At 45.4% G+C, this 144,179-nt stretch overlaps 1 protein-coding gene across 3 annotated transcripts; it reads left to right on the top strand.

Annotated features, from left to right (window-relative positions):
- Positions 1-43,494: 43,494 nt before the first annotated feature.
- On the top strand, positions 43,495-136,027 carry LOC143764906 (uncharacterized). 3 transcript variants are annotated; one of them, XM_077251004.1, is made up of 10 exons: positions 43,495-43,711; positions 91,366-91,479; positions 91,590-91,772; positions 112,490-112,613; positions 130,017-130,165; positions 130,259-130,450; positions 131,792-131,915; positions 132,043-132,119; positions 132,641-132,740; positions 133,240-136,027. In XM_077251004.1, the coding sequence occupies exons 2-10, from the start codon at positions 91,372-91,374 to the stop codon at positions 134,523-134,525; spliced, it is 2,343 nt and encodes a 780-aa protein (XP_077107119.1). In that variant the 5' UTR covers positions 43,495-43,711; positions 91,366-91,371; the 3' UTR covers positions 134,526-136,027. The 3 variants fall into 3 exon arrangements, with proteins under 3 accessions (XP_077107119.1, XP_077107120.1, XP_077107117.1); XM_077251002.1 differs by having other exon boundaries at positions 43,497-43,698; XM_077251005.1 differs by lacking the exon at positions 112,490-112,613.
- The last annotated feature ends 8,152 nt before the right edge of the window (positions 136,028-144,179 follow it).

Raw genomic sequence — 144,179 nt, 5'->3', positions numbered from 1 at the left:
GGCCCGTAACCTCAGACAGAGATTCCAAGCTAGAGGTTATATATTTGCGGTCTTGAATGACACATACAAACATGCTTCATGTAAGGACAGACTTTCACTTACAACAAAACCCAAAATTGACACCATATTGTCCATGCAAATCATTGGTACTTCCGACAGCCAATATAAACAAGTTGTATCTGTACTCTGCAAACATTGGGGAATCCTTAAGGATCCTGACCACCCCATGATCACTTACAGGAAGGTCAATAGGAGACCGTCTGGTGCATAGTTTCCTCCGACCGTGTTTACAGACGGGTACATGGCTTGAGAGGAAAACTTTAGGCACCTTTAGATGCGGCCAAAGCAAGCGGCTACTGCCACGTAAAACGGTTGACAGTGTTACTACAGGCATCTCGTACACTATTAGGAATTTTGCAAAATGTGGTACTAAAGTTATCTATGTGGCAACATTTAATGTGCATTTAATTATATTGGTGAGACCACAAACATGAGCATTTGGGAGATATTCGTAATGCCAGGGATACCCCTATATCCAGACATACAAGTATCATATTATTCCATGGAGGCAATCTTAGCAGCATCTCATTCAGAGTTAAGGTACCGTCACACTAAACGATATCGCTAGCGATCCGTGACATTGCAGCGTCCTGGCTTGCGATATCGTTGAGTGTGACAGGCAGCAGCGATCAGGATCCTGCTGTGATATCGCTGGTTGTTGATTGAAGTTCAGAACTTTATTTGGTCGTCAGATCGCCGTGTATCATTGTGTTTGACAGCAAAAGCAACGATACCAGCAATGTTTTACAATGGTATCCAGGGTAAATATCGGGTTACTAAGCGCAGGGCCGCGCTTAGTAACCCGATGTTTACCCTGGTTACCAGTGTAAAATGTAAAAAAACAAACAGTCCATACTCACCCTCTGATGTCTGTCACACGTCCCCCGCCGTCCGCTTCCCGCACTGACTGAGCGCCGGCCGTAAAGTGAAAGCACAGCACAGCGGTGACGTCACCGCTCTGCTGTTAGGGCCGGCACTCACAGTCAGTGCAGGAAGCGGACGGCGGGGGACTCGAAGGTGAGTATGTAGTGTTTGTTTTTTTACATTTTACACTGGTAACCAGGGTAAACATCGGGTTACTAAGCGCGGCCCTGCGCTTAGCAACCCGATGTTTACCCTGGTTACCCAGGGACCTCGGCATCGTTAGTCGCTGGAGAGCGGTCTGTGTGACAGCTCTCCAGCGACCAAACAGCGACGCTGCAGCGATCGACATCGTTGTCTGTATCGCTGCAGCGTCGCTTGGTGTGACGGTACCTTTATAGAGGTAGTGACACCATTCCCTAGAAATGGAGATTAGAACCGAACTTTGCACAAAAAGAAAATCAGCGAATATTTCGGTTCAATTCTGTTTACCTTAAAGGTTTGAATGAAAAGCGTACATTTGGTAGCCTTATTTTATTAACACTAAAGCTTACTTTCCAATCCCCCCTTCCAGCCACCCCTCCTGTTTGGGGTCCCTCCTTTTCACCACATCTGAACTGTGATTTATTGCAAAGACTGTGGATTGTTATTTGCCGCCAAAAATGCCCGCCAAAACTGCCGCCATTACAGGGCTACGAGGAGCGCAGGAGAAGAAGAGAGGCGTGAAGGGGGGCGTACACGGGCTGGAGAGCGCGAAAGACAGTGACTGCCCAGTCTGAATATTTCTGTATCTTGAGGACATGTCCGTCAGCAGCTGAGACCCGCCTCCTGATCTTCTATGGCGGGCGGAGACCGAAGAAATGAAATGACTAAGATGAGGTGTGACTGGAGACCAGAGAAGGCCTGTGGAAAAGAATGGCCCCGCACCGACCCCCGTCACTGGAGGACTACTCCGACATGCCCTCGTTGGAGGATTTCGACCCGCGAGAGCTGTCGATGGGGCACCCCATGCCTGAACGGTCCCCAGTCCGTACGCCTCCCTCAGGGGAGTGGAGTGGCGCCGGAGGAGTTACCTCAAGCGTAGGTACTCAGTGCCGCGACTCCCAGGGAGGACGCCTCACCTCCGCACCTGACCCAGTTACCACTGCGATCACTGGCGCCCCGGTGGCCCCGCCGCCTGACCCCAGATTACCGGGGGGGCACGACCTCGGGCCCTTCCCTTGGGGAGAATATAGGAACCATCTGATCGCGGAGTTCCAGCGGGAAGTGGAGCGGGAAGCGCGAGGCGAGCTGCTGGAGGGCTCCTTGCCGAAATGGGGCGTTGTGATCGTTTACCAGCCCCAGGAGGGGAAAGGATTCGTCCAAGAAATTGGAGCGGCCCTGAGAGTTCGCATCACCCGGGACGAGGTGGAACCCTGCCTGTGTGGAGACGGTGCCAAGCCCCTCCTGAAGCCGGGAGATGTGGTGACATCTCCAGGGCAGAAGTTGGTGCGCCCGGGACATGCAGCGCTGTACAGCCATCCTGGCGGTGTCCAGAACCGAGGGGGAGGAGCTTGACACCGAAGCGGCTGCAGCAGCCTCTGCCGCCGCCAGCATCATCCACCGGCCCACGCAGACACTCATCGCGGCGCACGACCTAGTCGTGCAGAAGACCCAAACCCATGGAGTGTACCAGGCACCGGGAGTAGACTTGGAGTCAAGCCTGCCTGGGCCGCAGAGGGCCACCTGTCAGGTAAAGCCTCGGTGGAGGCCGCCAGAACCAGAGTAAGATCCTAATCCTCTGCAACTATAAATAGTTAACTGTTTGTTTCCCTGCTTTTTGCTGCTAATACCCGACCAGGGTTATTCTTAAAGTTTTTTGGGTGTTTCCTTGCTTATGACCTTCAGTTCAAGTTAATGTTATGTCTTTTTGTCCAGTGTTGTGAATTAGACTTTTTGGCTCCCTCTTGTGGTTACTAGTGATATGACTCTGGGATTGTCTTTCCTCAGTTTGGCACCCACCTGGGTCGTTAGTCCAGGGGTGTTGCTATATAAACTTCCTGGATCCTTAGTCCAGTGCCTGGCATCGTTGTAATCAGATCCTTTCTGTTTGCTCCTGTCTGCTGGTCCTGGTTCGTGCAAAATTAAGCTAAGTCCTGCTTCTTTGTTTTTTGGTTATTTGCTTTGCTCTTATTTTTGTCCAGCTTGTACTAAATGTGATTCCTGACTTTGCTGGAAGCTCTAGGGGGCTGGTGTTCTCCCCCCGGGCCGTTAGACGGTTCGGGGGTTCTTGAATATCCAGCGTGGATATTTTGATAGGGTTTTTGCTGACCATATAAGTCATCTTACTATATTCTGCTATTAGCTAGTGGGCCTCTCTTTGCTAAATACTTAGCTCATTCTTACGTTTGTCTTTTCCTCTTACCTCACCGTTATTATTTGTTGGGGGCTTGTATCCAACTTTTGGGGTCTTTTCTCTGGAGGCAAGAAAGGTCTTTCTTTTCCCTTCTAGGGTTAGTTAGTTCTCCGGCTGTCGCGAGACGTCTAGAACCAACGTAGGCACGTTCCCCGGCTGCTGCTATTTGTGGTGCTAGGATTAGATATATGGTCAGCTCAGTTACCACTGCCCTATGAGCTGTTTTTTTGTGTTTGCAGACTTAGTAATTATTTCTGAGACCCTCTGCCATTGGGGTCATAATAGTATGCCAGGCCAACATTGAATGTTTAATGCATTGCAGAAGTGGGATAATAAGAAAGGAAATTCTGAGTTTTTTTTTTTTTTCCTCTCTTCCCCTCCTTTACCTCTGAGTGGCTTGTGCTTGCTGCAGACATGAATGTTCAGACCTTGATTACAAGTGTAGACCAGCTTGCTGCTCGTGTGCAGGGCATACAAGATTTTGTTACCAGTAGCCCAATGTCTGAACCTAAAATACCTATTCCTGAACTGTTTTCTGGAGACCGATTTAAGTTTAGGAATTTCAGGAATAATTGTAAATTGTTTCTATCTCTGAGACCCCGTTCATCTGGAGATTCAGCTCAGCAAGTTAAAATTGTTATCTCTTTTTTACGGGGCGACCCTCAGGATTGGGCTTTCTCGCTAGCGCCAGGAGATCCGGCATTGGCAAATATTGATGCGTTTTTTCTGGCGCTCGGATTGCTTTACGAGGAACCCAATCTTGAAGTTCAGGCAGAAAAAGCCTTGCTGGCTATTTCTCAGGGCCAGGATGAAGCTGAAGTGTATTGCCAAAAATTTCGGAAATGGTCCGTGCTTACTCAGTGGAATGAGTGTGCTCTGGCCGCAAATTTCAGAAATGGCCTTTCTGAAGCCATTAAGAATGTGATGGTGGGTTTCCCCATTCCTACAAGTCTGAATGATTCCATGGCGCTGGCTATTCAAATTGACCGGCGTTTGCGGGAGCGCAAAACCGCTAATCCTCTGGTGGTGTTGTCTGAACAAACACCTGATTTAATGCAATGTGATAGAATTCAGACTAGAAATGAGCGGAAAAATCATAGATGTCAGAATGGGTTGTGTTTTTACTGTGGTGATTCTACACATGTTATATCAGCATGCTCTAAACGCCTAACAAGGGTTGTTAGTCCTGTCGCCATTGGTAATTTGCAACCTAAATTTATTTTGTCTGTGACTTTAATTTGCTCATTGTCTTCTTACCCTGTTATGGCGTTTGTGGATTCAGGTGCTGCCCTGAGTCTTATGGATCTGTCATTTGCCAAGCGCTGTGGTTTTGTTCTTGAACCGTTGGTAAATCCTATTCCTCTTAGAGGTATTGATGCTACGCCATTGGCGGAAAATAAACCGCAGTTTTGGACGCAGGTAACCATGTGCATGACTCCTGAACATCGGGAGGTGATTCGTTTTCTTGTTCTGCATAAAATGCATGATTTGGTCGTTTTGGGTCTGCCATGGTTACAGACCCACAATCCAGTCTTGGATTGGAAGGCAATGTCTGTGTCAAGTTGGGGCTGTCAGGGAATTCATGCTGATTCCCCGCCGGTGTCTATTGCTTCCTCTACTCCTTCGGAAGTTCCTGAGTATTTGTCTGATTATCAGGATGTATTCAGCGAGTCCAGGTCCAGTGCTCTGCCTCCTCATAGGGACTGTGACTGCGCCATAGATTTGATTCCAGGTAGTAAATTTCCTAAGGGAAGACTATTTAATCTGTCTGTACCTGAGCATGCCGCAATGCGTTCGTATATCAAGGAGTCTCTGGAGAAGGGGCATATCCGTCCATCCTCTTCCCCTCTTGGTGCGGGATTCTTTTTTGTGGCCAAGAAGGACGGATCTTTGAGACCTTGTATTGACTATCGGCTTCTGAATAAAATCACTGTTAAATTTCAGTATCCTTTGCCTCTGTTGTCGGACTTGTTTGCCCGGATTAAAGGTGCCAAGTGGTTCACCAAGATAGATCTTCGTGGTGCGTACAACCTTGTGCGCATTAAGCAAGGAGATGAATGGAAGACAGCATTTAATACGCCCGAAGGTCATTTTGAGTACTTGGTGATGCCTTTTGGGCTCTCTAATGCTCCCTCAGTGTTTCAGTCCTTTATGCATGATATTTTCCGGAAATATCTGGATAAATTTATGATTGTTTATCTGGATGATATTCTGGTTTTCTCTGAAGATTGGGACTCACATGTGGAGCAGGTCAGGATGGTGTTTCAGGTTTTGCGTGAGAATGCTTTGTTTGTTAAGGGCTCAAAGTGTCTCTTTGGAGTACAGAAGGTTCCCTTTTTGGGGTTTATTTTTTCCCCTTCTGCTGTGGAGATGGACCCAGTCAAGGTCCGAGCTATTCATGATTGGACTCAACCCACGTCAGTTAAGAGTCTTCAGAAGTTCTTGGGTTTTGCTAACTTCTACCGTCGTTTTATCGCTAATTTTTCTAGCGTTGTTAAACCTTTGACGGATATGACCAAGAAAGATTCTGATGTTGCTAACTGGGCTCCTGCAGCCGTGGAGGCGTTCCAAGAGTTGAAGCGCCGGTTTACTTCGGCGCCTGTTTTGTGCCAGCCTGATGTCTCACTTCCCTTTCAGGTCGAAGTGGATGCTTCTGAGATTGGGGCAGGGGCCGTTTTGTCGCAGAGAGGCCCTGGTTGCTCGGTAATGAGGCCATGTGCTTTCTTCTCTAGGAAGTTTTCGCCTGCTGAGCGGAATTATGATGTTGGCAATCGGGAGTTGCTGGCCATGAAGTGGGCATTTGAGGAGTGGCGTCATTGGCTCGAGGGTGCTAAGCATCGTGTGGTGGTCTTGACTGATCACAAAAATTTGATGTATCTCGAGTCTGCTAAACGCCTGAATCCTAGACAGGCTCGTTGGTCGTTGTTTTTCTCCCGTTTTGACGTTGTGGTCTCGTATTTACCAGGTTCAAAGAATGTGAAGGCTGATGCTCTTTCAAGGAGCTTTGTGCCTGACTCTCCTGGAGTCGCAGAACCAGTTGGTATTCTTAAAGAGGGAGTTATCTTGTCGGCCATTTCTCCTGATTTGCGACGTGTGTTGCAGAGATTTCAGGCTGGTAGACCTGACTCTTGTCCACCTGACAGACTGTTTGTTCCTGATAAGTGGACCAGCAGAGTCATTTCCGAGGTTCATTCCTCGGTGTTGGCAGGGCATCCGGGAATTTTTGGCACCAGAGATCTGGTGGCTAGGTCATTTTGGTGGCCTTCCTTGTCACGGGATGTGCGGTCATTTGTGCAGTCCTGTGGGACTTGTGCTCGAGCTAAGCCTTGCTGTTCTCGTGCCAGCGGGTTGCTCTTGCCCTTGCCTGTCCCGAAGAGGCCTTGGACACACATTTCCATGGATTTCATTTCAGATCTCCCGGTGTCTCAGGGCATGTCTGTCATCTGGGTGGTATGTGATCGCTTTTCTAAAATGGTCCATTTGGTGCCTTTGCCTAAGCTGCCTTCCTCTTCCGATCTGGTTCCTGTGTTCTTTCAGAATGTGGTTCGTTTACACGGCATTCCTGAGAATATTGTGTCTGACAGAGGATCCCAGTTTGTTTCCAGGTTCTGGCGATCCTTTTGTGCTAGGATGGGCATTGATTTGTCGTTTTCGTCTGCCTTTCATCCTCAGACTAATGGACAAACGGAGCGAACTAATCAGACTCTGGAGGCTTATTTGAGGTGTTTTGTTTCGGCAGATCAGGATGATTGGGTGACCTTCTTGCCGTTGGCTGAGTTTGCCCTTAATAATCGGGCTAGTTCCGCTACTTTGGTTTCGCCATTTTTCTGCAACTCTGGTTTCCAGCCTCGTTTTTCCTCGGGACATGTGGAGCCTTCTGACTGTCCTGGGGTAGATTCTGTGGTGGATAGGTTGCAGCAGATCTGGAATCATGTGGTGGACAACTTAAAGTTGTCACAGGAGAAGGCTCAGCGTTTTGCCAACCGCCGCCGCGGTGTGGGTCCCCGACTTCGTGTTGGGGATTTGGTATGGCTGTCTTCTCGATTTGTTCCTATGAAGGTCTCCTCTCCTAAATTTAAGCCTCACTTCATCGGTCCTTACAAGATATTGGAAATCCTTAATCCTGTGTCCTTTCGCTTGGATCTTCCGGTGTCGTTTGCCATTTACAACGTGTTCCATAGGTCTTTGTTGCGGCGGTACGTTGTACCTGTGGTTCCTTCTGTTGAGCCTCCTGCTCCGGTGTTGGTTGAGGGCGAGTTGGAGTACGTGGTGGAGAAGATCTTGGATTCTCGTCTCTCCAGACGGAGGCTTCAGTATCTGGTCAAGTGGAAGGGCTATGGTCAGGAGGATAATTCCTGGGTGGTTGCTTCTGATGTGCATGCGGCCGATTTAGTTCGTGCCTTTCACGCTGCTCATCCTGATCGCCCTGGTGGTCTTGGTGAAGGTTCGGTGACCCCTCCTTAAGGGGGGGGTACTGTTGTGAATTAGACTTTTTGGCTCCCTCTTGTGGTTACTAGTGATATGACTCTGGGATTGTCTTTCCTCAGTTTGGCACCCACCTGGGTCGTTAGTCCAGGGGTGTTGCTATATAAACTTCCTGGATCCTTAGTCCAGTGCCTGGCATCGTTGTAATCAGATCCTTTCTGTTTGCTCCTGTCTGCTGGTCCTGGTTTGTGCAAAATTAAGCTAAGTCCTGCTTCTTTGTTTTTTGGTTATTTGCTTTGCTCTTATTTTTGTCCAGCTTGTACTAAATGTGATTCCAGACTTTGCTGGAAGCTCTAGGGGGCTGGTGTTCTCCCCCCGGGCCGTTAGACGGTTCGGGGGTTCTTGAATATCCAGCGTGGATATTTTGATAGGGTTTTTGCTGACCATATAAGTCATCTTACTATATTCTGCTATTAGCTAGTGGGCCTCTCTTTGCTAAATACCTAGCTCATTCTTACGTTTGTCTTTTCCTCTTACCTCACCGTTATTATTTGTTGGGGGCTTGTATCCAACTTTTGGGGTCTTTTCTCTGGAGGCAAGAAAGGTCTTTCTTTTCCCTTCTAGGGTTAGTTAGTTCTCCGGCTGGCGCGAGACGTCAAGAACCAACGTAGGCACTTTCCCCGGCTGCTGCTATTTGTGGTGCTAGGATTAGATATATGGTCAGCTCAGTTACCACTGCCCTATGAGCTGGTTTTTTGTGTTTGCAGACTTAGTAATTATTTCTGAGACCCTCTGCCATTGGGGTCATAACAGTCCAGCATGCCAGTATGAATTATTTTGGCTAGTTGGAAGCTCTGGGGTAGTAGATTTGCCCCTCCACACCGTGAGTCGGTGTGGAGGTTATTTTTTGTAAACTCTGCGTGGATATTTAGTTTTTTAATAGTGACCGCACAGTAGCCTTTTCTATCTCTGTCTATTTAGATAGTAATGGCCTCCTTTGCTAAAATCTAGTTTCATTGCTGAGTTTGTCATTTCCCTCTCCACTCACCGTCAATATTTGTGGGGGGCTATCTTTCCTTTGGGGGTTTCTCTGAGGCGAGTTAGTTTTCCGTTTCCATCTTCAGGGGTAGTTAGCTCTTAGGCTGTGAAGAGGCGTCTAGGCAGAGATAGGAACGCTCCACGGCTATTTCTAGTGTTGGTGTTAGGTGTAGGGCTTGCGGTCAGTAAAGTTACCACCTCCCCAGAGCTTGTACATGTTTGGTTTTACCCACCAGGTCATCTCAGTACTGATTCGTAACCATCAGGTCATAACAGTACAGCTGGCCCACAATGTGTTAAATGCTTCTCAAAAGAGGGAAAAAAAAAAAAGGTTCTGAGTCAGTGTTTTGTTTTTTTTTGTGTTGCCTGTTTTGTCCTTTTTTTTTTCCCCTTGATCTTTGGATGGTTTAGAATTTGGGTGCTGAGATGGAGGTTCAGGGTCTGTCTGCGCGTGTTGATCATCTCGCTGCTAGGGTACAGAGTATCCAAGATTATGTGGTCCAGACTCCGGTTTCTGAGCCTAGAATTCCTATTCCTGATTTGTTTTCTGGGGATAGATCTAAATTTTTGAACTTCAAAAATAATTGTAGATTGTTTTTTGCTCTGAGACCCCGTTCGTCTGGTGACTCCGTTCAGCAGGTGAAGATTGTTATTTCTCTGCTCCGGGGAGACCCGCAAGACTGGGCATTCTCCCTTGAGCCAGGGAATCCTGCATTGCTCAATGTAGATGCATTTTTTCAAGCACTCGGACTGCTTTATGATGAACCTAATTCTGTGGATCAGGCAGAAAAAATCTTGCTGGCCCTGTGTCAGGGGCAGGAAGCAGTAGAGATATATTGTCAGAAATTTAGAAAGTGGTCTGTGCTTACAAAATGGAATGAGGATGCTCTGGCGGCTATTTTCAGAAAGGGTCTTTCTGAAGCCCTTAAAGATGTTATGGTGGGGTTCCCCACACCTGCTGGTTTGAACGAATCAATGTCTCTGGCCATTCAGATTGATTGGCGCCTACGTGAACGTAAGGTGGTGCACCATATGGCGGTGTCCGCTGAGCAGAGTCCTGAGCCTATGCAATGTGATAGGACTTTGACGAGAGCAGAACGGCAGGAGTTCAGACGTCAGAATGAGCTGTGTTTTTACTGTGGTGACGCTACTCATGCTGTCTTTGACTGCCCGAAGCGTACTAAGAGGGCTGCTAGGTCGGTTACCATCAGTACTGTACAGCCTAAATTTCTCTTGTCTATTACCCTGATTTGCTCATTGTCGTCCTTTTCTGTAATGGCATTTGTGGATTCTGGCGCTGCCCTGAACTTAATGGACCTGGAATTTGCCAGGCGCTGTGGTTTTTCCTTGGAGCCTTTGCAGAGCCCTATTCCCTTGAGGGGGATTGATGCTACGCCATTGGCCAAGAATAAACCTCAGTACTGGACACAGTTAGCCATGAACATGGCTCCGGCACATCAGGAGAACATTCGCTTTTTGGTGTTGCATAATTTGCATGATGTGGTTGTGCTGGGGTTTCCATGGTTACAGGTACATAATCCTGTGCTGGATTGGAAATCTATGTCTGTGACTAGTTGGGGTTGCCAGGGGATACATAGTGATATTCCTCTGATGTCAATTTCTTCGTCCCCTCCTTCTGAAGTTCCTGAGTTTTTGTCGGATTTCCAGGATATATTTGAAGAGCCCAAATCCAGTCCCCTGCCTCCTCATAGGGACTGTGATTGCGCCATTAATTTGATTCCTGGCTGTAAGTTCCCTAAGGGCCGACTCTTCAATCTGTCTGTGCCAGAGCATGCCGCTATGCGGAGTTATGTAAAGGAGTCCTTGGAGAAGGGGCATATTCGCCCGTCTTCGTCACCGTTGGGAGCGGGGTTCTTTTTTGTTGCCAAGAAGGATGGCTCCTTGAGGCCCTGTATAGATTATCGCCTTCTCAATAAGATCACGGTCAAATTCCAGTACCCTTTGCCTTTGCTCTCTGATTTGTTTGCTCGGATTAAAGGGGCTAGCTGGTTTACCAAGATTGACCTTCGAGGGGCATATAATCTTGTCCGCATCAAACAGGGTGATGAATGGAAAACAGCATTTAATACGCCCGAAGGCCATTTTGAATATTTTGTGATGCCTTTCGGGCTCTCTAATGCTCCATCTGTGTTTCAGTCCTTTATGCATGATATTTTCAGGGAGTATCTGGATAAATTCATGATTGTATATTTGGATGATATTTTGTTTTTTTCCAATGGGAGTCTCATGTGAAGCAGGTCAGGATGGTTTTTCAGATTCTTCGTGCTAATGCACTGTTTGTGAAGGGGTCTAAGTGCCTTTTTGGAGTTCAGAAGGTTTCTTTTCTGGGGTTAATTTTTTCCCCTTCGGCTATTGAAATGGACCCTGTTAAGGTCCAGGCTATTTATGATTGGACTCAGCCCACATCTGTGAAGAGCCTTCAGAAATTTTTGGGCTTTGCTAATTTTTATTGCCGCTTCATTGCTAATTTTTCTACTGTGGTTAAACCCCTGACCGATTTGACCAAGAAGGGTGCTGATGTGGTGAATTGGTCCTCTGCGGCTGTGGAGGCCTTTCAGGAGCTTAAGCGTCGTTTTACTTCTGCCCCTGTCTTGTGTCAGCCAGATGTCTCTCTCCCTTTTCAGGTTGAGGTTGACGCTTCTGAGATTGGGGCAGGAGCTGTTTTGTCTCAGAGAAGTTCTGATGGCTCTGTATTGAAACCGTGTGTTTTCTTCTCTAGAAAGTTTTCGCCTGCTGAGCGTAATTACGATGTCGGCAATCGGGAGTGGTTGGCTATGAAGTGGGCATTTGAGGAGTGGCGACATTGGCTTGAGGGAGCTAAGCATCGTGTTGTGGTCTTGACCGATCACAAGAATCTGATTTACCTTGAGTCTGCCAAGCGGTTGAATCCTAGACAGGCTCGGTGGTCTTTGTTTTTCTCCCGTTTCAATTTTGTGGTCTCGTATCTTCCGGGATCTAAGAATGTGAAGGCTGATGCCCTGTCTAGGAGCTTTTTGCCTGATTCTCCGGGAGTCCTTGAGCCAGCTGGTATTCTCAAGGAGGGGGTGATTCTTTCTGCCATCTCCCCTGATTTGCGGCGGGTGCTTCAGGAGTTTCAGGCTGATAGACCCGACCGCTGCCCTGCGGGGAAATTGTTTGTTCCTGATGGATGGACTGGTAAGGTGATTTCTGAGATTCATTGTTCTGTATTGGCTGGTCATCCTGGGATCTTTGGTACCAGACTTTTGGTTGCCAGGTCCTTTTGGTGGCCTTCTTTGTCACGGGATGTGCGTTCCTTCGTGCAGTCCTGTGGGATTTGTGCCCGGGCTAAGCCCTGCTGTTCTCGTGCCAGTGGGTTGCTTTTGCCTTTGCCTATCCCTGAGAGGCCCTGGACGCATATTTCCATGGATTTTATTTCTGATCTTCCTGTCTCTCAGAAGATGTCTGTCATCTGGGTGGTTTGTGACCGGTTTTCTAAAATGGTCCACTTGGTACCTTTGCCTAAGTTGCCTTCCTCCTCTGATTTGGTTCCTTTATTTTTTCAGCATGTGGTTCGTTTGCATGGTATTCCGGAGAATATTGTGTCTGACAGAGGTACCCAATTTGTTTCTAGGTTTTGGCGGTCCTTTTGTGGCGCCCCCACTGCCGCAGGGCCGAGGGGTACCCGGTACCGGGTCTCTGAGTCTCTGCTCTGGGGTTGTCACGGTGGCTAGACCCGGTCCGTGACCCTGCTGAGGGGCGCCCAATGAAAGGTGTGGATGGTGGTGGTAGTGCGGTGCAGTGCTGGTCACACTAAATAACGAGGACACCAGGTTGCAGTCTCTTTACCTCTTTACTGAAGGCTTCAGGATCCTCAGTCCGGAATACGGTTAACCAGGCTGCGCAAGTCTGGCCGGTCCGATGGCACCTCCAGAGTTCCCTTTGCAGGTGGAAATCTGTGCCTACCTTCTAGCACTTGTGTGTTGTGGTCCTCCCCTGCTGTGCTTACGGGATAGTCCCCACAACTGTTGTGTCTGTTTCTCGTGTTCCCTCACAACTCGATTCTGATGTTCTTCTTCGTCCCCCAGATGATATGGCTAGGACGCACTCGTATGACGGGTAGGCTCGGAGCTCTTCGTGGACCCTAGTGTCGCCCTTCTCCTGTTGTTGCCCCCTGTGTCTTCGTAGGTGATTTGTGTGAGACAGCCCGCCTATAGCTGACTGTCCTGCCGTAGGTTTGAAGTATTGCTTGGAGCCTAGTACTTCCTCGGCGTTCCGGCCACCGGCTACGCGCCTCAGTAGGATGTTGCCTCGTCTTACAGCACGACTCCTACTGGTATTTCTCCTTGTTGCGTTGATCTCGTTTCTCACTCAGCACAATAGACCTCGCTTCTTGTCCTTTCTTAGAGCACCGCCGCTATCTCGTGCAGGCGCGGTCCCGTAACGTTCTCTCTGTTCGCTAGGCCTCTGTCAGGATCCCACCCCTGACAGGGACCCCCCTGAGTCTCTCCCCGCAACACCCTCTGCCACAGGGTGTTGCCTGTTCGATTCCCAGTCAGCTTCTTCCTAACTTCCTATCCAACCCCCAGTTTTACCAGATTGTGAGGAGTGGCCTAATACATAGTACCCTTAGCTCCCCCTGGAGGCCAGACTGTGAAGTGTATTGGTGTCTGTGATACCTGGTCAGGTGAACTCCTTCAGTGCCATCAGACGTACCATAGCCCCCCTTAGCGGCGGAGCATCAGTACTGCAACGACCAGGACTCTGGGGCACTGCACTCCCCCCCGGTTAAATCCAGTACTCCTGGACTGGGAAGAAAACAACAATACATGTCAGCAAAAAAACATACAATTTTTTAAATGCAATAACAATAAGTAAGTTTGAACAGAGCTTCCCTTTATGGAAGGTGAGGACACTTGAACGTTACAAACATGGTTAAATATTTTAAATAACATACTATAAATAACTTCTCTTACCCAACCGGGTATTCTACTAAGTGCAAATTTTTGAATAATAATTTAACATTGCCTTTAAGGATGTACACGCTAAATCCACTAAAGACCTTCTTATAAAACACTATAAGGCTAATCAACTTTTCCTTCATTTTCCGTCCTTACATCTGCAGGACCGCCTGTCTATCTGCCCCAGGCCTACTGCCCCTCGTTCTGTTGCAGGACCGCCCCTTTCCGCCCGGGCCTACTGCCTTTCTGCTACTATACACAGTATAGAACTTATCTTCCACCTCTCAGTTCAGGATCACCGAGCCATCTCTGTATGGCTCCTAGGAGGACTCACCGATTAACCCCATCTGGGTTCACTTCCTGTCCTCATTCTTCTAGCAACATAATTAAACATTTCTTACTATCAACTGTCTGACTACATATAACTTTACATGTAAGCATTATCACTATTTCTCTTAAGGCATCATTATACTTTTAAGTGCTATGGGTGAACGTTCCCTTTAAGAGGGGACCAAGTCTCTATGAGGTAGTGCAACTTCTCAAGCTGCAAGTCCGTGTGCAGCAAGGACTCCAGTACTGCTTCCGGGAACAGTTTCTTCGCAAAGAGTCCTTTCTTTTATAAAACCAGTAGAGGGCACCTTTAAGAAGGTGCAAACTATTTACAAGGAGTTTGTAATCATGCAGTGTTCATGATCCAGCAGTTCTTTCAACAATGATAAAACAGGAAATCAAAAACAAAAAGCAGAAGAAGGGATCCCGGGTAAACAAAGGGATCCCTTTAAGAGTTAACCTGATCGGGTCATAGCAGCAAGAGGACAAACAGTTAACTATTTACATGTTCGGAAGATAAGAACATTTACTAGAACCACTCAGGAGGCAGCATCGGCGGAGGCAACCCCTTTGGGTATTGCCCGCCGCCTGGTACTGCGTAAGGGGGAGTGCTGTCCCATCTGGGGGTCTGCGTACCCACCGTCTTCCGTTCTGGGGCAGCTGGTGCACTGACCACCTGAGAAGACGCCCCCTTGGCCACGACAGTGGTTGAGGTGACAATGTTGCAGGTCGTGGTTTTGATGATGTGTACGTCGGGGTGACCTCGGTGGTCTTGGTGATGATCATGGGCTGACCACAAGGGGGCACCTTTGCTACGGGGGTCAGCTTCACTGGCACCTTAATCGGGGGTGTCACGAGGTTTTGCTTCTTATGGACATTCAGGGCGAACCACCCCTTTTCCCCAAAGTGCCTGGTGTAAGTAACTTCGTCCCCCGGGTAGAGATCCCGGTCTGGGTGGCCCTCTCTGAGATGAGACTCCACATCCCGCTGGTTGACAAAGACTTCGGCGTACAGGCCCGGCTCTTTTATAAAGCCCCAGCCTCTGCGGAGCTTGAAGGCGACAACGGTGCCCTGCCTGCGCGGGGCCTGGTGAGCGATGGGGTCCTTGCGGGCCCGTTCCTTGACCGCCAAGTCCTTTTGGTGGTAGGCCTCTAGCCCGGCCTGGTACGCCCTTTCCTTCTCCCCCCACTGCTGTTCCAGCTGGACCTGGTATTCTTCCCAGCTCAGGGCCTGCACCATCTCCCCTTCCCATGTCTTCACCCCGGGGAACCCCATGAGGTCGGGTCCTGGGTTCACCCAGCAGCACACTGTACGCTCCGCATGGACCTCACCCAGCGGGGTAATTGGTGGAATCGGGGCTTTCAAGAAGTGTTCCATACCCGTTGTCTCCTCCCACGGTAACAAGCGCTGGAGTCTATGGGTCCCAGGGAGAGGGGGTGCCGCGACGGGGCCTATCAACAGACCCTCAGCCAGCGGGACAGGGTCGGCGGACTCAGCAGTCGGTGCGTGCCCCTCCTGTCATGATTCTCAATGGCGAGGCTCAACGGAAGGCACAGCTGGTACCTCATACCTGCGCAACAATGACCGATGAAAAACATTATGAATCGAAAAGGATGCAGGGAGGTCCAAACGGAAGGACACAGGGTTAAGAATCTCCAATATCTTGTACGGGCCGATGAACCGAGGCTTAAACTTAGGAGAAGAAACCCTCATAGGGACAAAACGAGAAGACAACCACACCAAGTCCCCAACACAAAGCCGAGGACCAACCCGACGACGGCGGTTGGCAAAAAGCTGAGTCTTCTCCTGGGACAACTTCAAATTGTCCATCACCTGCCCCCAAATCTGATGCAACCTCTCCACCACAGCATCCACTCCAGGACAATCCGAAGATTCCACTTGACCGGAGGAAAATCGAGGATGAAACCCCGAATTACAGAAAAACGGGGACACCAAGGTGGCAGAGCTGGCCCGATTATTGAGGGCGAACTCCGCCAAAGGCAAAAAAGCAACCCAATCATCCTGATCCGCAGACACAAAACACCTCAAATATGTCTCCAAGGTCTGATTAGTCCGCTCGGTCTGGCCATTAGTCTGAGGATGGAAAGCAGACGAAAAAGACAAATCTATGCCCATCCTAGCACAGAATGCCCGCCAAAATCTAGACACGAATTGGGTCCCTCTGTCAGAAACGATATTCTCCGGAATACCATGCAAACGAACAACATTTTGAAAAAACAGAGGAACCAACTCGGAAGAAGAAGGCAACTTAGGCAAGGGAACCAGATGGACCATCTTAGAGAAACGGTCACACACCACCCAGATGACAGACATCTTCTGAGAAACAGGCAGATCCGAAATAAAATCCATCGAGATGTGCGTCCAAGGCCTCTTCGGGATAGGCAAGGGTAACAACAATCCACTAGCCCGAGAACAACAAGGCTTGGCCCGAGCACAAACGTCACAAGACTGCACAAAGCCTCGCACATCTCGTGACAGGGAAGGCCACCAGAAGGACCTTGCCACCAAATCCCTGGTACCAAAGATTCCAGGATGACCTGCCAACGCAGAAGAATGAACCTCAGAGATGACTCTACTGGTCCAATCATCAGGAATAAACAGTCTACCAGGTGGGCAACGATCAGGTCTATCCGCCTGAAACTCCTGCAAGGCCCGCCGCAGGTCTGGAGAAACGGCAGACAATATCACTCCATCTTTAAGGATACCTGTGGGCTCAGAATTACCAGGGGAGTCAGGCTCAAAACTCCTAGAAAGGGCATCCGCCTTAACATTCTTAGAACCCGGTAGGTAAGACACCACAAAATTAAACCGAGAGAAAAACAACGACCAGCGCGCTTGTCTAGGATTCAGGCGCCTGGCAGACTCAAGGTAAATTAAATTTTTGTGGTCAGTCAATACCACCACCTGATGTCTGGCCCCCTCAAGCCAGTGACGCCACTCCTCAAAAGCCCATTTCATGGCCAAAAGCTCCCGATTCCCAATATCATAATTCCGCTCGGCGGACGAAAATTTACGGGAAAAAAAAGCACAAGGTCTCATCACGGAGCAGTCGGAACTTCTCTGCGACAACACCGCCCCAGCTCCGATTTCAGAAGCGTCGACCTCAACCTGAAAAGGAAGAGCAACATCAGGCTGACGCAACACTGGGGCGGAAGAAAAGCGGCGCTTGAGCTCCCGAAAGGCCTCCACAGCATCAGGGGACCAATCAGCAACATCAGCACCCTTCTTAGTCAAATCAGTCAATGGTTTTACAACATCAGAAAAACCAGCAATAAATCGACGATAAAAGTTAGCAAAGCCCAAAAATTTCTGAAGACTCTTAAGAGAAGAGGGTTGCGTCCAATCACCAATAGCCTGAACCTTGACAGGATCCATCTCGATGGAAGAGGGGGAAAAATGTATCCCAAGAAGGAAATCTTCTGAACCCCAAAAACACACTTAGAACCCTTCACACACAAGGAATTAGACCGCAAAACCTGAAAAACCCTCCTGACCTGCTGGACATGAGAGTCCCAGTCATCCGAAAAAATCAGAATATCATCCAGATACACAATCATAAATTTATCCAAATAATCGCGGAAAATGTCATGCATAAAGGACTGGAAGACTGAAGGGGCATTTGAAAGACCAAAAGGCATCACCAAATACTCAAAATGGCCCTCGGGCGTATTAAATGCGGTTTTCCACTCATCCCCCTGCTTGATTCGCACCAAATTATACGCCCCACGGAGATCAATCTTAGAGAACCACTTGGCCCCCTTTATACGAGCAAACAAATCAGTAAGCAGTGGTAACGGATATTGATATTTAACCGTGATTTTATTCAAAAGTCGATAATCAATACACGGCCTCAAAGAGCCGTCTTTCTTAGACACAAAGAAAAAACCGGCTCCTAAGGGAGATGACGAAGGACGAATATGTCCCTTTTCCAAGGACTCCTTTATATATTCTCGCATAGCAGCGTGTTCAGGCACAGACAGATTAAATAAACGACCCTTAGGGTATTTACTACCCGGGATCAAGTCTATGGCACAATCGCACTCCCGGTGCGGAGGTAGTGAACCAACCTTGGGTTCTTCAAAAACGTCACGAAAGTCAGACAAGAATTCAGGAATCTCAGAGGGAATAGATGATGAAATGGAAACCAAAGGTACGTCCCCATGAGTTCCTTTTCATCCCCAGCTTAACACAGACATAGCTCTCCAGTCGAGGACTGGGTTATGAGATTGCAGCCATGGCAATCCCAGCACCAAAACATCATGTAGATTATACAGCACCAGAAAGCGAATAACCTCCTGGTGATCCGGATTAACACGTATAGTCACTTGTGTCCAGTATTGTGGTTTATTACTAGCCAATGGGGTGGAGTCAATCCCTTTCAGAGGTATCGGAGCCTCCAATGGCTCCAAATCATACCCACAGCGTTTGGCAAAGGACCAATCCATAAGACTCAAAGCAGCGCCAGAGTCGACATAGGCGTCCGCGGTAATAGATGACAAAGAACAAATCAGGGTCACAGATAGAATAAACTTAGACTGTAAAGTGCTAATTGAAACAGACTTGTCAGGCTTCTTAGTACGCTTAAAGCATGCTGATATAACATGAGTTGAATCACCACAATAGAAGCACAACCCATTTTTTCGTCTAAAATTCTGCCGCTCGCTTCTGGACAGAATTCTATCACATTGCATATTTTCTGGCGTTTTCTCAGTAGACACCGCCAAATGGTGCACAGGTTTGCGCTCCCGCAGACGCCTATCGATCTGAATAGCCATCGTCATGGACTCATTCAGACTCGCAGGCACAGGGAACCCCACCATAACATCCTTAATGGCATCAGAGAGACCTTCTCTGAAAATCGCCGCCAGGGCGCACTCATTCCACTGAGTAAGCACAGACCATTTGCGGAATTTTTGGCAGTATATTTCAGCTTCATCTTGCCCCTGAGACAAGGACATCAAGGCCTTTTCCGCCTGAAGCTCTAAATGAGGTTCCTCATAAAGCAACCCCAAGGCCAGAAAAAACGCATCCACATTGAGCAACGCAGGATCCCCTGGTGCCAATGCAAAAGCCCAGTCTTGAGGGTCGCCCCGGAGCAAGGAAATTACAATCCTGACCTGCTGTGCAGGGTCTCCGGCAGAGCGAGACTTCAGGGACAAAAACAATTTGCAATTATTTTTAAAATTTTGAAAGTGAGATCTATTCCCCGAGAAGAATTCAGGCAAAGGAATTCTAGGCTCAGACATAGGTGCATGAACAACAAAATCTTGCAAATTTTGTACCTTTGTGGCGAGATTATTCAAACCTGTAGCTACACTCTGAAGATCCATTTGAAACAGGTGAACACAGAGCCATTCAAGGATTAGAAGGAGAGGAAGAGAGGAAGGCTGCAGTATAGGCAGACTAGCAAGTGATTCAATTAAGAGCACACTCAGAACTAGAGGGAAAAAAAAAAAAAAAATTGTAGCAGACTTCTTTTTTCTCTCCTTTCTCAGCCAGTAATTTAACCCTTTTTTGGGCCGGTCAAACTGTCATGATTCTCAATGGCGAGAGAACATAGCCCAGCATATATGAGAACTAGCTCTTGGAAGATGGAAACTATACTGACCATGAACTAAACCTGCCGCACAACTAGAAGTGGCCGGGTAGCATGCCTACGTTTTTTAACCCTAGATGCCCAGCGCCAGCCGGAGAACTACCTAATCCTAGCAGAGGAAAAGACAGTCCTGGCTCACCTCTAGAGAAATTTTCCTAAAAGGCAGACAGAGGCCCCCACATATATTGGCGGTGATTTTAGATGAAATGACAAACGTAGTATGAAAATAGGTTTAGCAAAATCGAGGTCCGCTTTCTAGATAGCAGGAAGACAGAAAGGACACTTTCATGGTCAGCAGAAAACCCTATCAAAACACCATCCAGAAATTCCTTTAAGACTCTAGCATTAACTCATAACACCAGAGTGGCAATTTCCGATCACAAGAGCTTTCCAGACACAGTAACGAAACAGCAGCTGTGAACAGGAACAAAATGCAAAAACACACAAGGACAAAAGTCCAACTTAGCTGGGAGTTGTCTAGTAGCAGGAACAAGCACAGAAGGCTTCTGATTACATTGTTGACCGGCATGAAACTGACAGAGGAGCAAGGTTATATAGCGACTCCCACATCCTGATAGGAGCATGTGAACAGAGGGGATGATGCACACAAGTTAAATTCCACAAGTGGCCACCGGGGAAGCCCAGAATCCAATTTCACAACACCCTCCTCCTCGGTCGGCTCCGCTGGCGGTATGGTTAATGGGAGCGTCGGCTGGGGTTCCGGCAGCAACGCAGGGTCCGACGTTAGAAGGTCCTCCGCTGGCGCCTCCGTCCGCAGCTGGAGGAGTTGTTCGATCAGGCCCTCCATCTCCATTTGCAGGAGGCCGCCCCCAATCGCGGAGAGCTGGTCGCTGGGCACATCCGGGTGGCTGGGGGAGTCTTCGGCTTCAACCCCGCATTCCTGGTCTGAGCGACTCGTCATGGCGTCCTCCGCATGGGTCGCTTCCTGGTCTTTTTCCCGCTCTCTCCTTCGTGGGCGGTTTCGTTTTCTCTGTCTCCGCCCACCATTGAGAATCAGGAGGCGGATCTCGGCTGCTGACGGACACGTCCTCACGGTGCAGAAATATTTAGACTGGGCGGCCTGTTATGACCCCAATGGCGAGGGTCTCAGAGGAACGTGGAAGTCTGCAGAATACAAAAATCCAGCTCATAGGGCAGTGGTAACTGGGTTGACCATATATCTACTCCTAACGCCAACACTAGAAGTAGCCGGGGATCATTCCTACGTTGATTCTAGATGACACGCGCCAGCCGGAGAATCTAGCTACCCCTAGTAGAGGAAAACAAAGACCTTTCTTGCCTCCAGAGAAGGGGACCCCAAAGCTGGATAGAAGCCCCCCACAAATAATGACGGTGAGGTAAGAGGAAATGACAAACACAGAAATGAACCAGGTTTAGCACAGAGAGGCCCGCTTACTGATAGCAGAATAAAGAAAGGTAACTTATATGGTCAACAAAAACCCTATCAAAATCCACACTGGAAATTCAAGAACCCCCGAACCGTCTAACGGTCCGGGGGGAGAACACCAGCCCCCCAGAGCTTCCAGCAAAGGTCAGGATATAGATTTGGAAAAAGCTGGACAAAAATACAAAACCAAAACAAATAGCAAAAAGCAAAAGGCAGACTTAGCTGATATAACTGGAACCAGGATCAGTAGACAAGAGCACAGCAGACTAGCTCTGATAACTACGTTGCCAGGCATTGAACTGAAGGTCCAGGGAGCTTATATAGCAACACCCCTAACTAACGACCCAGGTGCGGATAAAAGGAATGACAGAAAAACCAGAGTCAAAAAACTAGTAACCACTAGAGGGAGCAAAAAGCAAATTCACAACAGTACCCCCCCCCCTTAGTGAGGGGTCACCGAACCCTCACCACGACCACCAGGGCGATCAGGATGAGCGGCATGAAAGGCACGAACTAAATCGGCCGCATGAACATCAGAGGCGACCACCCAGGAATTATCCTCCTGACCATAGCCCTTCCACTTGACCAGGTACTGAAGCCTCCGCCTGGAGAGGCGAGAATCCAAGATCTTCTCCACCACGTACTCCAACTCGCCCTCAACCAACACCGGAGCAGGAGGCTCAGCAGAAGGAACTACAGGCACAATGTACCGCCGCAACAAGGACCTATGAAATACATTGTGAATAGCAAACGAAACAGGAAGATCCAGACGAAAAGATACAGGATTAAGGAATTAAGGATTTCCAATATCTTGTAAGGCCCAATAAAACGAGGTTTAAATTTGGGAGAGGAGACCTTCATAGGAACAAAGCGGGAAGAAAGCCACACCAAATCCCCAACGCGTAGTCGGGGACCCACACCGCGGCGGCGGTTGGCAAAGCGCTGAGCCTTCTCCTGTGACAACTTCAAGTTGTCCACCACATGATTCCAGATCTGCTGCAACCTATCCACCACAGAATCCACCCCAGGACAGTCAGAAGGCTCCACATGACCCGAAGAAAAGCGAGGATGGAAACCAGAGTTGCAGAAAAAAGGCGAAACCAAGGTGGCGGAACTAGCCCGATTATTAAGGGCAAACTCAGCCAACGGCAAGAATGTCACCCAATCGTCCTGATCAGCAGAGACAAAACACCTCAAATAAGCCTCCAAAGTCTGATTGGTTCGCTCCGTCTGTCCATTAGTCTGAGGATGGAAAGCAGACGAAAACGACAAATCAATGCCCATCCTACTACAAAAGGATCGCCAGAACCTGGAAACGAACTGGGATCCTCTGTCTGACACAATATTCTCAGGGATGCCGTGCAAACGAACCACGTTCTGGAAAAACACAGGAACCAGATCGGAAGAGGAAGGCAGCTTAGGCAAAGGAACCAAATGGACCATCTTGGAGAAGCGATCACATATCACCCAGATAACGGACATGCCCTGAGATAGCGGAAGATCAGAAATGAAATCCATGGAGATATGTGTCCAAGGTCTCTTCGGGACAGGCAAGGGCAAGAGCAAACCGCTGGCACGAGAACAGCAAGGCTTAGCTCGAGCACAAGTCCCACAGGACTGCACAAATGACCGCACATCCCTTGACAAGGAAGGCCACCAAAAGGACCTGGCCACCAGATCTCTGGTGCCAAAAATTCCCGGGTGACCTGCCAACACCGAGGAATGAACCTCGGAAATGACTCTGCTGGTCCACTTATCCGGGACAAACAGTCTGTCAGGTGGACAAGACTCAGGCCTATCAGCCTGAAATCTCTGCAACACACGTCGCAGATCCGGAGAAATAGCTGACAAGATAACTCCATCTTTAAGAATACCAACAGGATCAGCGACTCCAGGAGCATCAGGCACAAAGCTCCTAGAAAGAGCATCGGCCTTCACATTCTTTGAACCTGGTAAATACGAGACAACAAAATCAAAGCGGGAGAAAAACAATGACCAGCGGGCCTGTCTCGGATTAAGGCGTTTAGCAGACTCGAGATACATCAGATTTTTGTGATCAGTCAAGACCACCACACGATGCTTAGCACCCTCGAGCCAATGACGCCACTCCTCAAATGCCCATTTCATGGCCAACAACTCCCGATTGCCCACATCATAATTTCGCTCGGCAGGCGAAAACTTCCTAGAGAAAAAGGCACAAGGTTTCATAACAGAGCAACCAGGGCCTCTCTGCGACAAAACGGCCCCTGCCCCAATCTCCGAAGCATCCACCTCAACCTGAAAGGGAAGTGAGACGTCAGGCTGGCACAAAACAGGCGCCGAAGTAAACCGGCGTTTCAACTCCTGGAAAGCCTCCACGGCAGCAGGAGCCCAGTTAGCTACATCGGAGCCCTTCTTGGTCATATCCGTCAAAGGTTTCACAATGCTAGAAAAATTAGCGATAAAACGACGGTAGAAGTTAGCGAAGCCCAAGAACTTCTGAAGACTCTTAACTGACGAGGGCTGAGTCCAATCAAGAATAGCTCGGACCTTGACTGGGTCCATCTCCACAGCAGAAGGGGAAAAAATGAACCCCAAAAAGGGAACCTTCTGTACACCAAAGAGACACTTTGAGCCCTTGACAAACAAAGAATTTTCACGCAAAATTTTAAAGACCAACCTGACCTGCTCCACATGCGAATCCCAATTATCAGAAAAAAACAAAATATCATCCAGATAAACAATCAAAAATTTATCCAGATACTTCCGGAAAATGTCATGCATAAAGGACTGAAAAACTGAAGGCGCATTGGAGAGCCCAAAAGGCATCACCAAGTACTCAAAATGACCTTCGGGCGTATTGAATGCGGTTTTCCATTCATCACCTTGCTTAATGCGCACAAGGTTGTACGCACCACGAAGGTCTATCTTGGTGAACCACTTGGCACCCTTAATCCGGGCAAACAAGTCAGACAACAGCGGTAAAGGATACTGAAATTTGACAGTGATCTTATTTAAAAGCCGATAATCAATACAAGGTCTCAAAGATCCGTCCTTTTTTGCCACAAAAAAGAATCCCGCACCAAGAGGGGAAGAAGACGGACGAATATGTCCTTTTTCCAGAGACTCCTTGATATATGAACGCATAGCGGTATGTTCAGGTACCGACAGATTAAACAGTCTTCCCTTAGGAAATTTACTGCCTGGGATCAAATCTATAGCACAATCACAGTCCCTATGAGGAGGCAGTGCACTGGACTCAGACTCACTGAAGACATCCTGATAATCAAACAAATACTCCGGAACTTCCGAAGGCGTAGAAGAAGCAATAGACACAGGCAGGGAATCCTCATGAATACCACGACAGCCCCAACTTGAGACTGACATAGCCTTCCAGTCCAGGACTGGATTATGGGTCTGTAACCATGGCAGCCCTAAAACGACCAAATCATGCATTTTATGTAAAACCAGGAAACGTATCACCTCGCGGTGTTCAGGAGTCATGCACATGGTAACCTGAGTCCAATACTGCGGTTTATTTGCTGCCAATGGTGTAGCATCAATACCCCTAAGAGGAATAGGATTTTCTAATGGTTCAAGAGTAAATCCACAGCGCTTAGCAAATGAGAGATCCATGAGACTCAGGGCAGCACCTGAATCTACAAACGCCATGACAGGATAAGATGACAGTGAGCAAATCAAAGTTACAGACAGAATAAATTTAGGTTGCAAATTACCAACGGTGACAGGACTAACAACCTTAGCTATACGTTTAGAGCATGCTGAGATAACATGTGTAGAATCACCACAGTAGTAGCACAAGCCATTCCGGCGTCTATGAATTTTCCGCTCATTTCTAGTCAGGATTCTATCACATTGCATTAAATCAGGTGTCTGTTCAGACAACACCATGAGGGAATTTGCGGTTTTGCGCTCCCGCAACCGCCGGTCAATTTGAATAGCCAGTGCCATAGTATCATTCAGACCTGCGGGAATGGGAAAACCCACCATAACATTCTTAATGGCTTCAGAAAGGCCATTTCTAAAATTAGCGGCCAGTGCACACTCGTTCCAATGTGTCAGCACGGACCATTTCCGAAATTTTTGGCAATACACTTCAGCCTCGTCCTGCCCCTGAGACATAGACAGCAAGGCCTTTTCTGCCTGAATCTCAAGATTGGGTTCCTCATAAAGTAAACCGAGCGCCAGAAAAAACGCATCAAGATCAGCCAATGCCGGATCTCCTGGCGCCAGCGAAAAAGCCCAATCCTGAGGGTCGCCCCGTAAGAACGAAATAACAATTTTTACTTGCTGAGCAGAATCTCCTGATGAACAGGGTCTCAGGGACAAAAACAATTTACAATTATTCACGAAATTCCTAAACTTAAACCTGTCTCCGGAAAACAGTTCAGGAATCGGTATTTTAGGTTCTGACCTAGGATTTCTGATAACATAGTCTTGTATGCCCTGCACACGAGTAGCCAGCTGGTCCACACTTGTAATCAAGGTCTGGACATTCATGTCTGCAGCAAGCATAGCCACTCTGAGGTAAAGGGGAAGGAGAAAAAAAAAACTCAGAATCTTCTTTCTTATAATCCCTCTTCTGCAATGCATTAAACATTTAATACTGGCCTGGCAAACTGTTATGACCCCAATGGCGAGGGTCTCAGAGGAACGTGGAAGTCTGCAGAATACAAAAATCCAGCTCATAGGGCAGTGGTAACTGGGTTGACCATATATCTACTCCTAACGCCAACACTAGAAGTAGCCGGGGATCATTCCTACGTTGATTCTAGATGACACGCGCCAGCCGGAGAATCTAGCTACCCCTAGTAGAGGAAAACAAAGACCTTTCTTGCCTCCAGAGAAGGGGACCCCAAAGCTGGATAGAAGCCCCCCACAAATAATGACGGTGAGGTAAGAGGAAATGACAAACACAGAAATGAACCAGGTTTAGCACAGAGAGGCCCGCTTACTGATAGCAGAATAAAGAAAGGTAACTTATATGGTCAACAAAAACCCTATCAAAATCCACACTGGAAATTCAAGAACCCCCGAACCGTCTAACGGTCCGGGGGGAGAACACCAGCCCCCCAGAGCTTCCAGCAAAGGTCAGGATATAGATTTGGAAAAAGCTGGACAAAAATACAAAACCAAAACAAATAGCAAAAAGCAAAAGGCAGACTTAGCTGATATAACTGGAACCAGGATCAGTAGACAAGAGCACAGCAGACTAGCTCTGATAACTACGTTGCCAGGCATTGAACTGAAGGTCCAGGGAGCTTATATAGCAACACCCCTAACTAACGACCCAGGTGCGGATAAAAGGAATGACAGAAAAACCAGAGTCAAAAAACTAGTAACCACTAGAGGGAGCAAAAAGCAAATTCACAACAGCGGCCATTGTCTTTCGCGCTCTTCAGCTTGTCTACGCCTACTCCACGCCCCTCTTCTTCTCCTGCGCTCTCCTCAGCGCTGTAATGGCGGCGGTTTTTGGCGGCAAGTGGCACTGCACAGTCTTTGCAATAAGTCACAGTCCAAGCACAACAAATCACAGTTCCAAGGCACACATGACCTGATTCTTCAGGCTTAAGTAGATCCTGTTCGTGACGCCAAGGTGTGGCGCCCCCACTGCCGCAGGGCCGAGGGGTACCCGGTGCCGGGTCTCTGAGTCTCTGCTCTGGGGTTGTCACGGTGGCTAGACCCGGTCCGTGACCCTGCTGAGGGGCGCCCAATGAAAGGTGTGGATGGTGGTGGTAGTGCGGTGCAGTGCTGGTCACAGTAAATAACGAGGACACCAGGTTGCAGTCTCTTTACCCCTTTACTGAAGGCTTCAGGATCCTCAGTCCGGAATACGGTTAACCAGGCTGCGCAAGTCTGGCCGGTCCGATGGCACCTCCAGAGTTCCCTTTGCAGGTGGAAATCTGTGCCTACCTTCTAGCGCTTGTGTGTTGTGGTCCTCCCCTGCTGTGCTTACGGGATAGTCCCCACAACTGTTGTGTCTGTTTCTCGTGTTCCCTCACAACTCGATTCTGATGTTCTTCTTTGTCCCCCAGATGATATGGCTAGGACGCACCCGTATGACGGGTAGGCTCGGCGCTCTTCGTGGACCCTAGTGTCGCCCTTCTCCTGTTGTTGCCCCCTGTGTCTTCGTAGGTGATTTGTGTGAGACAGCCCGCCTATAGCTGACTGTCCTGCCGTAGGTTTGAAGTATTGCTTGGAGCCTAGTACTTCCTCGGCGTTCCGGCTACGCGCCTCAGTAGGATGTTGCCTCGTCTTACAGCACGACTCCTACTGGTATTTCTCCTTGTTGCGTTGATCTCGTTTCTCACTCAGCACAATAGACCTCGCTTCTTGTCCTTTCTTAGGGCACCGCCGCTATCTCGTGCAGGCGCGGTCCCGTAACGTTCTCTCTGTTCGCTAGGCCTCTGTCAGGATCCCACCCCTGACAGGGACCCCCCTGAGTCTCTACCCGCAACACCCTCTGCCACAGGGTGTTGCCTGTTCGATTCCCAGTCAGCTTCTTCCTAACTTCCTATCCAACCCCCAGTTTTACCAGATTGTGAGGAGTGGCCTAATACATAGTACCCTTAGCTCCCCCTGGAGGCCAGACTGTGAAGTGTATTGGTGTCTGTGATACCTGGTCAGGTGAACTCCTTCAGTGCCATCAGACGTACCATAGCCCCCCTTAGCGGCGGAGCATCAGTACTGCAACGACCAGGACTCTGGGGCGCTGCACTTTAGTGCTAGAATGGGCATTAATTTGTCTTTTTCTTCGGCATTTCACCCTCAGACAAATGGACAGACGGAGCGAACCAATCAGACATTGGAAACCTATTTGAGATGCTTTGTGTCTGCTGATCAGGATGACTGGGTTACTTTTTTGCCATTGGCCGAGTTTGCCCTTAATAATCGGGCTAGTTCGGCTACTTTGGTTTCGCCTTTTTTTTGTAACTTCGGTTTTCATCCTTGTTTTTCCTCAGGGCAGGTTGAGCCTTCGGACTGTCCTGGGGTAGTGTTGTGAAATTGGATTCTGGGCTCCCCCGGTGGCCACTTGTGGAATTTAACTTGTGTGCATCATCCCCTCTGTTCACCTGCTCCTATCAGGATGTGGGAGTCGCTATATAACCTTGCTCCTCTGTCAGTTTCATGCCGGTCAACAATGTAATCAGTAGCCTTTCTGTGCATGTTCCTGCTACTAGACAACTCCCAGCTAAGTTGGACTTTTGTCCTTGTGTGTTTTTGCATTTTGTTCCTGTTCACAGCTGCTGTTTCGTTACTGTGTCTGGAAAGCTCTTGTGAGCGGAAATTGCCACTCTGGTGTTATGAGTTAATGCTAGAGTCTTAAAGTAATTTCTGGATGGTGTTTTGATAGGGTTTTCTGCTGACCATGAAAGTGCCCTTTCTGTCTTCATGCTATCTAGTAAGCGGACCTCGATTTTGCTAAACCTATTTTCATACTACGTTTGTCATTTCATCTTAAATCACCGCCAATATATGTGGGGGCCTCTGTCTGCCTTTTGGGAAAATTTCTCTAGAGGTGAGCCAGGACTGTCTTTTCCTCTGCTAGGATTAGGTAGTTCTCCGGCTGGCGCTGGGCATCTAGGGATAAAAAAACGTAGGCATGCTACCCGGCCACTTCTAGTTGTGCGGCAGGTTTAGTTCATGGTCAGTATAGTTTCCATCTTCCAAGAGCTAGTTCTCATATATGCTGGGCTATGTTCTCTCGCCATTGAGAATCATGACAGTTTGACCGGCCCAAAAAAGGGTTAAATTACTGGCTGAGAAAGGAGAGAAAAAAGAAGTCTGCTACAATTTTTTTTTTTTTTTCCCTCTAGTTCTGAGTGTGCTCTTAATTGAATCACTTGCTAGTCTGCCTATACTGCAGCCTTCCTCTCTTCCTCTCCTTCTAATCCTTGAATGGCTCTGTGTTCACCTGTTTCAAATGGATCTTCAGAGTGTAGCTACAGGTTTGAATAATCTCGCCACAAAGGTACAAAATTTGCAAGATTTTGTTGTTCATGCACCTATGTCTGAGCCTAGAATTCCTTTGCCTGAATTCTTCTCGGGGAATAGATCTCACTTTCAAAATTTTAAAAATAATTGCAAATTGTTTTTGTCCCTGAAGTCTCGCTCTGCCGGAGACCCTGCACAGCAGGTCAGGATTGTAATTTCCTTGCTCCGGGGCGACCCTCAAGACTGGGCTTTTGCATTGGCACCAGGGGATCCTGCGTTGCTCAATGTGGATGCGTTTTTTCTGGCCTTGGGGTTGCTTTATGAGGAACCTCATTTAGAGCTTCAGGCGGAAAAGGCCTTGATGTCCTTGTCTCAGGGGCAAGATGAAGCTGAAATATACTGCCAAAAATTCCGCAAATGGTCTGTGCTTACTCAGTGGAATGAGTGCGCCCTGGCGGCGATTTTCAGAGAAGGTCTCTCTGATGCCATTAAGAATGTTATGGTGGGGTTCCCTGTGCCTGCGAGTCTGAATGAGTCCATGACGATGGCTATTCAGATCGATAGGCGTCTGCGGGAGCGCAAACCTGTGCACCATTTGGCGGTGTCTACTGAGAAAACGCCAGAAAATATGCAATGTGATAGAATTCTGTCCAGAAGCGAGCGGCAGAATTTTAGACGAAAAAATGGGTTGTGCTTCTATTGTGGTGATTCAACTCATGTTATATCAGCATGCTTTAAGCGTACTAAGAAGCCTGACAAGTCTGTTTCAATTAGCACTTTACAGTCTAAGTTTATTCTATCTGTGACCCTGATTTGTTCTTTGTCATCTATTACCGCGGACGCCTATGTCGACTCTGGCGCTGCTTTGAGTCTTATGGATTGGTCCTTTGCCAAACGCTGTGGGTATGATTTGGAGCCATTGGAGGCTCCGATACCTCTGAAAGGGATTGACTCCACCCCATTGGCTAGTAATAAACCACAATACTGGACACAAGTGACTATGCGTGTTAATCCGGATCACCAGGAGGTTATTCGCTTTCTGGTGCTGTATAATCTACATGATGTTTTGGTGCTGGGATTGCCATGGCTGCAATCTCATAACCCAGTCCTCGACTGGAGAGCTATGTCTGTGTTAAGCTGGGGATGTAAAGGAACTCATGGGGACGTACCTTTGGTTTCCATTTCATCATCTATTCCCTCTGAGATTCCTGAATTCTTGTCTGACTTTCGTGACGTTTTTGAAGAACCCAAGGTTGGTTCACTACCTCCGCACCGGGAGTGCGATTGTGCCATAGACTTGATCCCGGGTAGTAAATACCCTAAGGGTCGTTTATTTAATCTGTCTGTGCCTGAACACGCTGCTATGCGAGAATATATAAAGGAGTCCTTGGAAAAGGGACATATTCGTCCTTCGTCATCTCCCTTAGGAGCCGGTTTTTTCTTTGTGTCTAAGAAAGACGGCTCTTTGAGGCCGTGTATTGATTATCGACTTTTGAATAAAATCACGGTTAAATATCAATATCCGTTACCACTGCTTACTGATTTGTTTGCTCGTATAAAGGGGGCCAAGTGGTTCTCTAAGATTGATCTCCGTGGGGCGTATAATTTGGTGCGAATCAAGCAGGGGGATGAGTGGAAAACCGCATTTAATACGCCCGAGGGCCATTTTGAGTATTTGGTGATGCCTTTTGGTCTTTCAAATGCCCCTTCAGTCTTCCAGTCCTTTATGCATGACATTTTCCGCGATTATTTGGATAAATTTATGATTGTGTATCTGGATGATATTCTGATTTTTTCGGATGACTGGGACTCTCATGTCCAGCAGGTCAGGAGGGTTTTTCAGGTTTTGCAATCTAATTCCTTGTGTGTGAAGGGTTCTAAGTGTGTTTTTGGGGTTCAGAAGATTTCCTTCTTGGGATACATTTTTTCCCCCTCTTCCATCGAGATGGATCCTGTCAAGGTTCAGGCTATTGGTGATTGGACGCAACCCTCTTCTCTTAAGAGTCTTCAGAAATTTTTGGGCTTTGCTAACTTTTATCGTCGATTTATTGCTGGTTTTTCTGATGTTGTAAAACCATTGACTGATTTGACTAAGAAGGGTGCTGATGTTGCTGATTGGTCCCCTGATGCTGTGGAGGCCTTTCGGGAGCTCAAGCGCCGCTTTTCTTCCGCCCCAGTGTTGCGTCAGCCTGATGTTGCTCTTCCTTTTCAGGTTGAGGTCGACGCTTCTGAAATCGGAGCTGGGGCGGTGTTGTCGCAGAGAAGTTCCGACTGCTCCGTGATGAGACCTTGTGCTTTTTTTTCCCGTAAATTTTCGCCCGCCGAGCGGAATTATGATATTGGGAATCGGGAGCTTTTGGCCATGAAGTGGGCTTTTGAGGAGTGGCGTCACTGGCTTGAGGGGGCCAGACATCAGGTGGTGGTATTGACTGACCACAAAAATTTAATTTACCTTGAGTCTGCCAGGCGCCTGAATCCTAGACAAGCGCGCTGGTCGTTGTTTTTCTCTCGGTTTAATTTTGTGGTGTCTTACCTACCGGGTTCTAAGAATGTTAAGGCGGATGCCCTTTCTAGGAGTTTTGAGCCTGACTCCCCTGGTAATTCTGAGCCCACAGGTATCCTTAAAGATGGAGTGATATTGTCTGCCGTTTCTCCAGACCTGCGGCGGGCCTTGCAGGAGTTTCAGGCGGATAGACCTGATCATTGCCCACCTGGTAGACTGTTTGTTCTTGATGATTGGACCAGTAGAGTCATCTCTGAGGTTCATTCTTCTGCGTTGGCAGGTCATCCTGGAATCTTTGGTACCAGGGATTTGGTGGCAAGGTCCTTCTGGTGGCCTTCCCTGTCACGAGATGTGCGAGGCTTTGTGCAGTCTTGTGACGTTTGTGCTCGGGCCAAGCCTTGTTGTTCTCGGGCTAGTGGATTGTTGTTACCCTTGCCTATCCCGAAGAGGCCTTGGACGCACATCTCGATGGATTTTATTTCGGATCTGCCTGTTTCTCAGAAGATGTCTGTCATCTGGGTGGTGTGTGACCGTTTCTCTAAGATGGTCCATCTGGTTCCCTTGCCTAAGTTGCCTTCTTCTTCCGAGTTGGTTCCTCTGTTTTTTCAAAATGTTGTTCGTTTGCATGGTATTCCGGAGAATATCGTTTCTGACAGAGGGACCCAATTCGTGTCTAGATTTTGGCGGGCATTCTGTGCTAGGATGGGCATAGATTTGTCTTTTTCATCTGCTTTCCATCCTCAGACTAATGGCCAGACCAAGCGGACTAATCAGACCTTGGAGACATATTTGAGGTGTTTTGTGTCTGCGGATCAGGATGATTGGGTTGCTTTTTTGCCTTTGGCGGAGTTCGCCCTCAATAATCGGGCCAGCTCTGCCACCTTGGTGTCCCCGTTTTTCTGTAATTCGGGGTTTCATCCTCGATTTTCCTCCGGTCAAGTGGAATCTTCGGATTGTCCTGGAGTGGATGCTGTGGTGGAGAGGTTGCATCAGATTTGGGGGCAGGTGGTGGACAATTTGAAGTTGTCCCAGGAGAAGACTCAGCTTTTTGCCAACCGCCGTCGTCGTGTTGGTCCTCGGCTTTGTGTTGGGGACTTGGTGTGGTTGTCTTCTCGTTTTGTCCCTATGAGGGTTTCTTCTCCTAAGTTTAAGCCTCGGTTCATCGGCCCGTACAAGATATTGGAGATTCTTAACCCTGTGTCCTTCCGTTTGGACCTCCCTGCATCCTTTTCGATTCATAATGTTTTTCATCGGTCATTGTTGCGCAGGTATGAGGTACCAGCTGTGCCTTCCGTTGAGCCTCCTGCTCCGGTGTTGGTTGAGGGTGAGTTGGAGTACGTTGTGGAAAAGATCTTGGACTCTCGTGTTTCCAGACGGAAACTCCAGTATCTGGTCAAATGGAAGGGATACGGTCAGGAGGATAATTCTTGGGTCACTGCCTCTGATGTTCATGCCTCCGATCTTGTCCGTGCCTTTCATAGGGCTCATCCTGATCGCCCTGGTGGTTCTGGTGAGGGTTCGGTGCCCCCTCCTTGAGGGGGGGGTACTGTTGTGAAATTGGATTCTGGGCTCCCCCGGTGGCCACTTGTGGAATTTAACTTGTGTGCATCATCCCCTCTGTTCACCTGCTCCTATCAGGATGTGGGAGTCGCTATATAACCTTGCTCCTCTGTCAGTTTCATGCCGGTCAACAATGTAATCAGTAGCCTTTCTGTGCATGTTCCTGCTACTAGACAACTCCCAGCTAAGTTGGACTTTTGTCCTTGTGTGTTTTTGCATTTTGTTCCTGTTCACAGCTGCTGTTTCGTTACTGTGTCTGGAAAGCTCTTGTGAGCGGAAATTGCCACTCTGGTGTTATGAGTTAATGCTAGAGTCTTAAAGTAATTTCTGGATGGTGTTTTGATAGGGTTTTCTGCTGACCATGAAAGTGCCCTTTCTGTCTTCATGCTATCTAGTAAGCGGACCTCGATTTTGCTAAACCTATTTTCATACTACGTTTGTCATTTCATCTTAAATCACCGCCAATATATGTGGGGGCCTCTGTCTGCCTTTTGGGAAAATTTCTCTAGAGGTGAGCCAGGACTGTCTTTTCCTCTGCTAGGATTAGGTAGTTCTCCGGCTGGCGCTGGGCATCTAGGGATAAAAAAACGTAGGCATGCTACCCGGCCACTTCTAGTTGTGCGGCAGGTTTAGTTCATGGTCAGTATAGTTTCCATCTTCCAAGAGCTAGTTCTCATATATGCTGGGCTATGTTCTCTCGCCATTGAGAATCATGACAGGGTAGATTCTGTGGTGGACAGATTGCAGCGGATTTGGACTCATGTAGTGGACAATTTAACATTGTCTCAGGAAAAGGCTCAACGTTTTGCTAACCGCCGTCGGTGCGTTGGTCCCCGGCTTCGGGTTGGGGATTTGGTCTGGTTGTCGTCTCGTCATGTTTCTATGAAGGTCTCTTCTCCTAAGTTCAAGCCTCGTTTTATTGGTCCTTATAGGATTTCGGAAATTATCAATCCGGTGTCTTTTCGTTTGGCCCTTCCAGCTTCTTTTGCCATTCATAATGTGTTCCATAGATCTTTGTTGCGGAAATATGTGGTGCCCATGGTCCCCTCTGTTGACCCTCCTGCTCCGGTGTTGGTTGACGGGTAATTGGAATATGTGGTGGAGAAGATTTTGGATTCTCGTCTTTCGAGGCAGAAACTTCAGTATCTGGTCAAGTGGAAGGGTTATGGCCAGGAGGATAATTCTTGGGTTTTTGCCTCTGATGTCCATGCTGCCGATTTGGTACGTGCTTTTCATTTGGCTTGTCCCGATCGGCCTGGGGGCTCTGGTGGGGGTTCGGTGACCCCTCATCAAGGAAGGGGTACTGTTGTGAATTCCGTTCTTGGGCTCCCTCTTGTGGTTTCTAGTGGAACTTAGCAGCTGCATTCACTAATCGGTTCCCTGGTCTTGTTATTTAACTGGGCTCTAGTCTGTAGTCAATGCCAGCTGTCAATGTTCCTCCTGTGGACTCAGTCCTTTCTTGGAAGTGCTCTGTTGGCCAGTTCATTATAGTAATGGCCTCCTTTGCTAAAATCTAGTTTCATTGCTGAGTTTGTCATTTCCCTCTCCACTCACCGTCAATATTTGTGGGGGGCTATCTTTCCTATGGGGGTTTCTCTGAGGCGAGTTAGTTTTCCGTTTCCATCTTCAGGGGTAGTTAGCTCTTAGGCTGTGAAGAGGCATCTAGGCAGAGATAGGAACGCTCCACGGCTATTTCTAGTGTTGGTGTTAGGTGTAGGGCTTGCGGTCAGTAAAGTTACCACCTCCCCAGAGCTTGTACATGTTTGGTTTTACCCACCAGGTCATCTCAGTACTGATTCGTAACCATCAGGTCATAACAGGGATCCCTTTGTTTACCCGGGATCCCTATTCCTTTTTATTTTCGCTTTTTCATTTTTGCTTTTGTTCCACAATGTTACAAAGACTGCCGAATCATGGACGGAGAATGGCTCACAAACTGTATTGTAAATAGTTCGCACCTTCTTAAAGGTGCCCTTTACTGGTTTTACAAGAAGGAGAGCTTTGTGAAGAGACTGTTCCTGAGTACAGCATGGAAGCTCTTGCCTTAACTGGACTTGCAGATAAAGAGAGTCTGCATTACCTCAAAGAGACTTGGTTCCCTCTTAAAGGGAACGTTCACTAGTTGCACTTAAAGTATAATGTTGCCTTAAAAGAAAGTAGATGGTAATAATGTTTTACATAGGAGTAATATGTAGTTAGCTAGATAGTTATAGAGAATGTTTAATAATGTTATTAGAAAATGAGGACAGAAAGAGTTGAAAGCCGAATTTCAATAAAGTAAACCCGTAGGGGTTAGTTAGTGAGTCCTCCTGAGAGCCATAGAGAGATCGCCAATTGATCCTGTACTAAGAAAAGAGGCAGTAGGCCTGGGCAGATAGACAGGCGGTCCTGCATACGAAAAATCAGAGAGTAAAAAGAAAATGTTGCCCTTAGAAGAGAAAAATAAAGAAAAAGTTAATTTATATTTTAGAGTTTTATAGTAAGCCTTTAGTGGGTTCAGCCTATACGCCCTTAAAGGAAAAGTTAAATTATTGTTCAGAATTTGCACTTAGTAGAATACCTGGCTGGGTAATAGAAGTTATTTATAGTATGTTATTTAAAATATTTAACCATGTTTTGTTTGTAACGTTCAAGAGTCCTCACCTCCCATAAAGGGAAGCTCTGTTATAATTACTTGTTCATAGCATTTCAAAAATTTGTATGTCTTTTGCTGACATGTATTGCTGTTTTCTTCCCAGTCCGGGAGTACTGGATTTAACCAGGGGGGGAGTGCAGTGCCCCAGAGTCCTGGTCGTTGCAGTACTGACGCTCCGCCGCTAAGGGAAGTGATGGTACGACTGATGGCACTTAAGGAGTTCACCTGACCAAGTATCACAGTCACACTTTACACTTCACATTCTGGCCACCAGGGGGAGCAAAGGGTTCTATGTATTAGGCCACTCCTCACAATCTGGTAAAACTGGGGGCTGGATAGGAAGTTAGTCAGAAGCTGACTGGGTTGGATCCAGGCAACATCCTGTGGCAGAGGGTGTTGCGGGGGAAGATTCAGGGGGGTCTCTGTCAGGGGTGGGATCCTGACAGTGGCCTAGTGAACAGAACAGAACGTTACGGAGCCGCGCCTGCACTCGAATGCGGTGGCATCCTAAGAAAGGAAACAAAGCGAGGTTTACTGTGGACAAGTGAGAAACGAGATCGCAGCAAAAAGGAGATAAAGCCAGTAGGAGTCGTGCCGTAAGATCGAGGCAACATCCTACTGAGGCACGTAGCCGGTGGCCGGAACGCCGAGGAAGTATTAGGCTCCAAGCAGTACTTCAAACAGCGGCAGGACAGTTAATTTTAGGTTGGCTGTCTCACCTAAATCACCTAAGCAGACATAGGGGGCAATTGTGGGAGAGGGGCGACGCTAGGGTCCCGGAAGAACTCCAGGCCTACCCGTCATACGGGTGCGTCCTATCCATATCATCTGGGGGACGGAGAAAGAACATCAGAACAGATACGAGTTGTGAGAGCAGAACATCAGAAACAGACACAACAGTTGTGAGGACTATCCCGTGGTGCTCAGCAGGGAGGTACTACAACACACAGGCGCTAGAAGGTAGGCACTGATTTCCACCTGCAAAGGAAACTCTGGATGTGCCTTCGGACCGGCCGGTCTCAGCCAGCCCTGTTAGCAGTACTCTGGATTGCGGATCCTGAAGCCTTCAGTAAAGAGGTAAAGAGACTGCAACCCTGTGTCCTCGTTATTCATCGCGCCTTGCACCACGCACCACCATCACACCTTTCATTGGACGCCCCTTAGCAGGGTCACGGACCGGGTCTAGCCACCGTGACAACCCCTGGCCTGAGACAGAGAGGCCCGGTACCGAGTACCCCGCGGCCCTGCGTCTGGGGGCGCTCCACACCCACCATATAGCCCAGCGGAAACATGGCAGATCCTCGTCTGAATTCTGAACCCGCAGCACAACACGCTGCACATCTGTAGAAATGTAGGTGTCACGTCCACTAATAAACGTGTCCACATTACAGCCACAGCAGGACTGCACCTCTAGTATACATCCGCTATATATGGTGTTATGTGAGGGGCTCTAGGTGTCCTATCATCACTGTGTAATGTGGGCCCTGTCCTATCACCACTGAGTAATGTGGGCCCCGTCCTATCACCACGGAGTAATGTGGGCCACGTTCTATCACTATTAAGTAATGGGGAGCCCCGTCCTATCACCACTGAGTACTGGGGGCCCTGTCCTATCATTAATGGTTGCCGCACTTTATGTCCTCAGAACTCCCAACCCTTATCCTGGGAGACTTCAACATCCCCATCAACAGTCCCACTTCCACATCTGCATCCCAGCTTGTATCACTAACCACTTCTCTCGGCCTCTCACAGCTCTCAATCTTTGAGACACACAAGGACGGTAACACCCTTGACCTGGTCTTCGTCCGGCTCTGTTCAATATCCTACTGAAATAACTCACCTCTTCCCCTCTCTGACCACAACATTCTCTCCTTCATGCTCACAAATTCTCGCCCACCTCAGCACACCTACCTACCATACATCCAGAAATCTACAAGCCATTAATCCTCATGCACTTTCAGACTCGCTGCACTCATCACTGTCCCCAAGCTCCTCTTTTTCCTGTCCTGATCTGGCTGTACACCACTACAATGACACTCTCAGAAGCACCCTGGACCAAGTAGCTCTCCTCACCCTCAGAACCTCCAAACACAGAGTAAAACAGCCCTGGCTCACATCGCAAACTCGATTTCTCCAGCGATGCTCTAGGAGTGCTGAACGCTTATGGAGGAAAACTCGCACACCAGAAAACTTCATCCACTTCAAATTTATGTTCAAAACCTATAACTCTGCCCTTCACCTTGCCAAACAGACCTACTTCACCACTCTGATCTCCTCACTATCAAACAACCCCAAGAAACTTTTTGACACCTTTCACTCCCTCCTCAGACCAAAACCAGAAGTCCCTATCACAGACATTTATGCTGATGACCTGACGTCCCACTTTATAGAGAAAATGGATAACATCCGTCAGGAAATCTGCCCCCAACCACCAAGTTCAGTGACCAGAGGTGCATCTAGGGTTTCTGGCACCTGGGGCAAGACTTCATTTTGGCACCACCACCCCCCCCCCCCCCCCACCAAGGACATACGCGACTTTCACACTTAGGCCGGGATCACGAACAGCGAGATACGGACGAGTCTCACAGGTTAAAACCAAGCTCTGGCGCTGGCACTCCGGAGCGGAGCGTGCAGCCGCACAGCAATACATGGAGCTGCACGCTCCGCTCTGGAGTGCCGGCGCCAGAGCTTGGTTTTAACCTGCGAGACTCGTCCATATCTCGCTGTGTGTGACTCTGGCCTAAGTCATGTGCCCACGAGCTTCTCTCCCTAATGCTCTCTATGATCAGTGAAAAACTGAGAGAAGCAGAAGAGAAGCTTGTTGTCAGAGGACCATAAGTGTGAAAGTCACATGTGAGTGAAGTGTCCATGTGACGACTGCTGGAACCTGCAGAGCTGAATCCTGACATCGCATCTTCTGAATAGCCCCATACGGTGTCAGTCACAGCTCGTTCCCCATACGGTGCCAGCACAGTGCGCCCCCCCACCTGCCGGCTGACAACCCTGACAATTACCCAGAGGCCTCTCCCTCAGAGCCGGGTTCCGGATCATTTCTACCTGAGCGTAGAAGCAGTCCATGTCCAGGTGCACGATCAGCCGGGGGGGCCGGAGCCGAGGACCGGGGGACTGCAGGAAAAGCACTAATCAGAATTCAAGATACCAAGATTATAGGACGTCCTCAGCACTAAGGGTTAAACATGGGGAGGGGGCAGTAAAATTCTACAACTTTTCATAAACTTTCTAGTCTGATTCCTTATTATAGGCGCCTCTGCTTCCTGTCAGGGAATGGAGACATTGGGCCAGTTACCCGGTGTAAACCCTGAAAAGTCACACCAGATGCAAAAAGTGTTCAAAACACAGAACTGTGCGGCATTTGTCAGTCTGCCTCATTCACCTGCAGAGAAGAAAGTCTCCTCACAGCTGAGGTTTTGCTTGCAATGTGCACGGGATCCAGGAAACCAACGAGAATCCTGTGTGATCTGCCGGTCACAGTGCAAGCAGCTGGGGGCGCTGTACCCGCTGGACACAGGCTATAATTACCATTACCTGTGCCACCCGCCATCGCCTCCCAGCTCTGCCAATCCATCTCATCCTCCTCTTCCTCCCGTGGTGACTCCATCCTGCACTGCAGACGGCAAGGGAGAAATATCCCGGGCATGAAAGCGACGAAACCGGCGGGAGCAGCGAGCATCAGACAGGCCTGCGCCACTGGACGTCACCTCCGCCTGCCGGCGCTCTGCAGCTTCTCTGTGCCGGCTGTCAGCTTGACAGTCGGCACAGAGAACAACTGACTCCCAGACCGGGGGCGGCAGAATGCAGCCGCGCTGCCGGGGGAGACACTGCGGACCGTCACATTAGGCGGCCCGATTGCGCCCCCCAGCCGGCTGCTTCCGGGGCACATGCCCTGGCTGCCCCCCCCTAGATACGCCACTGTCAGTGACTCACATCCCTCCCTGCATTTCCCCTGGCTCACTCTCCACATTTGATCCCATCACAGAAGACGAAGTCTCCAAGCTCCTCTCTTCTTCTCATCTGACTATATGCACTACTGACCCCATTCCCTCACACCTCCTCCAGTCTCTCTCTCCAGTCGTCACAACTCACATACAATCTTTAATCTCTCCTTGGGCATTTTCCTATCCTCCTTCACGCTATCTTTACTCCATTATTAAAGAAACCTGCTCTTGACCCATCCTGCACAAATAACTACAGACCAGTCTCCAATCTCCCCTTCATCTCTAAACTCTTGGAGCGCCTGATCTGCTCCCGCCTTACCCATTACCTCTCCACTCATTCCCTCCTAGACCCTTCACACTCCAGCTTCCGCCCCCTGCATTCGACAGAAACTGCACTTATCAAAAGTGACCAATGTGTTGTGAATTCCGTTCTGGAGCTCCCTCCTGTGGTTGCTAATGGTATTTTTGTGAGTTCTGTCCTTGGGCTCCCTCTGGTGGTTTCGAGTGGAACTGCTGCTCCTTTAGGTAGCTGTAGCAGCTGCCTTCACTAATCGCCTTGCCTGGGTTTATTTAAACCTGCTCTGGGCTTTAGTTCATGCCAGCTGTCAATGTTCTTGGTTGGATTTGGCTCTCTCCCTGGATTTCTCATATGGTCTGTCCTTTTCAGCAAAAGATAAGTTATTGCTAGTTCTTGTTTGTCCATTTGCTTTGGACTCTATTGCTTTGCAAATATGTCTCTTTTTGTCCAGCTTGTCACTATGTCATATTCAGGCTAGCTGGAAACTCTGGGGAAGCAGATTTGCCCCTCCACACCGTGAGTCGGTGTGGAGTTCATTTTTGAAAACTCTGCGTGGATTTTGTACTTTTTAATACTGACCGCACAGTATCCTTTTCTCTCTATCAAGTTTAGTATTGGCCTCCTTTGCTGAAATCTGATTTCATTTCTGTGTACGTCATTTCCCTCTCCACTCACAGTCAATATTTGTGGGGGGCTATCTTTCCTTTGGGGGTTTTCTCTGAGGCAAGATAGCTTTCTATTTCCTTCTTTAGGGGTAGTTAGTTCTTAGGCTGTGACGAGGTGTCTAGGGACAGTCAGGAACATCCCACGGCTATTACTAGTGTTGTTGTTAGGATTAGGAACTGCGGTCAGTAGATACCACCTCCTCAGAGCTCGTCCCATGTTGCGTTTTAGCCACCAGGTCATATCAGTGTGGCTCCTTAACCACCAGGTCATAACACCAATGACCTTCTGACAGCAAAATGTAATGGTGACCACTCTCTGCTCATTCTTCTCTACCTTTCTGCAGCTTTCGACACTGTTGACTACCGTCTCCTACTCTCTAGGCTCCAGTCATTAAGGACACTGCCCTCTCCTGGTTCTCTTCCTATCTTTCTGACCTCTCATTCAGTGTTTTCTTTGCTGGCTCCACTTCATCTCTTCCTCTCGCTGTCGGGGTACCTCAGGGCTCAGTCCTTGGTCCCTTTCTCTTCTCTCTCTACACGGCCCCAATTGGATAGACCATCAGCAGATTTGGCTTTCAGTACCATCTTTATGCTGATGACACACAACTATACACGTCATCCCCTGACCTTACCCCCGCTGTTTCTCACCATGAAAACAACAAAAACCCTGTCGCCCTGATCCACTCCCACCTGGACTACTGCAATGCTCTATTAATTGGCCTCCCCCGTTACTCGACTTTCTCCTCTCCAGTCCATCCTTAATGCAGCAGCCAGGGTCGTCCGTCTGGCTAATTGGTACTCGGACGCATCCGCTCTTCACCAGTCGTTACACTGGCTGCCCATTCATTATAGTATCCAATTCAAAATACTTGTTCTAACCCACAAAGCTCTCCACAGTGCGGCACCACCTTACATCTCCTCCCTTATTGCTGTCTATCGGCCTAACCTACCACTGAGCTCTGGAAACGACTTTCGACTAACCTCTGCACTAATCTGTACCTCCCACTACCGACTCCCAGACTTCTCCAGTGCTGCGCCAATCCTCTGGAATGCTCTACCCCAAGATAGTAGGACCATCCACAATTTGCATAGTTTTAGGCGCTCCCTCAAAACAAATTTTTTTTTGTGTGTGTAGCCCATTCACTATTCCCATAAATACATCATTGTAAATACACACCTGTACTTTGTCTCCCCCACCTCATTGTAGATTGTAAGCTCTCACAAGCAGAGTCGTCTTATTTTGCTTTAATTATTGCATTGTTAACGCTGTTACTTATGACTTGTGATTGAAACTGTTAAACTGTAAAGCGCTGCGGAATATGTTGGCGCTATATTATATTTTTTATAGTGCCATTTATTCCATGGCACTTTACATGTGAAAAGGGGGCAAATATAGACAAATACAATAAACATGAGCAAAAACAAGGCACTAACAGGTACAGAAGGAGAGAGGACCCTGCCCGTGAGGGCTCACAGTCTACAGGGGATGGGTGAGGATACACTAGGAAATGGTAGAGCTGGTCGTGCAGCGGTTCAGCAGTCTAAGGATCACTGCAGGTTGTAGGCTTGTCGGAAGAGGTGAGTCTCCAGGTTCTTTGTGAAGGTTTCCATAGTAGGCGAGAGTCTGATGTGTTGGGTTAGAGAGTTCCAGAGTATGGGGGAAGCACGGGAGAAGTCTTGTAAGCGGTTGTGGGAAGCAGGTATAAGAAGGGAGTAGAGAAGGAGATCTTGATAGGAACGAAGGCTGCGTGTGGGTAAGTACCGGGAGACCATGTTACAGATGTATGGAGGAGAAAGGTTGTGGATGGCTTTGTATGTCTTAGTTAAGGTTTTGAACTGGAGCCTCTGGACAATAGGAAGCCAGTGAAGGGCTTCGCAGAGAGGAGAGGGGGGAATAACGGGGAGACAGGTAGATTAGTCGGGCAGCAGAGTGTAAGCTGGATTGCAGTGGTGCTAGAGTACTAGAGGGGAGGCCAGAGAGTAGGAGGTTGCAGTAGTCGAGGCGAGAGATTAGAAGGGAGTGCACTAGCGTTTTTGTGGTTTCATGGTCAAGGAATACACGATCCAGGAAATATTTTTGAGTTTGAGTCAGCAGGAGGAGGCAACTGCTTGAATATGAGGCTTGAAAGAGAGGGCAGAGACGAGGATCACCCCGAGGCACCAAGCATGCGGGACTAGGGAAAGTGAGCAGCCATTGACATTGATGGATAGGTCTCGTGGAGGGGTAGAGTGAGATGGGGGAAAGATGATGAATTATGTTTTGTCCATGTTCAGTTTTAGAAAGCGAGCAGAAAAGAAGGCTGAAATAGCAGACAGACAGTGCGGGATTTTGGTCAGTAAGGAGGTGAGGTCAGGTCCGGATAGGTAGATCTGCGTGTCATCGGCATAGAGATGATACTAATAGGGTATCACATTAATAGGGGTCCAGTCCTATCACCACTGAGTAATAAGTGTCCCGACCTATCACCACTGAGTAATGGGGGCCCGTCCTATCACCACTGAGTAATGGGGGCCCGTCCTATCACCACTGAGTAATGGGGGCCCGTCCTATCCCCACTAAGTAATGGGGGGCTAGGTCCCACCACCACTGAGTAATGGGTGTCCAGTCCTATCACCACTAAGTAATGGGGGGCTAGGTCCCACCACCACTGAGTAATAAGGGTACCGTCCTATCACCACTGAGTAATGGGGGGCTACGTCCCACCACTGAGTATAAGGGTACCGTCCTATCACCACTGAGTAATGGGGGGCTACGTCCCACCACTGAGTATAAGGGTACCGTCCTATCACCACTGAGTAATGGGGGGCTACGTCCCACCACTGAGTATAAGGGTACCGTCCTATCACCTCTGAGTGATGAGGCCCCTTCCCACCACCAGCCATCATACACAGCAGCAGCGGCACACAATGCTATCAGCACTGCGGCCATGGCGGCTCCGGGCACAGCCCGCACTGCGGCTCTAGCAGGCAGCAGCCAATCCCTCACAGAAGTTGTTACGTTTCCAAAGAGACCATCAGGAACTGGCCCGGCGGAGGGGGATTACTTCCGGGGCGGGAGTCGGTGGTGGTTCTGTGAGTGCTCACTGTACGTATTGTCCCGACTGTGCTGACATACAGCTGTGTCCTCCATTACATCCTGTCTGTTGTTGTAGTGCGCTGTGGCCCCGGAGCGGCCGGCACTTCCTGCTGCTGCAGCGTCTGCTCCTCCGCTGGGGTCTCCTGTGTCATTGTCTCTCATCATGCGATGTGTGCAGGATGTCTCCTACACAGTATTCTACAGATGGGTGTACACAAGCCCCCTATATCGTCCCCTTACAGCGTATATACAGGAGCCTGCACATATAGATGTATACTACAGATGTGTGTATATACAAGTCCGCTTACAGTATATATACAGGAACCTGCCCCTATACATGTATACTACAGATGTGTGTGTATATGCAAGCCCCCTATATAGTCCCCTTACAGTGTATATACAGGAGCCTGCCAACTATACATGTATGCTACAGATGTGTGTATACAAGCCCCCTATATAGTCCCCTTACAGTGTATATACAGGAGCCTGCCAACTATACATGTATACTACAGATGTGTGTGTATACAAGCCCCCTATATAGTCCCCTTACAGTATATACAGGAGCCTGCACCTATAGATGTATACTACAGATGTGTGTATATACAAGCCCCCTATATAGTCCCCTTACAGTGTATATACAGGAGCCTGCACCTATACATGTATACTACAGATGTGTGTATATACAAGCCCCCTATATAGTCCCCTTACAGTATATACAGGAGCCTGCACCTATAGATGTATACTACAGATGTGTGTATATACAAGCCCCCTATATAGTCCCCTTACAGTGTATATACAGGAGCCTGCACCTATACATGTATACTACAGATGTGTGTATATACAAGCCCCCTATATAGTCCCCTTACAGTATATACAGGAGCCTGCACCTATAGATGTATACTACAGATGTGTGTATATACAAGCCCCCTATATAGTCCCCTTACAGTGTATATACAGGAGCCTGCCAACTATACATGTATACTACAGATGTGTGTATACACAAGCCCCCTATATAGTCCCCTTACAGTATCTATACAGGAGGAGACCCTATAGGTGTATATTACAGATATGTGTATATGGATCGCCCCCACGTCAGGGCAATGGGGTACTCGGTACCGGGTCCTTCGGTTCGGGGGGTGTCACAGTGGCCTGACCCGGTCCGTGGCCCTTAGAGGGGCGTCCAATGAAAGGGAGAGTTTGTATAAAGTTTGTGACGCCACCTGTGGTATTCGGTCAGGGTGACTGACGCTGCTTAGGGGTCCGCTGGGGTGATGTTATGGCAGCTAGATGGTATACCTTCCCACAGGTGAAGTGTATCCCCAGGACTTCCCAGAACTGTAGATGGTGATGGTGGATGATGTAAGGCACAGAGAATAACGAGGACACAAGGTTGCAGTCTCTTTACCTTTTACTGGAGGCTTCAGCATCCACAGTCCAGGGTACAGACCACAGGGTAGGCAGAGTCCAGCCGGTCCGAAGGCACATCCAGAGTCCCCTTATCCAGGTGGAAATCAGTAGCCTTCCTCTAGCGCCTGTGTGTTGTAGTACCTCCCTGCTGAGCTTCCCGGTAAGGTCCTCACAACTCTTGTAGATGTTCTAGATGTTATTTCTTCCTCTCTATCCCCCAGATGGTGTGGATAGGACAAACCCGTATGACTGATGGCCTGAGGCTTGTTTATAGGGACCCTAGAGACGCCCCGACCCCCACAAGTTGCCACTATGTCTTCTTAGGTGTTTAGGTCGGGCAGCCAACTTGGAATTGACTGTCCTGCCAGTCTCTGAAGTAAAGCGTAGAGTCAATTACTCCCTCGGTGTTCCGGCCACCGGCTACGCGCCTCAGAAGGAGGCAGCCTATTTCAGGGCAGAACTCCTCCCGGTGTTTTCTCCTTGTGCTATGACTTCGTTTCTCACTCTCTACAATACACTTCTCTTCGTATACGTTCTTAGAATGCTGCCGCACGTGGGGCAGGCGTAGCTCTGTGTCTTTCTGTTCTAGCTAGACCTCTGATAGGATCCCACCCCTGCCAGGGGCCCTCTGTCTGCAGCTCCGATGTTCCTCCTTACCCCCTGTCTTCCTGACAGGTGTTGCCTGGGCAAAGCCCAGCCAGCTTCTCTCTAACTTTCTATCCAGCCCACCATGTTTACCCTTCTGTGAGGAGTGCCCTAATAGATAGGAGCATGGCCCCCCCTGGTGGTCTGGAGTGTGAAGTGTGATGTATGGTTTGTGATACCTGGTAGGTAGATCTCCTTTATTACCTTCAGACGTAATATCACTCCCCCTGGTGGAATAATGACATTACTGCAACGACCAGGACTCTGGGGCGCTGCACTCCTCCCCCCCCGTTAAATCCAGTACTCCCAGACTGGGAAAAGAAACAACAATACATTAGCAAAAAGAAATAAAAAATTTTTGGAATGCTGTAAAACAGGATAATATAACAATGCTTCCCTTTATCGGAGGTGAGGACACTTGAACGTTGCAAAACAAGAACATATTTACATTATTAGCTTACTTCTGTAGATTGACACACTTTCTAACTATGAAATATTATTACCCGTACAGGTATACTATCAACTACTAAGTGCAATTTTCAAAACAATAAATTAACATTTTCTTTATTCTTCCTCTTCGCTTGCAGGACTATCTATCTACCCCTACGCGCTCACTGCATTTTCTCAACCTTCAGTTTATTTAGAGTACATCATCAAACATTTCCTATTCTTAACTACATACTATTAGCTATGTATAATATTATTACTATCTAACTATTCAAGGCAACATTGTTTTTCTTAGGCAAAGTGCAACAAATAAACATTCCTTTTAAGGGTAAATCCAAGTCTCTTCGATGTAGTGCAAAACTATCACATCATTAGTATCCAAGTTTACTTAAAGCCAACATGACGTGATGTGAGATGAGGGACCCGTTACGGACCCCCAAACGTTGGTCTTGGGTGGGCTACAAGACATGTAATTCTGACCCGGAATTCTGCCGTACCAACGGGTTTTTCTTCAGGTCTGTAAGGCAAAGCTGTTATTTTTACAGCATAATTAACAGCAGTTTCTGTTAAGAGGCAGTCTCTGTAAAAGCCTCCTATGTAAAACCAGTAGAGAGCACCTTTAAGAAGGTGCAAACTATATACAAGCAGTTTGTGAACCATTCACTGTCCATGATTCAAATGTTCTTTGGATAAAACAGTGATGAACTTGTGCAAAACTTAGAGGATCCCTGTAAACAGGGGATCCCTTTAAAAGTTAACCCTGGACGGGTTCAAGCAGCAAAGACAAACAGTTAACTATTTACATTCTTTTCAGTATTCTTTCACAGCAGGTTTGCAAAACATCAGTTGCTAGCGGACACTTCCTAACCGGGGAAGCTTTGGTTCCGTATCCTCATCTGATGCGGTGGCAACGTCTTGGGCTTGTCTCTCAGGCGCGGTCAAGTCGTTAGTGGTCTGGGTTCGAATGTCAGTTTTAGTAGCAGGTTCAGTAGTGGAAATGATGCACACAGTGGTGGTAGTGTTAGAATTTGTCAGTTCAGAGATAGTCTTAGTCAGGGCAACAGGTGGCGCTACTGTCGGTTCACATCGCTTAACCTTCCTAGCGTACCAACCTTGCTCACTTCAATGGCGGTTGTAAGTTACATGATCCCCTCTGTTCAAGTTCCGGTTATGGTGTCCGTCGCGGAACTGGGCTTCCACGTTGTAGCTGGTAACGAAGATTTCGGTTGGTAGTCCCAGCTCCTGTATAAAGCCCCCACCCCTTTTCGGGTGAAAGGCTAATACTGTTCCTTGCCTCGCTGAGTTCTTATTACAGCGTTTGTTCTTAGGCTTCTGCTCTTTACGTGGAGCATTCGGTTCTGTTTCTTTTCGGTTTTTCCAATGTGAAATTAGGCATTGTTTGTACTGCTCCCAGGTGAGCACTGCAATATAGGAACCCTCCTTGTTGGGCCCGTCTGATTTGGTCTTTGGAGCGTCCCATTTGAAGATCACCCCCTCTGAGCACACGTCTAACGGTTCGCCCATAGATGTCGGTAATGGGGGCAGGATCCCTTCCATCGTGCCGAGAGCTGTCACGACTAGCTCGGCAGCAGGTGGTTGGTCCCAGTCGGGGCAGGGAGCGGTCACCGGAGCAGGAGGGGTCGCTGGGGCAGGGGCGTTTTCCGTACCTGCGTCTAATGTGATTCTACCGATGTCGATCCGCTCCGCTAACGAGGACGCTGGAATCGGCTGCGGCACGGACCACAGTTCTTCCAATACGATCTTCTTGCACAGCTCCGACTTCCATTTCTTCGCTGCTGTCGGCTCCGCGTCTGGGAGTGGGGCACTCGGCTCCTCCACCGGCGGATCCAAGGAGTCCAGACATTCCAGCTGCGGCAGGTTCGGGCCCGCCTCCGGTCGGCTGAGACAGTCCTGGGTCACTCTGTCGTCGTTCAGGTACTCGCTGGTCGCCCTCGCTGCTTCGAGGTCTGCGGCCGCACATGCACACGGCTCCTCCATTTTCTGGGGGTGGAGCTCCTTCTTGGCTTCGGGGCACATCGTCATCTCGTAGCAGTAGTCAGAGGGGGCGGTCGTCACTTTTGGCGCCACTTGTTGTGAATTAGACTTTTTGGCTCCCTCTTGTGGTTACTAGTGATATGACTCTGGGATTGTCTTTCCTCTGTTTGGCACCCACCTGGGCCGTTAGTCCAGGGGTGTTGCTGTATAAACTTCCTGGATCCTTAGTCCAGTGCCTGGCATCGTTGTAATCAGATCCTTTCTGTTTGCTCCTGTCTGCTTATCCTGGTTCGTGCAAAATTAAGCTAAGTCCTGCTTCTTTGTTTTTTGGTTATTTGCTTTGCTCTTATTTTTGTCCAGCTTGTACTAAATGTGATTCCTGACTTTGCTGGAAGCTCTAGGGGGCTGGTGTTCTCCCCCCGGGCCGTTAGACGGTTCGGGGGTTCTTGAATATCCAGCGTGGATATTTTGATAGGGTTTTTGCTGACCATATAAGTCATCTTACTATATTCTGCTATTAGCTAGTGGGCCTCTCTTTGCTAAATACCTAGCTCATTCTTACGTTTGTCTTTTCCTCTTACCTCACCGTTATTATTTGTTGGGGGCTTGTATCCAACTTTTGGGGTCTTTTCTCTGGAGGCAAGAAAGGTCTTTCTTTTCCCTTCTAGGGTTAGTTAGTTCTCCGGCTGGCGCGAGACGTCTAGAACCAACGTAGGCACGTTCCCCAGCTGCTGCTATTTGTGGTGCTAGGATTAGATATATGGTCAGCTCAGTTACCACTGCCCTATGAGCTGTTTTTTTGTGTTTGCAGACTTAGTAATTATTTCTGAGACCCTCTGCCATTGGGGTCATAACAGTATGCCAGGCCAACATTGAATGTTTAATGCATTGCAGAAGTGGGATAATAAGAAAGGAAATTCTGAGTTTTGTTTTTTTTTTCCTCTCTTCCTCCCCTTTACCTCTGAGTGGCTTGTGCTTGCTCTGCAGACATGAATGTCCAGACCTTAATTACAAGTGTAGACCAGCTTGCTGCTCGTGTGCAGGGCATACAAGATTTTGTTATCAGTAGTCCAATGTCTGAACCTAAAATACCTATTCCTGAACTGTTTTCTGGAGACCGATTTAAGTTTAGGAATTTCAGGAATAATTGTAAATTGTTTCTATCTCTGAGACCCCGTTCATCTGGAGATTAAGCTCAGCAAGTTAAAATTGTTATCTCTTTTTTACGGGGCGACCCTCAGGATTGGGCTTTCTCGCTAGCGCCAGGAGATCCGGCATTGGCAAATATTGATGCGTTTTTTCTGGCGCTCGGATTGCTTTACGAGGAACCCAATCTTGAAGTTCAGGCAGAAAAAGCCTTGCTGGCTATTTCTCAGGGCCAGGATGAAGCTGAAGTGTATTGCCAAAAATTTCGGAAATGGTCCGTGCTTACTCAGTGGAATGAGTGTGCTCTGGCCGCAAATTTCAGAAATGGCCTTTCTGAAGCCATTAAGAATGTGATGGTGGGTTTCCCCATTCCTACAAGTCTGAATGATTCCATGGCGCTGGCTATTCAAATTGACCGGCGTTTGCGGGAGCGCAAAACCGCTAATCCTCTGGTGGTGTTGTCTGAACAAACACCTGATTTAATGCAATGTGATAGAATTCAGACTAGAAATGAGCGGAAAAATCATAGACGTCAGAATGGGTTGTGTTTTTACTGTGGTGATTCTACACATGTTATATCAGCATGCTCTAAACGCCTAACAAGGGTTGTTAGTCCTGTCGCCATTGGTAATTTGCAACCTAAATTTATTTTGTCTGTGACTTTAATTTGCTCATTGTCTTCTTACCCTGTTATGGCGTTTGTGGATTCAGGTGCTGCCCTGAGTCTTATGGATCTGTCATTTGCCAAGCGCTGTGGTTTTGTTCTTGAACCGTTGGTAAATCCTATTCCTCTTAGAGGTATTGATGCTACACCATTGGCGGAAAATAAACCGCAGTTTTGGACGCAGGTAACCATGTGCATGACTCCTGAACATCGGGAGGTGATTCGTTTTCTTGTTCTGCATAAAATGCATGATTTGGTCGTTTTGGGTCTGCCATGGTTACAGACCCACAATCCAGTCTTGGATTGGAAGGCAATGTCTGTGTCAAATTGGGGCTGTCAGGGAATTCATGCTGATTCCCCGCCGGTGTCTATTGCTTCCTCTACTCCTTCGGAAGTTCCTGAGTATTTGTCTGATTATCAGGATGTATTCAGCGAGTCCAGGTCCAGTGCTCTGCCTCCTCATAGGGACTGTGACTGCGCCATAGATTTGATTCCAGGTAGTAAATTTCCTAAGGGAAGACTATTTAATCTGTCTGTACCTGAGCATGCCGCAATGCGTTCGTATATCAAGGAGTCTCTGGAGAAGGGGCATATCCGTCCATCCTCTTCCCCTCTTGGTGCGGGATTCTTTTTTGTGGCCAAGAAGGACGGATCTTTGAGACCTTGTATTGACTATTGGCTTCTGAATAAAATCACTGTTAAATTTCAGTATCCTTTGCCTCTGTTGTCGGACTTGTTTGCCCGGATTAAAGGTGCCAAGTGTTTCACCAAAATAGATCTTCGTGGTGCGTATAACCTTGTGCGCATTAAGCAAGGAGATGAATGGAAGACAGCATTTAATACGCCCGAAGGTCATTTTGAGTACTTGGTGATGCCTTTTGGGCTCTCTAATGCTCCCTCAGTGTTTCAGTCCTTTATGCATGATATTTTCCGGAAGTATCTGGATAAATTTATGATTGTTTATCTGGATGATATTCTGGTTTTCTCTGAAGATTGGGACTCACATGTGGAGCAGGTCAGGATGGTGTTTCAGGTTTTGCGTGAGAATGCTTTGTTTGTTAAGGGCTCAAAGTGTCTCTTTGGAGTACAGAAGGTTCCCTTTTTGGGGTTTATTTTTTCCCCTTCTGCTGTGGAGACGGACCCAGTCAAGGTCCGAGCTATTCATGATTGGACTCAACCCACGTCAGTTAAGAGTCTTCAGAAGTTCTTGGGTTTTGCTAACTTCTACCGTCGTTTTATCGCTTATTTTTCTAGCGTTGTTAAACCTTTGACGGATATGACCAAGAAAGGTTCTGATGTTGCTAACTGGGCTCCTGCAGCCGTGGAGGCGTTCCAAGAGTTGAAGCGCCGGTTTACTTCGGCGCCTGTTTTGTGCCAGCCTGATGTCTCACTTCCCTTTCAGGTCGAAGTGGATGCTTCTGAGATTGGGGCAGGGGCCGTTTTGTCGCAGAGAGGCCCTGGTTGCTCGGTAATGAGACCATGTGCTTTCTTCTCTAGGAAGTTTTCGCCTGCTGAGCGGAATTATGATGTTGGCAATCGGGAGTTGCTGGCCATGAAGTGGGCATTTGAGGAGTGGCGTCATTGGCTCGAGGGTGCTAAGCATCGTGTGGTGGTCTTGACTGATCACAAAAATTTGATGTATCTCGAGTCTGCTAAACGCCTGAATCCTAGACAGGCCCGCTGGTCATTGTTTTTCTCCCGTTTTGACTTTGTGGTCTCGTATTTACCAGGTTCAAAGAATGTGAAGGCTGATGCTCTTTCAAGGAGCTTTGTGCCTGACTCTCCTGGAGTCGCAGAACCAGTTGGTATTCTTAAAGAGGGAGTTATCTTGTCGGCCATTTCTCCTGATTTGCGATGTGTGTTGCAGAGATTTCAGGCTGGTAGACCTGACTCTTGTCCACCTGACAGACTGTTTGTTCCTGATAAGTGGACCAGCAGAGTCATTTCCGAGGTTCATTCCTCGGTGTTGGCAGGGCATCCGGGAATTTTTGGCACCAGAGATCTGGTGGCTAGGTCCTTTTGGTGGCCTTCCTTGTCACGGGATGTGCGGTCATTTGTGCAGTCCTGTGGGACTTGTGCTCGAGCTAAGCCTTGCTGTTCTCGTGCCAGCGGGTTGCTCTTGCCCTTGCCTGTCCCGAAGAGGCCTTGGACACACATTTCCATGGATTTCATTTCAGATCTCCCGGTGTCTCAGGGCATGTCTGTCATCTGGGTGGTATGTGATCGCTTTTCTAAAATGGTCCATTTGGTGCCTTTGCCTAAGCTGCCTTCCTCTTCCGATCTGGTTCCTGTGTTCTTTCAGAATGTGGTTCGTTTACACGGCATTCCTGAGAATATTGTGTCTGACAGAGGATCCCAGTTTGTTTCCAGGTTCTGGCGATCCTTTTGTGCTAGGATGGGCATTGATTTGTCGTTTTCGTCTGCCTTTCATCCTCAGACTAATGGACAAACGGAGCGAACTAATCAGACTCTGGAGGCTTATTTGAGGTGTTTTGTTTCGGCAGATCAGGATGATTGGGTGACCTTCTTGCCGTTGGCTGAGTTTGCCCTTAATAATCGGGCTAGTTCCGCTACTTTGGTTTCGCCATTTTTCTGCAACTCTGGTTTCCATCCTCGTTTTTCCTCGGGACATGTGGAGCCTTCTGACTGTCCTGGGGTAGATTCTGTGGTGGATAGGTTGCAGCAGATCTGGAATCATGTGGTGGACAACTTAAAGTTGTCACAGGAGAAGGCTCAGCGTTTTGCCAACCGCCGCCGCGGTGTGGGTCCCCGACTTCGTGTTGGGGATTTGGTATGGCTGTCTTCTCGATTTGTTCCTATGAAGGTCTCCTCTCCTAAATTTAAGCCTCACTTCATCGGTCCTTACAAGATATTGGAAATCCTTAATCCTGTGTCCTTTCGCTTGGATCTTCCGGTGTCGTTTGCCATTCACAACGTGTTCCATAGGTCTTTGTTGCGGCGTTACGTTGTACCTGTGGTTCCTTCTGTTGAGCCTCCTGCTCCGGTGTTGGTTGAGGGCGAGTTGGAGTACGTGGTGGAGAAGATCTTGGATTCTCGTCTCTCCAGACGGAGGCTTCAGTATCTGGTCAAGTGGAAGGGCTTTGGTCAGGAGGATAATTCCTGGGTGGTTGCTTCTGATGTGCATGCGGCCGATTTAGTTCGTGCCTTTCACACTGCTCATCCTGATCGCCCTGGTGGTCTTGGTGAGGGTTCGGTGACCCCTCCTTAAGGGGGGGTGTTATGACCCCAATGGCGAGGGTCTCAGAGGAACGTGGAAGTCTGCAGAATACAAAAATCCAGCTCATAGGGCAGTGGTAACTGGGTTGACCATATATCTACTCCTAACGCCAACACTAGAAGTAGCCGGGGATCATTCCTACGTTGATTCTAGATGACACGCGCCAGCCGGAGAATCTAGCTACCCCTAGTAGAGGAAAACAAAGACCTTTCTTGCCTCCAGAGAAGGGGACCCCAAAGCTGGATAGAAGCCCCCCACAAATAATGACGGTGAGGTAAGAGGAAATGACAAACACAGAAATGAACCAGGTTTAGCACAGAGAGGCCCGCTTACTAATAGCAGAATAAAGAAAGGTAACTTATATGGTCAACAAAAACCCTATCAAAATCCACACTGGAAATTCAAGAACCCCCGAACCGTCTAACGGTCCGGGGGGAGAACACCAGCCCCCTTAGAGCTTCCAGCAAAGGTCAGGATATAGATTTGGAACAAGCTGGACAAAAATACAAAACCAAAACAAATAGCAAAAAGCAAAAGGCAGACTTAGCTGATATAACTGGAACCAGGATCAGTAGACAAGAGCACAGCAGACTAGCTCTGATAACTACGTTGCCAGGCATAGAACTGAAGGTCCAGGGAGCTTATATAGCAACACCCCTAACTAACGACCCAGGTGCGGATAAAAGGAATGACAGAAAAACCAGAGTCAAAAAACTAGTAACCACTAGAGGGAGCAAAAAGCAAATTCACAACAGTACCCCCCCCTTAGTGAGGGGTCACCGAACCCTCACCACGACCACCAGGGCGATCAGGATGAGCGGCATGAAAGGCACAAACTAAATCGGCCGCATGAACATCAGAGGCGACCACCCAGGAATTATCCTCCTGACCATAGCCCTTCCACTTGACCAGGTACTGAAGCCTCCGCCTGGAGAGGCGAGAATCCAAGATCTTCTCCACCACGTACTCCAACTCGCCCTCAACCAACACCGGAGCAGGAGGCTCAGCAGAAGGAACTACAGGCACAATGTACCGCCGCAACAAGGACCTATGAAATACATTGTGAATAGCAAACGACACAGGAAGATCCAGACGAAAAGATACAGGATTAAGGATTTCCAATATCTTGTAAGGCCCAATAAAACGAGGTTTAAATTTGGGAGAGGAGACCTTCATAGGAACAAAGCGGGAAGAAAGCCATACCAAATCCCCAACGCGTAGTCGGGGACCCACACCGCGGCGGCGGTTGGCAAAGCGCTGAGCCTTCTCCTGTGACAACTTCAAGTTGTCCACCACATGATTCCAGATCTGCTGCAACCTATCCACCACAGAATCCACCCCAGGACAGTCAGAAGGCTCCACATGACCCGAAGAAAAACGAGGATGGAAACCAGAGTTGCAGAAAAAAGGCGAAACCAAGGTGGCGGAACTAGCCCGATTATTAAGGGCAAACTCAGCCAACGGCAAGAATGTCACCCAATCGTCCTGATCAGCAGAGACAAAACACCTCAAATAAGCCTCCAAAGTCTGATTAGTTCGCTCCGTCTGTCCATTAGTCTGAGGATGGAAAGCAGACGAAAACGACAAATCAATGCCCATCCTACTACAAAAGGATCGCCAGAACCTGGAAACGAACTGGGATCCTCTGTCTGACACAATATTCTCAGGGATGCCGTGCAAACGAACCACGTTCTGAAAAAACACAGGAACCAGATCGGAAGAGGAAGGCAGCTTAGGCAAAGGAACCAAATGGACCATCTTGGAAAAGCGATCACATATCACCCAGATAACGGACATGCCCTGAGATAGCGGAAGATCAGAAATGAAATCCATGGAGATATGTGTCCAAGGTCTCTTCGGGACAGGCAAGGGCAAGAGCAAACCGCTGGCACGAGAACAGCAAGGCTTAGCTCGAGCACAAGTCCCACAGGACTGCACAAATGACCGCACATCCCTTGACAAGGAAGGCCACCAAAAGGACCTGGCCACCAGATCTCTGGTGCCAAAAATTCCCGGGTGACCTGCCAACACCGAGGAATGAACCTCGGAAATGACTCTGCTGGTCCACTTATCCGGGACAAACAGTCTGTCAGGTGGACAAGACTCAGGCCTACCAGCCTGAAATCTCTGCAACACACGTCGCAGATCCGGAGAAATAGCTGACAAGATAACTCCATCTTTAAGAATACCAACAGGATCAGCGACTCCAGGAGCATCAGGCACAAAGCTCCTAGAAAGAGCATCGGCCTTCACATTCTTTGAACCTGGTAAATACGAGACAACAAAATCAAAGCGGGAGAAAAACAATGACCAGCGGGCCTGTCTCGGATTAAGGCGTTTAGCAGACTCGAGATACATCAGATTTTTGTGATCAGTCAAGACCACCACACGATGCTTAGCACCCTCGAGCCAATGACGCCACTCCTCAAATGCCCATTTCATGGCCAACAACTCCCGATTGCCCACATCATAATTTCGCTCGGCAGGCGAAAACTTCCTAGAGAAAAAGGCACAAGGTTTCATAACAGAGCAACCAGGGCCTCTCTGCGACAAAACGGCCCCTGCCCCAATCTCCGAAGCATCCACCTCAACCTGAAAGGGAAGTGAGACGTCAGGCTGGCACAAAACAGGCGCCGAAGTAAACCGGCGTTTCAACTCCTGGAAAGCCTCCACGGCAGCAGGAGCCCAGTTAGCTACATCGGAGCCCTTCTTGGTCATATCCGTCAAAGGTTTCACAATGCTAGAAAAATTAGCGATAAAACGACGGTAGAAGTTAGCGAAGCCCAAGAACTTCTGAAGACTCTTAACTGACGAGGGCTGAGTCCAATCAAGAATAGCTCGGACCTTGACTGGGTCCATCTCCACAGCAGAAGGGGAAAAAATGAACCCCAAAAAGGGAACCTTCTGTACACCAAAGAGACACTTTGAGCCCTTGACAAACAAAGAATTTTCACGCAAAATTTTAAAGACCAACCTGACCTGCTCCACATGCGAATCCCAATTATCAGAAAAAACCAAAATATCATCCAGATAAACAATCAAAAATTTATCCAGATACTTCCGGAAAATGTCATGCATAAAGGACTGAAAAACTGAAGGCGCATTGGAGAGCCCAAAAGGCATCACCAAGTACTCAAAATGACCTTCGGGCGTATTGAATGCGGTTTTCCATTCATCACCTTGCTTAATGCGCACAAGGTTGTACGCACCACGAAGGTCTATCTTGGTGAACCACTTGGCACCCTTAATCCGGGCAAACAAGTCAGACAACAGCGGTAAAGGATACTGAAATTTGACAGTGATCTTATTTAAAAGCCGATAATCAATACAAGGTCTCAAAGATCCGTCCTTTTTTGCCACAAAAAAGAATCCCGCACCAAGAGGGGAAGAAGACGGACGAATATGTCCTTTCTCCAGAGACTCCTTGATATATGAACGCATAGCGGTATGTTCAGGTACCGACAGATTAAACAGTCTTCCCTTAGGAAATTTACTGCCTGGGATCAAATCTATAGCACAGTCACAGTCCCTATGAGGAGGCAGTGCACTGGACTCAGACTCACTGAAGACATCCTGATAATCAGACAAATACTCCGGAACTTCCGAAGGCGTAGAGGAAGCAATAGACACAGGCAGGGAATCCCCATGAATACCACGACAGCCCCAACTTGAGACTGACATAGCCTTCCAGTCCAGGACTGGATTATGGGTCTGTAACCATGGCAGCCCTAAAACAACCAAATCATGCATTTTATGTAAAACCAGGAAACGTATCACCTCGCGGTGTTCAGGAGTCATGCACATGGTAACCTGTGTCCAATACTGCGGTTTATTTGCTGCCAATGGTGTAGCATCAATACCCCTAAGAGGAATAGGATTTTCTAATGGTTCAAGAGTAAAACCACAGCGCTTAGCAAATGAGAGATCCATGAGACTCAGGGCAGCACCTGAATCTACAAACGCCATGACAGGATAAGATGACAGTGAGCAAATCAAAGTTACAGACAGAATAAATTTAGGTTGCAAATTACCAACGGTGACAGGACTAACAACCTTAGCTATACGTTTAGAGCATGCTGAGATAACATGTGTAGAATCACCACAGTAGTAGCACAAGCCATTCCGGCGTCTATGAATTTTCCGCTCATTTCTAGTCAGGATTCTATCACATTGCATTAAATCAGGTGTCTGTTCAGACAACACCATGAGGGAATTTGCGGTTTTTCTATCACATTGCACCGAATTAGGTGTCTGTTCAGACAACACCATGAGGGAATTTGCGGTTTTGCGCTCCCGCAACCGCCGGTCAATTTGAATAGCCAGTGCCATAGTATCATTCAGACCTGTGGGAATGGGAAAACCCACCATAACATTCTTAATGGCTTCAGAAAGGCCATTTCTAAAATTAGCGGCCAGTGCACAATCGTTCCAATGTGTCAGCACGGACCATTTCCGAAATTTTTGGCAATACACTTCAGCCTCGTCCTGCCCCTGAGACATAGCCAGCAAGGCCTTTTCTGCCTGAATCTCAAGATTGGGTTCCTCATAAAGTAAACCGAGCGCCAGAAAAAACGCATCAAGATCAGCCAATGCCGGATCTCCTGGCGCCAGCGAAAAAGCCCAATCCTGAGGGTCGCCCCGTAAGAACGAAATAACAATTTTTACTTGCTGAGCAGAATCTCCAGATGAACAGGGTCTCAGGGACAAAAACAATTTACAATTATTCACGAAATTCCTAAACTTAAACCTGTCTCCGGAAAACAGTTCAGGAATCGGTATTTTAGGTTCTGACCTAGGATTTCTGATAACATAGTCTTGTATGCCCTGCACACGAGTAGCCAGCTGGTCCACACTTGTAATCAAGGTCTGGACATTCATGTCTGCAGCAAGCATAGCCACTCTGAGGGTAAGGGGAAGAAGAAAAAAAAAACTCAGAATCTTCTTTCTTATAATCCCTCTTCTGCAATGCATTAAACATTTAATACTGGCCTGGCAAACTGTTATGACCCCAATGGCGAGGGTCTCAGAGGAACGTGGAAGTCTGCAGAATACAAAAATCCAGCTCATAGGGCAGTGGTAACTGGGTTGACCATATATCTACTCCTAACGCCAACACTAGAAGTAGCCGGGGATCATTCCTACGTTGATTCTAGATGACACGCGCCAGCCGGAGAATCTAGCTACCCCTAGTAGAGGAAAACAAAGACCTTTCTTGCCTCCAGAGAAGGGGACCCCAAAGCTGGATAGAAGCCCCCCACAAATAATGACGGTGAGGTAAGAGGAAATGACAAACACAGAAATGAACCAGGTTTAGCACAGAGAGGCCCGCTTACTAATAGCAGAATAAAGAAAGGTAACTTATATGGTCAACAAAAACCCTATCAAAATCCACACTGGAAATTCAAGAACCCCCGAACCGTCTAACGGTCCGGGGGGAGAACACCAGCCCCCTTAGAGCTTCCAGCAAAGGTCAGGATATAGATTTGGAACAAGCTGGACAAAAATACAAAACCAAAACAAATAGCAAAAAGCAAAAGGCAGACTTAGCTGATATAACTGGAACCAGGATCAGTAGACAAGAGCACAGCAGACTAGCTCTGATAACTACGTTGCCAGGCATAGAACTGAAGGTCCAGGGAGCTTATATAGCAACACCCCTAACTAACGACCCAGGTGCGGATAAAAGGAATGACAGAAAAACCAGAGTCAAAAAACTAGTAACCACTAGAGGGAGCAAAAAGCAAATTCACAACAGGGGGGGTACTGTTGTGAATTAGACTTTTTGGCTCCCTCTTGTGGTTACTAGTGATATGACTCTGGGATTGTCTTTCCTCTGTTTGGCACCCACCTGGGCCGTTAGTCCAGGGGTGTTGCTATATAAACTTCCTGGATCCTTAGTCCAGTGCCTGGCATCGTTGTAATCAGATCCTTTCTGTTTGCTCCTGTCTGCTTATCCTGGTTCGTGCAAAATTAAGCTAAGTCCTGCTTCTTTGTTTTTTGGTTATTTGCTTTGCTCTTATTTTTGTCCAGCTTGTACTAAATGTGATTCCTGACTTTGCTGGAAGCTCTAGGGGGCTGGTGTTCTCCCCCCGGCCGTTAGACGGTTCGGTGGTTCTTGAATATCCAGCGTGGATATTTTGATAGGGTTTTTGCTGACCATATAAGTCATCTTACTATATTCTGCTATTAGCTAGTGAGCCTCTCTTTGCTAAATACCTAGCTCATTCTTACGTTTGTCTTTTCCTCTTACCTCACCGTTATTATTTGTTGGGGGCTTGTATCCAACTTTTGGGGTCTTTTCTCTGGAGGCAAGAAAGGTCTTTCTTTTCCCTTCTAGGGTTAGTTAGTTCTCCGGCTGGCGCGAGACGTCTAGAACCAACGTAGGCACGTTCCCCGGCTGCTGCTATTTGTGGTGCTAGGATTAGATATATGGTCAACTCAGTTACCACTGCCCTATGAGCTGGTTTTTTGTGTTTGCAGACTTAGTAATTATTTCTGAGACCCTCTGCCATTGGGGTCATAACAGCCACTGTGGTGGTTTCCTCCCATGGCACGCCCTTCTTCTTCTTCTGCGCTCCTCGTGGCGCTGTAATGGCGGTGGTTTTGGCTGGAATTTTAGCGGCAAATGGCAATACACAGTCTTTAAGCAAATCACAGTTCATGTACAGTTCTGGCACAGTTCTTAGGCACACATGACCCGATTTTCAGGCTTAAGTAGATCCTGTTCGTGACGCCAAAAATTTGGATCGCCCCCACGTCAGGGCAATGGAGTACTCGGTACCGGGTCCTTCGGTTCGGGGGGTGTCACGGTGGCCTGACCCGGTCCGTGGCCCTTAGAGGGGCATCCAATGAAAGGGAGAGTTTGTATAAAGTTCGTGACGCCACCTGTGGTATTCGGTCAGGGTGACCGACGCTGCTTAGGGGTCCGCTGGGGTGATGTTATGGCAGCTAGATGGTACACCTTCCCACAGGTGAAGTGTATTCCCAGGACTTCCCAGAAGTGTAGATGGTGATGGTGGATGATGTAAAACGTAGAGAATAACGAGGACACAAGGTTGCAGTCTCTTTACCTTTTACTGGAGGCTTCAGCATCCACAGTCCAGGGTACAGACCACAGGGTAGGCAGAGTCCAGCCGGTCCGAAGGCAAATCCAGAGTCCCCTTATCCAGGTTGAAATCAGTAGCCTTCTGTTGTGGATTCTGTTTTTGGGCTCCCTCTGGTGGTTACGGCTGGTACTGGGTGACTTTGGTGGGTTGCGGTCTCTGGTTTCCACCTGTCCATCAGAGGCTGGGTGTTTCCTATTTAACCTGGCTTTCCTGTCATTCCCTTGCCGGCTATCAATGTACTCAGATGTGCTCAGTTTGGTTCCTGACTACCTGCTCCCAGATCTCTCAGGATAAGCTAAGTTCTGTTTTTCAGTTGTTTGGTTTTTTGTCCAGCTTGCTAATTATGACTCTATGCTAGCTGGTAGCTCTAGTGGGCTGAGGTTCTCCCCATGTGCCATGAGTTGGCACATGGGTTCTTGTAATCTCAGGATGGTTTTTGATTAGGGTTTTTTGCTGACCGCTCAGACCCCTTTTGTATCATTCTGCTTTCTAGTTATAGCGGGCCTCATTTTGCTAAATCTATTTTCATCTCTATGTGCGTGCCTTCCTCTCATTTCACCGTCAATACATGTGGGGGGCAACTATACCTTTTGGGGTTCATTCCTCTGGAGGCAAGCTAGGTCTTTATTTCCTCTGCAGTGCTAGTTAGCTCTTAGGCTGGCGCGTGGCGTCTAGAATCAACGTAGGCACGCTCCCTGGCTATTTCTAGTTGTGTTTGTCAGGAGTAGGGCAGCGGTCAGCCCAGGTTCCATCACCCTAGAGCTCGTCCATTATTTATGTTATTTTGCTTGTCCAGTGCGATCCCCAGCCATTGGGATCCATGACAGTATATATATATTTTTTTTTTTTTTCCCCTCAGAGTTTTGCTGCCTAGCCCTTAATTGCTGTCTAGCTGCTTCTTACCTCCTCTTAACCCTTGAATGGCTCTGACCTTAGCTGTTTAACATGGATGTCCAGAGTTTGGCTTCCAGCCTGAGTAATCTTGCTGCAAAAGTTCAAAACATACAGGATTTTGTTGTTCACACTCCCATGTCTGAACCTAGAATTCCTATTCCAGAGTTTTTTTCTGGAGATAGATCTACCTTCCTGAATTTCAGGAACAATTGCAAATTGTTTCTTTCTTTGAAATCTCGCTCCTCTGGAGACCCTGCTCAGCAGGTTAAGATTGTAATATCTTTCCTGCGGGGCGACCCTCAGAATTGGGCATTTGCATTGGCACCAGGGGATCCTGCATTGCTCAGTGTGGATGCGTTTTTTCTGGCACTGGGATTGCTCTATGAGGAACCTAACCTGGAGATTCAGGCTGAAAAGGCTTTATTAGCCCTCTCTCAGGGGCATGATGAAGCGGAAGTATATTGTCAAAAATTTCGGAAATGGTCGGTGCTTACTCAGTGGAATGAGTGCGCCCTGGCTGCAAACTTCAGAGATGGTCTTTCTGAGGCCATTAAGGATATTATGGTGGGGTTCCCTGCGCCTACAGGTCTGAATGAGTCTATGGCTATGGCCATTCAGATTGATCGGCGTTTACGGGAGCGCAAACCTGTGCACCAGTTGGCGGTGTCTTCTGAACAGGCACCTGAGACTATGCAATGTGATAGAATTCAGTCCAGAAGTGAACGGCAAAATTATAGGCGGAAAAATGGATTGTGTTTTTATTGTGGTGATTCAGCTCATGTTATATCAGCATGCTCTAAACGCACAAAAAAGGTTGATAAATCTTTTGCCATTAGTACTCTGCAGTCTAAGTTCATTTTGTCTGTAACTCTGATTTGTTCACTGTCTTCCATTTCCGTCGATGCCTATGTGGATTCGGGCGCTGCCCTGAGTCTTATGGATTGGTCATTTGCCAAACGCTGCGGTTTTAGTCTGGAGCCTCTGGAAGTTCCTATTCCTTTGAAGGGAATTGACTCTACACCATTGGCTATGAATAAACCGCAGTACTGGACACAAGTGACCATGCGCATGACTCCCGTTCATCAGGAGGTGATTCGCTTCCTTGTACTGTATAATTTACATGCTGTACTAGTGCTTGGTCTACCATGGTTACAAACTCATAATCCTGTCCTGGATTGGAAAACAATGTCTGTGTTAAGCTGGGGATGTCAGGGGGTTCATGATGATGCACCTCTGATTTCAATAGCTTCATCTACTCCTTCTGAGGTCCCTGCGTTTTTGTCTGACTATCGGGATGTTTTTAAGGAGCCTAAGCTCAATTCGCTCCCTCCTCATAGGGATTGTGACTGTGCTATAGAATTAATTCCTGGCAGTAAGTTCCCTAAGGGTCGTTTATTTAATCTGTCAGTGCCAGAGCATACTGCTATGCGGAATTATATTAAGGAGTCCTTGGAAAAGGGACATATTCGTCCATCTTCGTCCCCTCTGGGAGCAGGTTTTTTTTTTGTGGCAAAAAAAGATGGTTCCCTGAGGCCTTGTATAGATTATCGCCTTCTGAATAAGATTACAGTCAAATATCAGTATCCATTGCCATTATTGACTGATTTGTTTGCTCGCATTAAGGGGGCTAGGTGGTTCACTAAGATAGATCTTCGCGGTGCGTATAATCTTGTGCGGATAAAACAGGGTGATGAGTGGAAAACCGCATTTAATACGCCTGAGGGCCATTTTGAGTATTTGGTAATGCCTTTTGGACTTTCTACTGCTCCTTCAGTCTTTCAGTCCTTTATGCACAGTATTTTCTGTGAATATCTGGATAAGTTTATGATTGTGTACTTGGATGATATTTTGGTGTTTTCTGATGACTGGGAGTCTCATGTTCTACAGGTCAGGAAGGTGTTTCAAGTCCTGCGGGCCAATTCTCTGTTTGTGAAGGGCTCAAAATGTCTCTTCGGAGTCCAGAAAATTTCTTTTTTGGGGTACATTTTTTCTCCTTCTACTATTGAGATGGATCCCGTCAAGGTTCAGGCGATTTGTGACTGGACACAACCTACATCTGTTAAGAGTCTTCAGAAGTTCTTGGGTTTTGCTAATTTTTATCGTCGGTTCATTACTAATTTTTCCAGTGTTGTTAAACCTTTGACTGATTTGACTAAAAAGGGTGCTGATGTTGCTAATTGGTCTCCTACGGCTGTGGAGGCCTTTCAGGAACTTAAGCGCCGGTTTTCTTCTGCTCCTGTGTTATGTCAACCAGATGCTTCACTTCCTTTACAGGTTGAGGTTGATGCTTCCGAGATTGGAGCGGGGGCAGTTTTGTCACAGAGAAGTTCCAATGGCTCGGTGATGAAGCCATGTGCGTTCTTTTCTAGAAAATTCTCGCCCGCCGAGCGCAATTATGATGTGGGTAATCGGGAGCTTTTGGCCATGAAGTGGGCATTTGAGGAGTGGCGTCATTGGCTTGAGGGTGCTAGACATCGTGTGGTGGTCTTGACTGATCACAAAAATCTGATTTACCTTGAGTCTGCCAGGCGTCTGAATCCTAGACAGGCTCGTTGGTCGTTGTTTTTTTCTCGTTTCAATTTTGTGGTTTCATACCTGCCAGGTTCAAAGAATGTGAAGGCAGATGCTCTTTCCAGGAGTTTTGTGCCTGACTCTCCTGGAGACTCTGGGCCTACTGGTATCCTTAGGGATGGGGTAATATTGTCCGCCGTCTCCCCAGACTTGCGACGTGCATTGCAGGAGTTTCAGGCGGATAAACCTGATCGTTGTCCACCAGAAAGACTGTTTGTTCCGGATGATTGGACCAGTAGAGTCATCTCCGAGGTCCATTCTTCTGTGTTGGCTGGTCATCCTGGAATATTTGGTACTAGAGACTTGGTGGCCAGGTCTTTTTGGTGGCCTTCCTTGTCAAGGGATGTGCGCACCTTTGTGCAGTCTTGTGAAGTGTGTGCTCGGGCTAAGCCTTGCTGTTCTCGGGCCAGTGGGTTGTTGTTATCCTTGCCTATCCCGAAGAGGCCTTGGACGCACATTTCCATGGATTTTATTTCAGATCTCCCTGTCTCACAGAAAATGTCCATTATCTGGGTTGTGTGTGACCGCTTTTCTAAGATGGTTCATTTGGTACCCTTGCCTAAGTTGCCTTCCTCCTCTGAGTTGGTCCCTTTATTTTTTCAGAACGTGGTTCGTTTGCATGGGATTCCGGAGAATATCATTTCTGACAGGGGATCCCAGTTTATGTCTAGATTTTGGCGGACGTTTTGTGCTAAGATGGGCATTGATTTGTCTTTCTCGTCTGCATTCCATCCTCAGACGAATGGCCAGACGGAGCGAACTAATCAGACCTTGGAAACTTATTTAAGATGTTTTGTTTCTGCTGATCAAGATGACTGGGTTGCCTTTTTGCCACTGGCCGAATTTGCCCTTAATAATCGGGCTAGTTCTGCTACTTTGGTCTCTCCTTTCTTTTGTAATTCGGGGTTTCATCCTCGTTTTTCCTCTGGTCAGGTGGAGCCTTCGGATTGTCCTGGAGTGGACGTGGTGGTGGACAGGCTACATCAGATTTGGAATCAGGTGGTGGACAATTTGAAGTTGTCTCAGGAGAAGACTCAGCAGTTTGCTAATCGCCGTCGCCGCGTGGGTCCCCGACTTCTTGTTGGGGACTTGGTGTGGTTGTCTTCTCGTTTTGTCCCTATGAAGGTCTCTTCTCCTAAGTTCAAGCCTCGGTTCATCGGTCCTTATAAGATCTTGGAGATTCTTAACCCTGTGTCTTTTCGTTTGGATCTCCCAGCATCGTTTGCTATTCATAATGTGTTCCATCGGTCGTTATTGCGGAGGTATGAGGTGCCCGTTGTTCCTTCGGTTGAGCCTCCTGCTCCGGTGCTGGTGGAGGGAGAATTGGAGTATGTTGTTGAGAAGATCTTGGATTCTCGTGTTTCCAGACGTAAACTCCAGTATTTGGTTAAGTGGAAGGGTTATGGTCAGGAGGATAATTCCTGGGTGGTCGCCTCTGATGTTCATGCGACTGATTTGGTCCGCGCCTTCCATAGAGCTCATCCTGATCGCCCTGGGGGTTCTCGTGAGGGTTCGGTGACCCCTCCTCAAGGGGGGGGGTACTGTTGTGGATTCTGTTTTTGGGCTCCCTCTGGTGGTTACGGCTGGTACTGGGTGACTTTGGTGGGTTGCGGTCTCTGGTTTCCACCTGTCCATCAGAGGCTGGGTGTTTCCTATTTATCCTGGCTTTCCTGTCATTCCCTTGCCGGCTATCAATGTACTCAGATGTGCTCAGTTTGGTTCCTGACTACCTGCTCCCAGATCTCTCAGGATAAGCTAAGTTCTGTTTTTCAGTTGTTTGTTTTTTTGTCCAGCTTGCTAATTATGACTCTATGCTAGCTGGTAGCTCTAGTGGGCTGAGGTTCTCCCCATGTGCCATGAGTTGGCACATGGGTTCTTGTAATCTCAGGATGGTTTTTGATTAGGGTTTTTTGCTGACCGCTCAGACCCCTTTTGTATCATTCTGCTTTCTAGTTATAGCGGGCCTCATTTTGCTAAATCTATTTTCATCTCTATGTGCGTGTCTTCCTCTCATTTCACCGTCAATACATGTGGGGGGCAACTATACCTTTTGGGGTTCATTCCTCTGGAGGCAAGCTAGGTCTTTATTTCCTCTGCAGTGCTAGTTAGCTCTTAGGCTGGCGCGTGGCGTCTAGAATCAACGTAGGCACGCTCCCTGGCTATTTCTAGTTGTGTTTGTCAGGAGTAGGGCAGCGGTCAGCCCAGGTTCCATCACCCTAGAGCTCGTCCGTTATTTATGTTATTTTGCTTGTCCAGTGCGATCCCCAGCCATTGGGATCCATGACAGCCTTCCTACTAGCACCTGTGTGTTGTAGTACCTCCCTGCTGAGCTTCCCGGTAAGGTCCTCACAACTCTTGTAGATGTTCTAGATGTTATTTCTTCCTCTCTATCCCCCAGATGGTGTGGATAGGACAAACCCGTATGACTGATGGCCTGAGGCTTGTTTATAGGGAACCTAGAAACGCCCCGACCCCCACAAGTTGCCACTGTGTCTTCTTAGGTGTTTAGGTCGGGCAGCCAACTTGGAATTGACTGTCCTGCCGGTCTCTGAAGTAAAGCGTAGAGTCAATTACTCCCTCGGTGTTCCGGCCACCGGCTACGCGCCTCAGAAGGAGGCAGCCTATTTCAGAGCAGAACTCCTCCCTGTGTTTTCTCCTGGTGCTATGACTTCGTTTCTCACTCTCTACAATACACTTCTCTTCGTGTCCGTTCTTAGGATGCTGCCGCACGTGGGGCAGGCGCAGCTCCGTGTCTTTCTGTTCTAGCTAGACCTCTGACAGGATCCCACCCCTGCCAGGGGCCCTCTGTCTGCAGCTCCGATGTTCCTCCTTTCCCCCTGTCTGCCTGACAGGTGTTGCCTGGGCAAAGCCCAGCCAGCTTCTCTCTAATTTTCTATCCAGCCCACCAGTTTTACCCTTCTGTGAGGAGTGCCCTAATAGATAGGAGCATGGCTACCCCTGGTGGTGTGGAGTGTGAAGTGTGGTGTATGGTTTGTGATACCTGGTAGGTAAATCTCCTTTATTACCTTCAGACGTAATATCACTCCCCCTGGTGGAAGAATGACATTACTGCAACGACCAGGAGCCTGGGGCGCTGCATATACAAGCCCCCTATATAGTCCCCTTACAGTATATATACAGGAGCCTGCACCTATACATGTATACTACAGATGTGTGTATATACAAGCCCCCTATATAGTCCCCTTACAGTGTATATACAGGAGCCTGCCAACTATACATGTAGCTACAGATGTGTGTATACAAGCCCCCTATATAGTCCCCTTACAGTATATATACAGGAACCTGCCCCTATACATGTATACTACAGATGTGTGTATATACAAGCCCCCTATATAATCCCCTTACAGTGTATATACAGGAGCCTGCCAACTATACATGTATGCTACAGATGTGTGTATACAAGCCCCCTATATAGTCCCCTTACAGTGTATATACAGGAGCCTGCCCCTATACATGTATACTACAGATGTGTGTATATACAAGCCCCCTATATAATCCCCTTACAGTGTATATACAGGAGCCTGTCAACTATACATGTATACTACAGATGTGTGTATATACAAGCCCCCTATATAGTCCCCTTACAGTATATATACAGGAACCTGCCCCTATACATGTATACTACAGATGTGTGTATATACAAGCCCCCTATATAGTCCCCTTACAGTGTATATACAGGAGCCTGCCAACTATACATGTATGCTACAGATGTGTGTATATATAGTCACCTTACAGTGTATATACAGCAGCCTGCACCTATTGCACCTATAGATGTATACTACAGATGTGTGTATACACAAGCCCCCTATATAGTCCCCTTACAGTATATATACAGGACCCTGCCCCTATAGGTGTATATTACAGATATGTGTATACAAGCCCCATATATATTCCCCTTACAGTATATATACAGGAGCCTGCTAACTATACATGTATGCTACAGATGTGTGTATACAAACCCCCTATATAGTCCCCTTACAGTGTATATACAGGAGCCTGCCCCTATACATGTATACTACAGATGTGTGTATATACAAGCCCCCTATATAGTCCCCTTACAGTGTATATACAGCAGCCTGCACCTATAGATGTATACTACAGATGTGTGTGTGTATATACAAGCCCCCTATATAGTCCCCTTACAGTGTATACACAGGAGCCTGCCAACTATACATGTATGCTACAGATGTGTGTATACAAACCCCCTATATAGTCCCCTTACAGTGTATATACAGGAACCTGCCAACTATACATGTATACTACAGATGTGTGTATATAGTCCCCTTACAGTGTATATACAGCAGCCTGCACCTATTGCACCTATAGATGTATACTACAGATGTGTGTATATACAAGCCCCCTATATAGTCCTCTTGCAGTGTATATACAGGAGCCTGCCCCTATAGGTGTATATTACAGATGTGTGTATTAAAGCCCCCTATATAGTCCCCTTACAGTGTATATACAGCAGCCTGCACCTATTGCACCTATAGATGTATACTACAGATGTGTGTATACACAAGCCCCCTATATAGTCCCCTTACAGTATATATACAGGACCCTGCCCCTATAGGTGTATATTACAGATATGTGTATACAAGCCCCATATATAGTCCCCTTACAGTATATATACAGGAGCTTGCCCGCATACGTGTATACTACAGATGTGTGTATATACAAGCCCCCTATATAGTCCCCTTACAGTATATATACAAGAGCCTGCCACTATACATGTATACTACAGATACGTGTACACAAGCCCCCTATATAGTCCCCTTACAGTGTATATATAGGAGCCTGCCCCTATAGATGTATATTACAGATGTGTGTATACAAGCCCCCTATATAGTCCCCTTACAGTATATATACAGGAGCCTGCCAAAAATACATGTATACTACAGATGTGTGTATACAAGCCCCCTATGTAGTCCCCTTACAGTGTGTATACATCAGCTTGCACCTATAGATGTATACTACATATGTGTGTATACAAGCCCCTATATAGTCCCCTTGCAGTATATGCACAGGAGCCTTCCCCTATACATGTATATTACAGATATGTGTATACAAGCCCCATATATAGTCCCCTTACAGTGTACATACAGGAGCCTGCCAACTATACATGTATACTACAGATATGTGTATACAAGCCCCCTATATAGTCCCCTTACAGTATATACAGGAGCCTGCACTTATACATGTATATTACAGATATGTGTATACAAGCCCCATATATAGTCCACTTACATTATATATACAGGAGCCTGCCAACTATATTATGTATACTACAGATGTGTGTATACAAGCCAACTATATAGTCCCCTAGCATTATATATAGAAGAGCCTGCCAACTATGCATGTATACTACTGATATGTGTATACAGGCCTCCTATATAGTCCCCTTACAGTATATATACAGGAGCCTGCCCCTACACATGTATATTATAGATATGTGTATACAAGCCCCATATATAGCCCCGTTACAGTATATACTCAGAAGCCTGCCCCTATAGATGTATATTACAGATGTGTGTGTAAAAGCCCCCTATATAGTCCCCTTACAGTATATATACAGGAGCCTGCCCCTATACATGTTTATTACAGATATGTGTATGCAAGCCCCCTATATAGTCCCCTTACAGTATATATACAGGAGCCTGCCCTTATACATGTATATTACAGATATGTGTATGCAAGCCCCCTATATAGTCCCCTTACAGTATATATACAGGAGCCTGCCCTTATACATGTGTATTACAGATAAGTATATACAAGCCCTATATATAGTCCCCTTACAGTATATATACAGGAGCCAGCCCCTATAATTGTATATTACAGATATGTGTATATAAGCCCCCTATATAGTCCCCTTACAGTGTATATACAGGAGCCTGCCCCTATAGATGTATATTACAGATGTGGGTATACAAGCCCCCTATATAGTCCCCTTACAGTATATATACAGGAGCATGTCTCTATAGATGTATATTACAGATGTGGGTATACAAGCCCCCTGTATAGTCCCCTTACAGTATATATACAGGAGCCTGCACCTATAGATGTATATTACAGATGTGTGTATAAAAGCCCCCTATATAGTCCCCTTACAGTATATATACAGGAGCCTGCCCTTTTACATGTATACTACAGATATGTGTATACAAGCCCCCTATATAGTCCCCTTACAGTATATATACAGGAGCCTTCCCCTATACATGTATATTACATATATGTGTATACAAGCCCCCTATATAGTCCCCTTACAGTATATATACAGGAGCCTGCCAACTATACATCTATACTACAGATGTGTGTAAGCAAGCCCCCTATATATAGCCCCCTTACAGGATATACACAGGAGCCTGCCAACTATACTTGTATACTACAGATGTTAGTATACAAGCCCCTATACAGTCCCCTTACAGTATATATACAGGAGCCTGCCCCTATACATGTATATTACAGATGTGTGTATACAAGCCTCCTATATAGTCCCCTTACAGTATATACACAGGAGCCTGCCAACTATTCATGTATATTACAGATGTTAGTATACTAGCCCCCTATATAGTCCCCTTACAGTATATATACAGGAGCCTGCCCCTATGGATTCATATTACAGATGTGTATATACAAGCCCCTTATATAGTCCCCTTACAGTATATATACAGGAGCCGGCCCCTATACATGTATGCTACAGATGTGTGTATACAAGCCCCCTAGTCCCCTTCAGTATATACACAGGAGCCTGCCAACTATACATGTATACTACAGATGTGTGTATACAAGCCCCCTATATAGTCCCCTTACAGTATATATACAGGAGCCTGCCAACTATACATCTATACTACAGATGTGTGTAAGCAAGCCCCCTATATATAGCCCCCTTACAGGATATACACAGGAGCCTGCCAACTATACTTGTATACTACAGATGTTAGTATACAAGCCCCTATACAGTCCCCTTACAGTATATATACAGGAGCCTGCCCCTATACATGTATATTACAGATGTGTGTATACAAGCCTCCTATATAGTCCCCTTACAGTATATACACAGGAGCCTGCCAACTATTCATGTATATTACAGATGTTAGTATACTAGCCCCCTATATAGTCCCCTTACAGTATATATACAGGAGCCTGCCCCTATGGATTCATATTACAGATGTGTATATACAAGCCCCTTATATAGTCCCCTTACAGTATATATACAGGAGCCGGCCCCTATACATGTATGCTACAGATGTGTGTATACAAGCCCCCTAGTCCCCTTCAGTATATACACAGGAGCCTGCCAACTATACATGTATACTACAGATGTGTGTATACAAGCCCCCTATATAGTCCCCTTACAGTATATATACAGGAGCCTCCCCCTATAGGTCTATATCACTGATGTGTGTATACAAGCCCCCTATATAGTCCCCTTACTGTATATATACAGGAGCCGGCCCCTATACTACAGATGTGTGTATACAAGCCCCCTATATAGTCCCCTTACAGTATATACACAGGAGCCTGCCAAGTATACATGTATACTACATATGTGTGTATAGAAGCCCCCTATATAGTCCTGTGTATTACATATACAGGATATCTCCAATACATGTATACTACAGATACACACGTGGTCAAAATTGTTGGTACCCCTCATTTAATGAAGGAAAACCCCACAATGTTCACAGAAATAACTTGAATCTGACAAAAGTAATAATAAAAAAAAGATTTATGAAAATGAACAAATGAAAGTCAGACATTGCTTTTCAACCATGCTTCCACAGAAATAAAAAAATATTACTCATGAAATAGGCCTGGACAGAAATGATGGTATCCTTAACCCCTTAACCCCCAAGGGTGGTTTGCACATTAATGACCAGGCCAATTTTTACAATTCTGACCAGTGTCCCTTTATGAGGTTATAACTCTGGCATGCTTCAACGGATCCTGATGATTCTGACATTGTTTTCTCTTGACATATTGTACTTCATGATAGTGGTAAAATTTCTTTGCTATTACTTGCGTTTATGTGTGAAAACAACGGAAATTTGGCGAAAATTTTGAAAATTTTGCAATTTTTAAACTTTTAATTTTATGCCCTTAAATCACAGAGATATGTCACACAAAATACCTAATATGTAACATTTCCCACATGTCTACTTTACATCAGCACAATTTTGAACCCAAATTTTTTTTTGTTAGGGAGTTATAAGGGTTAAAAGTTGACCAGCAATTTCTCATTTTTACAACACCATTTTTTTTTAAGGACCACATCACATTTGAAGCCATTTTGAGGGGTCTATATGATAGAAAATAACCAAGTGTGACACCATTCTAAAAACTGCACCCCTCAAGGTGTTCAAAACCACATTCAAGAAGTTTATTAACCCTTCAGGTGTTTCACAGGAATTTTTGGAATGTTTAAAAAAAAAAAATGAACATATAACTTTTTTTCACAAAAAATTTACTTCAGCTCCAATTTGTTTTATTTTACCAAGGGTAACAGGAGAAATTGGACCCCAAAAGTTGTTGTACAATTTGTTCTGAGTACGCCGATACCCCATATGTGGGGGCAAACCACTGTTTGGGCGCATGGCAGATCTCGGAAGGGAAGGAGCTCTGTTTGACTTTTTAATGCAAAGTTGACTGGAATTGAGATGGGACGCCATGTTGCGTTTTCAAAGCCCCTGTTGTGCCTAAACATTTAAACCCCCCCACAATTGACACCATTTTGGAAACTAGACCCCCTAAGGAACTTATCTAGATGTGTTTTGAGCACTTTGACCCACCAAGTGCTTCGCATAAATTTATAATATAAAAAAAATCATATTTTTTCACAAAAATTATCTTTTCGCCCCCGATTTTTTATTTTCCCAAGGGTGACAGAAGAAACTGGACCCCAAAAGTTGTTGTGCAATTTGTTCTGAGTACGCTGATACCCCATATGTGGGGGTAGACCACCATTTCGGCGCATGGCAGAGCTCGGAAGGGAAGGAGCGCCATTTGACTTTTCAATGCAAAATTGACTGGAATTGAGATAGGACACCATGTCGCGTTTGCAGAGCCCCTGATGTACCTAAACAGTAGAACAAAAGTTGTTGTCCAATTTGTCCCGAGTACGCTGATACCCCATATGTGGGGGGATCCACCGTTTGGGCGCATGGCAGAGCTCGGAAGGGAAGGAGCGCCGTTTGGAATGCAAACTTAGATGGATTAGTCTGCAGGCGTCACGTTGCATTTGCAGAGCCCCTGATGTACCTAAACAGTAGAAACCCCTCACAAGTGACCCCATATTGGAAACTAAACCCCCCGAGGAACTTATCTAGATGTGTTGTGAGAACTTTGCACCCCCAAATGTTTCACTACAGTTTATAACGCAGAGCCGTGAAAATAAAAAATCATTTATTTCCACACAAATTATTTTTTAACCCCCAGTTTTGTATTTTCCCAAGGGTAACAGTAGAAATTGGACCCCAAAAGTTGTTGTCCAATTTGTCCCGAGTACGCTGATACCACATATGGGGGGGGTGATCCACCATTTGGGTGCATGGCAGAACTCGGAAGGAAAGGAGGGCCGTTTGGAATGCAGACTTAGATGGATTGGTCTGCAGGCGTCTCGTTGCATTTGCAGAGACTCTGATGTACCTAAACAGTAGAAACCCCCCACAAGTGACCCCATATTGGAAACTAGACCCCCCGAGGAACTTATCTAGATGTATTGTGAGACCTTTGCGCCCCCAAGTGTTTCACTACAGTTTATAACGCAGAGCTGTGAAAATAAAAATTATTTTTTTTCCATAAAAATTATTTTTTAGCCCCCAGTTTTGTATTTTCCCAAGGGTAACAGGAGAAATTGGACCCCAGAAGTTGTTGTCCAATTTGTCCTTAGTACGCTGATACCCCATATGTTGGGGTAAACCCCTGTTTGGGCGCACGGGAGAGCTCGGAAGGGAAGGAGCACTGTTTTACTTTTTCAATGCAGAATTGGCTGGAATTGATATCGGACGCCATGTCGCGTTTGGAGAGCTGTTATGACCTGGTGGTTACGAAGCAGTACTGAGATGACCTGGTGGGTAAAACAAAACATGTACAAGCTCTGGGGAGGTGGTAACTTTACTGACCGCAAGCCCTACTCCTAACACCAACACTAGAAATAGCCGTGGAGCGTTCCTATCTCTGCCTAGACGCCTCTTCACAGCCTAAGAGCTAACTACCCCTGAAGATGGAAACGGAAAACTAATTCGCCTCAGAGAAACCCCCAAAGGAAAGATAGCCCCCCACAAATATTGACGGTGAGTGGAGAGGGAAATGACAAACTCAGAAATGAAACTAGATTTTAGCAAAGGAGGCCATTACTATCTAAATAGACAGAGATAGAAAAGGCTACTGTGCGGTCAGTATTAAAAAACTAAATATCCACCCAGAGTTTACAAAAAATAACCTCCACACCGACTCACGGTGTGGAGGGGCAAATCTGCTACCCCAGAGCTTCCAACTAGCCAAAATAATTCAGACTGGCATGCTGAACAAAAAGACATAACATTAACTTGAACTGAAGGTCATAAGCAAGGAAACACCCAAAAAACTAGCAGACTTATCTTAAGCTGAAATTAACTGGCCAACAGAGCACTTCCAGGAAAGGACTGAGTCCACAGGAGGAACATTGACAGCTGGCATTGACTAAAGACTAGAGCCCAGTTAAATAACAAGACCAGGGAACCGATTAGTGAATGCAGCTGCTAAGTACCACTAGAAACCACCAGAGGGAGCCCAAGAACGGAATTCACAACAGAGAGCTCCTGATGTCCCTAAGGCTGGGTTCACATTACGTTTCACCAGTCCGTTAGACGGACTGCGTTACACCGCGGCATATCGCGGTGTAACGCAGTCCATTAATGCCACCATTAAGCCCTATGTAGGACGCATCGCTAGCGCATGCCCAAAATGTGCGTGCGCTAGCGATGTGCCGTCATTGAGTGACGGACCCTGGGACGCAGGCTGCAGCATTTCCGGGTCCTTCACCGCTAGCGTAGATAGAGCATCTGCTAGCTCTATCTGCGCTAGCGCGATCACATTTCGGCACGTGCGTTAACGCTGCCCGTTTAACGCATGTATTGAACGGGCTGCTTTAATGCAATGTGAACCCAGCCTAAACAGTGGAAACCCCCCAATTCTAACTGAAACCCTTACCCTATCACACCCCTAACCCTAATCCCAAACATAACCCTAACCACACCCCTAACCCTAATCCCAACCGTAAATGTAGTCCAAACCCTAGCTTTAGCCCTAACCCTAGCTTTAGCCCCAACTCTAACTTTAGCCCCAACCCTAACTTTAGCCCCAACCCTAACCCTAACTGTAGCCCCACTCCTTACTCCAACCCTAACTGTAGCCCTAACCCTAACTTTAGCCCCAACCCTAACCCTAACTTTAGCCCCAACTCTAACCCTAATGAAAAAATGGAAATAAATACATTTTTAAAAATTTTATTATTTTTCCCTAACTAAGGGGGTGATGAAAGGGGGGTTTGATTTACTTTTATAGCGGGTTTTTTAGCGGATTTTTATGATTGGTAGCCGTCACACACTGAAAGACGCTTTTTATTGCAAAAAATTGTTTTTGCGTCTCCACATTTTGGGAGCTATAATTTTTCCGTATTTTGGTCCACAGAGTCATGTGAGGTCTTGTATTTTGCGGGACGAGTTGATGTTTTTATTGGTACCATTTTCGGGCACGTGACATTTTTTGATAGCTTTTTATTCTGATTTTTGTGAGGTAGAATAAACAAAAAACAGCTATTCATGAATTTCTTTGGGGGGGGGGCGCTTATACCGTTCCACGTTTGGTAAAATGGATAAAGCAGTGTTATTCTTCGGGTCAGTACAATTACAGCGACACCTCATTTATATCATTTTTTTATGTGTTGGCGCTTTTATACGATAAAAACTATTTTATATAAAAAATAATTATTTTTGCATCGCTTTATTCTGAGGACTATAACTTTTTTATTTTTTCATTGATGACGCTGTATTGCGGCTCGTTTTTTGCGGGACAAGATGACGTTTTCAGCGGTATCATGGTTATTTATATCCGTCTTTGTGATTGCGTGTTATTCCACTTTTTGATTTATGTATTTATTGGAACAATATTTTTTTTTTCTTTATTTAGGATTTTTTTTTTTTTTTTTACGCATGTAAATATTATTTTTTTTACATTGCCCCGGGGGGGACATCACATTATAGTGACACTTTGCTGTGCACTGTGTCAGATCAGCGATCACAGGGACTGCAGGGAGTCTTCCCGGTGCCTGCTCTGAGCAGGTGCTTGAAAGCCACCTCTCTGCAGGACCCGGAAGGCACCCCGCGGCCATTTTGGATCCGGGCCTGCAGGGAGGAGGAGGTAGGAGACTCTCGGAGCAACGCAATCACATCGCGTTGCTCCGAGGGTCTCAGGGAAGCACGCAGGGAGCCCCCTCTCTGCACGATGCTTCCCTGTGCCGTCGGAAGGCTGCGTTCATGTTTGATTGCAGTGTTCCGGCCGGGGGTTAATATGCCAGGAGCTGTCCGTGACCGCTCCTGGCACATAGTGCCGGATGTCAGCTGTAATAATCAGCTGACACCCTGTGGCGATCCGCCGCGCTCCCACCGTGAGCCCGGCTGATGCGCTGGACATACTATCCCATCACTGGGAATTAAGTCCCAGGTCACCTCGACGGGATAGTACGTCCAATGGGATTAAGGGGTTAATATTTTTTAGGCAATCAATTGATTCCTGTAAATGTCAATGAGACTTCTGCACCTCTCGACAGGTATTTTGGCCCACGCTTCAAGAGCAAACTGCTCAAGTTGTCTCATGTTTGAAGGTTGCCTTTTCCAGACACAATGTTTCAGCTCTTTCCAAAGGTGCTCAATAGGATTTAGGTCAGGGCTCATAGAAGGCCACTATAAATAGTCCAATGTTTTCCTCTTAGCCTTTCTTGGGTGTTTTTAGCTGTGTGTTTTGGGTCATTATCCTGTTACAAGACCCATGACCTGCGACTGAGACCGAGACCAAGCTTTCTACCCCTGAGGAAGTCACGCTGTGTGGTGATACGCTTAGGATTTCTCCCCGTCCTCTATGATGTGACTGGGTTACTCTCTTTATCCAGAACCCAACAGGTCTTATGCAGCCTTACTCTTTCTTTTCCCTCCTTTAACCCTCTGTTTATTTCCCAGAGGGTCATTTATCTTTTTTGACAATCTTTCAGGATTACTGAACTGCTCTTAGGGGGGTTATAAGCTTTATTTACTTAATCATTATTATTATTATTTTGCTACATTTTGTGAGTCTGCAGGCCTTAAGGCCCCGTCACACTGAGATCTTCCCAACGACGCAGCAGCGATGCGGCGACCTGTAGCGACCTGTCGTTGGTCGTTGTGACCCTGTCACATGGCAGCTATTATGACGATTCAGACCTCGATGAGGTGTCTGAGTCGTCAACGAGGTCATTGGTAAGGTGTCAAACACAGCGATGTGTGCTACCCAGCGGGACCTCAACGATCAAAAAAAGGTCCAGGCCATTCCGACACGACCAGCGATCTCACAGCAGGGGCCTGGTCGCTGCTACGTGTCAAACATAGCGAGATCGCTACTGAGGTCGCTGTTGCGTCACAAAACTTGTGACTCAGCAGCGATCTCGCTAGCGACCTCGCTTAGTGTGACGGGGGCTTTATCCTGTTTAGTCATTTTTGTCTTTGGTACCACGATTGGATTTTGTCATCACATTTGCTGCTATCTGTTAATTTGCAGGATTTATCCTGGTGAGCCTTGTTATCTCTGGTTACCATCCTGAGTAGCCTAGTGTGCTTTATCATAACACACTCTAGATGCACATAGGGGAGGAAGGTTTCTTTGTGGCAAAGTAGGCCCTCCACACTGTTGTTCATTTGTTAACCTTGTGGTTTTTTAACTTGTTTGTGGCTTATCTAACTTTAATTGTCTTTATAAAATTAATATTGTTATTTGTTATATTGTTTGTGGTGATCCTTACCTTTACACGCTACTTTCTTCTCTTTGGTCACACATATATTTTTTAGCGAGTGGTTGGTGATCCCATATATTAACCATAAGTAGTGCCCTCAGGTTTTTGTGTCTCTATTGAGACCAAGCTTTCTGACATTGGGCAGCACATTTCTCTCTAGAATCCCTTGATAGTCTTGAGATTTCATTGTACCCTGCACAGATTATAGACACACTGTGCCAGATGTAGCAATCAGCCCCCAGAACATAACAGAGCCTTCTCCATGTTTCACAGTAGGGACAGTGTTCTGTTCTTGATATGCTTCATTTTTCCATCTGTGAACATAGAGCTGATGTGCCTTGCCAAAAAGTTCTATTTTTGTCTCATCTGTCCATAGGACATTCTCCCAGAAGCTTTGTGGCTTGTCAACATGTAGTTTGGCAAATTCCAGTCTGTCTCTTTTATGATTTATTTTCAACAATGGTGTCCTCCTTGGTCGTCTCTCGTGAAGTCTACTTTGGCTCATACAATGGATGGCGCAATCTGACACTGATGTTTTTTGAGCTTGAAGTTCACCTTTAATCTGTTTAGAAGTTTTTCTGTTCTCTTTTGTTACCATTCGTATTATCCGTCTCTTTGATTTGTCATCAATATTCCTCCTACGGCCAAGTCCAGGGAGGTTGGCTACAGTCCCATGGATCTTAAATTTCTGAATAATATGTGCAGCACAGGAATATCAAGCTGCTTGGAGATGGTCTTATCTTAACTTTTACCTTTAACATGTTTGTCTATAAATTTCTTTCTAATCTTCTGCGACAACTCTTTCCTTCACTTCCTCTGGCCCATGTTGAGTGTGATACACACCATGTCACCAAACAGCACAGTGAGTATCTGTAGCCCTATATACAGGCCCACTCACTGATTCCAAGATTGTAGACACCTGTGATGCTAGTTAGTGGACACCGTGATTTAACATGTCCAGGCCTATTTCATGAGTTTTTTGGGTTTTTTTTAATTCTGTGGAAGCATGGTTGAAAAGCAATGTCTGAATTTCTGTGACAATTGTGGGTTTTTCTGTTATTAAACGAAGGGTGCCAACAATTTTGAACACGTGTGTATGTGTATATACTAAACATCTACAGATGTGCTGGTATCATACACAGGAGCCTGCACTGTCTGCAGCATAGTCCTCATGTATTACTCACAGGACATATATCTATATATATATATATATATATATATATATATATATATATATATATATATATATATATATATATATATATATATATATATATATATACACACACACACACTACAGATGTGTACGTATACATTGAACATAGAAGATGCTGTATGACACCATCCTTGCATGGATTTTTTAAAGATATGTATATGGAGTAAAGCTTGAAATTTTTTTTTATTATTGGACGTGCCTGTCCACCTCTTTTTTTTTTGCATTGAATATAGAAAGCCTGCAAACCCCTGTTATAATGTCTGGTTTTTGTATATTAAAAATAAATCCAAAAAGCATAATTTAAGATTCTTTTTCCATCTATAATCTCACCTATAATCTGTACAATTTGATTGAAAAATAACTGGAAATCATTTTGGATGGAAAAATGAAGAACTAAAATAATGTATTTTAATAGATCTGCACACCCTTAAACTAATACTTTGATGAAATCCCCTTTGAATTTATGACACCATTCAGTCGGTGTGCAGGAGTCTGTCAACGTGGCACATCTAGAATCATCTTGAATTACCAATCCAATCTGCCAACTCTTCTTTGCAGTAGATAGAGATCATAGAGTACATCTAAAGCTGTCAGATTGCGAGTTCATCTCCTGTGTACAGCGCCCTCTTGAGGCCACATATTTTCTCTTGGATGTAGGTCTGGCTCTGATTGGGCCGTTACAAGTCTCCATCTTCTGGTGAAGCCATACACTTGTTGATTTGGAAGTTTGTTTACAGCGGTTGTTGTGCTAAAAACTGAATTTCATCTTCAGCTTTTTAGCAGACGCATCAGGTTTTGATGCACAATTTACTGATATGTTGAACTGTTCATAATTCCCACCACCTTAACTAGAGACCCAGTTCCACATGCTGAAAAACAGCACTAAAGCATAATGCCGCCTCCACCATTCTTCATTGTGGGTATAGTGTTCTTTTGGTGATGTGCATTGTTGACTTTGCAACAAACATACCGTACCTTTTGGAATTTTGGATACAAAAATGTAACCTTTGGTCTCATTAGACCACAGTTTTCCACATGCTTTTGCAGACAAGGTAGGTTTTGGCAAAACATAGCCAGACTTGGATATTTTTCTTTGTAAGAAAAAGCTTCTGTCTTGCCACCCTAACCCACACGTAATACATATAAAGAATACTGGTGATTGTTGTCACATGCAGTACAGTACCAGTACTTGCCAGAAATTCTTGCAGCTCCTTTAATGTTGGTGTGGGCCTCATGGCAGCCTCCCAGACAAATTTTCTTTTTATCTTTTCATTCATTTTTGATTGACATGCAATTCTAGGTAATGTGCCAAATTTCAACCACTTCTTGATGACAGTCTTCACAGTGGTATACTTAATTTAATGCCTTGGAAATTTGTTTGTCCCCTTTGTCTGACTTTTAATTTTAAACAGTGAGATCCCTTTGCTGTGTTGTAAGATTACAGACTATGAATTTTGCTGTAAACTAAGAAAGTAAGTAACTAAGAAAATGTCATGATAATCCTACTAGAATAGCTAAACTTTATATGAGGTTAATCAGAATAACTGTAAATTATGGCTGATGTGTACTGACTACTATTTACCATGAGTGTAAATGTGATTGGCTAATTCTGAACACAACCACATCACCAATTAGAAGAGGGTGTTCACAATTGTGCAACCACATTATCTTACTTTTCTTATTTTTCCCCTCAAAATAATTTACATTTGTTCCTCAATGGATTTGTATAGACAATGGGTGACATTACAGGTGGAAAAAATTCTGAAATAATTCTTATTGGTATGATTTTTTTACATGTCAAAAACCTGTCAACACGTACCGCACACGGATGCCGTCTGTGTGCCGCATCAGTACCAAACGGACAGCCGCCGGGGAAGAAGCGTTACAGTAAGCACTGTTCCCCGGTGGCTAGTGCTGAAGACAGCTCTCATCATTCTCCCCTGCTCTGCAGAGGAGAATGATGTCTGAACTACAGCAGGTGGGGGCTTTTGGGACTCTTAGCCCCATCATCCGACACCTGCTGCCGCTGATAACAGTGACAGCAGGAGCGGATGAACGGGGTATTCACAGCCACCGCCTGCAATCTAACTAAATAAATGAAAAACCCGACATGGGTCCCCCCCTATTTTCTTGAACCAACCAGACAAAACTCACAGCTGGGGCTGTAACCCTCAGCTGTCAGCTTCTGCAAGGTTGGTTATCAAGAATAGAGGGGTCCCAAGCTGTTTTTTTTAAATTATTTAAATACATAATTGAAAAAATGACGTGGGGTCCCCCCAATTTTTGACAACCAGCCTTGCTAAAGCTCACAGCTGTTTTTAGGCTGGGAGCTAATATCCATGGCCCCTTACCAGCCTGAGAATACCAGCCCCCAACTGTGAGCTTTAGCAAGGCTGGTTGTGAAAAATGGGGGGGAAAACACGCTGTTTTTTTTAAATTATTATTCTTGATAACCAACCTTGCAGAAGCTGACAGCTGAGGGTTGCATCTCCCAGCTGTGAGTTTTGCCTGGTTGGTTCAAGAAAATCCCAAAAGCCCCCACCTGCTGTCATCATTCAGATATCATTCTCCTCTCATCAAGGAAAATAGAAAAAAAATTGGAGTCCGGCTCAACAGGACTGGATTTCCTTTTCTTTTTATTTTTCAATAGAAAATATAGTGCATACAAAATAAAAATGTACATAGTCGATATGACCAAGTCTACGCGTTTCGACTGAACTAGGCAGTCATGAGGGCGAGGCCGGAGTCTGAGCCCCAGGTGGATGAGCATAGAGCTACTGGGTGATCTGGAATCAAGTTTCTATAATCATTCTCCTCTGCTCACGCCGATCCCCGGCAGAGCAGGGAAAAATAAGAACTGGCATCAGCACCAGCCGCCGGGGAACAGATCTTACTGAAAGGGTATGTGCACACGGTGCGGATTTGCTGCGGATTCGCAGCGGATTTTACCGCGCAGAAACGCTGCAGATCCGCACTGTGATGTACAGTACAATGTTAGTTAATGGGAAAAAAAAAGATGTGCAGATGGTGCAGACAAATCAGTGTGGAATTGCTGCGGATTTCAAAGAAGTGCATGTCACTTCTTTTGTGCGGATCTGCAGCGTTTCTGCACCCCTCCATGTTAAAAATCCGCAGTGGCAAAACCCGCACAAAATCCGCAGCAATTCCACATAAAAACCGTACAAAATCCGCATAAAAACCGCGGCAAATCCGCGGCTGCGGATTCTGCGAGGAGCTGCGGATTTTGTGCAGAAAATTCTGGTACTGATGCTGCACACGGTTGCTGCACGTAGTACACACACGGACATGGATATCTCCGGTACCGTTTTTTCCGGTACTGGAAATAAACTGAGGTGTGAAACCGGCCTAAAACACATACATTAAAAAACTGAACAGGTGTCATCAGTGTTTTCCATCAGTGTGTCATCAGTGTTTCCCATCAGTGTGTCATCAGTGTTTCCCATCAGTGTGTCATCATTGTTTCCCATCAGTGTGTCATCAGTGTTTCCCATCAGTGTGTCATCAGTGTTTCCCATCAGTGTGTCATCAGTGTTTCCCATCAGTGTGTCATCAGTGTTTCCCATCAGTGTGTCATCAGTGTTTCCCATCAGTGTGTCATCAGTGTTTCCCATCAGTGTGTCATCAGTGTTTCCCATCAGTGTGTCATCAGTGTTTCCCATCAGTGTGTCATCAGTGTTTTCCATCAGTGTGTCATCAGTGTTTCCCATCAGTGTGTCATCAGTGTTTCCCATCAGTGTGTCATCAGTGTTTCCCATCAGTGTGTCATCAGTGTTTTCCATCAATGTGTCATCAGTGTTTTCCATCAGTGTGTCATCAGTGTTTTCCATCAGTGTGTCATCAGTGTTTTCCATCAGTGTGTCATCAGTGTTTCCCATCAGTGTGTCATCAGTGTTTCCCATCAGTGTGTCATCAGTGTTTTCCATCACTGTGTCATCAGTGTTTTCCATCAGTGTTTTCCATCAGTGTTTTCCATCAGTGTTTTCCATCAGTGTGTCATCAGTGTTTTCCATCAGTGTGTCATCAGTGTTTCCCATCAGTGTGTCATCAGTGTTTCCCATCAGTGTGTCATCAGTGTTTTCCATCAGTGTGTCATCAGTGTTTTCCATCACTGTGTCATCAGTGTTTTCCATCAGTGTTTTCCATCAGTGTTTTCCATCAGTGTGTCATCAGTGTTTTCCATCAGTGTGTCATCAGTGTTTTCCATCAGTGTGTCATCAGTGTTTCCCATCAGTGTGTCATCAGTGTTTTCCATCAGTGTGTCATCAGTGTTTCCCATCAGTGTGTCATCAGTGTTTTCCATCAGTTTGTCATCAGTGTTTTCCATCAGTGTGTCATCAGTGTTTTCCATCACTGTGTCATCAGTGTTTTCCATCAGTGTTTTCCATCAGTGTGTCATCAGTGTTTCCCATCAGTGTGTCATCAGTGTTTTCCATCAGTGTGTCATCAGTGTTTTCCATCAGTGTGTCATCAGTGTTTTCCATCACTGTGTCATCAGTGTTTTCCATCAGTGTTTTCCATCAGTGTGTCATCAGTGTTTCCCATCAGTGTGTCATCAGTGTTTCCCATCAGTGTGTCATCAGTGTTTTCCATCAGTGTGTCATCAGTGTTTTCCATCAGTGTGTCATCAGTGTTTTCCATCACTGTGTCATCAGTGTTTTCCATCAGTGTTTCTCATCAGTGTGTCATCAGTGTTTTCCTGTTTTCCATCAGTGTTTTCCATCAGTGTGTCATCAATGTTTTCCATTAGTGTGTCATCAGTGTTTTCCATCAGTGTTTTCCATCAGTGTTTCCCATCACTGTGTCATCAGTGTTTTCCATCAGTGTTTCCCATCAGTGTGTCATCAGTGTTTCCAATCACTGTGTCATCAGTGTTTTCCATCAGTGTTTTCCATCAGTGTGTCATCAGTGTTTTCCATCAGTGTGTCATCAGTGTTTTCCATCAGTGTGTCATCAGTGTTTTCCATTAGTGTGTCATCAGTGTGTCTTCAGCATTTTCCATCAGTGTGTCATTGTTCTACCGTGAACAACACTGCTTTTGTCCATGTACTATCCCTCATATTGCAAGCTCTCATTCAAGAGAATGCAGTACCAAAGTCCATGGACCATGTGGTGCTGTTTCTGGAAGAAAGAGGCATTTTTTTTCTTCCAATAACTTTAACGTAAAGCATTTTTAGCGACCTCTTGTCTCCATTGCAGTTTAATTGCCTTTTATACACTGATATGACCCCATGGAGGATTTTTTTTAATGCCGGCACTTTGACCAAATGAATCTCCCAAAGCAGTTTGTGATTTATTCATTATGTTCCCCGTGGATAAATATAAAAACTGCACAAGTTGGACAAGTTCCTATTTCCACGTTATTATATACAAAAAGGAATGAAAAATGAGTGGGCCACAGAATGGAGCGTAGCAACGTTGATCTGTTGAAGGTAATTGTCACTTTGGTTATGTTGAAGGTTTTCAGAATTGCCATTGTAGTACCAAACAGAGACCTGTACTAAAAAGCCACTGTGATCATGGTAAAAAACAAAGGGGCCCTGTAATGACGCTGCCTGGTGTGGTAGAGAGGCAGCCTAAGGGGGCGCTAGCGGGAGCGCAGGGAGAGGGAGGAATGAGGCACGCAGTGCACACAGGACCTGAACTAGGCAGGTCACGTGATCACTGCAGGGACGATGGGGGCGGAGCTGCCGCGCGAGAACGGAGGGTATGCAAAAACGCAGGGCACAGAGTACTAAGACAGAGTCAAAGGACAAGCTGTGGGTCGGGAGCCAGACGGGAGTGAGGTACCAAGAGGCAAAATAGCAGATTAGTCAGAGACAAGCCAAGGGGTCAGAAAGCTAGGACAAACAGAGAAGTACCAAGCAGAAAACAGAGGCAGTAGTCAGGGGACAAACCGGGTCAGACACACCAAGGCACACACGCACAGAGGCACAACGATTACAGACAAATAACCTGGGTCATCTACCTTAAACCGAGTAGACGGAAGTATAACCGACTTAGAACCCAGGAAGCACCAGCATTAAATAGCCGCCCCTGAACCAAAGAGAGGTGTAATAATTTAACCCAGACCTGACCATGACAAAGCCAGAACCAGCCCATCCAGAGTCATGGCAGGCCCCTTTTAAGGTTAGATCTAACTGTGAAACATTGGTGGCCTATCAAGGATGGGTCGTCATAAAAGCCTGGAAAACCCATTTAATATGGTACAAAAATCATTTTTCCCTGCCATATTTCATTCATATTAAATTGCAGGCATGCGACTGTTTAGTAGAAGCCCAAGTGCACTTGAATTGCCTTACTATGGTACCTTGTATACTTCTTTTAACTATTGTTCTGAGACACTCATACACACACTACAGGGAATTTACTTGTATCAGAGTTTCATATCCTGGATGTTTCATGTTGAATAAGCAAATTGCCTCCTCTGAGAAAAAGAGGACTTAACTCTATAGCGCCTCCTGTTGGAAGTAGCGATCCTACAAGTCATAATCAACCCTTTAACGAGTCGTGCAATATGACTTAGGATAAAAGCCAAATCAGTATCTCAATTCGCAGACACGGTGTTTCGGGCTGTTGGCCCTCGTCAGTGCGAAGCATGAGAACTGATTTGGCTTGGTGAGAGGCTCTGGACCGGGGTCTAAGGGGTAACATTTCTCCTTATGGAGAGTGACATACCATCTCTGGCTTGTCAAGGTAAGGCGGCTTATTCGCCGTGCAATGCTCCTCTGGGAAATATAATATGCAAATTGCCTCTTCTGAGAAAAAGAGGACTTAACTCTATAGCGCCTCCTGTTGGAAGTAGTGATCCTACAAGTCACAATCAACCCTTTAACGAGTCGTGCAATATGATTTAGGATAAAAGCCAAATCAGTATCTCAATTCGCAGACACGGTGTTTCGGGCTGTTGGCCCTCGTCAGTGCGAAGCATGAGAACTGATTTGGCTAGGTGAGAGGCTCTGGACTGGGGTCTAAGGGGTATCGTTTCTCCTTATGGAGAGTGACATACCATCTCTGGCTTGTCAAGGTAAGGCGGCTTATTCGCCGTGCAATGCTCCTCTGGGAAATATAATATGCAAATTGCCTCTTCTGAGAAAAAGAGGACTTAACTCTATAGCGCCTCCTGTTGGAAGTAGCGATCCTACAAGTCACAATCAACCCTTTAACGAGTCGTGCAATATGATTTAGGATAAAAGCCAAATCAGTATCTCAATTCGCAGACACGGTGTTTCGGGCTGTTGGCCCTCATCAGTGCGAAGCATGAGAACTGATTTGGCTAGGTGAGAGGCTCTGGACCGGGGTCTAAGGGGTAAGGTTTCTCCTTGTGGAGAGTGACATACCAGCTGGCTTGTCAAGGTAAGGAGGCTTATTCGCCGTGCAATGCTCCTCTGGGAAATTAAATATGCAAATTGCCTCTTCTGAGAAAAAGAGGACTTAGGATAAAAGCCAAATCAGTATCTCAAGTCGCAGACACGGTGTTTCGGGCTGTTGGCCCTCGTCAGTGCGAAGCATGAGAACTGATTTGGCTAGGTGAGAGGCTCTGGACTGGGGTCTAAGGGGTATCGTTTCTCCTTATGGAGAGTGACATACCATCTCTGGCTTGTCAAGGTAAGGCGGCTTATTCGCCGTGCAATGCTCCTCTGGGAAATATAATATGCAAATTGCCTCTTCTGAGAAAAAGAGGACTTAACTCTATAGCGCCTCCTGTTGGAAGTAGTGATCCTACAAGTCACAATCAACCCTTTAACGAGTCGTGCAATATGATTTAGGATAAAAGCCAAATCAGTATCTCAATTCGCAGACACGGTGTTTCGGGCTGTTGGCCCTCGTCAGTGCGAAGCATGAGAACTGATTTGGCTAGGTGAGAGGCTCTGGACTGGGGTCTAAGGGGTATCGTTTCTCCTTATGGAGAGTGACATACCATCTCTGGCTTGTCAAGGTAAGGCGGCTTATTCGCCGTGCAATGCTCCTCTGGGAAATATAATATGCAAATTGCCTCTTCTGAGAAAAAGAGGACTTAACTCTATAGCGCCTCCTGTTGGAAGTAGCGATCCTACAAGTCACAATCAACCCTTTAACGAGTCGTGCAATATGATTTAGGATAAAAGCCAAATCAGTATCTCAATTCGCAGACACGGTGTTTCGGGCTGTTGGCCCTCATCAGTGCGAAGCATGAGAACTGATTTGGCTAGGTGAGAGGCTCTGGACCGGGGTCTAAGGGGTAAGGTTTCTCCTTGTGGAGAGTGACATACCAGCTGGCTTGTCAAGGTAAGGAGGCTTATTCGCCGTGCAATGCTACTCTGGGAAATTAAATATGCAAATTGCCTCTTCTGAGAAAAAGAGGACTTAGGATAAAAGCCAAATCAGTATCTCAATTCGCAGACACGGTGTTTCGGGCTGTTGGCCCTCGTCAGTTCATGTCGTCATTCATGTTGTATAAGACACAGAATGTAGAAGTGGCTAAAGAGAGGAGTAAGATTTCTTTTTATCTCACCTCTGTGTTGCAGAAATATTAGTAATCAAAGTATTTAGCATCTGATGAGTTAATATTTAGGTCTAAGTGGGCTTTACAGATAGTTTTCACTGGGCGCGTGTGCTTCTTCCTCCTGTATGATATTTCCGAATCATAAATAGTCAGCAACACACATGAGAAAAAGGACACGCTGACACAATAGCTCAGAGCAGGTTCCTCAGTCTGTGAGATCCAATCACACTTATGTGTGAGACATATAAGGGTATGTTTCCACCTGGTGTATTTGCTGCGGATTGGACGCTGCGTACACCCAATCTGCAGTGTCCAGATGTTACAGCATAATGGAGAGGATTTTATTAAATCCCATCTCAACTATGCGTACAAAGACGCAGGTGTCAAACCTGCGTATACGCACATGCGGCGCGTCTTTATAGACCACAGCATGTCTATTTATCTTGCGGAGACGAACATTCTCCACAAGATAAATAGCACCGTCCTATGTATAGGATGCAGTGATTCTGCATGGTTCAATGAACACATGCGGAATCACCGGGCGTACAAAAGCCGGCAGCGCTTTGGATGCGGTGGGTGTCCGCTGCGTCCAAAGCGCTGCCTTTCCGGACTGTGGAAACATACCCTAAAGAGACCCTGCTCTGGTCTCACTGCAGAGTACAAGTTGCTTTTATTATAGAAGACATAAGTGTGATACTGTTACATGTGTGGACAAGGCAGTGTGGGTAGAGGGGCAGTACAGTAGATGTGGCAGTGCTAGGTGAAAATGATAGCTGATTGAGGGGTTATCATGTGACACAGCTAAACTCAGCTGTACTGCCTCTCCCTCCATGCTGACTGTTGGGACCTTATTGGAAAGGTGTTCAGTTGTATTCGCTCTACTGCCCGTACTTTCTAATCATGCAGTGGGCTAGATCAGGTGATCAGGACTGTCTGACATTTTACATCTCACACACTGAGAAACCAGCTCAAAGCTATTCAGAGAACCTGGTCCCCCCCCCCCTTCCCCGTGTGTTGCTGTCTGCTTAAAATTGAGGATAATGTCATACAGAGGAAGAAGTACACAACCCAACAAAAACTATCTGATAACTCCCACATGCACGCAACAAAAATTAACTCTCAAAGTGCAAAATACTTTGATTGCTAGCGGAGAGGCAGAATAATAAAGGAAAAGTTCTATTCGGCTCTGCAACCACTGTTACATCGTGTGTCCTGTTCAACATGAAAAATTTGGTGAAAGGTCTTCTTTAAAGGGAACCTGTCACCCCCAAAATCGATGGTGAGGTAAGCTCACCAGCATCAGGGGTTTATCTACAGCATTCTGTAATGCTGTAGATAAGCCCCCGATGTTACCAAAAAGAGGAGAAAAAGAGGTTAGATTAAACTCACCCAGGGGCAGTCCCGCTGTGGTCCGGTCCGATGGGCGTCTCAGGTCCGGTCCAGAGCCTCCCATCTTCATTCCATGACGTCCTTTTCTGATCTACACGCTGCAGCGCAGGCGCACTTATCTACCCTGTTGATGGCAGAGTAAAGTACTGCAGTGCGCAGGCGCCGGGAAAGGTCAGAGAGGCCCAGCGCCTGCGCACTGCAGTACTTTGCTCTGCCCTCAACAGGGCAGACAAAGTATGCCTGCGCCGCAGCAGCGGTGTGAAGACCTGAAGAGGACATCATGGAATGAAGATGGGAGGCCCTGGACCGGACCTAAGACACCCATCCGACCAGAACCACAGCGGGACCGCCCCTGGGTGAGTATAATCTAATGTCTTTTTCTCCCCTGTCAGGTAACATTGGGGGCTTATCTCCAGCATTACAGAATGCTGTAGATAAGCCCCTGATGACGTTGAGCTTACCTCACCATCGATTTTGGGGGTGACAGGTTCCCTTTAACCCCTCTATGACCTCGGACATATAGGTACATCAAAGGTCACCTTCCCCTGTTTGATGAGGCTTAAGCCCTATGTGTAGCACAAGCGATCAGAAGATCACAGATTTTAGTCTCTCATACAGACTATTGAAGCCAGTAAAAACTAAAAAAAAAAATTTTTTTTTTTAAATATATAAAAGTTTAAATCACCCCTCGTTCAAGATAAAACAATTTAAAAAAAATAAAAAAATACACATGTTTGGTATCACCGCGTTCAGAATTTCCCAATCTATCAATACGTAAAAAGAATTAACCTGATCGGTAAACGGCGTAGCGAGAAAAAAATAAAAAAGCCAGAATTACGTTTTTTGGTTGCCGCAACATTGCAATAAAATGCAATAACCAGTGATAAAAAAAAATCCTATTTACACCAAAATGGTATCAATAAAAATGTCAGATCGTCGCACAAAAAATAAGCCCTCACCCAGCCCCAGATCACAGAAAATGGAGATGCTACAGGTCTCGGAAAATGGCGACATTTTTTTTTATTTTACAAACTTTGTCATTTTTTTTACCAATAAAATAAAAACGAACCTATACATGTTTGGTATCTGTGACGTCATAATGACCTGGAGAATTGTAATGGCAGGTCAGCTTTACATTTAGTGAACATGGTAAAAAAACAAAACAAAAAAAACAATTGTGGAATTGCACTTTTTTTAATATCTGAATACATTCCATACCCACTGTATACTCGCCTCCTGTGTGGGTGCCGTACATTCCAGCTATGACTGTATCTCACACAGGTAATGCCCCTTTTAATTTTAAATAAACTCCGGAGACAGATTCTCAGGGAGATCTATGTCCGGCCCAGAGATCTTAACAGCTCATTTACATATAAAAAAAGGTATCAGTTTATTCAGCTTCCTATGACCTACATGCCCATATAGAAGGCTGAGGAGGATTGATCCTGCTGACAGATTCCCTTTACAGTGCTGCTGTTAAATATGCTTATTTTGCACATTTTATTTAATCATGACTATTCACCAGGTGCATTACTCTTAAAGAAAAATGTCATGATATTCTCATGAAAAAGGTAGTGGTTTATTGAATTGTCCACAGAAAAATCATATTGCAGCAAAACATAAAAATAGACGAAATGGTTACGAACAGATTGTCCATGTGTAGATATCATCTTCCCCAAAGTTTGGATGGTAAAAGCAGTCTGTCTGTGTGAAGTCTGAAGATCATTATGGCTGCCAGCTAACAGCTGTTGCCTTCTTCTTGTCAAACATCCATGGAGAATGATGGTGAAGTAGGAGGTGGCAGTCCCACGTGACAAAAGACCCCCACACACTCCTAAGAGATGTATATATATATTTCTACAGACCACGTGTTACCCTTTATAAGGCGTTGACTTATGCTCTGAGCTTCTATATATATAAATAGCTTTTGTAACGTCAGCAAGAAGCAATGTGCTCTGTACTGCATTGAGATTAAGAATCATTCAATGAATTAATATTTAACAGCTGCCTAGCCACCTTACTGAAAGGTGAGCCACTGCGAGGAAACAAACTTATTTCCCACAGGAGCTGCTCACTTTGAGTCATAGGGGTGTGCACAGAGCGGTTCTAGTCACCGCTTACTATACTGCGAGCTGTACCTGTCACCACTCCCCGATATTTTGATTGACTGCTTGCGCTGCACATATATGCTGCACAGTGTAGTAAGCAATGAGTGTAACCGCTCCGCACACGTCTTGGACTGAAAGCATCGAGTTACTTCCAGAAGGGTATCAGTTAGTTAATTTCCTCCTGGTAGCTGTGATTTCAGTAAGGTGACCAGGCAGCTGTGTAACTCTACTTATCTGCAGATTAACCCTGTATCTGCAAGTAAATATTTTTATTTTTCTGAATTTTCCCATAGTGTCTTATGGTTCCCTCCCTGCCTGGTCCATTAACCATGGACAAGGACAGGAACAAGATGACAGAGCGCATCCTTCACATCAGCCAAGATATTATCTGCCTGCTAACCGGAGAGGTAACGAATCCTGGCAATTATGTGACATCACTGACTATTAATAAAGAAGAGTTTTCAGACTCTGGGGATGTACGGGTTACAATAATGTCTGTGCTTCTTTCCCTACATAGGAATATACCGTAGTGAAGAAATCTGGAGAATATGTGATCCTGAGCAGCCACCCCTGGGTGTCCGCAGGATGGAGTAGCACGCAGAGCCACGGCCATGAGTCTACACCCCACATATATGAGAAAAACACTGATCAGAAGATCCTAGATCTCACCAACAAGATCATTGAGCTGCTGACCGGAGAGGTGAGCGCTGCAGAGAATACAGTCCTCACATGGGCCCATCCAGACCGGCTCCCAATGGGCTATTTACGTGACGATCGGGGGATCATTTACTGGCCTGTTTAGAAGAGTCAACAAATATTTTATGTGTATCGAACCATGCAATCATTTTGTGCAACTAGAATATCATATTATCAGTAGCACATCTGGTTTACATAGGGCGACATGCTCCAGGTAACAGTGATTTAATAGTGCCAGCCTGTTAAGACAATAATTGGGAACCAGTGTTCCTGTCAATACTGATTATTAGCTCATCTACCTGGCCCATAACTCTGGAATAATGCTCCATGTATATTAGTAATTCTTTACATTAAACGTTCAGGTAACCACTCCAGTAGTGATGGATGGTTCCCGAACAATCCATTACAAAGAGCTGGCTGCCTTCTGTGAATAATGGGAGCCTTCGTTCCGGTGAGAGACCCTTACATTTTCTAAGGGGCTCTCGATGAGGGTAAAGGGAGGATGTTTGACAGTCAATGTTCCGCTCCCCAGCTGAAACCTCGCCCATCCAATATTTTCATTGGCTGGCTGCAAGTGTTTTGGAGTTCAGCTGCAGTGATCCTATCCCAATATGTAGTAGGAGTAATAATAATAATATTAGCAAATACCTCCAATTAGAAATGTAGTATAGTTATTCTGATTTGTTAGGTCTCTCTCTTTATGTACAGGCATTGCAGGACCTTAGGTATCCATGGTTACGACCACTGATATAATGATAGTTCTCTAGCTGCTAGTGGTTGTAATCATGGATACCTAAGGTCCTCAATGCCTCCAAATCACATTCGAAGTGACTTTGAGTGATCTATATGACAGAAAATACCCCAAAGGGACATCATTCTAAAAACTGCACCCTGCAAGGTGTTCAAAACCACATTCAAGAAGTTTATTAACCCTTCAGGAATTAATGGAATGTGGAAGGAAAGAAAATAACATTTAACTTTTTTTCACAAAATTTTAATTTAGACCCCAATTTTTTTTATTTTATCAAGGGTAAGTGGAAAAAAATGACCCCAAAAATTGTTGTGCCACTTCTCCTGAGCATGCCGATACCCCAAATGTGTGGCAAAACCACTGTTTGGGCACACTGCAGGGCTCGGAAGGGAAGGAGCGCCATTTGACTTTTTGAATGTAAAATTTGATGAAATAATTAGTGGCTGCCATGCCGCATTTGGAGAGCCCCTGATGTGGAAAATCCCCCACAAGTGACCCCAATTAGGAAACTAGACCCCTCAAGAAACTTATCTTGATGTGTGGTAAGCACCTTGAACCCACAGATGCTTCACAGAAGTTTAGAAGGTTGAGCCATAACAAAAAACTTACATTTTCCTCACAAAAATGTTCTTTTATCCCCAAATGTTATTTTCACAACGGTGACGGGAGAAAATGGACCCCAAAAATTGTTGTGCAATTTCACCTGAGTACACCGATACCTCATATGTGGTCAAAAACTACTTTTGAGGCAAAGTGCAAAGCTCAGAAGTGAAAAAGTGCCATATTGGAGTTCAGATTTTGCTGGACTGGTTTGAGGGTGCCATGTCACATTAGTAGAGAGTCTGAGGTGACAGAACAGCAGAATCCCCCATAAGTGACCCCATTTTACAAACTACACTTCTCAGTGAGTTTATCTAGGGGTGCAGTGATCATATTGACACCACGGGTGTGTCACAGAATTTTATACCTTTGGACAGTGAAGAAAAAATAATTACATTTTTACTACCAATATTTAGTTTTAGCCCCAGATTTTACATTTTCACACTGGGTAAAAAATAAACCAAAATTTGTCCCACAATTTCTGCTGAATGTGGAAATACCCCATATGTACAGTACAGCTTACCCACACGGCGAGACTCGGGAGGGAGGGAGCGCTATTTATATCCTGGAGCGCAGATTTTGCTAGAATAGTTTACAGACTTCATATACAGAGCCCTTAATTGCTAGAAGTGCAGAATCCCCCCTCAAGTGACCCCTTTTTGGAAATTATACCCCTTTCGGAATTTATCTACAGGTGTAGTGACGATTTTGACTTTTATCTCTGTACTTGGCCGCATTCATGTTTCCATCAATGGCAACAAGTTGTCCTGTCCCTGCAGCTGAAAAACACCCCCATAGCATAATGCTGCCACCACCATGTTTCACTGTAGGGTTTGTATTGGGCAGGTGATGAGCAATGCCTGGTTTTCTCCACACATACCGCTTAGAATTAATCACCAAAAAGATCTATCTTCGTCTCATGACTAAAGACCCTGTGTGGTCTGAAACAGCGTAAGCAAGATGTTTTTGAGAAATTACAATAAAGGACAGAGGTTTTTTTTTAAATAATGGCCTAATTTTCCTCTACCTAATACGTCATTTTGCTGGTGACTGGACTTCCTCCTTTTTGTTTATATGTATCACCAAAATGGTCTATCTTCGTCTCATCAGACTTGAGAATCTTATTTCTCATAGTATGGGAGTCCTTCATGTGTTTTTTTTTTTTTAGCAAACTCTGTGCTGGCTTTCATATGTGTTGCACTGAGGAGAGGCTTCCGTCGGGCCATCTAATATATAATTGCCTAGAATACTACTTCCTGCAATTTGTGCCAACTTCCGTGGCTTTGTCCGGAGCTAATGTTCGGAGATAATGTTCGGAGCTAATGTCCGGAGCTAATGTCCGGAGCTAAGTGACGTCACCAGTGTCCTACACCCAGGCAGAGCACAGGGGCCCCAGGCAGCATATGGGGCCCCAGGCAGAGCACAGTGGCCCCAGGCAGAGCACAGGGGCCCCAGGCAGCATATGGGGCCCCAGGCAGAGCACAGTGGTCCCAGGTAGAGCACAGGGGCCCCAGGCAGCCTATGGGGCCCCAGGCAGAGCACAGGGGCCCCAGGCAGCATATGGGGCCCCAGGCAGAGCACAGGGGCCCCAGGCAGCATATGGGGCCCCAGGCAGAGCACAGTGGCCCCAGGCAGAGCACAGGGGCCCCAGGCAGAATATGGGGCCCCAAGCAGAGCACAGTGGTCCCAGGCAGAGCACAGGGGCCCCAGGCAGCCTATGGGGCCCCAGGCAGAGCACAGTGGCCAAAGGCAGAACATGGGGCCCCAGGCAGAGCACAGGGGCCCCAGGCAGAGCACAGGGACCCCAGGCAGCATATGGGGCCCCAGGCAGAGCACAGGGGCCCCAGGCAGAGCACAGGGGCCCCAGGCAGCATATGGGGCCCCAGGCAGAGCACAGGGGCCCCAGGCAGCATATGGGGCCCCAGGCAGAGCACAGTGGCCCCAGGCAGAACATGGGGCCCCAGGCAGAGCACAGGGGCCCCAGGCAGAGCACAGGGGCCCCAGGCAGCATATGGGGCCCCAGGCAGAGCACAGGGGCCCCAGGCAGCATATGGGGCCCCAGGCAGAGCACAGTGGCCCCAGGCAGAGCACAGGGGCCCCAGGCAGCATATGGGGCCCCAGGCAGAGCACAGTGGTCCCAGGCAGAGCACAGGGGCCCCAGGCAGCCTATGGGGCCCCAGGCAGAGCACAGTGGCCCCAGGCAGAACATGGGGCCCCAGGCAGAGCACAGGGGCCCCAGGCACAGCACAGTGGCCCCAGGCAGAGCACAGGGGCCCCAGGCAGAACATGGGGCCCCAGGCAGAGCACAGGGGCCCCAGGCAGAGCACAGTGGCCCCAGGCAGAGCACAGGGGCCCCAGGCAGCATATGGGGCCCCAGGCAGAGCACAGGGGCCCCAGGCAGCCTATGGGGCCCCAGGCAGAGCACAGTGGCCCCAGGCAGAACATGGGGCCCCAGGCAGAGCACAGGGGCCCCAGGCACAGCACAGTGGCCCCAGGCAGAGCACAGGGGCCCCAGGCAGAACATGGGGCCCCAGGCAGAGCACAGGGGCCCCAGGCAGCATATGGGGCCCCAGGCAGAGCACAGTGGTCCCAGGCAGAGCACAGGGGCCCCAGGCAGCCTATGGGGCCCCAGGCAGAGCACAGTGGCCCCAGGCAGAACATGGGGCCCCAGGCAGAGCACAGGGGCCCCAAGCAGAGCACAGGGGCCCCAGGCAGCCTATGGGGCCCCAGGCAGAGCACAGGGGCCCCAGGCAGCATATGGGGCCCCAGGCAGAGCACAGGGGCCCCAGGCAGCATATGGGGCCCCAGGCAGAGCACAGTGGCCCCAGGCAGAGCACAGGGGCCCCAGGCAGAACATGGGGCCCCAGGCAGAGCACAGGGGCCCCAGGCAGAGCACAGGGGCCCCAGGCAGCATATGGGGCCCCAGGCAGAGCACAGGGGCCCCAGGCAGCATATGGGGCCCCAGGCAGAGCACAGCGATATTTTGGACCACTGTGCGGTGTTTCAGACCCCCTGTGTGATGTCTGGGGCCCTGTTCTTAAGTATATTAAAGATTAAAGTAACGTATATTAAAGTATATTATAGATCAAATTTGACACGTTTATGAGCACCATTGAGTGATATACTCAAGAATGACATAATTTTTCAACATTTTATGGTTTCAAACTGTAAACACTCAGAGTTTTTTTTACTTCAACCAGAAAACCTTAACGGTTCATAAAAAACTTGACTGTTCAGGATATGATAAAAGTCATAGTATTCTGAATCTTTAACTTATAAAGATACCTTTACATGGGGTGATTATTGGTTCCAGAGAGGCTTTCGGCCGATAATCGTACACATGGCTGGTGACAGGACAATACAATATAAACGTTCAAAGGTAAACACTGATAACATTAAAATCTAATATATAATTGCCTAGAATACTACTTCCGGCAATTTGTGCCAACTTCCGTGGCTTTGTCCGGAGATAATGTCCGGAGATAAGTGACGTCACCAGCGTCCTACACCCGCTCAGGGTGGACAAAGATATATGCCTTCGTGGTGCGCGGCACTTTTCTGATTGGTTGCCGCCTGCCGCGAGCGACCAATCAGAAATGTGCCGTACTGTGACACACTCCGCCCGCCATTTTGGTGTGATTTTTGAATTTTTACCTCACAGCAAGTTTCTACTGCGTGGAGGCGGTCCCAGTGACGTCGCTCTTCAAGCTCCTGCCGAATTTCGTCAAAAAAATGATAATACCATTTACCAAAACTATATATATTTAGTTGTGAAGTGGTTCAGTGACATTTTCACACCAATTTTGAACTTTTGTTTGGTGTTTTCTCCATATACTGCCTATTATTCACTGACTGTTATACTGAGAGACTGCCGTTTATTAACCTCTTCTTTGCCACACTGGGTATATTGCTCTATTATTTGCCACATAAGGACATTGTCCATTATTGCCCAGCAATTTGTCTGCAATATAAACTGCCTATTTATTAATATCTGTATTCCTGCAAAGAACTATTGCCTATTATTAACTGGCTATTTTCCTACTACCTGACACTGCCTCTTATTAACCTGTTGTTTGCCACCACCACGCTTAAAGCTGTTTAGCTTAGCCAACATGAGCTCTAATAGTAAGGATACTAATGACACAGAGCCCAAAGCTGCTGATGGCGCACGTAAGATTAGGTCTGATATAAAATATACTAATAATGCAGAGCAAAAAGACGCCGATGCCGCACGTAAGCGTAAACAGCGTGCTAACAAGAGTACAGAGGATAGATGCAAGCGCCTGGACACTGTTAAGTATAGTAATGACACAGAGTCCAAAGCTGCTGATGGCGCACGTAAGATCAGGTCTGATATAAAGTATGGTAATGATGCAGAGCGAAAAGCCGCCGATGCCGCACGTAAGCGTAAACAGCGTGTTAACAAGAGTACAGAGGATAGATGGAAGCGCCTGGATACTGTTAAGTATACTAATGACACAGAGTGTAAAGCTGCTGATGGCGCACGTAAGATCAGGTCTGATATAAAGTATGGTAATGATGCAGAGCGAAAAGCCGCCGATGCCACACGTAAGCGCAAACAGCGTGTTAACAAGAGTACAGAGGATAGATGCAAGCGCCTGGATACTGTTAAGTATACTAATGACACAGAGTCCAAAGCTGCTGATGGCGCACGTAAGATCAAGTGTGATATAAAGTATGGTAATGATGCAGAGCGAAAAGCCACCGATGCTGCACGTAAGCGCAAACAGCGTGCTAACAAGAGTACAGAGGAGAGATGCAAGCGCCTGGACACTGTTAAGTATACTAATGACACAGAGCCCAAAGCTGCTGATGGCGCACGTAACATCAGGTCTGATAATAAGTATACCAATGACGCACAGCGAAAAGACACCGATGCTGCACGTAAGCGCAAACAGCGTGCTAACAAGAGTACAGAGGATAGATGCAAGCGCCTGGACACTGTTAAGTATACTAATGACACAGAGCCCAAAGCTGCTGATGGCGCACGTAACATCAGGTCTGATAATAAGTATACCAATGACGCAGAGCGAAAAGCCGCCGATGCCGCACGTAAGCGCAAACAGCGTGCTAACGAGACTACAGAGGACAGACAGAAGCGCCTGGACACTGTTAATGCTGCTTGCAATAAACGCATTACTAATGAGTCTTTTGAGGACAAAACTAATCGATTAAGTAATAAAACTGCTGCTGCACGCTCTCAACGTTGCAAACATAATATTTCCACGTCCTCAGTCATAGATTCTGCCCACAATACAGCTTCTTTGTCTCCATTCATAGAATGTGTGCAGCCTGAAGCTCCTTTAACCGTTGGTAAATCTGCACGTAAGCGCAAACACTGTCTTACTTACACTCCAAATGATAAACGCCGTCGCCTGTACACCGTTAAGTCTGCTTATAAGACATGCTTCACACCTGACTCTTCTAAGGCAACAAACAAACCATTACCAAATGCAGCTGGTGCACGCCGTGAACGGCGCAAAAAAACCGCTTGCACCTCCATATTAATAAACCACGATACACCTTCCAACTCCTCAGTGATTGAATCTGTGGACAGTGAAGATCCTCTACCAGGTCCACGCTTTATATATGTTGGCTTAAAGAAACATTCCAATGCTCCGTTACCACAACCTGTACCTCAACATCCTACAGGTTTTACTAATGATGACAGTACCATAGTAGAACACTCCTGTGGTCCTATGAACTATTTATGTGAACATTGTCAAGCATTACATTTTAATGCTGAGATACCAGCAGATAAAAATTTTACTCTGTGTTGTCACAAGAGTAAAGTGCATATACCTATACCCCAATATCCCGAGGTCTTTAAACGATTGCTGACAGGGGAGAGTGAGTTCAGTAAGAATCTCATGGAAAATATTCGTAGTATTAACAGCTCATTTGCTTTCGCCTCCATGGGTGCCAATATATCCCCTCCACCTGGACATGGCCCTTACTGTTTCCGTATACATGGACAAATATATCATCGTACTGGAACCCTACATCCCAGTGATGATCAAGTTCCAGCTTATGCCCCACTGTATATTTTGGATACCGCTACCGCGAATGAACAACGTTTAAACTGTGAACAAAATCAAAAATGTCATCCCACTTTGATGAGTATAATTGCTCTTCAGTTAGACAATGTGAATCCCTTTGTTGCTGCCTACAAAATGTTATGAGATGTGGAACATGAAGAACATCTTAAAGCTGAAGCTAATGGCACTCTCATGCCAAATATCATCATGGCCCTTAAACAAGATCGGAATCAAGACCCTCGCCGATATAATAATCCAACTGTCAATGAAGTTGCTGTCGTATTTGAAAATGACAATGGAGAGCCACCATTTAATCGTGATATTTTAATACATTTACAACCGGACCCCAAAAATCCTTTGGCGCCAAGAACACAACAGGTCAGCATTCTACACAGTAATTTAGATGCTTTACTCTATCCTTTATTTTTCCCTTACGGAGACCAGGGCTGGCATGGTGGCCTCAAGCAACAAGGGCAAAGTCCATGCAGAGTTACACAACTGCAATATTACTGCTATGTGCTGTCTGTCCGTAATCAGTTTAATCCACTCCTGAATGGTGGCAAACTCACTCAGCAGTACTTAGTGGATGCTTATGTGAAAATCGAGGCAAATCGCCTAAATTATATCCGTCAACACCAAAAGGATTTGAAAGTAGAGGATTATTGTGTACTCCAGGAACATCTCCAGAAAAAATCCATTGAGAAGGGCATCCCCATTGGAAAAACGGTCATTTTACCATCTTCGTTTGAAGGCAGTCCCAGGAATATGCAGCAGCGGTACCAGGATGCCATGGCTATTGTGACTAAATATGGTCGTCCTGATCTATTCATCACCATGACCTGTAATCCGAAATGGAATGAGATTACTGAGAATTTGGAACCTTGGCAGCGTGTGGAACATAGACCTGATTTGGTGGCACGTGTTTTCAAAATAAAACTGGAAGCACTCTTAAAAGACATTAACAACGGATTATTTGGGAAAGTTTGCGCTATGGTTCATGTAATTGAATTTCAAAAACGTGGCCTTCCACACGCTCACATTTTGATTATTCTGGACAGCAACTCCAAATTAAGGACTGAGGAGGACATAGACAATACAGTGTGGGCTGAAATTCCCAATCCTACCCACTACCCTCAGCTCCATAAAATTGTTCTCCAACATATGATTCATAGTCCGTGTGGAGAACACAACCCAAATTCTCCCTGTATGGATCTGGGGAAGTGTACAAAAGGTTTCCCTAAAGATTTGCAACCAAGAACCATCATAGCTAAGGACGCCTATCCTACTTATCGCAGACACTTTGGCCCATCTTTTCAACACCATTCTAACATGATTGACAATTCGTGGGTGGTTCCATATAATCCGTTCCTGCTATTAAAATACAAGTGCCATATAAATGTCGAAGTTTGTGGTTCCATTCAGGCTGTGAAATATTTATTTAAATACGTCTACAAAGGACATGATAAAGCCAATCTTGAAATCTGCCAGACTAACATCCAACATGATGAAACACACCAATTCATGGATTCAAGATATGTCAGTGCACCAGAGGCAGCTTGGCGAATATTCTCATATCCAATGCATAAACAATCTCATAGCATCATTCGCCTTGCTGTACATCTACCGCATTCTGAGCCACTCTATTTTCATGAGGATGACTCTATTGGAAACATCAAACAAAAGCTGCATCAAAATTCTACACTTATGGCCTACTTCAAGCTTAATCAGAACGACCATCATGCTCATATTTATTTATACCGTGAAATTCCCGAAAACTATGTTTGGAAAGAAGGTTCTTGGGAAGTTAGAAAGCGAGCAGGTGGTTCTGTGATTGGACGAATGTATACTGTCAGTGTGAAAGACCAAGAACGCTACTATTTAAGATTGTTATTGTTACATGTCAAAGGTGCAACCAGTTTTGACAGCATAAAAACTGTACACGGAGTCACACATGAAACCTTCAAAGATGCGGCATTAGCTCTTGGCTTACTATTTGATGATAGTCTGTGGAGAAATACATTACTTGATGCCAGTATTCTCAACATGCCAGCACAGCTACGTGACATGTTTGCCTACATTTGTATTTTTGGTCCTCCAGCTAAACCTCGGGACTTATGGGATGAATTTAAGGAACACTTTGTAGAAGACTACTGCTATGCATACCACTCCGACACTCTGGAGTGTGTCAATTGTGAAGGCTATGCTATGACAGATGTCCAACATGTTCTTAAAGCTCATGGCAAAACTTATACTGATTTTAATTTGCCACGTCCAGTCAAGAAACAACACCTCCTCCCACAGTATGATAAAGATTATGAGTTATCAGCAGCTGCTGAAATGAAAGCTACTCTAAATGAGGACCAACTTTTTGCTTTTGATGCTATCACTCAAGCTTTAGAAGACACTAATTCTACAGCAAAGTGTTTTTTCCTTGATGGTCCTGGTGGCAGCGGAAAAACGTACCTATATCATCTACTCCTACATCAGCTAAGAGGACAAGGAGACATTGTGTCACCTGCTGCCACTACTGGAATTGCCGCCAACTTGCTACAAGGTGGACGAACCATTCATTCTCTTTATGGGATTCCAATTCCTGTGAATGAAACATCTGTTTCCAGGATTAAGAATGATACCAATGCAGCAAAAGATTTGCACAGCACTAAACTTTTTATTATTGATGAGTGCACAATGCTATCCAAATATGCATTGCATGTCATTGATAGAGTTTTACGTGATGTCATGACAACAAATGTAGCTCACAAAGAAAAAACACCGTTTGGAGGTAAAGTGATTGTTTTTGGAGGCGACTTTAGACAATGTCTTCCTGTCATCCCTCATGGGACAAGAACTGATGTTGTAGAGAGCTGTATAAAATATTCACAACACTGGCAACATTTTACTCGCCTGCCACTTATTAACAACATGCGCTCCATTGATCCTCACTACAGCAGTTGGTTGCTTCAACTGGGAAATGGTGAACTATCTAATGAACATAACCTTGGAGATGATGTAATTGAAATTCCTCCAGACATGGTATGCACTGGCTCTTTAATAATTGAAATTTTTGGAGATAATCTTTGTATTGATGTGAATGACACCGAAAGCATAAATACAGCTGCATCTCATGCAATTTTATGTCCAAAAAATGAGGACGTTGAGAAAGTCAATTCCCAAGTCATGGATTTATTGATAGGTGACTATACTGAATATATCAGTGATGATTCCATCGATCCTGATGAAGCTGATGACCTCGATCAATACCCACTTGAGTTTTTGAATTCACTAACACCAACTGGAATGCCTTCACATCGGCTGAAACTTAAAATTGGCACCATTGTCATGTTATTACGTAATCTGAACACGAACAAAGGTCTCTGCAATGGTACGCGGCTCATTGTCACTGCCTTACATGCCAATATCATACTGGCTAAAGTAATTAGTGGGTCAGCAGCAGGAAATGTGGTATTCATTCCACGAATTGATTTGTGTCCATCAGAGACTGGATTACCTTTTAAATTAAGACGGAGACAATTTCCCATCAAGCCCGCATTTGCAATGACCATAAATAAATCTCAAGGCCAGACCCTCCATCGAGTTGGCATTTATCTACCAGAACCTGCTTTTGCCCATGGTCAATTGTATGTTGCTTTTTCCAGGGTGAAGCAATGTTGCAATGTGAGGGTTAAAGTGGTTAATACACCACTTCAAGGACAATTATTGGCTGATAGTACTAAAGTCTTCACACGTAATATTATCTACAAAAATATTTTAGTTTAAAGTTACTTTTCTTTTTTTTCATTATTCAGTTTTTCTAATAACATAGACAGCAATAGGCAAATTCTATGTATAGAGATAAGGAAAAAAAACAAAAACAAAAAAAAATTAGTGTAGCCATAGACTTATAGATTTTAAGTACTTATGTAGGAAACTAGACTGTGGCCCGATTCTAATGCATCGGGTATTCTAGAATATGCATCATGTCCCCGTAGTATATGGACAATGATGATTCCAGAATTCGCGGCAGACTGTGCCCGTCGCTGATTGGTCGAGGCAACCTTTATGACATCATCGTCGCCATGGCAACCATTATGACATCTACGTCGATACTGTGCCCGTCGCTGATTGGTCGAGGCGAATTCACGGCAGACTGTGCCCGTCACTGATTGGTCGAGGCAACCTTTATGACATCATCGTCGCCATGCTGTGCCCGTCTCTGATTGGTCGAGGCCTGGCGGCCTCAACCAATCAGAGACGCGGGATTTCCAGGACAGACAGACAGACAGACAGAAAGACAGACAGACAGACAGACGGAAAAACCCTTAGACAATTATATATATAGATACGTATATAACATACGTACTCATTAGCATATAGGGTTAATAACTCTATATCATATCTACATAAATTTAGAAATATGATATATCAATACATATTTTTATAGGTAAGTAGAACACACATTAAGTACAAGATGTAAGATGTGTATCATCCAAATGCCTGTATTTGGTGATAGGAACCTGTATTTGAAGCTCCAGCAGTATAGCTGCTGAGAGATTTCATTTTGTTTTTAAAAAGGGTGAGGTTTTTGTGAACAGGTAAGAGACGGGTGGGATGGCTGTTCACACACATCTCTATCTCCAGGTGTGTTCTGTACATAGAAATAGATATATAGATAGGTACATATTTAGATAGATAGGGAAAGAATAGAGATTTTGCTTTCACATCAACATTTTTCTGCTATTTGGAGAATTTATGGTGGAAAAAAGGCTATTTCTGCACTTCCTGCCTAAGGGCTGACCCACGCCACTCTTGCTGTAAGTTGCATGCAATGTATACGGAATTTGTACTTCACTTGCGGCAGGTGCGGCACATGTGGTTTCTGCAGTTTTCGCCACAAAATCTCCACTTACCAGTGTTTTTGTTGTGGCTGCATTTAATGCAATTGTCGAAGCCGCGTTTGCCGCATTTACTGCAAGTTAACTCCAAGCTTCATCTACATTGCATGGCACTTGCTGAAAGTGTGTTGTAGGTCAGTTCTTTGGTGCCAAGTGTGGAAGTTGTATTGTTTTTAACATTACTTCTGCAAATATCAGAAACATGCAGATGTGAAAGAGGTTTGAGTATTAAGAAATAGGAATCAGTTAGTTAGGACCCATCAGTTCAAAGGCTACCATGATGTGGTTGATGGGCATGCTTATATTAGCCCATCGGTGTACTATGAACGTTGATTTCTTAAGTTTTACACTTCTGTAAAAATAAACACAAAAAATTTGGATACACAAAAAGGCTTTTATTTCTGTTGTACTTATTAGAGTTATTTAAAATGAAGGCTTAGCTAAGCCCAAGAGATGATTAAAAACGTTTCATACCAACCCATCAGATGTAAAATTACTGTGAAAATACCTGATGGGCACACAAGTATGCGCCAGTATGGGTACTAAGAGCTTTTCCACATAATAATGAAATATTTTAAAATGTCATAGAACATACCAATATACATAGTTATTGATACATATTATTTATTATTTACATTATTGTTCTTAAGCAAAGAACCGTTGTTGTGGCATTTGCCACAACACGCAAAGTTGTTGTCTGATGTCTTTCATCACTCCCCTCATAAGCATGTTCATGGATCCTGTGTAACTGTACCTTAAATAACAAGAATTGTCAAGAGCTGGTGAGTGCAGCCATTTTTTGTTCTTTCTTACTATTATTTATTAATTGTATTATTCTTACATTTGAATAAATAAAGTATATATGGATTCTAAACTCCCGATTCTTTAGAATCGGGCTGCCATCTAGTTCTGCCATAAAGGCCCGACTGGTGGCCCGACTGGTGGAGGGCTGCAGTGATAGTTGACTTTGTGGAACTTTCTCCCATCTCCCTACTGCATCTCTGGAACTCAGCCACAGTGATCTTGGGGTTCTTCTTTACCTCTCTCACCAAGGCTCTTCTCCTTCTCCCACGATTGCCCAGTTTGGCTGGACGGCCAGGTCTAGGAAAACTTCTGGTAGTCGCAAACTTCTTCCATTTAAGGATTATGGAGGCCACTGTGCTCTTAGGAACCTGCAGAAATTCTTTTGTAACCTTGGCCAGATCTGTGCCTTGCCACAATTCTGTCTCTGAGATCCTTGGCCAGTTCCTTTGACCTCATGATTCTCATTTGGTCTGACATGCACTGTGAGCTGTGAGGTCTTATATAGACAGGTGTGTGCCTTTCCAAATCAAGTCCTATCAGTTTAATTAAACACAGCTGGACTCCAATGCAGGAATAGAACCATCTCAAGGAGAATCACAAGGAAATGGACAGCATGTGACTTAAATATGAGTGTCTGAGCAAAGGGTCTGAACACTTGTGACCATGTGATATTTCAGTTTTTCTTTTTGATAAATATACAAAAATTTCTACATTTCTGTTTTTTTTCAGTCAAGATGGGGTGCAGAGTGTACATTAATGAGAAAAAAATGAACTTTTTTGAATTTACCAAATGGCTGCAATGAAACAAAGAGTGAAACATTTAAAGGGGTCTGAATACTTTCCGTACCCACTGTATTTCAGTTCTACAATACAAAAGTGAAACTATTATATAGAGTAATTACAAACAGAGTGATGTATTTCAAGTGTTTATTTCTGTTAATGTTGATGATTATGGCTTACAGCCAATGAAAACCCCAAAGTAATTATCTCAGTAAATTAGAATACTTTATAACACCAGCTTGAAAAATAATTTTAAAATCCGTAATGTTGGTCTACTGAAATATATGGTCAGTAAATGCGCTCAATACTTCGTTGGGGCTCCTTTTGCATCAATTACTGCATCAGTGCAGCGTGGCATGGAGACGATCAGCCTGTGACACTGCTGAGGTGTTATGGAAGCCCAGGTTGCTTTGACAGTAGTCTCCAGCTTGTCTGCATTGTTGAGTCTGGTGTCCCTCATCTTCCTCTTGACAATACCCCATAGATTCTCTATGGGGTTAAGGTCAGGCGAGTTTTCCGGGCAATCAAACACACTGATACTGGTGTTTTTAAACCAGGTATGGGTACTTTTGGCATTGTGGACAGGTGCCAAGTCCTGCTGGAGAATGAAATTTCCATCTCCAAAAAGCTTGTCGGCAGAGGGAAGCATGAAATACTCTAAAATTTCCTTGTAGATGGCTACGCTGATGTTGATCTTGATAAAGCACAGTGGACCTACACCATCAGGTGACATAGCTCCCCAAACCATCACTGATTGTGGAAACTTCACACTAGACTTCAAGCAGCTTGGATTGTGTGCCTCTCCACTTTTCCTCCAGACTCTGGGACCTTGATTTCCAAATGAAATGCAAAATCTACTGTCATCTGACAACACTCTGGACCACAGAGCAACAGTCCAGCTCTTTTTCTCCTTGGTCCAGGTAAGATGCTCCTGGCATTGTCTATTGGTCATGAGTGGCTTGACCCAAGGAATGTGACACTTGTAGCCCATGTCCTGGATACTACGCCTGTGTGTGGTGGCTCTGGAAGCAATGACTCCAGCAGCAGTCCACTCCTTGTGAATCTCACCCAAATTTTTGAATGGCCTTTTCTTAACAATCCTTTCAAGGCTGCGGTTATCCCGGTTACTTGTGCACCTTTTTCTACCACACTTTTTCCTTCCACTCAACCTTCCATTTATATGCTTGGATACAGCACTCTGAACAGCCAGCTTCTTTAGCAATGACCTTTTGTGGCTTACCCTCCATGTGGAGTGTGTCAGTGACTGCCTTCTGGACATCTGTCAAGTCAGCAGTCTTCCCCATGATTGTGGAGCCTACTGAAACAGACTAAGGGACCTTTTTAAACTCTTAGGAAGCCTTCGCAGGTGTTTTTGTTAATTATTCTAATTTACTGAGATAATGACTTTTGGGTTTTCATTGGCTGTAAGCCATAATCATCTACACTAACAGAAATAAACACTTGAAATCGGTCACTCTGTTTGTAATGACGCTATATATGAGTTTCACTTTTTGTATTGAAGACCTGAAATAAACTAACTTTTTGATGATATTCTAATTTTGTGAGAAGCACCTGTATATAACCTGTTTGGTCTCTCTGCATTTTTATTTTATTTTGAAGTCCCTGTTGGGCTTTTGGTTATACTGCCTGTGGGTGGTATACTGAAATAACGCTCACAATTGAATAGTAATTGATCTCTTTTCTATAGTATTTTTGACCATCAATTGCTTTTTTTTTCAGTTTCCTTTCTCAAGTAGTTTTGTTAATATTAGTGTGCATCCATTTAGTGCAGTGGCACATATATTTTTCTTTTTCTGTTTTGCATGATTGTTGATTTACACTACCAGGGGTGTATACTGTCACTTGATGCGCTAAGTATTATTTCCTAAAGTGGGAGTGAGCACGGGTGTTATCATATTCTTCAGATCGTTAATTACAACATCACTCAGCGTGAAATTTGGAGGGGAGAAGTCTAGGACTCTAGCATCACCTTTTGTATATAACAGTCCTAAAACTTAATTTTCTATATATTTATATATTGCAGCCATGAAACTAAAGTTGATTTTAATCCTAACTTTCTGTCTATTTAATGCAATAATCTAATTGCTTTTCTAATGTACCTTATCTAAAATGTTCCTATCATTCTCTCTCTACCCTGTTTTTTTTTTCACTTTTGTTTTGATGACGTTTCATTTGAGAATCCCCATTCATGCTGGGAAACTTACCGTATATACTCGAGTATAAGCTGAGCTTTTCAGCCCAAATTTTTGGGCTGAAAGTGCCCCTCTCGGCTTATACTCGAGTCATGATCGGTGGTGGGGTCGGCGGGTGAGGACTGTCATATACTCACCTAGTTCTGGCGTTCCTGTCGCTCCCCCTGCCCGTACCACGGTCTCCGGGTGCCGCAGCCTCTTCCCCTGAGCGGTCACGTGGGACCGCTCATTAGAGAAATGAATAGGCTGCTCCACCTCCCATAGGGGCGGAGCCGCATAATTCATTTCTCTAATGAAGCGGTGCCGGTGACCGCTGATAGAGGAAGAGGCTGCGGCACCGAAGACCAGCTGTCCGGGGGAAGGAGCGGGACGCCGGGAGCAGGTAAGTATTACATATTCACCTGTCCTCGTTCCACACGCCGGGTGTCGCGCCATCTTCCCGGCGTCTCTCCGCACTGACTGTGCAGGTCAGAGGGCGCGATGACGCATATAGTGTGCGCACCGCCCTCTGCCTGATCAGTCAGTGCAGAAAGACGCCGGGACGGGACGCCGAGGAGCTGCAAGCAAGAGAGGTGAGTATGTGTTTTTTTTTTTTATTGCAGCAGCAGCAATGTCACATATTTATGTGGAGCATCTGTGGGGCAACGGTGCAGAGCACTATATGGCACAGCTATGGGGCAACGGTGCAGAGCACTATATATATGGCACAGCTATGGGGCAATGGTGCAGAGCATTATATATATATGGCACAGCTATGGGGGAAAGGTGCAGAGCACTATATGGCACAGCTATGGGGCAACGGTGCAGAGCACTATATGGCACAGCTATGGGGCAACGGTGCAGAGCACTATATGGCACAGCTATGGGGCAACGGTGCAGAGCATTATATATATGGCACAGCTATGGGGCAACGGTGCAGAGCACTATATGGCACAGCTATGGGGCAACGGTGCAGAGCACTATATGGCACAGCTATGGGGCAACGGTGCAGAGCACTATATATATGGCACAGCTATGGGGCAACGGTGCAGAGCACTATATGGCACAGCTATGGGGCAACGGTGCAGAGCATTATATATATGGCACAGCTATGGGGCAACGGTGCAGAGCACTATATGGCACAGCTATGGGGCAACGGTGCAGAGCACTATATATATGGCACAGCTATGGGGCAACGGTGCAGAGCATTATATATGGCACAGCTATGGGGCAACGGTGCAGAGCACTATATGGCACAGCTATGGGGCAACGGTGCAGAGCACTATATATATGGCACAGCTATGGGGCAACGGTGCAGAGCATTATATATATGGCACAGCTATGGGGCAACGGTGCAGAGCACTATATATATGGCACAGCTATGGGGCAACGGTGCAGAGCATTATATATATGGCACAGCTATGGGGCAACGGTGCAGAGCATTATATATATGGCACAGCTATCTATGGGGCAACAGTGCAGAGCATTGTATATATGGCACAGCTTTATGTGGAGCATCTATGGGGCCATAATGAACGGTGCAGAGCATTATATGTGGCACAGCTTTATGTGGAGCATCTATGGGGCCATAATGAATGGTATGGAGTATCTATTTTTAATTTTGAAATTCACCGGTACCTGCTGCATTTTCCACCCTAGGCTTATACTCGAGTCAATAAGTTTTCCCAGTTTTTTGTGGCAAAATTAGAGGGGTCGGCTTATACTCGGGTCGGCTTATACTCGAGTATATACGGTAAATAGTACATCATCAGGTTGGCAGAGGCTGTGGTCACTGCCGCAACTGCTTTCCTCACCCTTAAATGTATCACCATCAATGACATCCCTTTTAGGATCTAGTCTACTGTAGTCCCTGCTCTACTGAGAATCTGCTGGTTTTCAATTCTGACACATGCTCAGTATCAGCTCCCTTCGTGATATTCCTTTTCAATGCAAAGTGACAGTGCACTCCCCCACTGGATCTAATGTTAAGTGATGAGTTATCAGTACGCATTGAAAAGGGGGAAATGCAGAGAGCAAGTCAACGTAACAGACGACACTGATGATGCTTTGTTTCATGGTGGGGACAGAGACTACAGCACTCACTACAAGTCCTTCCACCTGATGATGTCTCATTTGAGTAACCCATCATGCACTAGGATACTGAAACAAAACGTTATCAAAACAGAAGTAAAATAAAAAAAGGGATTTTTAATTAAAGTACGGTATTTTTCAGACTGTAAGACGCTTTTTTAACAAGAAAAATTCTTGTTAAGAAGTGTGTTTCATCATTCCCTATCACAGAGATAGCTGCAGTCTCTCCTTCTGTCTGACACTGATGTAGGTGATCGGTACAGAGCAGGAGAGGAAGCTACCGGGAATGAATGGAGGCTGCAGGAACTGAGCAGTTGCAGGTCCTTCTGCATTAGTAATTCCAGGACCTTCTCGGTCATGTGACTGATCACATGACTCGAAAGGTGCTTGAGTTAATCATGTGGAAGGTTCTGTAAATGCTCTGCTGCAGCCTCCTTCCGGGTCTCGATTAGGAACTCCAGGATGTAGTTATGTATGTGTGTGTATGTCTATATGTGCATGTAGCAGAGCTGTGTATGTCTATGCCAGGGGTGGGCAATTAATTTTGCCATGGGGCCGCATGAGAAATTGGGATGGTTTTATAGGGCCGAACTAATATAATTACCGTTTTTTTCAGACTATAAGATGCACCAGACCATAAGGCGCACCCCAAATTAGGGGTGAAAATTGCAGAAAAAAAGATTTTTTATAAGATGGGGGTCCGTCTTATTGTCCGAATTTACAGTATCTTACCTGAGGGCTGGCGGTGGCAGAGCAGGGTCACAGGAGGCATGCTGTCGGCAGAGGTGGGGTGATGCGATGTGGCGTGCATCTGAGCAGGGTCCCTTCCTGCTTAGGTGGGCGACGCCACGGCCTGGTGTCCATGGGGGGGTTGCAGCAGTGGTGTGGCGATGGCAGAGGTGCGGTATGGCGTGCGCAGGGTCCCTTCCACCGGTGAGGTGACGCAGCGGCCCGGAATGCAATGTGAGCAGCAGAGCCGGGTTGAATATCGGTGGCAGCGGCCATCTTCCCGAGGCCGCGCGTGAGCAGATGGAGTGCTCTGCTTCACGGGGCTTCAGGAAAATGGCCGCGCATGCGCAGATGGAGATCGCGGCGGCCATTTTCCTGAAGCCGAGATCTAAATCTGCAAACTCGGCTTCAGGAAAATGGCCGCCGCGATCTCCATCTGCGCACGTGCGGCCTCCCGCGGCCATTTTCCTGAAGCCCCGAGAAGCAGAGCACTCCATCTGCGCATGCGCGGCCTCGGGAAGATGGCCGCCACCACCGATAAACCAGTGATCAACCCGGCTCTGCTGCTCACATTGCACGTGACGTACAGGGCCGATGCGGAGCTCAGCCTCTTTTGACTGGTGGCATAATGCTGCCTCCGGTCACAAGAATGATTGACACAGCCGGGAGCCAATGGCTCCTGATGCTGTGTCAATCACATCCTGACACAGCGCATACAGTTCCGACAGCATGTGGATGAGCTCGGGGCCTTCACTCCAGCCGCCAGCGGTCCTCCTCAGAAGCGTCTGGCCGAGCGGTGCCGGGGGCGGCTGTCAGAAGTGATAGCTAGCTGGCGGGCCGTTTAAAATCATCAGGCGGGCCGTATGCGGCCGGCGGGCCGCATCTTGCCCAGGTCTGGTCTATGTGCATGTAATGTGCATGTAGCAGAGCTGTGTATGTCTATATGTGCATGTAGTATGCATGTAGCAGAGCTCTGTTTGTCTATGTGCATGTAGCAGAGCTCTGTATGTCTATATGTGCGTGCAGCAGAGCTGTGTATTAATGTATATATGCAAATGTAGCAGAACTGTGTGTATTTCTCTATATGCACATGTAGCAGAACTGTATGTGTCTATATATGCACATGTAGCAGTGCTGTGTGTCTCTATGTGCACATGTAGCATTGCTGTGTGTATATCTATATGCGCATGTAGACCAGCTGTGTGTTTTTCTATATGTGTATGTAGCAGAGCTGTGTGTGTATGTATATGTGTGTTGTGTGTATAGCACTGCAGAAAGACACTGACAATAAATTTATTACCTCCCTATTCTACCCTAGCACATTAAAATTAGTGATAATGACCCCTCCACTTTACAGTGCCGGGGAAGTTTTAATTAATAGGGAACAATGTTTTTCCTATTTTCTGCTGTCTAAACTTGGGCTGTACCTTATGGTAAGGTGCATCTTATAGTCTGAAAAATATGTTATATTAGAAAAGAGAATAGATTATTTCATTTCATAGATAGAGATTTAGGATTAAAATCAACTTTAATTTCAGATCACCCCCTTTAAGAATTGTGCCTGATTTATGTAATGGTGCATTTGCAATTTTTTTACAGTTTTGATGCCTTCTACCTTCTTTAGCTTTGCTAAGGTGTGCCTTTCTTGACCGTTGATAGTGCATTTACATCTTGCCAACGTGTTCCTTTCTTCTATTTGGAGTGAGAAACAGATGTCACAAATTTGCACAATTTTAGATATGACTTTTAAACTTGAAATTTCCTCCAAAATAGTGCAGGATAAGAAATTGCGTCTTTCTAATGACTGTATCATTGTGTGTCAGGTTCTTGTAAGGTGTCAGGATGTCACTGTCCATTTATCTATGGAGGAGTGGGAGTATATAGAAGGACACAAGGATCTGTACAAGGATGTAATGATAGACAACCATACACCTCCATCTGTGCCAGGTAAGGCATGTGATACTTAACTCGGGATGCACTATGAAAAATAGTCTGATCGTTTCTATAGATGTAGACCCTTTCAGGCTGAAAAATAAGGATATTTTTGTGCTGTTGGTTCCTCAAAAAATATACCTTTGTATTTTAAATTATTTTTCTGTGACTCCCATATACTTTAATGGGAATCAACCAACTATTTGTCTCTGCATATGATAGCCACTCATCTTGTTGAGATGTCTATGGTGTGAAAAGCCCTTCAAGAAATGCCAATGCTCTAGAGTCCATTAAATCTTTATTGTGTGCTCTCACAGGCAGCATACAAAAATATGCTAATTTATATACATGCACATACCGTAGCAAAGCCAGGTAGGCTAGGGTTAAATCCTAGCACCAAAGGTTGTGATTAGGTGCACCTGGATAGCTCTGCATATAACCAGGCTTGGTGTTTACCTTAGTCAGTCAGTTGGGCGAAATGAAATTACCAGAGTGGATTGTATTGGAGCTGCAGACAGAGAGACAAGCCAGAATCTCTCTATGAGAAGAGACTGCACAGGACATGAGCACCAAACTGATTCCCCTTTCCTGGCCCCCATAAAGTATGATTCCAATTAAAGTGCCCCCCAAACAAAGTATGACACCCCTCTTTTGAATTTTCACACATTATCCTGCGCACGCACAGTATGATGATGCTACTTTACACTTTCCGCCCAAAGTATGATACCCCTACAGTGACCCTAACACAGTATATTAGACCCGACCCAGCCCTCCGTATAGTATAATGGTCCCCAAACAGTATGATGGCCCCTACCAAAACCTCCACATAGTATGATGGTCACAACACTCCACATTGTATAATGGCCCCCACATAGCCCTCCAAACAGTATAATGGTCCCACATAGGACTATAAACTGCGTAATGGCCCCCACACAAACCTCCATACTGTATAATGACCCCCTGCATACTGTATAAGGGCTCCCATTCATTTAAAGAAAGAAAAATACTCATCTGCCCTTGTTCCCTCTGCTGCTCTGGTCTTGCAATGTGTGGTCTGAAGTTCTGCACAGTGGGCATGATGTAGTGACGTAATCGCTGCGCTAGGATGTCAGATGCACAGAGGAGGGAGCTGACAGCTCCCTGTTCCATCATTGCTTTCAACTGTATTGGCACTCAGGATGCTGATACAGCTGAAAGTGCGATACCATACAGGGGAGGCTAGGTGTACCATAGTAGTCGCATGGTCTGCCTCTGTTAGCAGTACGCCACAGGGTCTTAGATATCCTTCAAAAAAGGCTGGATAGTGTCACACGACCACAGGCAATGTCTGTGGTCCGTTTTTAGTGTTGAACGAGTGATTGCGTGCCCTTCAGGCGCGCGCGGTTATTACAAACCACGCAATGGGGTGTACCCACGCACCAGACTGGCGTATGTGCAGACTAACAGCAAACATAAATACCTGGTGTCCCTCTCCTGCCACTCCTACCTTGTTTATGAAAAAGCTCTGTAGTTAATACTGTTCGGGTAGAGCTATCCGATAGCGCTATCTATGAAAAAAGTGAACGAGTAGAGCTATCCCATAGCCCTAATCCTAGAGGAAATGAACGGGTAGAGTTATCAGAAAGCGCTATCCCTCAATGTTCCTGAGCGTAAGCTATTTCACGTGGTTGAGCGCACTTGGGATCTGCCCCCGAGGCCCTGCCCATGCCCAATGTTTGGTCCGTAGACCGCGGCTAGGAGTTAGTCCCGCTTTTGTGTACAACATTTTTTGGCTTTTACAATTGTTAAAAAGCCTAATAAAAGACTTCTTTGTACACACAGTTGACAGTAAACCATTTGTCAACTTTAGGAATAAGTTTACCTTGCTTCTGTGTCTCAAATATTTTGACCCTTAGGCCTCTTTCACACTTCCGTCTTTGTAGTCACGTCGAGATACGTAGTTTTTTGAGAAAACAGGATCCTGCAAAAAAATTTGCGGATCCTGTATTTTCTCATAGACTTGTATTAGCGACGTATCGTGACGGATGGCCACACTGGATCCTGTGGAATTTGACGGCCCGTCTTTTCCAAAAAACGTTACATGAAACGTTTTTTGTCTGCAGTGGAAAAACATTCCCCGATGCCTCCTGCGGCATACGTCGTTACACAGAATGGAAGCCTATGGAAACTGGATCCTGCGCACACTGTGAAACGCAGGAATCCAGTGACGGATGCAGTTTTTACTTCTGAGCATGCCTGGAAGCATATTCCAACCCGGGGAAAAGTTCATTCTCTCTCTCTCTCTCTCTCTACTTCATACCTCCAAAATTCAGGTGGAAATTCATTCAACACATCCGTCATAACACTGGATACGTTGCACACCTTTTCCCCTATTTTTACAACGTCCGTCGATACGTCGGTTCACTGCCTTCTGACGCAGCACGACCGACGGAAGTGTGAAAGAGGCCTTATTTGTTGGCTTTTCCTTCCCCTGGAGAAAGCCACATATAACTGCCAGTGTGAAAACACTCGGAGAGGCAAATAAATGCCTACAATATCCAAGGATTGCCCCTGAGATTTATTGATGGTCATTGCAAAAGCCAACATGACAGGAAACTGACACCGTCACATCTGGACTGGCAAGTTTTTATCTTTGGAAATCAGGTCAATTCTTGGAATTAGAACTGTCTGACCCTTTGCTTTTCCATTTAAAGCAACTGCATGAATAACGTTTGTTTTTAAGCTTTTCACATAAAGCCTTGTGGCATTACAAAGGCCACGCTTTCTGTTAGGAATACGCAGGAGCATAATTACAGCTCCTGGTTTCAGCTTTAGTTCATGAGTAGCATCCCAGTGGGATTCAAAGAGTTAAGAAACTCTACAGGGTAATCTGTGAGAATCACACCCTCCTCTTCAGCAATTGTGTCCATGGAGCGATATGTTGAGTGTTCACCTTCACTAAGAATTTTGTCGTTCAAGGCGAGAACATCATCATTCAATGGCATAAGAATTGCTTTATTGGCAATTGCTTCTACCGTTGCATCGGTAATCTCAATTGAGTCGCCAAAAATAGCTGTAATTAAATCACCCTCTTCAATAAAAGAATTCGGGATTTCAATTGTGTCTTCTGGTAGACCATATACATTTGACTACTCTCCATTGCCAAGTTTCAGTAACTATGAGTTGTACTCAACTTCGTCCTGAGACGTTCTCATATTCTGCTGTGACTGGAACCGTGAAAACTGATTCCAGGATTTTGAGTATTTAATGGTGGACTGTACAATTTGGGCTCTTTTTCCACCTTCCACTATTGGTTGGGGTTGACGAAAGTCACCACGGTTTATGAAAACTTTTCCACCAAATGGTCTTTTTTTTCCACATATGTCTTGGAACAAATTATCCACAGCGTTCATATTAAAACATGGAGTCATTGTATCTTCGTCCCAAATAACGACAGATGACTCCCTAAGCTCCTTTGGTTGAAGTGAGGTTGGCTTAATTTTTGACTCAGTGGTCTCATTTGTTGTAATTCCAAGGCTAAACTTAGAATGGTAGGTGCTACTGTTTTGTAGTAATGTAGCCGCCAATCCAGTGGACGCTACTGAGCAAATAGACTTCTTTTCTGCTTGTAGTGTCTTTTGCAAGCAGTTGTACAAAAATGTCTTTCCACTGCCTCTTGGGCCTTCCAGAAAAAAACAGTGTGAGCTAGTATCGTCTGGCTGTGATGCAGCATTGACTGCTTGCATAATTGCATCGAAAGCTGATTTCTGAGCTTCATTAAGCATAGCTTTCAATTGCTCAGCCTCCTGCTTTATTACAGCATAATTCAGTTGGTCCAGTATTTCATCTGGAACATTTACTGGAGTTGTCAATCCGTAGTCAGCACAGGACTTTTTATTGCTTAAGAGCACTTAATTAATATCATGAAGAGCCAGTTGCTCAGTAATTTCTGGAGTATACCGCCTGGTGTAATCCTTCATAAATTCAGTTTTATATTTTTGCCATAATGCCAATGGTTGAGCTGGTTCCCCATATACACAAATTATAGCAAATAATTCGCAAAGTTGGTAGGGCATTTGGAAAGCAATTGCATCCGTTATACCATCTTCCCATTGGGAATTGTCTTACAAAAGATGAAGATCAATGCACGCATTTTTATACGTTTCATGTATGACTCCATTGACAGTCCTTAAGCAAGAGACTTTGCTCCTCTTACGTGAAGTAAAAAGAGTCTTAGGTAATACAGCTCTCCATCTGTTTAAGAGACTGTATACATTTACTCCTCTTAAGTGAAGTAAAAGGAGTCTTAGGTAATACAGCTCACCATCTGTTAAAGAGACTGTATACATTCGGGCAATTGTTTTCCCAAATTGAGCCATTCGTTTTTTCCATCCTTCTAGTACAGCTTTTCTATCCCAGACATAGTGTTAAGGGATTTCACTGTACAAATGCTGACGGGAGGAAGCATCAACTCTGTTTAGCTCAAAATAAGCCTGCAGAGTAGAGGCTTTTGAGTCTGAAATAACCATATCCACATTACCATCTTCGAAAAACACTTGCTGCATGTTCTCAAGGTGAACAGCAAGCCTATTAACCCCTTCATGACCGTGGGATTTTTCGTTTTTCCGTGTTCGTTTTTCACTCCCCTCCTTCCCAGAGCCATAACTTTTTTATTTTTCCGTCAGTTTGGCCATGTGAGGGCTTATTTTTTGCAGGACGTGTTGTACTTTTGAACGACATCATTGGTTTTACCATGTCGTGTACTAGAAAACGGGAAAAAAATTCCAAGTGCGGTGAAATTGCAAAAAAAGTGCAATCCCACACTTGTTTTATGCTTGGCTTTTTTGCTAGGTTCATTAAATGCTAAAAATGACCTTGACCTGCCATTATGATTCTCCAGGTCATTACGAGTTCATAGACACCTAACATGACTAGGTTATTTTTTACCTAAGTGGTGAAAAAAAATTCCAAACTTTGCTAAAAAAAAAAAAAAAAAAAATTGCGCCATTTTCCGATACTTGTAGCGTCTCCATTTTTCATGATCTGGGGTCAGTTGAGGGCTTATTTTTTGCGTGCCGAGCTGGCGTTTTTAATGATTCCAATTCGGTGCAGATACATTCTTTTGATCGCCCGTTATTGCATTTTAATGCAATGTCGCGGCAACAAAAAAAACGTAATTCTGGCGTTTCGATTTTTTTTCTCGTTACGCCATTTAGCGATCAGGTTAATGCTTTTTTTTTATTGATAGATCGGGCGATTCTGAACGTGGCGATACCAAATATGTGTAGATTTGATTTTTTTATTGATTTATTTTGATTGGGGCAAAAGGGGGGTGATTTAAACTTTTATATTTTTTTTATTTTTTTCACATTTTTTTTTACTTTTTTTTTAAACTTTTGCCATGCTTCAATAGCCTCCATGGGAGGCTAGAAGCAGGCACAGCACGATCGCCTCTGTTACATAGCAGCGATCTGCTGTTCGCTGCTATGTAGTAGAAAATCAGGTGTGCTGTGAGCGCCGACCACAGGGTAGCGCTCACAGCTATCGGCGATCAGTAACCATAGAGGTCTCAAGGACCTCTATGGTTACAATGGAGAAGCATCGCCGACCTCCGATCATGTGACGTGTCTGCGTTTGACAGCGGCATTTAACTAGTTAATAGCGGCGGGTGAATCGCGATTTCACCCGCCGCTATTGCGGGCACATGTCAGCTGTTCAAAACAGCTGACATGTCGCGGCTTTGATGCGGGCTCACCGCGGAGCCCTGCATCAAAGCAGGGGAGCTGACATCGGACGTACTATCCTGTCCGATGTCAGTAAGGGGTTAATGGTATGTAAAGCATCATGCATTGCATTTTTTCTGATTCTCCACATGCCCTCAGGGGTGCTTATATTCCGAGAATCTAGGTACATGGCTGGTTCATTTCAATTTATTGTATCAAACTTGATATTGGCACAGTCATGTCCTTTGTATACATATTTGAAAAGATATTTAACACTTTTTATTGAAGCACATATCTCAACATTGATATGGCAATTGTACTTGAGTAATAAATAGGGGTTGTATGGAACTACCCATCTATTGTCGATTTCTCGCATTCCTCGTCTGGGTTTCCCAGTATTGCGTCGACGGTACTGTGGGTAACCTTCAACATTGGGGTTTGTCTCTGTATTAAATTCCTTTGGGAATTTTTTTGCGCATTGACCATCTGTCATGCATATAGCACCAGGTTGATCTTCGCCACATGGGCCATGAATCATGTGCTTCATCACTGCCTCATGCAGTTTTGGATTTGCTGTCTCATTTGGGATTTCAACAGAGACCAATTTGTCAATTATTTTTTTGTCCCTCGGTTTATCTTCCTCTCCGAGGATTAAGAGCATGTGAGCGTGTGGTAGTCCACGCTTTTGAAATTCTATTACATGCACATAGGCAACTAAAATGTGTTTTTTCAAAATCTCGTTAAGCACGGCTTGAAGTTTGATTTTAAATACTCATGCAACCAAATCTGGTCTGAACTCTGGCCTTTGCCAGCCTAAGTTTTCAGTAATTTCTTTCCACTTTTGGTTACAGGTCATAGTAACAAAAAGATCTGGCTTTCCGAATTTTCGGACAATTGTCATAGTGTCTTAGTAATTTTGCTGCATAGCTCTTGGGCTTCCAATGAAAGTGGACGGTAAAATTACTGGTGTCCCAGCTTTTAGCCCTTGATGTAATGCAGCATTATGGATGTGATCCATAACGCCGGCATAACTGTAGACGCGTAATGCCTTTTGATTTTGTTTTATATATTAGATCCTTTCGGATTCAATTTTGATGTAACTGTCAACGATAAATTGTTGCGTCAACTTCCCAGCATTTAAAAGGAGATTGAGCTAGTCACAAATGGCAAGTCTGTATGCATAGTACTGCAACAGGGTGATTTTTTTCTTGTCGATCTTGATCCACTGGTATAGATGGTACATGAATGTCACCAATTCCTTGATGTTGCACACTTACGGCAATTGTAGTTGTCAAATTTATTGTCCATCCACTGTCCCCATATGGGAATAAGAAGTGGATATGTCATTGCATCACACTTTCTGTGAAGAAAGCTGATTTGAACAGTTTGGTTATCACTTTTGAGGTGAACTCTGATGTCCCTATTAAATGGGGGTTCACCCATTGCATTTTGATAAATTATTGCTACTTCATTGCACCTTGGTGCATTGTAGCCCCTCTGGTCATCATTGTAGTCATTTATAATTGACATTGTTATTTCGAGTGGATCGCGATTTTCTAATTCAGCAATCCTTTCTTCCTCTATTTCAAATTCCCTCATCATTGTGAAGGTTCTTGCGAGTGGATTAATTGCTTTTATTTTCTCTCCAAGAGATGATAGCAGTGCTGAGAGGCACTTTTTATTTGCTTGACTTCTTGTACTTAATGCTTCTTCACTGTCCAAGATATAAATCTGGGCAAACTTGGGAGTACTACCCACAGCGGGATGCAATGGGGCAGTTCTGTGGTAAATTTGTCCATGAATTCGTAAACAGTTGGACCATGCCCAGGAGGTGACGCTACTTGTGCTCCCATTGATGCCAAAGCAAGCGAGCTATTGCATTGCCTTATATTAGCCATAAAGTTATTGGAGTGCTGATGCTCTCCTTTCATCAACTTGACTAATTGACCATCCATGTGACTGGGACGTACGGTAATTGGATTTGCCCTCTCTTGCAGCAGGAAGGGAATGTTTTGTCCTACGCCATTTCGTCTTTGAAATTTTTAGATTGGCAGAACTGACATCGAAATGTCAGTGCACCAGCATAGTGCTCTTCAATACGTGTCTCATCAAATTTGATTGAGAACTCCTCTAGCAGCAAATGTAACTTGCCGTCATCGAGTGGCTCTTGCATTTTGGACACATATTCTATCTTGTTCTCTTTTTGTGAAATATGTGTATCACTTTGTGCATTGCGTGTTGCTCGTTTTCGTGCAACATTAGATGCTCTACATGATTCAGGTACTTCATTCGTTTCTCTTGCTCTGGCCGCCCTTTGTCGGGCTGCATCAGCAGTTCTTCGACAATTTTCATCTTTTGTTTCATTAAGACGCAGGTTACGCATCCGTATGCAATTCGCTTCTCTACGTGCAGCAGCGCGCTTAATTTGATCCATCTTTGCAATGCTGCCTCACAGTGTTGCCTCACAATTTTGCCTCACAGTGTTGCCTGACAGGCTAACATTCAAAAAAGGCTTATGCCTTAACTCACCACCAAGGAGAGCTCCTCTCCTTACGTATCCATGGTTACGCCCAGGCAGTTAGCTGCTAGTGGTAGTAACTATGGATACCTAAGTTACTGTTCATCTGTGGATGACTCATTGTGCACAGACACACGGACACGTCCAAATTAGGTATATTGATAACAGAAGCAGGCATCGGTGGAGACTATTGGTCATTTATAGTTCCTAGTGGGTGAATTGTAGGATTTGTGAAATGTGAAAACTTAACTCCATGCATGTACTGGAGGAGAGGGTTTTGGAGAATACTCTGTGAAATGTACAATGATATCCAAGTCTGGTAAGGTGGAAAACAACATTAAAAGATATGATGTGACATCAGCACTGCAGACAATAGCAGATTCTGGAGTAGCAGCGGAGACTTGGCACTGGATTGGGGAAGGGGAGTAAGGCCAGGGCACAGCAGTTTTCCAAAATCAAAAAACCCCTTTAAGAAATGAATGAAAATTTTGGAAAAAATGTTCATAAGGATGTAGTACCGTTTAGGGAATTGAATTGATATGATGACTAGGCTGGTATTGGCGGGGAATTACTCAGGGAGTGACAAAGCTGATATCATAGTCTGCTCCCTTAGTTTCCTTAGTTGTTTTGTCAAACATAGTGAGGGCGTATTATGTAAGTTCAGACCCCTGTATAGTTTTGTTTCTTCCTCAGAATAATAATTGATGTTAAAGAGAAGAGAAATTGGGCATCATGGCATGTACCTCTGCAAGGTCTACATGAGTAGTGTTACATTTGGGCTGACAGAGGTGGCCAGCTTGTCTGTGCTTACTCAACTATCACTCTGTTAACCCCTTCATGACCCAGCCTATTTTGACCTTAATGACCTGGCCATTTTTTGCAATTCTGACCAGTGTCCCTTTATGAGGTAATAACTCAGGAACGCTTCAACGGATCCTAGCGATTCTGAGATTGTTTTTTCGTGACATATTGGGCTTCATGTTAATGGTAAATTTAGGTCGATAATTTCTGAGTTTATTTGTGAAAAAAAACGGAAATTTGGCAAAAATTTTGAAAATTTTGCAATTTTCACATTTTGAATTTTTATTCTGTTAAACCAGAGAGTTATGTGACACAAAATAGTTAATAAATAACATTTCCCACATGTCTACTTTACATCAGCACAATTTTGGAAACAAATTTTTTTTTTGCTAGGAAGTTATAAGTAGGGTTGAGCGAAACGGATCGTTCATTTTCATAAGTCGCCGACTTTTGGCAAAGTCGGCGTCTCATGAAACCCGACCCGATCCCTGTGTGGGGTCGGCCATGCGGTACGCGATCTTGGCGCCAAAGTCGCGTTTCGTATGACGCGTTTAGCGCCATTTTTTCAGCCAATGAAGGAGTGTGGGCAGAGTGATGACATAGGGGTTAGGGGCGTGCACGGCTATCATCATTTTATTGCTTGTGCGCAGTAGGGATTTGCAATGTGTAACACGAGATTTTCTGTGCTGGGACGGAGGGGAATATGGGACGGAGGGGAGAGAGAGAGGGAGAGAGAGAGAGAGAGAGAGAGAGAAAAAAAAAAATCCCCATTGACGTGCATAGGGTTTCGTGTTCCGGCCGATCCTCGACTTTTCGCAGTAATCGGCCGATTTCGCCCGACTCGACTTTTCAAAAAGTCGGGTTTCGCGAAACATGACTCGACCCTAAAAAGGTCAAAGTCGCTCAACCCTAGTTATAAGGGTTAAAATTTGACCAGTGATTTTTCATTTTTACAACAAAATTTACAAAACCATTTTTTTTAGGGACCACCTCACATTTGAAGTCAGTTTGAGGGTTCTATATGGCTGAAAATACCCAAAAGTGACACCATTCTAAAAACTGCACCCCTCAAGGTGCTCAAAACCACATTCAAGAAGTTTATTAACCCTTCAGGTGTTTCACAGCAGCAGAAGCAACATGGAAGGAAAAAATTAACATTTAACTTTTTAGTCACAAAAATGATCTTTTCGCAACAATTTTTTTATTTTCCCAAGGGTAAAAGGAGAAACTGGACCACGAACGTTGTTGTCCAATTTGTCCTGAGTACGCTGATACCTCATATGTGGGGGTAAACCACTGTTTGGGCGCACGGCAGGGCTCGGAAGGGAAGGAGCGCCATTTGACTTTTTGAATGGAAAATTAGCTCCAATCGTTAGCGGACACCATGTCGCGTTTGGAGAGCCCCTGTGTGCCTAAACATTGGAGCTCCCCTACAAGTGACCCCATTTTGGAAACTAGACCCCCAAGGAACTTATCTAGATGCATAGTGAGCACTTAAAACCCCCAGGTGCTTCACAGAAGTTTATAACGCAGAGCCATGAAAATAAAAAATTATTTTTCTTTCCTCAAAAATGATTTTTAGGCCGGAATTTTTTATTTTCCCAAGGGTAATAGGAGAAATTGGACCCCAAATGTTGTTGTCCAGTTTGTCCTGAGTACGATGATACCCCATATGTGGGGGTAAACCACTGTTTGGGCGCACGGCAGGGCTCGGAAGGGAAGGCACGCCATTTGGCTTTTTGAATGGAAAATTAGCTTCAATCATTACCGGACACCATGTCGCGTTTGGAGAGCCCCTGTGTGTCTAAACATTGGAGCTCCCGCACAAGTGACCCCATTTTGGAAACTAGACCTCGCAAGGAACTAATCTAGATGTGTGGTGAGCACTTTGAACCCCCAAGTGCTTCACAGAAGTTTATATCGCAGAGCCATGAAAATGAAAAATAATTTTTCTTTTCTCAAAAATGATTTTTTAGCCCACAATTTTTTATTTTCCCAAGGGTAACAGGAGAAATTGGACACCAAAAGTTGTTGTCCAGTTTCTCCTGAGTACGCTGATACCCCATATGTGGGGGTAAACCAGTTTTGGCACACGTCGGGGTTTGGAAGGGAAGTAGTGACGTTTTGAAATGCAGACTTTGATGGAATGCTCTGCGGGCGTCACGTTGCGTTTGCAGAGCCCCTGATGTGCCTAAACAGTAGGAACTCCCCACAAGTGACCCCACTTTGGAAACTAGACCCCCAAGGGAACTTATCTAGATGTGTGGTGAGCACTTTGAACCCCCAAGTGCTTCACAGAAGTTTATAACGCAGAGCCGTGAAAATAATAAATGTGTTTTCTTTCCTCAAAAAATTTTTTTTAGCCCAGAATTTTTTAATTTTCCCAAGGGTAACAGGAGAAATTTGACCCCAAAAGTTGTTGTCCAGTTTCTCCTGAGTACGCTGATACCCCATATGTGGGGGTAAACCACTGTTTGGGCACATGCCGGGGCTCGGAAGGGAAGTAGTGATTTGGAATGCAGACTTTGATGGAATGGTCTGCGGGCATCATGTTACGTTTGCAGAGCCCCTGATGTGCCTAAACAGTAGAAACCCCCCACAAATGACCCCATTTTGGAAACTAGACCCCCCAAGGAACTTATCTAGATGTGTGGTGAGCACGTTCAACCCCCAAGTGCTTCACAGAAGTTTACAACGCAGAGCCGTGAAAATAAAAAATCATTTTTCTTTCCTCAAAAAAGATGTTTTAGCAAGCAATTTTTTATTTTCACAAGGGTAACAGGAGAAATTGGACCCCAATATTTGTTTCCCAGTTTGTTGTGAGTACGCTGATACCCCATATGTGGGGATAAACCACTGTTTGGGCGCACGTCAGGGCTCGAAAGGGAAGTAGTGGCATTTGAAATGCAGACTTTGATGGAATGGTCTGCGGGCGTCACGTTGCATTTGCAGAGCCCCTGATGTGCCTAAACAGTAGAAACACCCCATAAGTGACCCCATTTTGGAAACTAGACCCCGCAAAGAACTTATCTAGATGTGTGGTGAGCACATTCAACCCCCAAGTGCTTCACAGAAGTTTACAACGCAGAGCCATGAAAATAAAAAATCTTTTTTCTGTCCTTAAAAAATATGTTTTAGCAAGCAATTTTTTATTTTCACAAGGGTAGCAGGAGAAATTGGACCCCAATATTTGTTGCCCAGTTTGTTGTGAGTACGCTGGTACCCCATATGTGGGGGTAAACCACTGTTTGGGCGCACGTCAGGGCTCGGAAGGGAAGTAGTGACATTTGAAATGCAGACTTTGATGGAATGGTCTGCGGGCATCACGTTGCATTTGCAGAGCCCCTGATGTGCCTAAACAGTAGAAACACCCCATAAGTGACCCCATTTTGGAAACTAGACCCCCCAAAGAACTTATCTAGATGTGTGGTGAGCACTTTCAACCCCCAAGTGCTTCACATAAGTTTATAACGCAGAGCCGTGAAAATAAAAAATAATTGTTCTTTCCTCAAAAATTATGTTTTAGCAAGTAATTTTTTATTTTCGCAAGGGTAACAGGAGAAATTGGACCCCAATAGTTGTTGCCCAGTTTGTTCTGAGTACGCTGGTACCCCATATGTGGGGGTAAACCACTGTTTGGGCATACGTCGGGGCTTGGAAGGGAAGTAGTGACGTTTTGAAATGCAGACTTTGATGGAATGCTCTGCGGGCGTCACGTTGCGTTTGCAGAGCCCCTGATGTGCCTAAACAGTAGGAACTCCCCACAAGTGACCCTACTTTGGAAACTAGACCCCCAAGGGAACTTATCTAGATGTGTGGTGAGCACTTTGAACCCCCAAGTGCTTCACAGAAGTTTATAACGCAGAGCCGTGAAAATAATAAATGTGTTTTCTTTCCTCAAAATTTTTTTTTTAGCCCAGAATTTTTTAATTTTCCCAAGGGTAACAGGAGAAATTTGACCCCAAAAGTTGTTGTCCAGTTACTCCTGAGTACGCTGATACCCCATATGTGGGGGTAAACCACTGTTTGGGCACATGCCGGGGCTCGGAAGGGAAGTAGTGATTTGGAATGCAGACTTTGATGGAATGGTCTGCGGGCATCATGTTACGTTTGCAGAGCCCCTGATGTGCCTAAACAGTAGAAACACCCCATAAGTGACCCCATTTTGGAAACTAGACCCCCCAAATAACTTATCTAGATGTGTGGTGAGCACTTTCAACCCCAAGTGCTTCACATAAGTTTATAACGCAGAGCCGTGAAAATAAAAAATAATTGTTCTTTCCTCAAAAATTATGTTTTAGCAAGTAATTTTTTATTTTCGCAAGGGTAACAGGAGAAATTGGACCCCAATAGTTGTTGCCCAGTTTGTCCTGAGTACGCTGGTACCCCATATGTGGGGGTAAACCACTGTTTGGGCATACGTCGGGGCTTGGAAGGGAGGGAGCACCATTTGACTTTTTGAACGCAAGATTGGCTGGAATCAATGGTGGTGCCATGTTGCGTTTGGAGACCCCTGATGTGCCTAAACAGTGGAAACCCCTCAATTCTAACTTCAACACTAACCCCAACACACCCCTAACCCTAATCCCAACTGTAGCCATAACCCTAATCACAACCCTAACCCCAACACACCCCTAACCACAACCCTAACCCCAACACACCCGTAACCCTAATCCCAACCCTAACCCTAATCCTAAACCTAATCCCAACCCTAACCACAACTGTAACCCCAACACACCCCTAACCCTATCCTTAACCCTAACCACAAGCCTAATCTTAACCCTATTTCCAACCCTAGCCCTAATTCCAACCCTAACTCTAATTCCAACCCTAACCCTTAGGCTATGTGCCCACTTTGCGGATTCGTGTGAGATTTTTCCGCACCATTTTTGAAAAATCCGCAGGTAAAAGGCACTGCGTTTTACCTGTGGATTTACAGCGGATTTCCAGTGTTTTTTTGTGCGGATTTCACCTGCGGATTCCTATTGAGGAACAGGTGTAAAACGCTGCGGAATCCGCACAAAATTGACATGCTGCGGAAAATACAACACAGCGTTTCTGCACGGTATTTTCCGCACCATGGGCACAGCGGATTTGGTTTTCCATAGGTGTACATGGTACTGTAAACCTGATGGAAAACTGCTACGAATTCACAGCGGCCAATCCGTTGCGGATCCGCGGCCAATCCTCTGCGGATCCGCGGCCAATCCGCTGCGGATTCGCAGCCAAATCCGCACTGTGTGCACATGCCCTAACCCTAACCCTACCCCTACCTCTAACCCTACCCCTAACCCTAACCCTAGTTCTAACCCTAGTTCTAACCCTAACCCTAGTAGAAAAAGAAAAAAAAATATTTTATTTATTTTTATTATTGTCCTTACCTATGGGGGTGATAAAGGGGGGGGTCATTTACTATTTTTTTTATTTTGATCACTGTGATAGGCTATATCGCAGTGATCAAAATATATCTGAAACGAATCCGCCGGCCGGCAGATTCGGCGGGCGCACTGCGCATGCGCCCGCCATTTTGGAAGATGACGGCGCCCATGGAGGAGACGGACCGACACCGGGAGGCCCGGTAAGTATGAGGGGGGTGATCGGATCACGGGGGGGGGGGGGACCGGAGCACAGGGGCAGCGGACAGGACGACGGGGGGAGCGGACAGGACCACTTAGGGGGGCGGACCACATAACGGAGGACTGGGGAGGAGATCGGTGGGTGTGGGGGGGTACAGATTAGGTTTTCCAGCCATGGCCGATGATATTGCAGCATCGGCCATGGCTGGATTGTAATATTTCACTGTTTTTTTGGGTGAAATATTACAAATCGCTCTGATTGGCAGTTTCACTTTCAACAGCCAATCAGAGCAATCGTAGCCACGAGGGGGTGAAGTCACCCCCCCTGGGCTGAAGCACCACTCCCCCTGTCCCTGCAGATCGGGTGAAATTGGAGTTAACCCTTTCACCCGATCTGCAGGGACGCGATCCCTCCATGACGCATACGCTGCATCACAGGTCGGATTGGCACCGACTTTCATGACGCAGCATATGCGTCAAAGGTCGGGAAGGGGTTAAGAAAGGAGACCTATGCTTCAGTGAGCAGTCGGGGTTCCAGTGTTGCAAACTCCAGCAATCAGCAAGGTATCAGCTGTCCTGTGGATGGGTGACAAGATGTAATTATGGCACCATTACTTGAATGGTCTTTGAGATACAGAAGAAAGGGGATTTGTTTCTCTTTTGTCTATTTTTCAGATTGTCCAATGTATCCTGTAGGGTGTTTGAGGAGTATTCTGGGCAAGAAATTGTCCTGAGAGATTCCTACCTGTTTAGTTTTCGGCTCTGTAGACATTACATATGATTTGAACGAACACAGTGTTAAAGGGAACTTGTCACCTGGTTTCCCCTATGTAAAGTAAACCCACCATCTTCAAGTCCTCTAAAGTAAACCCACCACATTGAAGTCCTCTTAAACGACACTCGAGCAACTTGTCCATAAGTGCTCAGCGTCCCAGCTATTGACTCTTCTTAGCCAACTTGGGAAAGATACTCCTGAACTTTTTTTAATCAGACTTGATTCACCAAATAAGTTTCTTTTGTGAAGGAAGATATTACCATACCAACAATTCACTTGTGTATAAACAATGCAACCTTGTCAGCAGCGCCATTAAAGGGAGCCTGTCTCCAAGGTTTCCCTATATAGTAAATCCACCAATTTTAAGTTGTTTTCAAGAGCACTCCTGCAACCTGATCACAGTTGCCCACCGCCCCTGCAGATGTAAGAAAATACCTCTTAGAATCCTCCCATGTTGAATGCTAATCGGCACGGTTTAATCCAATGGGTATCGCTAATTTGTGCTCAACGCTCCCTCTATCTCTACAGTTCCCAGCCTCCTACCTTGATTGACATGGCTAACGTAGTCTCCACAGAACCTGCATAATAGGCTACAGGATTTGCACAAAGACAGTTGAACAGACTGTGGATGACATGGAAGGCGTAAATCAAGGCAGGAGGAAGTGATGTTCAAGATTACTTATAGGTAGTGGATTTTATATAGGGAATAACCTGCTGATAGGTTTTCTTTAATTGAAGAGAAAAGGAATTGTTTATCTAAGAGTGTATTGTCCTACTGGTGATATCTTGTTTCACAAAGTTTGATGAAGAAACATGATAGTCAGGAGTCAAGCCAGGTCTAATTATAAAAAGCTTTGGTGTGCCTTTGCAGAGTTGAATGAGAGGAGTCAATAGCCGGGGACCTACAGAACATTTATGAAGTTGAGAATAAAAAATTCTGGGGTTATGATAGTATTAGGTCCATTCACTTGGATTCAGTCTTGGAAGTTGGTGCTGGTATTAGCAGGAGTTTTAGCAGTTTCAGGTTTAAAGGAATTTTTCTGTAGTCACGGACTTTAGGAGTTCTGATGTTAGGATTGTCTGACAGTCCAGGGTTACAATTGGTTATAAGTTGCGGGCAAGGATGCTGGTCATTGGGCAAATCTTTTGTTCAGGAGGCTTGCGGTAAATGGAATCCATCAGCATGGCTTTGCTATTTAATCTGAGAGCAGCATAACGTAGGGGTTAGACCCTAATTCCATTGATGTGTTAAAACTACAGCATGCTGCCGAGCAAGTAATACAAACAGTGTTTTATCAACAGATTATCACTAGAAGACTAAGGGTACTGTCACACAGTGGCACTTTGGTCGCTACAACGGCACGATCCGTGACGTTCCAGCGATATAGTTACGATCTCGCTGTGTCTGACACGCTACTGCGATCAGGGACCCCGCTGAGAATCGTACGTCGTAGCAGATCGTTTGAAACTTTATTTCGTCGTCAAGTGTCCCGCTGTGGCGGCATGATCGCAGCGTGTAACAAAGGTGTGCACGATATTCCCAATGTCCCGTATGACTTCTACATCGCAACTACATCATGAAATTATCGCTCCAGCGCCGTGCATTGCAAAGTGTGACCGCAGTCTACGACGCTGGAGCGATAATCAAGCGACGCTGCAACGTCACGGATCGTGCCGTTGTAGCGACCAAAGTGCCACTGTGTGACAGTACCCTAGGTCTCATGTGCAGGCTAGTCCAACTAATCTGTATTACCCCCGCACACACCTTTTATTGGCAGCTTCCTGACAGTGTACACAGGAAGCTGCTACAATCAGAGGTGTGGGTTGGGTTATACAAAGCGCAGCATTATGACCGTCTACAACGGAGAAAACAGGGATTCTATCCAAACCTCACCAAGCAGTCCAGTAAGTGATGTATTGCTGGAATCGGGCTCTCTGCTTCTACATCATGCTGCTCTCAGACAGCATAGCTAAAACTTGCTGAATGTCCTGCTTCTGGAGTTCCCAGTGTTCATTACTTTTATTTTACTCCTATTTTCTGTTTAGATTCTGAATACTTGGAGTTAATCTCTCCTTACAATTTCCTATATGAGACAATGATCCTTTCCCTGATTGATCCACTGTGGATAAGCAAGGAGATGACTGAGAAGATACTAAGCATCACTTTGAAGATAATCTGCCTGTTGAGTGGAGAGGTGAGGCACTTAGTTGTTCTCATCTTATTGAGACACTGGACACTTGAGAGATCCTGGAACTGATTGTAATGGCATTACTCTGATATTGCATAGGATTGCATGTTAGTGAAGAAGACATCTCCTGAATGTGTAACCTTCAACAGTCATACGCATGTGTCAGGAGGATGGAACAGGACGCAGAATCCCATCACAAAGCCTCCAATTCACTCCCTGATATACGAGAGAAAACATGAGGAGATGATCCTGGACCTCACCAACAAGATCATTGAGCTGCTGACTGGAGAGGTAAGCATTGCCCAGAAATAGTGGGAAACTATGATATAACACCAGTAAATAATGGTAGACTTACATTACAGACTCCTAGCTTTAATTTGAGGGTATTCATACCCTAACTGGAGTAAGGGTTTAGGAAATACAGCGCTTTAATATGTAGCTGCCTCTTTTTAAAGGAACCAAAAGTAATTGGACAATTATCTCAAAAAGCTCATTAATGGGCTGCATGTGCTACTCCCTCGTTAATCCACCATCAATTAAGCAGGTAAAAGATCTGAAGCCGATTCCAGGTGTGGCATGTGCATTTGGAATCTGTTGCTGTAAACCCACAACATGCAGACAAAGGAGCTATCAGTCTAAGAGAAACAGGCCATCATTAGACAGGAAAAAAAGAATCTATCAGAGAAAAAGTAGAAATGTTAGGAGTGGCCAAATATACAGTTTGGTACATTCTAAAAAAAAAAAGAAGTTCACTGTGAGCTGGGAACTCGGAAAGTCCTGGACATCAACAAAAGACAATGTTGGTGGATGATGGCAGATTCCTTTCCATGGTGAAGAAAAACCCTTTCCCAATATCCACTCAAGTGAAGAACAGTCCCCAGGAAGTGGGTGTTTCAGTATCTGAGGCTACCATAAAGAGAAGACTTCATGAGAGCAAATACAGAAGGTTCACCATAGAGTGCAAACCATTAATGAGATGAAATTAAGACCAACCTGTACCAGAATGATGGGCAGAAGAAAGTATGGAGGCTTGGAAATGCTCATTATCCAAAGCACACCATCTCCTCTGTAAAACATGGTGGAGGCAGTGTATTGGCATGGGCATGCATTGCTTCCAATGGCACTGGGTCACTAGTGTTTATTGATGATGTGACTGAAGACCAAAGTAGCCGAATAAATTCTGAAGTGTACAGGGCCATACTTTTTTACTCAGATTCAACCAAATGCAGTAAGGTTGATTGGACAGTGCTTCACAGTACAGATGGTAAAGAAATGGAATATTCTGCAATGGCCAAGTCCATCACCAGACCTCAACCCCATCGAGCCTGCATTTCACATGCTTAAGATTCGGTTACTGTCCACATATTTCTGGACCTAATTGTATATACATAATTGGAAAAGGGGGTGATTGGAGTAGTTATACCTTTTTTTAGTTTAATTATTTTTAATTTACTTTAAAATTATTTTACATTTTGTAGTCTTCCTAAGAAACTTGGACCTTCAATTACTTCTACATACACTGCAATACTTTTGTCTCATAAGAAGCCCTTCGGCAGGGCGTTATGTGAGTGCTAACATGGCTGATATGGGCATATGGTGTCTGGATAATGACTGTATCATTGTGTGTGGCAGGTTTCTTTAAGGTGTCACGATGTCACGGTTTATTTCTCCATGGACGAGTGGGAGTACATAGAAGAACATAAAGATCATTACAAAGATGTCATGACGGAGAACCAACATCCACTTACATCACCAGGTATGAAAAAACTTTTATTGACTGTATGTCAAAGAGGAATTAAAAAGTTTTCCTAGTCACGTGGCTACACAAGTCCTGGTTATCACAAAATGACAATGTGTTCACTCACTGAGTGTATTTTCTACAGTTGCATCCAGTACAAAAAATTCACCAGCAAGATGTTCCAGTCCCATTTATTCCCAGAACGATGCAGAAGATCATCAGGTAAATAGAGCTCAGGTTTCTTTTCGATCTGTGGAGGAGCTACATGAGTGTTGATCTGATTTGACTATATGCATCACTGTATTAGGAAGTGTGGTGACTTTTAGATCTTAGAGCCTAGTTAGTTGCTTCCAACTTGGATATCATGGTTCATGTTGGTTACAAATTTATTTTTAATGTAGTTTTCATTGGGAGCATAGCTGTGGCACCCCAGAATGGCCACTGCACAAGCACAATGTACAGAGCTGTACGGTTTTGGCTCTGTACTCGTACATTTGGCTGTAGTGTGAGCTACTAACATCTAATCGGTAGGTGTTCAGGGTGTCTGAGTCCTGGGCAACCTTTTAAAAAATGTCACAGTAATTTGGGCATAGAGGAAAAAAAGAGCAAGTGTTTAACACCATTTCATGGGATGCCATAATTTACTTTTGTTTATTAACCCTTTTAATAAGTTGTGCCCGACTTCTGTAACTGTATTGCAGTTCAGTTGTGTATAACTATTGATTTGTCCCTGTTTGAATCAGGCGGAAGATCTCATTGATATTAAAGTTGAGATTATAGAGAGTGAAGAAGAAACATATGTGATGTGTAAGGAAGAGGAAATTATCACAGATATCAGCACAGGTGAGTAACATGCACTAGGTATGGAAAACTGGGATACCTGTCAAAATTAAGGTCTTCAGTTTTTCCTCATTTTTCTTAGAATATGTGTGTTTTTATTTTATTTTGAAATGGTTTTTCAAGGTTAAATAAAAGTACATGTACCCAGAGATATTATGCGATCTTTCCCAGATTCATTCATGCAGCACCTATCTTTGACACTTCCAAAACTTACTATTGGCATGATAAACAATGTAAGGGATTACTGTTACCACGACCCCACTTCCAGATAGTGCTGGGCATTTATTATAGCTTTTACACCACTTTCTGGCATAAAAAAGCATCAGAAAAACGGGGTCAGTGCCCCAAGCACATCGGTCTCTGAGAATCTGTCCATGGGCAGGAAGTGACATTGTGGGCCATAAATGGGCTGCGAGTTGGAGATTCCCCACTTCTGGCATAAAGCAATAAAATGCTTGGTAAATCTGAAATAAGATGTAATAAGTGTGGTTTTCCCCAACAGATGACAACACCAAGAGCTCAACAGTATTATCGCAGGACAATTTAGTTGAGGATAACAACATCAGACAAGATTCTCTTGGAGGAAACTCTACCACTCCAATACCCCCAAGACCTCCAAGCACAAATCTTTCAGCTAATGTTTGTAATCGGGAACCATCTTCTGGTAAATCACATGGTGTTACACAAAGAGCTGGGATGCAGTTTATATGTTCTGAATGTGGAAAATGTTTTACACGTTCAAATCTTTTTAAATATGAGTCGGCACACACGGGACAGATACATTTTTTATGTGCTACTTGTGACAACGCTGTGACTCAAAATTCTCATGTAGGAGAACAGGTTATTCGGACAGTTGGAAAACCGTTTTCTTGCGATACGTGTGGAAAGTGCTTTGCGCTAAAGGCAATTCTTTTTAGACATCAGAAAATTCACTCTTCTGAAAGGCCGCTCTCATGTGAGGAATGCGGCAAATCGTTTCCTTACAAATCTAGTCTTCTAGAACATCAGAGATTTCACACGGGTCAAAAGCCTTATTCCTGTGCAGAATGTGGAAAGTCGTTTACTAGAAAAAGAGTTCTCGTTGAACACCAGCTGATTCACACAGGGGAGAAGCCATTTCCATGTTTAGAGTGTGGAAAATTTTACGCACGTAAAAGTCAGCTTGAGATACATCAGAGAAGTCACACTGGGGAGAGGCCATTTACATGTCAGGAATGTGGAAAATGTTTTACTCAAAGATCACATCTCGTTAAACATCAAAGAATTCATAAAGGTGAGAAGCCGTTCTTGTGTTTGGAATGTGGGAAATGGTTTACGAAGAAATCAAATCTTGTAGAGCATCAGAAAATTCACTCAGGCCAGAATCTATTTTCTTGTCCAGAATGTGGTAAATGTTTTACTAGGAAATCGGTTCTTGCTGACCATCAGAGAATTCATTCAGGAGAGAAGCCATTTACATGTTTAGATTGTAAGAAATGTTTTAACCAAAAGTCAGCCCTTGTTAGGCATCAGAAAGTTCACACAAAAGAGAAGTCATATTCGTGTTTAGAATGTGGGCAATGCTTTACCAGCAAAGTTCAGCTTAAAATACACCACCGAATACACAGAGGAGAGAAGATATTTTCATGCCTGGAGTGTGAAAGATGTTTTATCAATCAATCAGATCTATCTAGACATGAGAGAACTCACACAGGAGAGAAGATATCTTCCTGTCCAGAAAGTGTTGAAGAAGAAGATTTTGATATGGAAGAAAGCAGCAACAAGGAAGAGACACAATTTCCATGTTAAGAATTTAGGAATTATGACGTAGAAAGCAATTCTAATAAAACTTGAGAAAACTCACACAACTGAGAATCTGTTCTATTGTTCTGATTATTGAAAAAGTTCTACACGTACTGTAAATCCCATGTCGAGATTCACAAGAGAACTCAGCAGAGAAATTATTTAAATGTCTAGTATGTAGTCAATGTCTTACAGTTGAAAGTTACAACTGTGCAAAACTGATTACCATTGGTGGCCAACATCTCAAAGCTGCTTACATTCCATGGTGAGGTAAGTTGTTACTGTACCTTGGTCCTGGCTTCTTACCAATATATTTTTTTTATAAATGGGCACAATGGAGCGTAAGACAAGTTTGAATCTGTGAGACCATTTGATCCAACAGTCCATATCTAACACCATTTTTACATTGAGCTTTCTTCTCATTAGCAGTGTTTTTTAAATGGTCACCATCAGTTCAATGAATTTAAGATTATCTGATAGTCAGTGCAGTGACTAATTCTATTGCAATGTACTCCAAGTAAGGTTTTTAGCCCATAGAAAATCACTCTTAAACACCAGAACTGTCTTGGCTTGCTGTCCGCTGACTGTTGTCAAGTGAAATCTGTCTCAAGATACAGACACTCCTGAGACAGATTACAGGAAGAGTGGGCTGGTCTTTGTCTCTGCTTCTACCATTTTGTCAAACTGCATTCAGTCATAATAGAGACCCTCAAGCAAGAGATTGGACAATGGTAGGCACGATGCAAACTGAGAAAAAAGGACGTTCCAGCACCTAAAGTGTTGGCCATATCATGATAAGGAGAAACTTACCCATTCAAAAAGAATGGATGACAAATACAGAATGTGAGAAAAAGGACAATTCGTGATCATTTTAGATTGGTTTCCATCAAAAGCAGTTTTAACTTATAGTAGGAAAGAAGGCAGCAAGATCATGCTTTACTCTGGTGTTGGGTGAAATGATAGGTAATCTTTAGTTCATATCCTTTATGTGGATATGTATACGGACTTTTCTTGGCCAGTTAACATTTCTGATATTGTTTTTGAAGCATCACAACACTGATATAATTGCTGAGCACCATGAAAAGATTTTTTCAGGAGTGGGAGATTTAGCAGACTTGATCTGACCTCTTGCGGGTGATCACATCCTTCTAAATGAAAGCAAAAGTTGTCATTAATATTTACATTCTGTTCTAAGAACAGGTGTCTATAGATGAAAAAATATGTTTGAGCTCGAAGTTGATCTCGGTTAGTTTCCTGAGATGTTACATCTTTTTTTATTCTTTTTGATGTAAAAACATTATTTTGATATGATGTTTACATCTGCTTTACACTCACCGGCCACTTTATTAGGTACACCATGCTAGTAACGGGTTGGACCCCTTTTGCCTTCAGAACTGCCTCAATTCTTCGTGGCATAGATTCAACAAGGTGCTGGAAGCATTCCTCAGAGATTTTGGTCCATATTGACATGATGGCATCACACAGTTGCCGCAGATTTGTCGGCTGCACATCCCAAAGATGCTCCATACAAGGCAGGATGGATCCATGCTTTCATGTTGTTTACGCCAAATTCTGACCCTACCATCCGAATGTCGCAGCAGAAATCGAGACTCATCAGACCAAGCAACGTTTTTCCAATCTTCTACTGTCCAATTTCGATGAGCTTGTACAAATTGTAGCCTCAGTTTCCTGTTCTTAGCTGAAAGGAGTGGTACCCGGTGTGGTCTTCTGCTGCTGTAGCCCATCTGCCTCAAAGTTCGACGCACTGTGCGTTCAGAGATGCTCTTAGGCCTACCTTGGTTGTAACGGGTGGCGATTTGAGTCACTGTTGCCTTTCTATCAGCTCGAACCAGTCTGCCCATTCTACTCTGACCTCTGGCATCAACAAGGCATTTCCGCCCACAGAACTGCCGCTCACTGGATTTTTTTTCTTTTTCGGACCATTCTCTGTAAACCCTAGAGATGGTTGTGCGTGAAAATCCCAGTAGATCAGCAGTTTCTGAAATACTCAGACCAGCCCTTCTGGCACCAACAACCATGCCACGTTCAAAGGCACTCAAATCACCTTTCTTCCCCATACTGATGCTCGGTTTGAACTGCAGGAGATTGTCTTGACTATGTCTACATGCCTAAATTCACTGACTTGCCGCCATGTGATTGGCTGATTAGAAATTAAGTGTTAACAAGAAGTTGGACAGGTGTACCTAATAAAGTGGCCAGTGAGTGTATATTTATTGTATACGTGTTAATAACAACTGTGAACATCTTGTAGAATTGTGGTAACCCTAGAATCATTGTAAAAATAAAGAGAAATGTTTTTGAATGTTTTCACCTTATATTTATATTGGTAAATGCTAGTAAATAAAAATGGTGTATAGTAATAATAAAAAATTAACAGTGCCTGTATAATCTAGAATTTTGTAAGTGAGAATAGGTATTATCCTACTTGCCTGTTCAACTACATTTTCCCCAGATCATAATTAGCAGTTGTGAAGAATTCTGGAACGTCTAACCACCGACAAAAATTGAGACCTGAATACAAAGACTTCAATTCATCAAAGTAATTTCTCCAAAATTCTGTAGTAAATTGCTTTGAACAGTCATTTACTCCAGATCCACCAAAATGGGTGAAGCTGGATCGTGACGGTAGCTCGTCTAATTCATAACGAATTGTAATGTTCCTTATTCCTGGCGTGGCGCACAGAGCCACACACCACTTGTCAGATGCTCCTGATTCATGTAATAAGGTTTCTTGAACGGTTTTTAATTTGGCACTTTTCTGCAACTATTTTAAGGTAATCGGTCAGGTCATTTTTGTTTAGTGTACTAATAGCATCCTGAAATAGGGTGTGGGCAGCCCTTTCAGGATATGTAACTTTTATTTCTGTACGTGGCTCTGTTGCTGTAAGCCCTGGAATAATGTATAATCGCGAATGCAGGCAAGTCAAGCATATGTAAATAGCAAATTAAAATTTGAGCATGATAACATGTATTTCTTTGCAGCTGTTACTCTTGGGTCAGGAGAGCAGACAGCCAGTATTAGGATTGCGATGCAATCCTTGGGCATACGGCAGTCTGACTGAATCAGTGACGCCAGAGCAGAGGTGTGGGCGGAATTATGGGCGAGAGAAGGGATGAATATTCATTTGCAATATGGACATGCTACCCACACATTCCCCTTGAAGAAACAAGTTAATTGTGGAAATATGTTTTAGAATGTAAAGTGTAGTGTGTATAATGTGAATTGTAATATGTTCTCTTAGTGATAGTTAATGTTTGCATTGTAATGTTTGCACTGTTACATAGGTTGAAAAATGACCTAGGTCCATCAAGTTCAACCTTTCTCCACCAATTGTGCATTTTGTCACAAAATTAACTATAGCCCGCAGTGTTATGTGTATTGAGGAAATCATCCAGCCCTTTTTTAAAAGTTGTTATAGTGTCTGCCATTACTATCTCTTGTGGTGGGGCATTCCACGGTCTGACTGCTCTTACTGTAAAGAAACCTTGCCTATTTAGATTTCGGAATTGCCTTTCTTCTACCCGTAATGAGTACCCCCTGGTCCTAAGTATGGTCCTTGGAAGGAATAAATCATGTGTCAGTCCTTTGTACTGACCACACATATATTTATACATGTAAATGAGATCCCCTCTGAGGCATCTTTTTTCTAAACTAAACAAGCACCACTTCTCCAACCTCTCATCATATGAGAGGCCTTCTATCCCTCGTAATAACTTAGCTGCCCACCTTTTAACTGACTCTAATTTCTGAATATCCTTTTTTAAATGTGGAGCCCACAACTGGATCACGTATTCTATATGTGACTGCTGTGAGGAAGCTGTGTTCTGCCCAGCAACAGACAGAGAGTAGAGTAAGATACAGTTATTGGTTGGGAGTAGCCCAGAATGGGAGGAGTATGTGGAAGGACACTGGGGAATTTCCTGATAGTTAGTGAGATAGGGTCTGGAGTGCGAAGTGAGCAGTGCTGAATTGAGGGGTGGCCCTGAGTCAGGAGATTGGAGAAGAGGGATAGTGAGATCCTGAGAAAATGTGACAAAGCGACAGAGTGGCCTTCCGGACTCGGTTCCTAGGTGAGAATGCTTAGCTATGAGACCTTGAGCTTGTAATATAGAAAGTAATGGGCCTTGGCAGGACTGAGAGACTGGAACTAGTGAAAGGTCCTGAGCAGGAGCTCCAGTGATCCAGTAGTGGAAGAAATAGGATGCGGAACCACTGAACAAGTGTCACTCACAGTGTAGGAAAGACTAAGTGCAACACGAAGGGATGTGGGGAAGGAAGCCAAACGCTAGGGAAAGGGGGAGATGTGACCCCTAGGCAGATCTAAACTCACCTGTGACAAAATGAACCATTTTACTGAAGCTATCTACAACCACCAAAACTACAGTCTTGCCTGCAGATGCCGGTAGGTCAGTAATAAAATCCATGTACAAGTGTGTCCATGGCCTGCTAGGAATAGGTAGCTGAAGAAGAGTACCAGACAGACGGGTATGCGATACTTTTGAACGCATGCAGATACCACAAGCAGATGCATGTTCAACCACATCCTGATGCAAATTAGCCACCAAAAATGATGAGAAAGGAGGTCTGCAGTTGCCTTACCACCTGGATGACCAGCAAGCACAGAGTTGTGATGTTCCTTAATTACTTTGCGGCACAGATTAGATGATACAAATAACCTTCCTGGAGAGCAGGAGGAAGGGCGTCCCCCTGGGCCTCCAACACCTCACCCTCCAGCTCAGGGTACAATGCCGAAATGATTACCCCTTTTGCAAAATCGGGGCAGGGTCCTCATGGACACCACCAACATGGAACTCCGGAAGATAGCATGAGCTTTGACATTTTTGATCCCTGGAGGGAAAGTGACAAAAAAAATTAACCTAGTAAAAAACAGGGACCATCTAGCTTGCCTGGGGTTGAGATGTTTAGCCGACTGAAGATATGACAAGTTCTTATGGTCAGTGATAACAGTAATGGAATGGACAGCCCCCTCCAACCAATATCGCCATTCTTCAAATGCCAATTTAATCACCAAAAGCTCCCTATTACCCACATCATAATTTCTATCCGCCGTAGAAAATTTCTCAGAAAAGAAGGAACATGGACGCCATTTACCAGAGGACGGACCCTGAGACAACACAACCCCCATTTCTGACGCATCAACCTCCACAATAAAGGGTTGAGAAACATCGGGTTGACTAAGTATAGAAGCCGTGGCAAAACAGCTCTTTAACCCCTCTCTGCCATTCGACATACTATTCCGTCTGTGTGACCTGCATCTTAATTCCCATCGACGCAATACGTCACATGCGATCAGCCGCACTCATGGGGGGAGCGCGGCCGATTACGGCTGGGTGTCAGCTGATTATCACAGTTGACACCCAGTACTAAGTGCCAGGAGCGGTCACAGACTGCTCCCGGCACTTTAACCACCAGAACACTGCGATCAAACAAGATCGCAGTGTTCCAGTGGCAGAGAGAAGCATCGCGCAGGGAGGGGGCTCCCTGTGTGCTTCCCTGAGACCTTCAGAACAACGTGATGTGATCGCGTTGTTCTGAGGTTCTCCTCCCTGCAGGCCTCCAGATCCAAGATGGCCGCGAGGTCCTTCCTGGTCCTGCAGGGAGGTGGTTTGTCAGCGCCTGCTGAGAGCAGCACCTGAGAAGCCTCCTTCACTGCCTGTCAGATCGCTGATCTGACACAGTGCTGTGCAAAGTGTCAAATCAGCGATCTGACTTTATACAGTGATGTCCCACCCTGGGACAATGTAAAAAAGTTAAAAAAAATATATTGTACTGTATAAATAAAATTTTAAAAAAATTCCTAAATAAAGAAAAAAAAAAATATTGTTCCAATAAATACATTTCTTTATGTAAATAAAAAAAATAAAAGTACACATATTTAGTATCGCGGCGTCCGTAACGACCCGACCTATAAAACTGTCCTACTAGTTAACCCCTTCAGTGAACACCATAAAAAAGGCAAAAAGCAATGCTTTATCATCATACCGCTGAACAAAAAGTGGAATAACAAAAAGACGGATATAAATAAACATGGTATCGATGAAAACATCTTGTCCCGCAAAAAATGACCCATCATACAGCATCATCAGCAAAAAGATAAAAAAGTTATAGCTCTCAGAATAAAGCGATGCAAAAACAATTATTTTTTACATAAAATAGTTTTTATTGTATAAAAGCGCCAAAACATAAAAAAAATATAAATGAGGTATCGCTGTAATTGTACTGACCCGAAGAATAAAACTGCCTTATCAATTTTACCACACGCGGAACAGTATAAACGCCCCACCCAAAAGAAATTCATGAATTGCTGTTTTTTGTTCATTCTGCCTCCCAAAAATCTTAATAAAATGCGATAAAAAAAAAGTAATGTGCCCGAAAATGGTACCCATAAAAACGTCAACTCGTCCCGCAAAAAACAAGACCCCACATGACTCTGTGGGCCAAAATATGGAAAAAATAGATCTCAAAATGTAGTGATGCACAAACTATTTTTTTCAATAAAAAGTGTCTTTTAGCGTGTGACAGCTGCCAAACTTAAAAACCACTATAAAAACCCTCTATAAATAGTAAATCAAACCCCCCTTTATCACCCCCTTGGTTAGGGAAAAATAATAAAATAAAAAAATTTATTTATTTCCATTTTACCATTAGGGTTAGGGTTGGGGCTAAAGTTAGGGTTAGGGTTGCGATTACGTTTATGGTTGGGACTAGTGTTAGGGGTGTGGTTAGGGTTATGGTTAGGGTTGGGATTAGGTTTAAGGGTGTGTTGGGGTTAGGGGTGTGTTGGGCTTAGGGTTGGGATTAGGGTTAGGGGTGTGGTTAAGGTGGGGATTAGGGTTAGGGGTGTGTTGAGGTTAGGGTTTCAGTTAGAATTGGGGGGTTTCCACTGTTTAGGCACATCAGGAGCTCTCCAAACGCGACATGGCGTCTAATCCTAATTCCAGCCAGTTCTGCATTGAAAAGTCAAACGTTGCTCCTTCTCTTCTGAGCTCTGCCCTGTGCCCAAACAGTAGTTTACCCCCACATATGGGGTGACAGCGTATTCAGGACAGATTGGACAACAACTTTTGTGGTCCAATTTCTCCTGTTAAATCATTATTGTGGGGGGGAAAAATGATTTTTTATTTTTACGGCTCTACATTATAAACTTCTGTGAAGCACTTGAGGGTTCAAAGTGCTCACCACACATCTAGATAAGTTCCTTGGGGGTCTACTTTCCAAAATGGTGTCACTAGTGGGGGGGTTTCCACTGTTTAGGCACATTAGGGGCTCTCCAAACGCGACATGGCGTTCGATCTTAATTCCAGCCAATTTTGCATTGAAAACTCAAACAACGCTCCTTCGGTTCTGAGCTCTGCCATGCACTCAAACAGTGGTTCACCCCACATATGTGGTATCTGCATACTCAGGACAAATTGCACAATAACTTTTGGGGTCCAATTTCTCCTGTTACCCTTGGGAAAACAAAAAAATTTGGATCTGAAGTAATTTTTTGTGAAAAAAAGTTAAATGATCATTTTTTTTAAACAGTCCAAAAATTTCTGTGAAGCACCTGAAGGGTTAATAAACTTCTTGAATGTGGTTTTGAGCACCTTGAGGGGTTCAGTTTTTAGAATGGTGTCACTTTTGGGTATTTTCTACCATATAGACCCCTCAAAGTAACTTTAAATGTGATGTGGTCCCTAAAAAAATGGTGTTGTAAAAATGAGAAATCGCTGGTCAAATTTTAACCCTTATAACTCCCTAAGAAAAAAAAATGTTGGTTCCAAAATTATACTGATGTAAAGTAGACATGTGGAAAATATTACTTATTAAGTATTTTGTGTGACATATCTGTGTGATTTAAGGGCATGAAAATTCAAAGTTGGAAAATTGTGAAATTTTCCAAATTTTTTCCAAATTTCCATTTTTTTCACAAATAAACGCAAGTCATATCAAATAAATTTTACCACTATCATGAAGTACAATATGTCACGAGAAAACATTGTCAAAATCACTGAGATCCATGGAAGCATTCCAGAGTTATAACCTCATAAAGGGACAGTGGTCAAAATTGTAAAAATTGGCCTGGTCATTAACATGCAAACCAACCTTTGGGGTAAAGGGGTTAAGGAGGAAAAAGCCCCGAGGGCAGCATCCGACTGCTTGGAAAACTCAGACCCCTTCCTTGTCATGTCAGTAAGGGATTTCACAATTACTGAATAATTATGGAAGAATTTAAAGTAAAGCCCAGAAAATGTTGTAGAGCCTTCAAGTTCTCGGGACGGTCCCAATCAAGGACAGCACGGATATTCTCTGGATGTCATGTCGGACGCTGTTCACACTAGGGCATCCGACAGACAGCAGTAATTCCACTTACGTCCACTACACGCTCAGTGGCGTCGGCTAGATTTTATCCAGCTTGCTCAGGGTTAATCTAGCTGGTAATCAGGTTGGAGGCTGGGTCACGCCCACGGCCTTTAAATAGTCGCGCTGGACTTTGGGCATCGCCGATTATAGCTTTTGCTTTGTGCCTAGTGATTCCGGTCTGGAGTGGTGGTCTTGTTGGAGGAATATCGTATCTGGTGGTGTAGTATCCTTTGTCATATTCCTCCTTCCTATATTTGTATTTGTTTTGCCCTGTGCACATTATAGTGTATTCCTGTATGTCTGTGGCGTGGTGCGTTTTTCAGTTTTCCCTGTCTGTGCTTTCTGTGGGGATTGGTGTGTGGTCTCTTCACTGGGTGGCGCGTGGTGGTCTCAGCTTAGGGCTGAAACAGGAGACAGGGTCAGGCCTGGTCCGGGTAACCAACCTTAGTCTACCCAGTACTCCCGTGACACTGGATCCATCCGAAAACCCTAAGATGACCACAGGTACCCCAAAAACTGCACCTCCTGCACAGCGAAAACACATTTTTCTAGTTTGGCATATAGTTTGTTATATCTTAATATTTGCAGCACCTGTTTAACATGCCCCCGATGTGTATCAAAATCAGGTGGGTAAACCAAAATATCATCTAGATAGACCACCACAAACCTGCCCACCAAATGATGGAAAATATCATTAATGAAATGCTGGAATACCGCAGGTGCATTGGTCAGACTGAAAAGCATGACTATGAAAGATTGACCGTAGGCACTACTATATAGGGTGGTGCGCAAGTAGGTGCCCAAACCATGTAAACTAGTAAAATAACTTGGCACACACGTGATCTGATGCTTGGTGAGATTTAATAAGAGGAGAGTACATACAGACGTTTCGGTCATAGACCTTCTTCAATGTACCTCTCTCAGGATAGATAGTCTGATAAGCCGTTTTTTAGGGGTAAGGTACCCAATTCCAGGTTGTGAGTCAGTCTGGCACTAAAGATGATCGCATCCGGACGCGGTATCCACCGCTCGTCCTTAGTGTCACTTAGTGACACTAAGGACGAGCGGTGGATACCGCGTCCGGATGCGATCATCTTTAGTGCCAGACTGACTCACAACCTGGAATTGGGTACCTTACCCCTAAAAAACGGCTTATCAGACTATCTATCCTGAGAGAGGTACATTGAAGAAGGTCTATGACCGAAACGTCTGTATGTACTCTCCTCTTATTAAATCTCACCAAGCATCAGATCACGTGTGTGCCAAGTTAT

The sequence above is a fragment of the Ranitomeya variabilis genome, chromosome 4 (assembly GCF_051348905.1).
Source record: "Ranitomeya variabilis isolate aRanVar5 chromosome 4, aRanVar5.hap1, whole genome shotgun sequence".
Lineage (NCBI taxonomy): Eukaryota > Metazoa > Chordata > Amphibia > Anura > Dendrobatidae > Ranitomeya > Ranitomeya variabilis.
This window is presented reverse-complemented; position numbering and strand designations above follow the sequence as displayed.

What these genes read in the sequence shown, in the direction of transcription:
- LOC143764906 (XM_077251004.1), top strand. Translation starts at nt 91,372, where the DNA reads ATGGTTCCCTCCCTGCCTGGTCCATTAACCATGGACAAGGACAGGAAC. An exon ending in TTGAGCTGCTGACTGGAGAG is followed by an intron (nt 130,451 to 131,791) that starts GTAAGCATTGCC and finishes TGTGTGTGGCAG; the next exon opens with GTTTCTTTAAGGTGTCACGA. An exon ending in ACGATGCAGAAGATCATCAG is followed by an intron (nt 132,120 to 132,640) that starts GTAAATAGAGCT and finishes TGTTTGAATCAG; the next exon opens with GCGGAAGATCTCATTGATAT.